The sequence below is a fragment of the Rhinatrema bivittatum genome, chromosome 10 (assembly GCF_901001135.1).
Source record: "Rhinatrema bivittatum chromosome 10, aRhiBiv1.1, whole genome shotgun sequence".
Taxonomy (NCBI): Eukaryota; Metazoa; Chordata; class Amphibia; order Gymnophiona; family Rhinatrematidae; genus Rhinatrema; species Rhinatrema bivittatum.
The window spans coordinates 25,953,183-26,097,361 of NC_042624.1; the positions used below are offsets into that span (position 1 = coordinate 25,953,183).

General features: G+C 43.7%; 2 protein-coding genes and 1 long non-coding RNA gene across 4 annotated transcripts in view; 2 read left to right on the forward strand and 1 right to left on the reverse strand.

The window, feature by feature from the left end:
• Positions 1-316: 316 nt before the first annotated feature.
• LOC115100246 (dimethylaniline monooxygenase [N-oxide-forming] 3-like) lies at positions 317-69,741 on the forward strand. 2 transcript variants are annotated; one of them, XM_029618614.1, is made up of 9 exons: positions 317-510; positions 24,707-24,876; positions 45,526-45,714; positions 48,401-48,563; positions 55,753-55,895; positions 57,664-57,863; positions 58,109-58,464; positions 60,329-60,401; positions 69,106-69,741. In XM_029618614.1, the coding sequence occupies exons 2-9, from the start codon at positions 24,724-24,726 to the stop codon at positions 69,440-69,442; spliced, it is 1,614 nt and encodes a 537-aa protein (XP_029474474.1). In that variant the 5' UTR covers positions 317-510; positions 24,707-24,723; the 3' UTR covers positions 69,443-69,741. The 2 variants fall into 2 exon arrangements, with proteins under 2 accessions (XP_029474474.1, XP_029474475.1); XM_029618615.1 differs by having other exon boundaries at positions 24,739-24,876.
• A 33,456-nt stretch (positions 69,742-103,197) lies between these two features.
• On the forward strand, positions 103,198-112,036 carry LOC115100004. Its single transcript, XR_003858943.1, has 3 exons — positions 103,198-103,278; positions 109,213-109,366; positions 111,306-112,036. It is a non-coding gene; the product is annotated as an uncharacterized LOC115100004 (long non-coding RNA).
• Positions 111,315-144,179, reverse strand: part of LOC115100003 (dimethylaniline monooxygenase [N-oxide-forming] 2-like) — a 36,061-nt gene continuing 3,196 nt past the window's right edge. The window contains exons 3-7 of the mRNA XM_029618128.1: positions 140,330-140,492; positions 126,540-126,679; positions 116,979-117,178; positions 114,634-114,853; positions 111,315-111,364 (exon numbers count right to left, since the gene is read on the reverse strand). Coding sequence (XP_029473988.1) covers positions 111,341-111,364; positions 114,634-114,853; positions 116,979-117,178; positions 126,540-126,679; positions 140,330-140,492 — 747 coding nt within the window. The 3' untranslated portion in view covers positions 111,315-111,340. The remainder of the gene's footprint in view (positions 111,365-114,633; positions 114,854-116,978; positions 117,179-126,539; positions 126,680-140,329; positions 140,493-144,179) is intronic.

Below are 144,179 nucleotides of genomic sequence, written 5' to 3' on the forward strand. Positions count from 1 at the left end.
GTTTTCTATAATGGAAGAACACTTAATGCTGTTTATGACATCATAAATGCATAAGGCTAAGGAGTTATGCTTGCCACGGTTTCTGTAACTCGGCATTTCATGCTCTTTATGTGCTTATAATGTTAGGGGAATACATTTTGCAAATGAGCTATTATTGCTGTTTCTCTGCTGTGTTACATAAATTGTATTAAGAAAAAAGAAAGAGAGGATTAAGTTCCTCCTTAAATTCTTTTCCTGTGCTGCTTAGAGCTGGTGCATTAATTTCCCTCCCTCTTGTGTGCTTTACCTTTAGGATAATCATTTAGTGGCTGGACAAGAGAATGCCTAGGGGTTACGCAAACTTGTACGGCAGAGTGCCAGCCTCTGGTATCGATGTCCATGCAATCCAGAGCTGGGAGTGGAAGAGGAGTCCTCTCCCTTTCTCTCCGAAGCCCTCTCTGAAAGGCAGTGCCACTCACTCGGGGGAATCCAGAGGAAGGAAGCCGGGTAAGAAAAGAGAAGACAACCCAGGTAAGAGTTAATTCATCCCGGCTTTTCAAGGGATCAGGAAAGAAGTAAGCAAGATACAGAGAGGAAGCAGGGCAGAAGGAAGCGCTGAAGGGGAGGGGAGGGAAGGAGGTGGAAGGGGTGAGGAGCTCTTGTCCTGCTTCTGAAAATGCTCGCAGAGTTAGAGCTTTCTGGGGTGATCTGCACTGGGGGAAATGTTTCTTTTGGGCTGAGTTTAATCACCAGCTCCCTCCTGGTTCGGAGGTGCCCTGGAGTGCAGGGGGCTCTCACCCCGAGGAGGGGGTCCAGAATGATCTCAGGCACCTCTCTCTCTCTCCTGACCTCACCTGGAGAGGCTGCAGCACAGAATAATCCAGGGCGCTGCAAAGAGTCCCTGCCCGGCTGATAGGAGGGGTGCTCTCTCCTGACCTCACCTGGAGAGGCTGATAGGAGGGGTGCTCTCTCCTGACCTCACCTGGAGAGGCTGATAGGAGGGGTGCTCTCTCCTGACCTCACCTGGAGAGGCTGATAGGAGGGTGCTCTCTCCTGACCTCACCTGGAGAGGCTGATAGGAGGGTGCTCTCTCCTGACCTCACCTGGAGAGGCTGATAGGAGGGTGCTCTTGCAATGCTTCTTCCATGGTGAGATGGGTCTAAAGTGGAGCTGAGAGGGAAGGTGCTTTGAACCTCAGCTTTTCACTGACCGGTGCTCAGGACTAAACAAAAAAAAAATTCTTACTGGATTAACTTGTAAAAAAGTAAGTTTAAAATAAAGTTTCTTGTTGACTCAAATTTACAGAGGGTGCTGTGCAGTCAGACCATCTTTTCTTCTCCTAAGCCAAGTAGCAGGAGGACTGTCCAGCTCTGGGCATATGGTGAAAGTTGGTCTGAGTCAGTGCCCAGGTCTGGTGTCACAGGACACTCGTCATCTCTCTGACGGGCCGATACAGTTCAGTGAGCTCCGACGGAGTGCACTGTTAACCGGCATTTGGACGCGCGTTTTCGACGCGCTAGCTTTACCCATTATTCAGTAAGGGGTAATAGCGCGTCCAACCCCCCCGAACCTAATAGGGCCATCAACATGCAAATGCATGTTGATGGCCCTATTAGGTATTCCCACGAGATACAGAAAGTAAAATGTGCAGCCAAGCTGCACATTTTACTTTCAGAAATTATCTCCTACCCAAAGGTCGGCGTTAATTTCTGCCGGCGCTGGGGAAGTGCAGAGAAAAGCAGTAAAAACTGCTTTTCTGTGCACTTAATATCATGGCGATATTAAGTCAGAGGTCCCGAAAGTTACAAAACGTTACTGAACCAGGAGCCTAGCATGCTGTTAGAAAGTACTTATCCCTTCCAGTCAGTACTGAACCTAATGCCAACATGGGGTTAGACGCTCGTATGCTGCAGAGTGGAAACTACATTAAACCAATGTTCTCTTTACTCTGTAAAAGCAAAAGCAGATATAACAATTCTGCTGATAGGGCTAAATTCCAATACAAATTGTACGGTCCTGACACCTGCCAAAATTCCCCCTGTGCAATGCAATCACTGCATATGTAGGAAGCTCTTTGAGTCAAAAAACAAAGCGGAAGCCGATCCAATTTGCTGGTAAGCGACAGACAAAGGAGATGGGTGCAAAGAGGGGTCTTTATTGAAGCTTGCCCGACTCTGGCCCAGTTTCACTCTCTTAAGAGCTGCCTCAGGGGCTACTGAGGGCAAAATTATAACATTAAAATCGAGATACACACATATATACCGTATTGACATGAATGTACGTGAATACCTAAAGCAGTAAGTGACATACGTAAAGCGCAGAGAAGCTGAACGGCGTGCACATACCTTTACAACATACTGCGATGAATTTAAATGGTTTGAATAAATTGCACAAAAATAAATGCACAATTAAACTCTGGAATTTGTTGCCAGGGGATGTGGTTAGTGCAGTTAGTATAGCTGTGTTTAAAAAAGGATTGGATAAGTTCTTGGAGGAGAAGTCCATTACCTGCTATTAAGGTCACTTAGAGAATAGCCACTGCCATTAGCAATGGTAACATGGAATAGACTTAGTTTTTGGGTAATTGCCAGGTTCTTATGGCCTGGATTGGCCACTGTTGGAAACAGGATGCTGGGCTTGATGGACCCTTGGTCTGACCCAGTATGGCATTTTCTTGTGTGTGTGTGTGGGGAGTAGCTGGCTTGTTACGGCGGTTACTACCCCAAACCAAATGTGCCTGATACTTCACTTTCCATGCATATCCAGCATGGTTCTCTGCTGCATCGGCATGGGAGAAAGACTGATACATCACGCATTTCCAGCATAGCTCTCTGCTTCAACGGCAGGGGAAAAAAAAAAATTAACAAACAAACAAACAACAAACAACGGCAGGGGGAAAAAAAAAACAAAAACAAAAAACTGATGCTTCACGCATATCCTGCATAGCTTCAACGACAGGGGTGAAGAAAAAAAGGATTCGCAATCACAAAGCGAGGAGTAGCTGGCTTGTTACGGCGGTTACTACCCCAAACCAAATGTGCCTGATACTTCACTTTCAATGCATATCCAGCATGGCTCTCTGCTTCTACAGCAGGGGAGAAGTAAAAAAAAACCAACAAGAGCTGTACAACATAGTCTAGGTAAAACAAATAAGCATGGGTGTAGCTTGCTTATCGCGGCGGTTACTGCCCCTACTACCCCTAACTAATCAAGCTAGATATTTCACTTGCATGCAGCTCCATCACTGCTCTCTACATTAATGGTGGGGGTGGAAGGGAAATAGAACAAGGAGCTAAGAGTAACAGATAAGAATGAGAGAAAAAATGTGTGAGGCTTGCTGGGCAGACTGGATGGGCCATTCGGTCTTCTTCTGCCGTCATTTCTATGTTTCTATGTTTCTATGTGTGTGTGTACTTCATGGCGCACAGGACTTAGACGTACTATGGGATGTGATTTGTGAATTTATACTTCTTAGCACAAAGGACGAAGTGAATCCAAGCCAAGAAACCTCTCTCAAGGAGTCCCTCAAGGATCTTCTCTCTCCTCCACATTGTTCAATGTTTACCTTACACCGCTATGCCGGCTACTCTCTAAATTGGGTCTTCAACACTTCATCTACGCAGATGATGTTCAAATACTCATACCTATAACCAGCACAATCACAAATGCACTGAGTACCTGGAAGGTAGCTTTATTAGAAATTAAAACAATCCTCACAGACAACCAATTGGCTATAAATACCAATAAAACTGAACTTATCATAATTTCACCTCCAAAAAATACAATACTGATCAACTCTGATATTGCTCAAAACAACTCCACTATTTCACAACAAGTACGCAGCCTTGGTATCATCATTGACAGCAATCTCACATTTAAAAAATTCATCGCGGATACGGTAAAAAATGGTTTCTTTAAGCTATTTACGCTTAAACGGATTAAATCTCTATTATACCAATATGATTTCCGCATAGTTTTACAAGCAACCATTTTATCAAAGATTGATTACTGCAATGCTCTGTTACTGGGTCTACCCAAAGCCACCATTCAACCTTTGCAAATGCTGCAAAATGCAGCTGCCCGCATTATCACCGACACAAGCCGCCATGATCACATCACTCCAGCTCTTCAGTCTTTGCACTGGCTACCTGTGGCTTACAGGATAATTTATAAATCTATGTCGCTGATACACAAAGCCATTCAAAACAGAGAAATGCTCTGGTTTACAGATGAACTACAATTCAAAACGTCTTCCCGCCCAACGAGATTCCAGAATTTAGCCAAACTAAATATCCCAGCACCCAATCTGACTAAACTCTCTAGCACAAAAGATCGATCTTTCATCATTGCTGGATCAACAATCTGGAACACCATGCCCTCTGAATTACGCCAGGAACTCTGTCACAAAAAATTTAAACAAAACCTTAAAACCTGGCTATTTAAAAAAGCCTACTATCAATGATCTGAATCCTCAACTACTCTTCCTAACTGCCACAATCTCTCATATATTACTGATATTCTATTAATATAAAGTTATATACTGTATTGTTTTTCGTTTAGTTTCCTTGTTATATTGTAAAGCGCAATGCTGAATTACTGTTTGAATGTAAACCGAGGTGATGTTATTTACGTACCCCGGTATAGAAAAATCTATAAATAAATAAATAAATAAATATATCTATATGACATCACGTGCTGGCACACAGGCGCACAAGCCTGAGAAAAGAGTTGTGTCTCTTATTTAATGGTCAGTATGGAACTTAAGCTTAATCTGCCTATAAAATTCATTGGAGATGAAGGTGCAAAACTATATTGCAACCATGATATATGCAGTGACTCCAAATTGTCATCTAGCTGCCACTTATTATCCAGGGTACCACATCGGGCTGGTTTTAGCACAATATGTTTGTTTTTTAATGAACACTGATATGTCCCTGGTCACATTCGTTAATATTCTTTTCATTTAAATACGTTTTTCACTACTTGTTGCTTTCATTTTTAGTGTTTTTTTCTGGGTACTCTTGGAATTGGTATGTACTACGTTTTTAGATCTTTTTTTTTTTTAAACGGCATATTTGCAATTTTTTTTGTAGATACAATTTACTGCTAAATAATAACACACTAATATTTTTGATTGACATGTTACATTGCTTACACTCGATATCATTTTAATTTAATACTTTTTTTAGCACTTGTTGTTTTTTATATTTATAAAGATTGGGGCAGGTTTTTAATTTCATTTTTTAGCGGTTTAATTGTACCATACCATCTTTTAAAAACAGCACATTTGCCACTCTCCTGTGCATGCGATTCAGTATTTAAATTAGGGCCGGCAGTAAAAAAAGGCGCTAGGGACGCTAGCGCATCCCTAGCGCCTCTTTTCGGACAGGAGCGGCAGCTGTCAGCGAGTTTGACAGCCGATGCTCAATTTTGCCGGCGTCAGTTCTCGAGCCGCTGACAGCCACGGGTTCAGAAACCAAAACTGAGCGTCTGGTTTTCAGCCCGTGAGCCACGGGCCAATTAAAATTTTTTTTTTTTTAATTATTTTTAATTATTTTTTACTTCGGGACCTCCGACTTAATATCGCCATGATATTAAGTCTGAGGGTGCACAGAAAAGCAGTTTTTACTGCTTTTCTGTGCACTTTCCCGGTGCTGAGAGAAATTAGCGCCTACCTATCAAAAATAACCGATACGTATTACAAAAAGGTACTAGTTCTGTTTCCCTTTCGCTCATGGCGACCAGTTTCCCCTCCCATTAGGTAATGATGTCCTTTGTGCTAAGAAGTATAAATTCACAAATCACATTCATAGTACGTCTATGTCCTTTGCACCATGAAGTACACACACACACATTATATATATATATATATATATATATATTACATCTTTATTAATCAATTCAAACAAATTAGGCACATTTTTATTCATTGAAAAATTGTTTATTCATCGTATTTTTTTGTTACGTGTTTATTTTTGTGCAATTTATTCAAATCATTTAAATTCATCGCAGTATGTTGTAAAAGTATGTGCATACCGTTCAGCTTCTCTGCACTTTGGGGCGGATTTTAAAAGGCGCGCGAATAGCCTACTTTTGTTTGCGCTCCAGGCGCAAACAAAAGTACGCTGGATTTTAGTAGATACGTGCGGAGCCGCGCGTATCTGCTAAAAACCTGGATCGGCGCGCGCAAGGCTATCGATTTTGTATAGCCGGCGCGCACCGAGCCGCGCAGCCTACCCCCGTTCCCTCCAAGGCCAGAGTCGGGTAGCTCTTTAAGTAACAGCACTCAACAAATACTTAGATAATAGTTTAGTGAGAGATCTGGATCATTGTTTTGTTCAGACTCCTGCTTGTGGAACCAGGCAGGGTAGGGATTGCTGTAAACAGTTCTCCTGGCACTTGGGAAAGATAGCGTCAAGCAGTGCCCCTACAGTCACGCCAAATGGCCGGTAAAACGTAGCTTTGAAAATAGCTATTGACAGAGTTGCATCCTATTTTCAGTCAGAGAATATTCTCTCTGAAGCTCCTTCTTGTGCTGTTAATAATAATAAGCAAGCCTGTCAACCGACCTAGGTCACCAATGGGATTTGAGTCATTTCTGATTTTTCTAAATCTTCTGTCAACGCATTCTGGAACTTGTTGTCTTAGAGCAGGGATTCCCTCGGTCATCTGCTACTCAAACTGTTTTTTACCCAGTCAATCACCTCGGTGCCCATCCCTATGCTGATCAGTTTTTTTTTTTATGAGCTTCCCATGTGGGACACTCTCAGAAGATGGAAACAGCAGGCTGGGCTCGATGGTTTGACCCAGCACGGCACTTCTTATGTTTTGATAAGCTTTCCTAAAATCCAAATGAACCATATACAGTGCATTTCCCTGATCTAATTATTTAATCACTCATTCAAAGAAATTGATAAAGTTGTTCAAAATAATCTCCTTCTAGTATCACCACGCTGCCTTGGATCCTCAACTTGTTGGATTCAAAGTATTCCACTGTCCTTTCTTTCACAGTGACTCTATTAATGTATTACCACTGAGGTAAGATTAACTGGCTAGTAGTTACCAATTTCCACTTTGATGAGCAACTAGATCTGCCCTTCTTCAGTCTTCTGGAACCCTTCCTGCCTCCAAAAGGTGATTGAACAGAATTGACAGTAAAGTTGCCTGAACTTCTCTGAACTCTCTCATTACCCCACCTGGGCCCATTGCCTTGTCTTCTTTCACAACGCATGATGATAAGAGCAAGATGGGAAGGAATAAAGAAATAAGTCAAGTATGATGACTCCATGATGAGAGCAAGAAAGCAAAGACTGATGTGTGATGATGTGCCTGATGGCAACTTAGTGAGAACTAGCTGAGAAAGAATAAAGAAAATGGCTGTGCATGATGGCCTTGATGAGAGCCAGATGGCAAGAAGGAAAAAGGACGGCCATCCTGAAATGAATGCAAAGAAGTCAAGAAAGAGGTTCTGTATTACAGCTTCCTCGGGTACATCAGATAAAGTAGAGAAGCCATGCTGATTGCTCCCAGATTAGGGCTGGACAAGATGGTTGCCTAATGAGATCTGATTGACACAGGGCAAGGAGACAGACATGATGGCTTTTTCAAGAGAGCTCGATAAAGAGGAGTAATAAGAGATGCTGTGTCTGAGGGTTCATTGAAGATAAGTCAGTAGGAAGCAATCAGGACAAGATCAGAATGGCTTCAGGATGATTGCCAAATTGTTTGGAAGAAAGAGAGAGGCCTTCCAGACTGTCGATTCAAATTTCCACACAGCATAAAATGTTTCTAGATTCTCAAACGTCACTTTATTCTAGAATGATCCCCAGTATCTAAAAAAAACTGTAATGAGCAGTTTTCTGATGAGTAGCAGATGCACTAACAGAGATTCCTTTATGGCTGATATTATAGAATTGTTCCTCTTAGGGCAGGAATTCCCAATCCTAGTCAAAACTGGGAGATTTTTCCTCAAATATTCTGAATCTGAATCCCTTCTCCTTAGATGCTCCCTTGCTGAGTCACTGTGCTGGCTAGAGTGTGACAGTGGAGAAACGGGATGCTAGAAAGAATTTGGTTCGTGCATTCAGGAAACAAGGACTTGTGCAAGAGGGAGGAATGTGTAATGAGCTGGAGAACTGCCAACTAGAAAGGCTCCTTCAGTTCCATTGCATCTAATGCAGTCTATGTGGCAAAGCATGTTCTACCTCTACAGGAACGTGAGCACTGGTAACAAACAAAATGACTGAATTAGCACAAGTATAATGTGGTGGTGGCCACAGCCGCGGAACGCCACAACCGGCCACACTTAGCCCTCGGCCGGGCCCGGGCCCTCCTCGCTTCTCCCCGAGCCGGTTCCCCGCCACACCTTCCTCGGTGTGGCGGGGAACCGGCCTCGCTGCCACCTCACCGCCGGCCACAGCCACCACTAGGTGCGTGCTCACAGCCCTCCCCTTGCCTTAAAGGGGCCGCGGCGGAAGAAACCTCTCACAATCCCGGGTGTGTGGCACCGCCCCAGGACCTACATAAGGCAGCTCCTGCTGCCTCATCTTTGCCTCAGCAACAGGCCCCGCTCTGCTTTGAGCTGTTGATTGCTTCCGCTTCATGTTCCTGCTTCGGTTCCTGCTCCGTGTGATCCTGATCCTGTTCCTACTCCGTGTGATCCTTCTCCGGTTCCTGCTCCATGTGATCCTGCTGTTCCTGCCCCGTGTGCCTCCATTCCTGTTCCAACTCCTCGTCCCCTCGGCTTGCTCTTCTGGTTCTTGACTCAGCTCGACCCTGGATTCTGCTTTCGTCTGCTGCCTGCCCTGACCACTTGCCTGCTCACCGTTTCTTCTGCTAGCTGCCTGTCCTGACCTCTGGCACATCCCTGGATCCTCCTATCTTGCCGCCAGCCCTGACCTCTGGATCACCTGACTTTGCCTTTGCCTTCCGTCTTCAGGACCATCTTCCGCGGAGACTCGCTCCTAAGTCCTGCTGGCCCCAGCACCCAAGGGCTCAACCTGCAGGGAACGTGGGCTGGTATAGGTAAAGGTCTGCTTGGGTTTCCACAGCCTACATCTGTCTTCCAACAACGAGGGCCTATAGGAAGCCTTCTATAGGTAGCGCCAACCTTGTCTTGGCCAAGGGTCCACCTCTCCGCGTAACAGTTTCCTGAGGCCATGGACCCGGCAGGTCTCTCAGGCCTGCAGGCTATTCCAGGCCTAGCATTGAAGATTCAGCAGCAGCAGCAGTTTTTGGAGACATTGGTGGCCTCCTTGCAGTGCCTGAATGCCCACCTAGATGTTTCCACCGCCAAGAACACGCCCCCAGCTTCGCCAGCACCCACGGCACCCTCTCTCCGGTTATCAGCTCCTCCTCGGTATGCAGGCGACCCGAAACAATGCTGAGGATTTCTTAATCAATGCTTCATGCATTTCACACTACAGCCTGCACAGTTCTCCTCAGACACTGTGAAGACCGCCTTTATCCTCTCCCCTCTCGACGGCAAAGCACTGACTTGAGCATCCCTCCTATGGGAACGAGGGGACCCACTCCTCCAGGACCTGCAATGCTTTGTCCAGGTCTTCAAGCAGACCTTCAACGAGGCTGGTCGACTGCCCGCCACTGGCTCTGATATTCTCCACATCTACCAAGGAGCATGGCCACTGTCGGACTAAGCCATAGAGTTCCGCACCATGGCTACTGAGCTAAATTGATGGGAAGACAGCCTGAGGAGCATCTTCTTGGAAGGGCTGTCTCCCAGCATCAAAGACGAACTGGCAGCCCAGTACCGACAAGGTATGGCCCAGCACGACTCCGGGTGCCCTCTATGAGGCTGGCACCCCGCTACATTGGCCCCTTCTCCATCCTGTGACATATTACTCCAGTCACTTATCAGCTCCGCCTCCCTGCATCATTGAGAATCCACAATGTCTTTCATGTTTCTTTACTCAAGCCTGTCGGAGATTGCCCGAGCCAGAGAGGATCTCTTCTGAGGGAGAGAAAAAGTAGCAGGTGAAGGAGGTATTGGATGTCCGTACCTGTTACAAGAAGTGGGAGTGCCTAATAGCCTGGGAGGGATACGGCCCGGCCCAGAGGAGAACTCTTGGGCCGTACCCCTCCTCAAGAGATTCCATACCACACACCCAAGGAAGCCCAAGCCCCGGGTAGAGGGGTTTAGAGGAGGGGTACTGTCGCAGAATACCATGCCCGGCCACACTTTTCCCTCGGCCGGGCCCAGGACCTCCATGCTTCTTCCTGAGCCGCGACCCTCATCTTTCCTCGGTGCGGCGGGGAGACGGCCCTAGCCGCCACTAGGCACATGCACGCAGCTCTCCCCTTGCCTTCAAGGGGCTGCAGTGGAAGAAACATCCCGCGGTCCCAGATTTGTGGCACCACCCCATGATCTACATACGGCAGCTCCTGCCTCACCTTTGCCTCAACAACAGGTCCTGCTCTGCTTTGAGTTGCTGGTTGCTTCCGCTTCGTGTTCCCCTTCTGTTCCTACTCTCCTGATCCTGCTCCTGTTCCTGCCCCGTGTGCCTCCGTTACTGTTCCAGCTCCTCATCCCCTCTGTCTGCTCTTCTGGTTCTTGACTCAGCTCTTCCCTGGATTCTGCTTTCGGCTGCTGCCTACCCCGACCGCTTGCTCACCGTGTCTTCTGCTAGCCGTCATACATACAATAGCTGACTCTGAAAAATGTCATGACCTCCATTCTGGCTCAAGCCATCTGCTTTCATCTTTTATTTACTTACATCACATGATTAGAATCATGCCATAGTACAAGAGTCACCTTTAAACTTTTACTTCAGGACATGTTCGTCATGTCCTCCTCCAGCTAAACAAAGTAACCACCATTAGGATGCAACCTGCAAGTTTAGATTACTGCACTAGCCCACCTAAAATTTTTCCAGTGGGCCAGTGCAGTAGTCCAACCCTGCCTGCAGGCTGCAGACAGCAGTAGCATGCTGTTCATCAGCAGCAGCACAGGCCACGAGGACACCAATAGAACCCAATCTCAATGTCTCCCATGGCTTCCACCTCCTCCTCCCCATAGCAGCACATGTTTTCTCTCTAGACACTGTTCTAGAGAAGGAGAGAGACCATGGGGCATTGACAGCATATTCTTTCAAGAGTCCCTGGGCTCACATCTGTTATTGATCTTCTAGAGGAGAGGAAGAGGGGATTTACTGGAGAGAATGGGATGGGGAAGGAAAAGAAGGCTGAATGGGGTAGAAGATGGAAGAAGTGAGACAGGGAAATTAAGGCTGCACCAGGTGAGAAGGAATCTGGTAGGTGGAGGGGTGAGAGGTGGGATGGAGGCTGGATAGAGTACAGGCTGGAAATCATGAGAGGAAGAACTTGAGGTTGTGATTGGGGTAGAAAGAGAAGAGGATGAGAGCTTAAGGAGGTGCTAAACATGAGGTTAAGGGAGCTAAAGGCTGCAAGAGTGAGATGGACAATGGGAAGGGAAGTTGAAGGTTGCAGAGAAGGAGCTGAAGAGGGTGAGGGGAGAGTTGGTAGCTGGAAGGGGTAGGGGCTGGAGGGAGGGAGAGGAGAGGATTGGAGGCTGGATGAGATAAAAAGAAATTGAGGCTGAAGTTGGTGGAGAAGACTAAAAAGAGCTTATGGCTGTTGAGGGAGGGCTTGAGCATGAAGTCGGGCATGAGGCGAAAGTTATAAAAAGGGTGGAGACAGAAAGAGGTAGACTGAGAAGGGCATGAGAACAAGAACTGGAAGAGATAGTGAGAGGAAGAAGGAGAGGGGCAAAGAAGAAAATGATGGTGTTAACTGATGTGAAAGAGATAGCTGGAAGAGTAGAGAGACGTAGGGAAAAGAAGAGAAGGGAAGGAGAACCAAGAGAAGAAACCGAAAAAAGATGTACAAGATTTTAAAGAAAGGAAAGAATGAGAAAATACAATTTAAAAAAGACTAGAAAACGTCCTCTCCTCAATGTTAGAACTGGATTATATGACACTTGGAAAGTTTTGATTTATGTTATGTATATTTCTAAATTGTTTTTAAAATAGGGAAATCAAAAATGAAAGTCTATGAGTGAAAGAGCGTTTTACCCACAGAAGTGAGCTTTTAAGAACTGCCCACCCTCTTTGCAAAGGTGCTCCCATGGGCGGGGGGAGGCATCCACGGGTATAGTCTGAGATTTTATATACGATGCCTACTCTATAGCTTGTAAAAGGTCCCTGCAAAAAAATGCAGTCGCCAATCTTTGCAGAAATCTTTTCCCGCAGCAATAAACAAAGCAAAACTACTATTACTACTGCTGCTATTATTTTATGACTTCTTCAGCACTGTACAGACACGCATAAGAGACGATGCCTTCTCTGTGGGGCTGACAAAAAAACTACACACATAGGGGTAGATTTAAAAAAAGTACGCCCGCGCGTACTTTTGTTCGCGCACCAGGCGCAAACAAGAGTACGCTGGATTTTAATAGATATACGTGTAGCTGCGCGTATCCTTTAAAATCCGGGGTTGGCGTGCGCAAGGCTGTGCAAAATCGGCAGCCTGCGCGTGCCGAGCCGCACAGCCTGCCTCCGTTCTCTCCGAGGCCGCTCCGAAATCGGGGCGGCCTTGGAGGGAACTTTCCTTCCACCCCCCGCACCTTCCCCTCCCTTCTCCTACCTAACCCAGCTCCCCAGCCCTATCTAAACCCCCTACCTTTGTTTGACAAGTTATGCCTGCCCGAGGCAGGCGTAACTCACGCACGCCAGCCGCACGATTCCCAGGCCCGGGAGCAGTTTCGGAGGCCTCGGCCACGCCAATGCCCCCGAAACACCCCCAGGCCGGAACCACACCCGCAGCCCCGCCCCCGAATGACGCGCCGCCGCGCCATGCCTCCCAGGAAAGCCCCGGGACTTACGCGCGTCCCAGGGTTTGCGCTCGCCGCCGAGCCTATTCAACATAGGCTCGGCATGCGCAGGGGGAACTTGGGGCAGGTTTTTGGGGGGTACGCGCATATCTTACGCACGTACTCCTTTGAAAATCTGCCCCATAGTTTGGCTTTCATTATTGGTGCAAACTCTGTGGCTAAAAGCTACCTGCAGTGTGCAGGTGGTCTAATTAGTGCCCCATATGGCTCTGCTCATTTTACTTCTACATCCTTATCTATACATCAGAAGCTACATTTTGCATGTGTTTTGTGAGGTGGGCTCATGCTGTAACTTTTTCTCTCTCTTCCCCCATAAGAGGGATGACTAGGGGAGGTAGACCAATGGAGGCAGAGAAATGGGAATGGAGAGATTGAAATAGAAAGTGAGAGATGGTGGATGGATTGGTGGGAAGGGCCTGAGGAGAGGTGGTAAGGCAGAAGATAGGAGCTGGGAAGGAAGGACCAGAACAGAATGAGTGGGGAGAAGGAAGGGGCTGGCAAGTTGACCATTTAAGAGTGCAGAGTCTTAAGCCTAAAGCATATGGGAATAAACTTAAAGATCTAAACATGTCTACCCTAGAGGAAAGGCGAGATAGAGGAGATATGATAAAGACATTCAACTATCTCAAAGGTTTCCGTGCACAGGAGATGAACCTTTTCGATGCAAAGGAAGCTCTAAAAAGAAGGGCCATAAGATGAGAGTAAAAGGGGGTAGATTCAGGAGTAATCTTAGGAAATATTTCTTTACCGCAAGGGTGGCGGATACATGGAACAGCCTCCCAGTAGAAGTGATGGAGTCAAAATGAGCATCTGAATTCAAGAAAGCATGGGATAAATATACTATAGGGGATCTCTGAGGAAGTGTTGGGAATTATACTGCTAAATTAATTGGACGGATGGGCAGACTGGATGGGCCCTACGGTCTTTTTCTGCCATCTTGTTTCTATGTTTCATTGATTGCATAATTGGTTAGGCTGACATAAAACAAAAGGTTCTTTGTTTCTAACCTTCTATGTTTTAATATTTGTTTACTGGGAAAGTCAAAAGACAAAGAGGTCATTGCCAGACAATTTACTTTCTATGTGGTAATGTAAGGGAAGGGGGAAAAATCCACTCTGCCTCTGAGGTCAGGTCTGGAGCACAGGGAAAAAAAGAATTCCTTCCTCACCCCAAATACGGTGATCATCTTAAATCCCTGGATCAGCAATTTTCTCTGAAGTCTAACCATTTCATTATACTCCTCAGTTCCTTTTTCCTCCAAAATGGTTTCCAATTTCCTTTTGATGTTATTTTCTGCAGCAGCTCTTCCCATCTTTGTTGCCAAAATATTCCATTATTTTATCACTGTTTGAGTAAATAGTGTCTTCCTCTGACGATGATGAGATACATATTCTCCTTAGCTTAAAAGTATGCTCCCTTTGTTTAGTTTGTTGTTCCTAGCTAATAAAAGGCTCACCTTTTATTATGTCTTCAATGTTTAAATAACAAACAATGTCTCCCTAACTCCTATGTGTACTTTATGCTGCCGTCATCATAAGACATAATATTGATTAAGAGATGTTTGGGATTAGTCTTTATTAAGGGTTGTAAATGGCATTATAGCCATAAGGGTGTGTAATACAATTATTGATTGTTGCACTGCGATGGAAGGGAGCGTTAGGGGTCACTCCCCATTGCGGGATGAGAGGTTGGCCTCTGAGTAGTCCTCCGACCAATCCAAGCCCTTTCGGACCTGCCGCTGGGTAATGGCAGAGGCAGCAGGCCGGACATGAGGCAAAGGTGGAAGACGACTTGAACGTGGATGCTGAAGACAGCAGAGCTGACGAAAACACAGGGAGTAACGATGACGAGGACAGGTTAAAATCAGACAAGATAAAAGTCTGGAAGTCCGGGAAAGCAGAGGGCCTCCCACCGCTGGCAGACACTCACTGAAGAGCAGCAACAAGCACAGGACAGACAACGACCCCACAAGGAATCCGGGAACAGCAGACGGACATCTGGACAGGAGGATGAAGGAATCCAGCCAAACTCCAAGCAGCGACATTCTGGACAGAGCCTCGGGACCCAGCATGATCAACGCACCTGACAGGTCAGTCAATGGAGGATGAAACCTCCAATCCGGCGTGGAAGACGCAACAGAGGGATAACCTGAGGTTGGGCTGAAGACGGCCACTAGGGGTCAATCCGGAACCTGGAACAAGACGAGTACATCAGGACATGACGGATGAGGAGGATTTCAACCTCGTTGGATGGAGGAATCCCGCCAGCACCCTACACACCCCAGCGGGGGTGGTCACGGACCACTGGGCCACTGCACACCCTACCAACCCAGCCGGGCTGGTCACGGACCACGCAGGAACAGGATGATGGAGCCTCAGGAATCTCTGGATGAAGAATTTCAGGAACATGGATGAAGACATCAAGACGTGAAGACATCAGGACATGAAGATATCAGGACGACCAGGATGAAGACAAGAGACGAGACAAGAGACCAAGAACTATGACGAGGGATCCCACGAAGAAGAACGCCAAGCAAGAGTGGAGAGCAGGAAGTCCAGGAGGGACCAACTCCTAGCAAAGGCAAACCTAGAGTGGAAGCTGGGCCCTTAAGTAGGGCTGAAGAAGAGGAGACACCTAGGGAGGAGTCTAGGTGGAGCCAGAGGGACCACTCCCTACTGGCCCTTTAAATCCAGGCAGATGACGAGGCCTCGTCCCTTAGGGGAAACAGGAAGTAATGTGCAACACCCTGGACAGCTGCCATGCTGCCGCTGAGGAGCAGGGCGGGCCGAGGAACAAGCCCAGCATTGTCGGCGGCTCACAAACCACGAAAGGCAGGCTGAGGAGCGGTCCCATGCCGCAGAAGAGCCTGAGGACTGCAGCCTCCAGGCTGCAGTGGAGATGACGTCAGCGGCTCCATGCCGCGGGAAGGGCTGGTGGCGATGGCGGCCTCTGGGGCAATGGAGAGGAGCTCGAGCGGCACTCAGCCACAGTGCAGCCTCCAGGCCACGTGAAAAGATGTCGGCGGCCTCCTGCCGCATGGAGAGGTCCGGGGTGGCTCCAGCCATGGGAGGAGCAGGCGGACGTTGGCAGCTTCCGGGCCGCGAAGGTAAGTGCCTGCTTGTAGTTAGGCCCGCGAGCAGGAGCGCAACATTGATATGGTAGTGACCAAGAGTTTTTTCAATCATTTTCTCCATTAAGAGTTGTAAATGCCATAAGGGTGTATAATATATTTACCAATGTTAGAAGAGAACACATTTGGTTATGCTTGCTGTTTTGTATAACAGTGCTTATCATCAATGAGTATTATAATATTATTTTAACATTAAAGAATGAATGTATATAAGTTTGTGAGTGATTCCATGCCATTTGAATATGTTTTATGGTAAATGTTATGTAAATTTTGATAATAAAGCTTGTATGCTCTCATTCATATGTATGTGTTAGCACTCTGCAGGCGCCAACACCAGCAGCATTATGTAACACTCAGCCAGTCATGGGACGGTCCTGTGACCGGCTGCACTCACCTGGACCGCTGCCAGCCTGCCCCAAGACCTGACATGACACCAGCCCTCATTGCAGCATAGATGCCACCAACTCACTTCTGGCCCATCACGGTGCACTTCTCAGGCACACGCATGTCTACTTGCAGCACTTTACAAGGACCCACGGCAGGACCCACTCTCATGGCGCCTCCTGATGACATCATATCACTGGATATTTAAATTGGAATCCTCCTCTCACCCAGTGCCTCAGCAACAGGTCCTCCTGCATATCCTGCAGTGCATGTTGCCGTGTTTCCTTCCCAGCTGTGTTCCTGTGTCTTGCCTTCCCTGGCCTTGCCTCATATTGTGCAGCCTGCCCTGCTGTGTCCAGTCCGCCTTGCCTCGTCTCATCCTGCCTGCCCTTTCTTATCCTGCTCTATCTGCCATACCAGCTCCAGTCCTCCTCATCTTGCCTTGGCTTGACTACCTGGATTTGACCTTTGCTTCGGACCTGGACTATGCTTTGCTTATTACCTGCCCCAACCCTTGGCCTGCACCCAGTGATTAACTGACCACTGCCTATCCTGACTTCAGTTTGGTCTCAGACCCTCTCATCTTCATTACCTTGTGGGACTATCACCTAAGTCCTGTTGGCCCCAGGAACTGAAGGGTTCAATCTGTATGAAAAGGGGTTGGTATAGTTGAAGCCCCAGCTCTGTCCCAGCCCAGGGCACATTTACCAGCTGTCAGCCTACTGGGTTCTCCTATTAGGCTGCACCAACCATGCCACAGCACAAGGGTCCACTTCCCTTCCAAGATTGCTGAAGCCATTGACTCAGTGGATCCGTCCACTCTTCAGGCTGTTCTAAGGTTGGCCCAGCATATTCAGCAGCAGCAAGGGATCTTGGACCAAGTGACCAATCTGCTTGAAGGATTGGCAGTAAGGATAGATTCCAAGCAGGCCCAGCTTCCAGCACCTGCCCTGGCCCCTGTGGTTCTACCTCCCCCTGAGCCGGCTCATCGCCCGGGATCCATGCCTCACCTGCCACCGCCTCCCTGGTACCTTGGGGATCCTAAAGACTGCAGGGGCTTTGTAAATTAGTGCCAGATGCTCTTTGAGCTCCAGTTGGCTTTGTTCCCTTCCGACTGTGCCAAGGTCACATATATGATCTCCTTGATGGATGGCACCACTGTTGCCTGGGCATCCCCATTATAGGAACCTGACGGCCTGATCCTACAGAATCTGGATGACTTTCTTCAACAGGTTCACTTGGTCTTTGACAAGCCTGGTCCGTGCCTCCTTCACTGCTGCAGAGCTACTACAGATTAGCTAGATTGCATATACAGTTGGGAAATATGAGATACAATTTCATACCCTAACTTTGGAGCTCTGATGGGGTGAAGATAACCAGGCTGCCATCTTCTGGAAGGAGTTGTCTGATCAGATTAAGGACTAGCTGGCTGGCCAAGATATCCCTCCCACTTTAGAAGGCCCGATCACCCTGATCATTCAGGTGGACCTAAGGTTTCAAGAGCAGGCTCAGGAGTGTCAGGCCTCCCGGAAACTCATCTGTCTGGCTACTCGTCCCTTGGTGCCCACACCTGACCCAGAGCCAATACCACTGCAAAGCAATCCATACAATTGGTTTGCTCAAGGCTCTCTGAGAAGGAAAAGCAGAAAAGGACAAATTGGGCTCTGCCTGTACTTCATCAGCCAGGGGCACTTTGCCAGTCACTGCCCTGAGAAGTTGGGAAAACTCCTGCACTAGGGTTGATTGGAGAAGCAATCCTAAGTTGGATGCCTCCCTCTCCTCAGATGCTCTTACCTGTTTGCCTTGCTATGGGGAAATTCTCAATCCATACTGAGGCATTCTTGGACTCTGGAGCAGGCGGTAACTTTATTGAGGAGTCACTGATCTGTTAGGAGAGCCTGCCCACAACCACTTTGGAGAACGCTTTTATCATCTCTTCAGTCTACGGTGAGCCTCTCCTGGGTTAGCTCACTGAGGTAATCTTGCCTCTTATCATGCAGATGGGACTTTTCCACAAAGAAACCCTCACTTTCTATGTACTACCCCATAATCTTGGGGCTATCCTGGCTCCAGTGACACCAACCATCCATAAATTGGGACACGCTTCAGCTTGCCCGGTGAGGCTCAGCGTGTACCGAGTCATGTCTTTATCTCATCTTGCCATCTGTTACCATGGCTCTAGCTACTGCCATGCCCGGCCTACTGACACAGTATGCCACATACACTGATGTCTTCAACAAGCAACAGGCAGAAACCTTGCCTCCACACATGATTGTCCCATAGATCTCCTGCCAGGGAAGATGCCACCTTGAGGTTGGGTCTACCCCCTATCGGCACTTGAGACTACTGCTATGTCACAGTGCATCCAAGAAAATTTGGAAAGGTCTTTATCCAGCCTTCCTCATCTCCTGCACATTTCTTTTTTGTTGGAAAAAGAATAGATCCCTTAGGCCTTGTATAGATTACAGGAATCATAATGCAATTACCAAAAAGAATAGCTATCCCTTGCCCCTTTTCATGAAGCTATTTGATTGCCTTCAAGGAACATGGATATTTACTAAACTTGACCTCCAGGGGAAGTATAATCTAATATGTATACAAGAAGGCAACAAGTGGAAGATGGCATTTAAAACAAGGGATGGTCACTATGAGTTCCTTGTCATGCTGTTTGGACTTTATAACACCTCTGCAGTCTTCCAACACATGGTCAATGTGATCTTTCGGAATTTTCTATATTCCCATGTGGTAGCAAACTTAGATGATATTCTCATCTTCTAAGAATCATTGGCTTAAATTGTGCATGTCAAATAAGTGTTACCGAAGCTGCAGGAACACCATCTGTATGCAAATCTAGAAAAATGCATGTTTGAGCAGAAAGAGCTCCCATTCTTGGGTTACATCATCTCCCGGTACAGGTTTTGTATGAACCCTGCAAAGGTAAAGACCATCCTGGATTAGCCCCAACCCATGGGACTCAAGGCATTCCTGGGCTTTGTGACTTACTACAGTCAGTTCATACCCATCTATTCCTCACTCGCAGCCATGCTTAACGCCCTTACCAAGAAGGACGCAGACACTAAGCATTGGCCGGAGGAGGTCATCCAGGCCTTCCAGTGTCTTAATAGGAATTCTTGCAAGAGCCTTGCCTAAGACAGCCAGACCTGACTTTTATTTTAGAGGTATATGCTTCTGTCCTTGGGGTGGGGATTGTCCTTACTCAATACAATGACCAAGGAACCCTCTTGCTGTGCTCATACTTCTCCAGGAAATTCATGCTTGCTGAAAAATACTATATGATCAGAGCTCAGGAGCTCTGACAGTAAAGCTTGCATTGGAAGAGTAGTGTCATCTCCTAGAAGAAGCTAAACATCCAACCATCATTTACACCAACCACAAGAATCTGGAATGTTTGCAACAGACTCAACATCTGTTGTAACCTCGACTGGAGATGTGGACCCTTGGCCTGAGTTGGGATTGATGCCACCTGGGAGGAAGACCAACCACAGGTTCCCAATGTCAGGAGGTGAGGCTGACAGATGACAGGGGCCGGTGGCTGAGGCTTCACCACTACCAGCCCCATTCCCCGCAGTTTGAGCCCTTGGGTTCCGGGGGCCGGCTGGACTTAGGTGGGCCCCTGTGATGAAGCTCCAATGAAGGAGGATCTGAATCCTGGGCTGGCAGCGAGCAAGAGACAAGAGGTCCGGTCCGAGGGTCCAAGGCAGGCGGTAAGCAAGAAGCATGAGGTCCAATCCGAAGTCCAGGGCAGGCGGCGAATGAGAAGCGTGAGGTCCAGTCCGACATCAAGCCAGGAGAATCCATCTGAAGGAGAAGGGCAGGAGTAGGCACAGGAGCAGGAACCAGGCTGGAACGTAGGAACGAGGACTTAGAACACGGGAAATGGAACAAGGACGACAGGAACAGGCTCTGGAACAACAGGAACGCAGGAACTAATGCAGCACCACAACGCAGCATGGCAGACTTGTTGCCAAGTCGCCAGGGGAGTGTCTGCTGCAGGTTTTTATAGGGCGGTGCCCTGGTATCGAAAGGAAGGGCCGGCAGCGATTTCCTGCTGCGGGCCCTGCTGCGGGCCCTTTAAATATTTAGAAGAGGCGCACACATGCGCCTAGAGGAGGAGGCAGCTGGGGCGGCGCCAGCAGTGTCCTGCAGGCCGGAGGCCCCACGCTGGTGTCGGCAGTAATGGAGGCCCTCTGGCCTCGGGGAATGGCGCGGGATGAGGGACCAGCCCAGGGGGTAAGTGTAACAACACCTCAATCATCGACTAGCTAGGTGGTCACTGTTCTTCAATCACTTTGACTTCAAACTATGCTGTTGACCCATGGACCCAGTGGACCAAGGCCCTTTGAGCCTCTTTACTACATCATAGACCCAACAAGAACTGTAGTTGCAACAGTAGTCCCCGTACTGCCCAGGAAGACTACAGTTCCCAAACATCTCTGGGAGAAAGTACTCAAATGAGGCCATGACCATCTCAGGTCATCTGGAAATGGAAATTTCCCAAGTATGGACAGCAGGGGATTTTTTAAAATTATTATTAGTTTTAATTATTAGGTGATATTTGATGTACCAACTGTTTTGAAATATTTTATTGACTTTTGGAAATGGATAAACATATGAGTTTTTAATTATTGGATGTTCTATCCATCAAATGTTTTGTAATATTTAAAATGTTTATTAGTATGGTTTTACTATTTAAGATTTATGTTTCTTGATTTTATTGTTTGATGTTTTTTGAGGAATGGTGGTATTTCTGTTTTTCCATAGTTGCACTGCATACAGTCTGGCTTGTGATTTACAGTTCAGTTTTTGTCTGCACATTTCTATTTACACTTTACAGACTCTTTGTTAGGAATTTGGTGAGGGTCTGTTCTGTGTTCGGCATGTGTGAAGAAGGTGAGGTGCTCTGCTAGCTTGTAGTTTTTGTGTGGGGATCTATGACATTCTGGTTTGTTCTGTTTTCTTAATAGGAGGTGTTTTGGTGTTTAGGGCCTGGTGAAATATTTGTAATGTTGCCTTTTCATAGGTAGGACTGAATGCTGGCAGTTAGAGCTATCTTGGCATGGGAGGTTTAGGATATTGTAATTGCAATTCTGCTTACTCGTGGCTTTCTGAGGGCCAAGTCTACACCTAACATGCACTGCCATAGCCCTAATCTCATATCGGTTCCAAGTGCCTTTTTTCTTTTACTAGTTTTGCAGGGTTTTCTAGTTAGCACCACAGCAATGCATGTTGTTGTAAGTGGTGAGGTACATATTTAAAAGCCATTTAGATGGATAATGGGAAAGTTATCTGTCTAAATGGCTTAGTCGCATATTTAAATGGTTTATTCGGCTAGATTCCGATTAGAATTTAGCCAGGTAAGTTGGGGGTGTTCCTGGGGTGAGAGGTAGGTGGTCCGGGGAGGAGTAGAGATAGCCGGTTAAGTTAACGTGCCATAGGGCAGGTCTATAGTTAGCAGGATACCACTTATCCGGCTAACTGTAATTTATCTGGGCTACGCCACTGAATATCCTGTTTAAATTAGTCAGATATGTATATCTGTCTAACTTAATTAGCCACTCAGTGGCTGAATATTTACCCCAATAGTTTTAGCTCAGAATAGCCTTTTTCATGTAATTGTGTGCGGGGAGGGCGCGACTAGGAAGGGAGGCCTGGTGCATGGCCCCAGCCCAGGACTGGCACTGCAATCACTGGATTAAAGAAAGTTGAGGGGGGAAAATTACCCGGGAGTTGTGAATGAAGGTTCCTGGCACCAGGATCTCTGTCTTGGTTCCGACTGAGCTGGAAGTCCAAAGGAGCCGGAGGGAACTGCTGGGTGAAAATAAAACTCAAAGCCCCCTCCATCTATCAGTCTCCCAGCTCTTGGGGTCTTATGTCGTGCTCAGGATGAGGGCGCACTTTTCACTTGACCATAGGTGCCACATGGCCTGGCTATAGCTCTGATGCTAAAATGAGGTCACACTGGCTACAAGGTTTAGAAACCCCGCTATAGAGGAATATGCATTATTGGAAAATAAGGCTATTTGACTACCACAGATGCTTTTAAGGTCATGTTTATTGAGCTCTCAATCACCTTTGCCTTCATTGCATCATTCGCCACCATAAATCTGCAATTCTCTTTGCATGCATATATTACGCATTAGCAGATTTATGTTTTGTAACTTGCTCTGGGCTGTAAAATTAGGGCAAGAAATCAAATTCAACTAACTAAATAATATCATCACTCTCATAAATAACAGAATTACTGCACTGTAAATATTTAAAAACTCATAAAATATCAGGTACCCTATGGGTTAAGGGAGCTGACAGTGGGATTGCTAATGAGATCTAATCTGGATATTTTGCACAAGAACAAACAAGTTGTACTTTGAATAAAACTTCTGTGAATGCCACTGAGAGATGCCAGAGGAGATACTGGAGTCATGGAAAACAGCTGGGCTCCCCTGAATTCCTCCCAAGCAGCTGAGGGACAAGAAAAAAAGTTACAAAACTCTGCAAAGAGAAAAAATAGAGTGGAGTAAGCCGGATCTTTCTTGGACAGACAGAAAACACAGCCCCATGCTTTTTATCTTTAAACATCTCCGTGCTCGGTATTTCTGGCCCCGCAGCACTGAAAGGAGCTTTGTACACAGATGTTTTGTTATCCGTGCAGTGGAAAACGGATTGTGGGGCTTATGGAAAAAGGCACACAATTCCCCTGTAGACAAACAGACTCCAAAGTAGGATCAAAATACAGAGAACATATGTAGACAATATTTTAGTGTGGATGGAGGGGGGGGGGAGGCGGAAGAAGAGAGCTGAATGGTTGGATTTTATTGTAGAAGCAGTGAAAACTTCAAGCATGCCTAGGCCAGATGTAGAGAGCCCTGGCGAAGGACTCAATGGCTAGAGAATAGGTAGGAGGGAGGGACTGAGCAGAAAGGATGGTCAGGAAACCCTAATCTGCTGACAGCAACAATGCTATCATGTTATGTAATATAGCAAGAGGGCTACCAACTAATTTTCTATAGATCATCCAGAACCTTCCATTAAGCCCCTCATGTTGCTTTGGATCTTGTTGGGGTGCAACAGTGCTGATTGCTATCAGAGATAGGGGCCAGCACCACTGCTACATTTGAAGCATTAATGCAGAGTAGACATCTGCAGAGAAGGAGTAGGAGGCCCACCCACTCTACTCGGTGGTCCCTGCTTATGCTGTTTTGGCTAAGAATATCTCTCCCAGCTGTCGGTCATACAAGTTCGACTGCCCACAGATTTCTTCTCATCCAAGTTGGTTTTATCACCTCCTCTTTTTAGTTCGGGGGAGACAAAGAACTATGATAGGTGATTCTACATAGTTTTCTTGGCCCCTAAATTTTGGAGACCCCTGGGACTTCATTTTGTCTCCTACACTCTTTAATATGTACTGCAACCAAAAATATTGTCAACTGATCAGCAAACAAATCTGTAGTTGATCTTCTCAATAATCCAAATGTCAAACTGGACCTCTGGGTTAGAAAGTCCCAAGAAATGCAAAAATTAAAATTCTTTCTCCTTCTCATGGGTAGGAATGGTGACAACAGAAATTCCTCCCAACAGATCTGGAACAAAATCATCTAAAACATTCCTCTCACTTCTCTGCTTAGAAGGCCCTGCAGTCCCTCCTGGGAGTGAAGGCAAGGAATCCCAGATCTCTTGTGCTGACCTCCTTCGGGCAGGGGAAAAGCATCCTCCAAAAGGCTGCTCGGGATCCACACCGAATGAACTTTGCGCAAAGAGATAGACTTCTCTACCAATCTTCTGCAACTCCTAGAGACAATCCCTGCCAGAGGGAGGGGGTATTGGGCCAGGAATCTGCCTCTTCCCCTGCAAGCAGGCTGTGGGGGCCTACAAACAGGGAACGAACACCCCTGCTTCTCCAAACCTCAACCATAAAAGAAATACCACAGCTCTCTCTGCTCCAGGCTGGCTGAGCAATCCAGTGGAGGTGCCTGCAAGAGAGGGTCCACCTGCCCCTACTCCCTAGCTAAAACCTAGATTAGGGACAAAAAAAGAGAGTGGGGATCTACAGGGTCCCAGCAGACTCAGGCCCTGTAGGCGGGGTGAACCAACTGACCCGCAGCTGATCCTCCTCCATTCCACAATATCCAACAGGCCCTCTTTCCCCTCAACAATTTATTATTTTTAAATAGTTTTAACCATTCTTATTTCATAGCATGCGAGTGAAAAGACAAGATTTTTTTTCCAGTTTTGCCACGTTATCGCCTTTGCAGTTCGATGGGCAGCTATTGGTGCATTCAGCCTTCTGCACGGATGCTGACAAATCTAAATCTGTGCTTCCTCACCAGTGTAACCTGTGTCCATCATGTCCCACCCGCAGGAGAGCATGGCGAGGAGCGTGGCAGTGATTGGGGCCGGGATCAGTGGGCTAGCCTCCCTGAAGTGCTGCGTGGAAGTGGGGCTGCGGGTGACCTGCTTCGAGATGAGCCATGACGTCGGCGGACTCTGGAACTTCACAGTAAGTGGAGTCTGGGGGGAATGAGAACTCCCCTCCCGAACTTTCAACTTTAATCTGATTTCCTTGCTCTCTCTCTCTCTCTGTGCAGATGTGTATAAAATGCATGGTAAAAGCTTGCTCTCCGAATTTAAGCGGTTGGGTATCTTTGTTCACTTAGGGACCATTCCTGGCTTCTGGGTTTTAGAAGCCCCCCAAGGCTTCAGTCACAGCTTTGCAGCAGTAAAGTTCACCCCCAGAATTGTTTTTTTTTTTTGTTTATTATATTGAAAGATTTAAAATGAAAAAAGAGTCAGAATTAAGAGACAATGAGGGAGGGGACTTCACACTTAGGAGGAATTTCCATGAGAGCATTTTTGAAACAGCCCCGGGGGAGGTTGCACTTGGTACCTGAGGACCTGCAAGTTCAGTTTCAAAGGGAGATTTCCCACAGAGATTTGCCAGGAAAATATGCACACCGTGCATACAAAGGGAACGTGTGAAACCTTCCCTCCCGCAGCCTGACCCTGCCTTGCATACCTATACCCACACTAAGGGAGGGGGGCAATGTTCCCATGCACAAAATCGTTTTCAAATTGCCCTTCATATCTTAGGGATAGGAGTAGCTCTGCATTTGTGATCCTTGTTCACCCTCCCTTCACAAACCAAAGCCTGCTTTAACAAGGAGGGACACCAACGCACATGCCTGAGCAATTTACAGGTTAAAACACTGTCTTCATGGCAAGCTACTTAATAATCTTACTGCATGAGCCAAATGAATGCACGCAACTAGCAGGAGGTGTCAGGTTCACCATGGGAAGAAAAAACGAATGCTATTTACCAGGTGTAGAGAAACAATCCTGCTGTCTGCAAGGGTCCCTATTCCCTAATACACTTCTCAGCAGGGTCTCCGAGGCCTCTGCAGGCTCATACCCCATATCTAAAACCCAGGAGACTGCAGGAATTGTCACAGAAGCAAAAGTGGACTAGGAGGTGTGAAATAGCAAACCATGTAATGCCCAAGAGCAGAAACTTCTACCTCCTGTGAGTCCGAATTTTGATACGGCCAATGTAAGCAACTGCCTCCTGCACCGCATTATCACCATCTGGGCCTGATGCTGTGCTACTGCCCTGTTAAGCAGAACTCCTCAAAGAACAATAAGCTCTACCCCAGCATGAATTTCTGCTGTAAGCTGTTACGAGCTCGCGCGGTCGTCTCGGGCGGGTGGTGAGCCCTTGGGCCACGGCAGGACCCCAGGAGGAGCCCAAGGCCACACCGTGGGAGGTGAGCCAGGCAGGCAGGAACAGAAGCAGGGAATCCGGCCCTCAGCCGGACCTGCATGCCCATGGTAGCCAACACGGGGAAGTTGACTAATGAACGGTCCTCCGACTGTTCCCGGCCCTTTCGGACCTGCCGCAGGGAACGGCAATGGGCAGCAGGCCGGACAGAGGCGAGGGCAGACAGAGTCCTTATACAGAAGACGTCAGACGGGGGCTGAAGCAGACACTATAGACAAGGCTGGACGGGAACATGGCACTGTCCATCAGGGCGCCCTACTCAGCCCACCCGTGGGACTGAGTCGCGGACCACCCTGTCCCAGACGCGCCCTACACAGCCCAGGAAGGCTGGTCACGGACCACGCTGAGAAGGAGGGTGCGGGGAAACTCCAGGCGAAGAGGAACTCCGATGCTGGGAAACTCACATCCAAAGTCCTTACGGCTGGCAGGCAGGGAAGCTCCAGAGCCCGGGGGACGAATCCCTCCTGTTGGCCACTCCAGGGCCCAACAGGACAGAAGGCTCAGGAGCCAGACAGGACGTAGGACAGAATAAGCGGAACTGGATCAGGATCAGGCAGCTTCAGGATACACATCAAGGCAGACATCAGGAAACATGGAGGACCTGGACCGGCAAGGTTACAGACAACTGTAATGCACAATCCGAAGGCCTTTTGCAAGTGAACAGACAGTCCTTAAATACTGGAGGTAGAAGGCAACTCCCTGGGAGGAGCTTGCCAGGACCGCCCACCGCTGGTCCTATAAGTCAAGTGGAGAGCTGCGGACCAGCCCCTAGGGAAGGGCGTCGCCCAACAGGAAGTCCAAACGCTGAGGCTGCAAGCCTCAGGAGCAGCTAGGCCTCTCAGGCCCTGGAGCAAGTCCTGGATGATGCACAGGCGAGGCCCTGGCTTCAGAGCGGCCTCCAGAGGAAGGTAAGAGACCTCCTGCAGCGCAGCAGCAGGGGGGATCGCAACAGTACCCCCCCCCTCAAAGAATCCCCCCCCCTCTCAGAGGGACCAAAAACAAAAGCCAAGCAAGAAAAGCGCACAACACACACCACAGGCAAGCAAGCAACAACCACACACCACAAGTAAGCAAGCAACAACCACACACCACAAGCAAGCAAGCAACAACCACAAGCAACCAAGCAAGCAAGCAACAACCACACACCACAAGCAACCAAGCAAGCAAGCAACAACCACACACCACAAGCAACCAACACGACGAGAGACCAACCAAACCCAAGGAAACACGGGACCACGCGAGCAGCGACCGAACGAACGGAGACCGCGCGAGCAGCGACCGAACGAACGGAGACCGCACGACCGACACACACAAAAACAAAAGAGGGAGCAAGGGAACGGAGAGCGAGGGAGCGGAGAGCAAGGGAGCAGAGAGTGAGGGAGCGGCGAGCAAGGGAACAGAGAGCGAGAGAGCAGCGAGCAAGGGAACAGAGAGCGAAGGAGCAGAGAGCAAGGGAACGGAGAACAAAGGAGCGGAGAGCAAGGGAACGGAGAACAAAGGAGTGGAGAGCAAGGGAACAGAGAGCGAAGGAGCCCAAGAGCGAAAGAGCAGAGAGTGAAAGAGCGGAAAGCGAGAGAGTGAAGGCAGAAAGAGCGAAGGGCGAGAGACAGGAAGCAGGGGAAACAACGCGGGAACGAGGAGGACGGGAACCCACAAGCAGGAAACAACAAGCGGGAAAACAGCACAAACGAGCAACACAGGGCAAACAGACAACAAGCGGGAAAACAGCACAAACGAGCAACACAGGGCCAAACAGCACGAACAAGCACCCACGCAGCACACAGCACAAACAAGCATCCACGCAGCACACAGCACAAACAAGCACCCACACAGCACAAACAAGCACCCACAGCAGAAGCAAGCAGAAACAGGCAAAAGCAAGAACAAGAGGGGGGGGAGGGCGGGCAGAAACCACAGCAACATCAGGAGGAGCGCAGGCGCCTCCTGCAGGTCGTGGAACTCCATCCTGGGAACAAGGGAACGATGGTTTGGGCGCAGGCGCCTCCTGCAGGTCTTGAGACAAAGGCAGACAAAGGAAAAAATCCTGGAACTAGTCAAGTCCATCACGAGCACAGCTCACCGAGCTCATGGCCTTCGGATTCTGTTACGAGCGCGCGCGGGCGCGGTCGTCTCGGGCGGGTGGTGAGCCCTTGGGCCACGGCAGGACCCCAGGAGGAGCCCAAGGCCACACCGTGGGAGGTGAGCTGAGCAGGCATGGTGAGCCAGGCAGGCAGGAACAGAAGCAGGAAGTCCGGCCCTCAGCCGGACCTGCATGCCCATGGTAGCCAACACGGGGAAGTTGACTAATGAACGGTCCTCCGACTGTTCCCGGCCCTTTCGGACCTGCCGCAGGGAACGGCAATGGGCAGCAGGCCGGACAGAGGCGAGGGCAGACAGAGTCCTTATACAGAAGACGTCAGACGGGGCAGAAGCAAGACGGAGACATCAGGACAAGGGCTGAAGCAGACACTGTAGACAAGGCTGGACGGGAACATTGCACTGTCCATCAGGGCGCCCTACTCAGCCCACCCGTGGGACTGAGTCGCGGACCACCCTGTCCCAGACGCGCCCTACACAGCCCAGGAAGGCTGGTCGCGGACCACGCTGAGAAGGAGGGTGCAGGGAAACTCCAGGCGAGCAGGAACTCCGATGCTGGGATACTCACATCCGAAGTCCTTACGGCTGGCAGGCAGGGAAGCTCCAGAGCCCGGGGGACGAATCCCTCCTGTTGGCCACTCCAGGGCCCAACAGGCCAGAAGGCTCAGGAGCCAGACAGGACGTAGGACAGAACAAGCGGAACTGGATCAGGATCAGGCAGCTTCAGGATCAGACATCAGGAAACACATCAAGGCAGACATCAGGAAACATGGAGGACCTGGATCGGCAAGGTTACAGACAACTGTAATGCACAGTCTGCAGGCCCCGGTGCAAATGAACAGACAGTCCTTAAATACTGGAGGTAGAAGGCAACTCCCTGGGAGGAGCTTGCCAGGACCGCCCACCGCTGGTCCTATAAGTCAGGTGGAGAGCTGCGGGCCAGCCCCTAGGGAAACGGGCGTGGCTGGTAACAGGAAGTCCAAACGCTGAGGCATGCAAGCCACAGGCACAGCTAGGCCTCTCAGGCCCTGGAGCAAGTCCCGGACGGAACACAGGCGAGGCCCAGGCTTCAGAGCGGCCTCTGGAGGAAGGTAAGAGACCTCCTGTAGCGCAGCAGCAGGGGGGATCGCAACATAAGCCTTGTGACGGGGGCATATAAAATGGCAGAGTACCTGGTAGCTGAGAACCACTCTCTATGTGGGTTCAACAAAAATAATGGGCAAACCGATAGTGTAGTGGCCCAGCCTCAGAGGCAGAGATTGTATTTTGCCCTGTGAAATAGGGAAAATGTTCTCCACAGCTGTTCTCCTCCAACTGCACCCCACTTTCATCCTTATCCTTACTTCAATGAGTTAAGCATTTACGAACCTCGGTTAAAGGAAGGACTTGCTTCAAATATATCTTCAAATAACACAACTTTTATAATACATTCTCGGTTTTCCCCCAAAAGTCAGAATTTACAAAAAATTAAGTCACTGATTTAATCAGGGTTCACAGTCTTTACAGCAGGACTGTAGCAGCGTTAGCAACAACAAAATATTATTTCTCCAAATTTGTACATCATGAGGTAAAATCCAAAATCTACTTCCCCTCTAGGTTATCCATGGATTGTGGAGCCCCAACTCACGTCTTCAATCCCCGGGACCAACTCCTGGTACCCTATTAGATTCCATTTAGCCTTTTCTCCTTGAGGGAGAAAGGATCTGCTGATCCTTCTCCAGGAGGAGAGGTGTTCCCGACACCCCAGCCTCTTGGTGGCTATCCCTGGATCTCCTCCTGCCAAAACCTTGAGCATGGATTTATAAGGATCTTTATGTACTCTTAGAGGAACATCTTTGCATAATTTCTTAAAAAGGGACATAGGGTAAACCACCCGATACACATTCTAAACAGGACCTTCCCATTGGTTAATATACATACAATAAGACACAAAAATGTATACTCCTCTGGACAAGAGCCTGACCGGCATCTTTCCACTTGGTAACTAGATTTGACTGTCTGAGTGACAATCATCCTGGTTCTTCAATGTCTTCTTCCAACATACCAAACATTTGTAATCTTATTTATTTATTTAAATATGCATTTGCCGCTAGATCTAAAGTTCTATGTGGTTTACAATAAGAACATACAGAATAACATCAACAAAATACATTCACTGAAATTCAGTGGGCAAGACATAATTCCTAGTATATTAAGAAAATTGTCACATTTTGCGATAAGTCTGTCTAAACAAGCGAGTCTGAATGTTGTATAACATCCTTCTTTCCTCAGTGCAGCTGGCAGCTAATTCCACAATTTCTGGCCTGCATCTGTGAAAAAAACCTCTCCCTCACTTCAACAAGTCTGATAATCCGGTGACTAGAACCGTCAAGCAGACATTGTCCCTCAGATCGCAAAGGGCAATACATTTTCAGCAATAGACTGGAGTTTTCTTACTTAGAGCTCTATATATTATGACAAGACCCCATACCTCATGTTTTGCTCAGCCTGCAGCTAGGATAGAGACTTCAGTATTGGAATAATGCGATCAAATTTAAAGGTTCCAGTAAGAATCTGGGCTGCAGCGTTTTGGGGTCACTTTTGGTTATTTTAGTATAAATGACAGGAATCGAGCGGCACCCTACAAACTAACCAATTTATTAAAGCATGAGCTTTCGAGGACAGAGTCCACCTCGTCAGATGCATGAAGTGATGCTCGTGACTTTGTCCTCGAAAGCTCATGCTTTAATAAATTGGTTAGTCTGTAGGGTGCCACTCAATTCCTGCCATTTATGCCGAACCAGGCTTACATGGCTATCATCCATCAACTTGTTTGGTTCACTTTGTAAGGATTTTGCTATTGCACAGGTTGCTCCAGTGTTTCCACATTGTATTCACTAGAAGAGACACAACCGTTTCAGGTTCTGGCTGAATGCCATCACCTGTCATTTAATTTCAGGATGGGTTTATTTATTTAATTTAGAATTACTTGTATCCCACAGCCTCCAAAGTTCTTGCCAACTTACATAAACGCATACCTGCATATCTTTAACTTATTTTGTAAGAAAGGTTTGACCTTTCTTGGAATCATTGCTTTAGTTTTTTGATTTATTATCTTGCATAGTGTACATTCTTTCTGAAGCAAGAATACTGGTTAAACAACCTTTTACATAATTTAGTTGGTAGTTACAACAAAGGCATGAATGAAAATGCTCCCTTTTTATTCTGTATTCAGGTCTGGTCTTGCCTGTGCTGCCTGTACTTAGGACAGTGATGGCTAACTCCAGTCCCCGAGTGCCACAAACAGGCCAGGTTTCCAGGATATCCACCATAAATATGCATGAGAAAGATTTGCATGCGCTGCCTCCATTGTATGCAAATCTATCTCGTGCATCTTCATGGTGGATATCCTGGAAACCTGGCTTGTTTGTGGCACTTGAGGACTGGAGTTTGCCATCACTGGCTTAGAATGACAAAAGTCTTGGGTGTATGTGTACAAAATTGGGCAAAAGCCATTAGAGAGGAGATGGAGGTACAGGGGTGAGCAGAACTGAAGGAGGGTGGGGGGATCTTCCTCATCTCATCTGCCCCACTGTAATCTGGATCCCCTTTCCTTTGATCTTGGCATCACCATTCTTTCCTCTCTTTCTTCCTCAGATCCTGGAATACACCCTCAACCCCCAAACCAAGATCCTCCCTCCTTTAATGCCCTCCTACTTCTTCTTCCCATTTTTCAATCCCAGAACCACCCACCCTTTCCCTCCTCTTCTCCCATCCCAAATTTGTGGTTCCCCCCTGTTATGGTTCTGCCTAATTTGCAGCCTCCCCTCCACAAAGGGTCTTCAGCAAGCCCCACTCCAAACTGCGCAAGTTACCTCCTTTCTGATCACCTGATGCCTCAGCCCTACTTAGTCCAGCCTGTCTAGTCCCTCAAAGACTCTTCATGGAGTCACCTCGCCTCTTTGATCTAACCAGCCTTGTCTGGCTATAACTTGCCTTGTGGCCCACCCAGTCCTCCTGTATTGCCTTGTAGCCCACCCAGGCCTTCTGCCAGGCCTAGTGATCTACTCAGGCCTCCTTTTTTGCCTTGTGGCCTATCTGAACCTCCTGCCTTGTTCTATAGCCTACCTTGGCTTCCGGCTTTGCTCTGTGGCCTATCTTGGCCTCATGTTGTGCTCTATAGCTTACCTTGACTCCTTGTCTTCCTCTATAGCCTTTCAGGCTTCCTTGCCTTGTTCTGCATTCTTCTAGACTCTTCTGCCTTACTCAGTAACCTTCTAATCCTACATATCCTGCCTTGCGACCTCTGGGACTACTAGGATTAACTTGCCCAATCTCGTGCCCTATTGGGCTTTCTTGTTTCTAGTTGCCTATCTAGTCCTAGTCCTGTCCTTGTTCAGTTCTTTGTCCAGTCCTTGCCCTGCCCAGTCCAGTTCAGTCCCTCCCAGGCCTTGCCTTAGCCCTTGGTTCAAGCCCAGCCAGTACCTCTGTCTAGCACTCAGCCAGTACTTGTATCCAGCTCCCAACCATGATGTTCAAAAGGAAAGTCCTACCATCGCCAGAACCCAAAGGCTCAACCTGCAGGGAGCAGGCTGGTTAAGTACAAGACCAGGCCCAGTCCTGCCCTGCGGTCATGTAGCATTTCTGCGAGGATACTCCCTGGCTCCAGCCTGCCAGACTGTGACATCCCCCTCTTATCTTCCTCTCAGTTCCTTAATCTCTCCCATCCCCAGACCCCAGGGATATACCTTGGACTTTTTATGCCCTTGTGTAACCTCCAGTGGGGAGAGGAAGCGAGAATGTCAATTCTAGCAGTCACCCCCATTAGGTGTGCCAAAAAACCTACCTCCATCACTGTTTGCATTACATTATATTCATGAGGGTATATTAGTGTTTCAAGATTTTTAATGCTCCTGCTATTCATAGGAGCCAATTTTGTTGGTGCAGTGGGTGTTTAAGCATCTCCAATTGAGCAAACTCCTTCACTGTTTCCAGGGACAGGTAATTTGAATTGAGTGTAGTATCCCCAATCATTTTTGAGAATTAGTGCTTGGCTCCTACATAGCGAGTCACACAATTTTGAACTGAAAGGAATCAGGGTCTTCTGCAGCATCACCCGGGGCAGGCAGCACACTGCCCCTTGGATTCCTTGCAAGTTGTGGCTCCTCTTATCAAAAAAAAATAAATAGGAAGGGCAAGAAATAAAAGTTTTAGTTATTCAAAATTGTATTGTTCAATATAGGTTCAAAGATTTGAATGTATCATCAGATATCCAAATGTCTACAGCGATTACATGGTCCCCCTACACGGACCGTGTTTCATGTGAAAATGCGTCAAGAGGGACTGAATGTCTAAATACAAACAAAGAAATATATGTTACATATTATGGAAGGACAACCTAAACTGGAGGTCCTCAGGAATATAGAGTAATTCATTTACCAAGAGTTTTAAGACAACTCGAAATTTTTTTGATTCTAAAAATAGAAAAATACATAATCATAGATAAAAGTTAGGATAAAAATTATAAATTTTAAGAGAGCTGTGCCTGCAAAGTACATAAAGTATCACTTAACAAAAGCTAGTGATTGTATGGGCATGAGATGATACATCAAAACAGAGACATTTAAATACATTCCCCTCAAAGAACAAATGCGCTAAAAGCAAATCACATGACATTCACTGTCTGTCAAAACAATCGGACCATTCCGCTTAATGATGTCATCAGCGTCGAATATCGTCAAAGGAAAAAAGGTACCGCAAAACTAACAAAGAGGAAAACATAGCATACGGCTCTAAGAGAGAGGTACAAAGAAACATTTTAACACGTTCTCAACAACAGGCAGGAGCGCTAAAAAATAATAAAACACAAAATGTCAGCTGCCTGTCATAGATGATATCAACAGTAGGGACAGACCGGACCCATCATTTAAACAAAAATAGAGTTGGAGTGAAACCATAATGTGCATTGCTAAGTGAGGCAAAACAAGGAAGGAAAGGGAAAGGGGAGGGGGAGGGAGGGAACGGAGAGGAAGGATCGAAGAAAGAAAAAACTTTAAGTTGTGGCAAAAAAATTACAAGACTCAAAAAAACACAGACCAATCAATGGTGACATTGAGGCCACGAGGAGAAACATTTTATTTATTTATTTATTTGTTTGTTTGTTTGTTTAGACATTTTATATACCATCTTTCCATGTAAAGATCACAACGGTTTACAAAAATAGCATTCATAGAAACATAGAAATGACGACAGAAGAAGACCAAACGACCCATCCAGTCTGCCCAGTAAGCTTCCACACTTAGGGGTAGATTTTCAGAGCCCTGCTCGCCTAAATCCGCCCAAAACCGGGCGGATTTAGGCGAGCAGGGCCCTGCGCGCCGGTAAGCCTATTTTACATAGGCCTACCGGCGCGCGCAGACCCCGGGACTCGCGTACGTCCCGGGGTTTTCGGAGGGGGGCGTGTCGGGGGCGTGTCGGGGGGGCGGGCCCGGTCGACGCGGCGTTTCGGGGGCGTGTCGGCCGCGTTTTGGGGGCGGGTACAGGGCGTGGCTACGGCCCGGGGGCGTGGCCGCGCCCTCCGTACCCGCCCCCAGGTCGCGGCCCGGCGCGCAGCAGGCCCGCTGGCGCGCGGGGATTTACGTCTCCCTCCGGGAGGCGTAAATCCCCCGACAACGGTAAGGGGGGGGTATAGACAGGGCCGGGTGGGTGGGTTAGGTAGGGGAAGGGAGGGTAAGGTGAGGGGAGGGCAAAGGAAAGTTCCCTCCGAGGCCGCTCCGATTTCAGAGCGGCCTTGGAGGGAACGGGGGGAGGCAGCGCGGCTCGGCGCGCGCAGGCTATACAAAATCGATAGCCTTGCGCGCGCCGATCCAGGATTTTAGTGGATACGCGCGGCTCCGCGCGTATCTACTAAAATCCAGCGTACTTTTGCTTGAGTCTGATGCGCAAGCAAAAGTAGGCTGTTCGCGCGCCTCTTAAAATCTACCCCTTATTTTTTCTCATATTTATCTGATACTCTTGGCCTTTATTAGTAACTTTGTGGTTCTATTTACCTTCCACCCCCGCCATTGTTGTAGAGAGCAGTACTGGAGCTGCATCTAAGTGATCTAGCTTAATTGGTTAGGGGTAGTAACTGCCGCAATAAGCAAGCTACTCCCACACTTATTTGTTTACCCAGTCTGTGCATTTCAGTTCTTGTTGGTTGTTATCTGAATATAAATCCACTTTTCCTCATCCCCCCTGCCATTGAAGTAGTGAGCTGCACTGGATATGTATTCCAAGTGAAGTATCAGGCTTAATTGATTTGGGGTAGTAACCGCCATAACAAGCAAGCTACACCCATGCTTATTTGTTTACCCAGACTATGTAATTCAGTCCTTGTTGGTTGTTGTCTGAATATAAATCCTCTTTTCTTCATTCCCCCTGCTGTTGAAGCAGAGAGCTATGCTGGATATACATTGAAAGTGAAGTATCAGGCTTATTTGATTTGGGGTAGTAACCCCCGCAACAAGCAAGCTATTCCCCCGCTTTTTTGTGAATGCAAATCCTTTTTTCCACATTTCTTCTTGCCGTTGAAGCATAGAGCAATGTTGGAGTCGCATTAACCATGTGTATGTTTATTGAATAAGGGTATTAATCTTCAGGTAGTGGCTGTTATTCCCGCAAGCCACCCCATGCCTCTTCTCTTCATTCACATCCTCTAGACTTTATGGATCCACAGTGTTTATCACACGCCCCTTTCACAGTTTTAGTCTTCACCACTTCCTCCGGAAGGGCGTTCCAGGCATCCATCACACTCTCCGTGAAGAAATACTTCCTGACATTGGTTCTGAGTCTTCCTCCTTGGAGCTTCAAATTGTGACCCCTGGTTCTGCTGATTTTTTTTCCAACAGAAAAGGTTTGTTGTCTTTGGATCATTAAAACCTTTCAAGTATCTGAAAGTCTGTATCATATCACCTCTTCTCCTCCTTTCCTCCAGGGTGTACATATTTAGATTCTTCAATCTCTCCTCTTAAGTCATTCGATGAAGACCATCCACCTTTTTCGTCGCCCTTCTCTGGATCGCCTCCATTCTATCTCTGTCCCTTCGGAGATACTATCTCCAGAACTGAGCACATTACTCCAGGTGAGGCCTCACCGTGGCCCTGTACAAGTGGATAATCACTTCCCTTATTTTACTTGATATTCCTCTCTCTATGCAGCCCAGCATTCTTCTAGCTTTAGCTATCGCCTTGTCACATTGTTTCCCCGACTTCAGATCGATTGACACTAACACCCCAAAGTCTCTCTCCTGCTCTGTGCACATCAGCCCTTCACCCCCCATTGAATACAGTTCTTTTGGATTTCTGCACCCCATATGCACGACTCTGCACTTCTTGGCATTGAATCTCAGCTGCCATATATTTGACTACTCTTCCAGCTTCTTTAAATCCCGTCTCATTCTTTCCACTCCTTCCGCCGTGTCCACTCTGTTGCAGATCTTAGTGTCATCTGCAAAAAGATAAACCTTACCTTCTATCTCTTCCGCTATGTCGCTCACATAGCTATTGAACAGGACCAGTCCCAACACCGATCCTTGCGGGACTCTACTTAACACTGCTCTCTCTTCAGAGTAAGTTCCATTTACCATCACACATTGTCTTCTGTCCGTCAACCAGTTTGCAATCCAGACCATCACCTCAGCACTCACTCCTAAGCTTCTCATTTTACTCACCAGCCTCCTGTGTGGGACCATATCAAAAGCTTTGCTGAAATCCAAGTAGATGACATCGAGCGCTCTTCCTCTATCCAATTCCTTAGTCACCCAGTCAAAAAAGTCAATCAGATTTGTCTGAGGATCTTCCCCTGGTGAATCCATGCTGCCTCTGGTCCAGCAATTCTCCCGACTGTAGATAGTTCACTATTCTTTCTTTCAGCAGTGACTCCATTACTTTTCCCACCACCGAGGTGAGGCTAACTGGTCTGTAGTTACCAGCCTCCTCTCTGCTCCCACTCTTGTGAAGCGGGACCACCACCGCTCTTCTCCAATCTCTCAGCACCTCTCCCGTTTCCAGTGATCTATTAAACAGGTCACACAGTGGACCTGCCAGCACATCTCTGAGCTCCCTCAGTATCCTGGGATGAACCTCATCAGGTCCCATGGCTTTTTCCACTTTCAGTTTCCCCAGCTCTTCCCATACATTCTCTACTGTAAATGGAGTTACATCTATTCTACTCCCCTCCGGTTTCTTGTTAACTAGTGACGGTCCTTCTCCAGTGTCCTCTTTAGTGAACGCCGAACTGAAGTATTTGTTTAATAATTCTGCTATTTCTTCGTCTCTCTCCACACATTGATCTTTTCCACCTTTCAATTTCACTATACCATTTTGGACTTTCCTCCTTTCTCTGATATATCTGGAAAATGTTTTGTCACCTCGTGTTATCTCTTTGGCAATCCTTTCTTCCACTTGACTTTTTGCCTTCTTGATTACTTTCTTTGTCTCCCTCAGTTCCACCAGATATTCTTCTTTGTGCTCCTCCCTTTGGGATCCTTTATGTTTCTCAAACACTGTTCTTTTAGCCTTTATTTTATCAGCCACCTCCTTTAAGAACCAGATAGGTTTCATTTTTCTTTTGCTTTTCTCTACTTTTCTAACATATAGATTAGTTGCCTTGGTAATTGCTCCTTTTAGTTTGGTCCACTGTTGTTCCACATCTCTCTCGTTCTCCCAGCCTTCTAGTTCTTCCTCCAGGTACTTCCCCATTTCATCAAAGTCCATGTTTTTGAACTGCAAAACTTGGGTCTTCGTATTTCTTCTCCGTATCCTTTGTGTGATATGAAACCATACTGTATGATGATCACTGGTGCTGAGGTGGGCACCCACCTGGACATCAGAGACATTAGTAAGGTTCACATCTAGTTGGATACCTAAATCCTGTACTTGATTTGAGGGAGTAGTTTGAAAATTACCCAAGTCTAGAGCAAGTAGTTTAGCTATTGAAGAGTTTCTACTTATTCAAATGATTTCAGTCTTTTTAGGGTTTAATGTTAGTTTAAGTTTCGATAATTCCTGCTGTATTGCTCAATATAGGCTGAAATTGTCGATACTGTATTTTCTACTAATTTTGAGAATAGAATGTAAAACTGTATGTCATCAGCATACAGGAAGAATGTAATTCCTAAATCCACCAGTAATTTGCATAGTGGGATCATATAAATGTTGAATAGTGTTGCCGAGAGTGCTGAGCCTTGAGGGACACCTGTATTGATATAGACAGTATTAGATATGTGATTGTCCAATTTGACTTGGAATGTTCTATTAGATAAAAAGGAAGAGACCAATTTGATCACTGCCTTCAGTTCCAATGTTGTTCAGCTGCTGGCACAACAGAGTATGGTCCACAGTGTCAAAAGTGGCTGTTAAGTCGATTAGCATGAGAAGATATGATTCTTCCACATCAAACCCTCATAAAACAGAGTCCATTAAAGAGAGGATTAATGTCTCAGTTGAATGATGTTTCCTAAATCTGAATTGATTTGGGAAGAGAATATCTTGGTCTTCCAAATGATTTCCAAGTTGGGATAGTACTGCTTTTTTAAGTATTTTAGATAGAATGGACGAGTTGGATATTAGTCGATAGTTGTCTCAATCATCAATTCTTGCAGCTTTATTTTTAGGAATCAGCTTTATCACAGCTTGTTTTAAGCCATGTGGTATATAATTCCTTCTGAGAAAGAATGATTAATTAAGGTTATGATTGTCGGAGTGATTACACAGTGTACTTGTTTCAAGGAACTGGCTGGAATTGTGTCATGCGGGTGAGTAGCAGGCTTAATTTTAGCAATGAATTGACTGATTTCAAAATTAGTTACACTGTCAAACCTGGTCCACTTGATCAGGCCATGTGAATCATCAGACGCTTTTGTGACAGAACAGATAAAGAACTGCTTTTTTAAGCTATTGATTTTATCTAAAAAGGATGTGGCATATTCATTGCAAGCGGCCTTTGAGACGTTATAGTTTCTCGAGATGGAAGATGATGGGTCTTTAATTAAATGTTTAACAACATCAAACAACAAATTAGAATTAAATATTACCCCGTGAATCTATTTAGCATAGTAATCTTTTTTTGCTTTATTGGTTAGTGCACGGTATTTTGTTAGGAGAGTTTTGTATTTTCCTAGGGATTCTGACGATGGGCATTTCTGCCTTTGTTTCTCTACTTTTCTAAGGTTCTGTTTAGTGTGTCTTAAATCACCATTGTACCAGGACTTCTTGAGTTTAGAGGTAGTCCTTTCTTCTAAAGAGTGGCTCCATTTTTTATTCATGTTGTGTCAGAAATTCTTCCAAAAATACATAAATCTCTCTCTGACCCTCCAGACAGACCAATTGTTTCAGGAATTGGTTCTCTCCTTGAACCATTTTCCCATTTTGCAGACATTTTTCTAAAACCACTTGTCCCTCAAGCACGTTCTTATGTTCTTGATTACAGTCACTTTATCAAACTTATTCATCAGCTAACTCTCCCATGTATATGTCTTTTATTGGTCACATTGGATCTGGAATCTCTATATTCTAATATTCCTCAACTTGAAGCTATTGAAAAGGTTAACACAGTACTTTCTGCTTTTACTGACGTACCACCACCTTTAATTCCCTTCCTAGTAATTTTCACTCAGATTGCTCTCACTAATAACTTCTTTAGTTTTGATGACCAAATTTATCAACAAATCAAAGGTACTGCAATGAGGGCCACTATGGCCCCCAAAATCACTTGCCTTTATGTGACTGACTTCAAAAATAAATTTCTATATTTATCCTCATTCCGGCATTTCATTAAAATCTGGTTAAGATACATTGATGACACTTTTCTTGTCTGGGATGGCACTGAAATCCAGCTATATATGTTTTTAGATTGGTTAAGCTCATACAACTCTCACTTTGGCTTTTCTACATCTGTGGACTCTACCAAAATTGTTTTTTTAGATGTTGCAGTACACCTTGTAGATCAGAAGTTCATCACATCTACATATAGGAAACCTACTGATATAAACATAGTATTAGCGAATACCAGCTGTCACCCCTGCCATTTATATCATAAAATTCCTGTTGGCCAATTTTTCCCCTACGTCATCTATGCACCACATGTACTTTCAAGCATGCTCTCTATGTGAATCGAGACCTCCACTTCACAAAACCTCTCCCCTCTGTCATAGATGTAATGACATGCGTTCTCCCCATTTCATCAACAAGCTGACACATTTACTCCCTAATCCGGTGATACTGGTCATGTTTACAATCTCACTTAGTTTTTCAAAAGCAGCTTTGTTTTGCATTCAAATGCTCGCAAACCTACAAGATAAACTGGTCTCTTCTGAACTTAAGAAGAAAGCTTTATCGCCTGGTCTCACTCCATCTGAACACTCACCATGTGGCTGGTACAAAGCATGTTCTTTATCTCTATCCATTTCTTCATTCACTCACCCCAAACTCAGGAAACCTTTCCAGCTTAAATTTACCTCTGACTGTTCAGCTTCTGGTGAGGTATACATTATCCAATGTCCTTGTTCTCTTTTGTATGTGGGGAAGGTGACTCAAAGTACATCTATGAACGTTGTTCCTCTTTAAGTATGAATCAGAAGAACATGCCCCTTGTTCAACATTGGCAAGAAGCTTAAAACACCATAGATAATGTTAGGTATTTTATTGTTGAGGTGTGCCACTGGTCTCCCCACGTTGGCAATTTCTCCCGGTTTCTAACACAACATAAACAAAAATGGATCCACTCTTTAGATGTTGTTTCTCCCTGTGGCCTCAATGTCACCATTGATTGGTCTGTGTTTTTTTGAGTCTTGTAATTTTTCTGCCACAACTTAAAAGCTTTTTCTTTCTTCGATCCTTCTTCTCCGTTCCCGTTCCCTCCCTCCCCCTCCCCTTTCCCTTTCCTTCCTTGTTTTGCCTCATTTAGCAATGCACATTATGGTTTCACACCGACTCTATTTTTGTTTAAATGATGGGTCCGGTCTGTCCCTACTGTTGATATCATCTATGACAGGCAGCTGACATTTTGTGTTTTATTATTTTTTAGCGCTCCTGCTGTTATATTTATATTTATTTTTTTAATTTTTTATATACCGGAATTCCTGTATGCAATACAAATCAATCCGGTTTACAAGTAACAAAAAGGTTGCCCTGGTCTGGGAGGTTAGACCGGGGTTTTTTACATAGAACATTGAACAATAACAATCAACCAATGAACATTATTACAAGGAACAGTGAAATATCAATAATATTTAACAAATAATAAATAACCTGGTGAGATCACGTTAAAATGTTTCTTTGTACCTCTCTCTTAGAGCCGTATGCTACGTTTTCCTCTTTCTTAGTTTTGCATTACCTTTTTTCCTTTGACGATATTCGACACTAATGACGTCATTATGCAGGGTGGTCTGATTTTTTTTTTAACAGTGAATGTCATGATTTGCTTTTGGTATCATTTGTTCTTCATGGGGATGTATTTAAATGTCTCTGTTTTCATGTATCATCTCATGCCCGTACAAGTGCTAACTTTTGGTGATAGTTTCTATACTTTGCAGGACAGCTCTCTTAAAATTTCTAATTTTGATCCTAACTTTTATCCATGATTATGTATTTTTCTATTTTTAGAATTTTAAAAATTTTTATCTGTCTTAAAACTCTTGGTAAACATATTACTCTATATTCCTATGTGGATTTCCATTTTAGGTTGTCCTTCCATAATTCCATTTATTTCTCTGATTGTATTTAGACATTCGGTCTGTGGGTAACATCAAGCTAGGTTGAGAGAACATTGTAGAAATCTCATCTTTTGTGAGTTTCCTCACTCCGAAAGACATCAAATCTTCACAAGAGTGTACTGTTCTCTCACTCTGCATGTAAAAGTTGCCCCTAACCCCTACACTACTACCTAACCTCACCTCAAGTTAAAAGGTGGGCCTCCTATAGAGATATAAATACCTACCTAGTGTGAAGGTATTAGAGTTAGTGTTTCTCTCTCTCTCTCTCTTCCCTCCACAGACCCTTTGCCAGCCTAAAAATGGAATTTGCAAAAAAAATTGCATTATGGGCATGATATTACACAGCTTAATGCTATTGAAAAAGGCATAGTTAACTTTCAGTGATATTATGCCTTTGCAAAGCTAACCCACTTTTGCAGAAATCCCTCCCCTTTTAAAAATTTGCATCTCGCCATGCATTTTGGTGCTTATTACATTCGTTAAGGCCATAACGCATTTTGAAGAATGATGCAGTTAGTTTCCTAAACCGTTAAAATCAGAACCCTTGTTGGTCCAAGTCCAATTCCCCATTATCTCTTGCCGTTGAAGCACAGAGTACTGTTGGAGTTATGTCACAAGTATAAGGCTTATTGGTAAAAGGTAGTAACAGCCTCATCAGCAAGTTACCCTCATGCTTATTTGTTTACCCAAACCATAAAATTCATGTCCTTGTTGGTTCCTGTCTGAATCTAATTCCTCTTTTCCTTTTTTTCTCCTGCTGTTAAAGCAGAGAGCAATAATGAGTTGCATCAACAATATGAAGGCTTATTGGTTAAGAGTAGTAACCACCACACCAGCAAGTTACCCCCATGCACTCTTTTCCTCATTTCCATCCCCTAATCTTTAGGGATCCACAGGGGCAGATATTAAAAGCCCTACGCGCACCGGGCCTATTTTCAAAAGGCCCAGCGGCGCGCATAAAGCCCCGGGGCTTTTCTGAATGGGCGGGCAGAGGGCGGGATGTGGGCGGGATGGGGGCGTGGTGGGGCAGTCCGGGAGGCATGGCTGAGGATTCTGGCACAGCAGCCGGGGGATCACGCACTGGCACAGCACTCGGCCGGTGCACGCGAGTTACAGCTGCCTCTGGCAGGAGTAACTTCCAAAAGAAAGGTACAGGGTTTTTTTTCAGGCTGGGGGGTGGGACAGGTAAGGGAAGGGAGGGGAAGGTGTGGGGAGGAGGAAAGTTCCCTCCAAGGCCAATACGATTTCGGAGCGGCCTAGGAGGGACCAGGGAAAGCCAGCTGGTCTCCCCGAGGGCTCGACGCGCGCAAGGTGCACTAGTGTACACCCCCTTGCGCGCACCGACCCCTGATTTTATAACCTGCGCGCAGCTGTGCGCACATGTTATAATATCGGGCGTAAATTGGTGCGCGCCAGGTAGCGCGCACAAATGTACACCGCGTGCGTACCTTTTAAAATCTGCCCCACAGTGTTTATCCCATGCCCCTTTGAATTCTTTCACCATTTTTGTCTTCACCACTTTCTCCAGTAGGACATTCCAGGCACTGATCTAATAAACATTATTACAAACTATGAAGACTCCAGCTTTCTTCAGGACTAATAGGCCGCCAGATAACTGCACTATAGGGGTACATTTTAAAAAACAGCACGCGTGCGAACAAAAGTACGCCGGATTTTAAAAGATACGCGTGTAGCCGCGCATATCTTTTAAAATCCTGGGTCGGCGCGCGCATGGCTGCGCAAAATCAGCAGTCTGCACGCGCCAAGCCGCGCAGCCTGCCTCCGTTCCCTCCGAGGCCGCTCCGAAATCGGAGCGGCCTCGGAGGAAACTTTTTTTTTGTCCCCCCCACCTTTCCCTCCCTTCCCCTATCTAACCCAACACCCCGGCCCTACCTAAATCCCCCCCACCTTGTTCGATGGAGTTACACCTGCCTAACTTGTGCGCGCCAGCTGGCCAGGCCCCTGGACTGCCCCGGACCGCAGACACGCCCCCTGGGCACGCCCCCGGACCGCAGACACGCCCCCTGGGCACGCCCCCGGACCGCAGACACGCCCCCCCAAGACCACCCATTTTAGCAAGCCCCGGGACTTACACGCATCCCGGGGCTTTGCGCACGCCGGCATGCAGGGCTTTTAAAATCTACCCCATAGTGTTGCACACCTGAATTGGTATGATATTGGATCCGATATAAAGCTCTCTCTCTAATTCACAAAACTCTCCATAATGAAAAAGTAGAATGGCTTACTGCGGTCTTACACTTCCATACTCCACTAAGGACAACAAGATCAACAGACACCAGGATCCTACGAATTCCATCTCCGAAAACTGCACATCTGAACACTGTCAGAGAAAGAGCCCTTTCCATCGCCAGGCCTCAACTTTGGAACTCTTTACCTCGATACCTAAGGCTAGAAACAAGCATTAAGATTTTTAAGAAAGGTGTAAAAACATGGCTGTTTCAGCAAGCCTTTCCTGACTGAATCTTGAATTTTTTAATCTTTTAATTAATTTTTCAATTTTTTAAATTTCATGGCGTATAGTAATTTGTAGGTTAATAATTTATATAATAATTCTATTTTACTTTGTTTAATTGTTTTATCATGAACTTTGTGTATGTATTTATTTATTTATTTGTCGGTTTTTATATACCATTGTTTGGAGCAAGCCTTCACAAAGGTTTACAGTGATAACAGTTTACATCAAACAGGGTAAAAACTGGTTACATTTTAACAGGAAAATCTTGAACAGATGTTTAGGTCAGGAACTTTGTACATGATAATAGCATATTTACATGGGCGTGCTTTGAAATGCTGGAAATACGGGCAGTATGTGGGAGGGTGGTAAAGGGAGGTAAGGGTAGGAAGAAGACGGTAAACTAAGGGTAGACGCATATGGCAAAAAATAGCGGAAAATATGAGGTTGTTGGAAACAGCTTTAGGAATGAAGATTCTAGGACAATGCATGTATCGGGTGAGAGTTTGGGATGCTTCGATAATTTGTAAAAAGTCTTGGCTCCAGGTGTGTTGAGTGGGGATTTTCTTACTCTTGAATTTAGGATTTTCTTACTCTTGAAATACAAATGGCTTTAACTCTACATTTGTTACCAATTGTAAACCGATGTGATGTGTGTACATGAACGTCGTTATATAAAAAACAATCAATAAATAAATAAATATACTGCAAGCTAAGCAAGTGTGTGCTAAAATTCACAAAGCAGTCACACAGTTGAAAATTTCATTTTACCCAGTGAAATCACCAGAAAGAAAATTACAACCTCTGATGTTACACATCAGAGTAAGCAGTGGACATCTTGAGCTATGCAATATTTTTCTCACTCCATTTATAGTTCCCACCCCAAACATTTTGGCCTAATTAAGTGTGTTCCTCTATGAAGCAAGTAGGACTATAAGCCTTAGAACAAAGCTATGATGCCAGGACTGGACCTCCTGATGAGGAGGTAGGGTGACAGCTCTAGAACTGGTCCAGAATATGTTTGCCAGCTCCCCTTCCCTGTTTGACCTTCTGATTTTCCTGTTTAACTTAGGAGCATGCAGAAGAAGGAAGAGCCAGCATCTACCGATCTGTGTTCACTAATGCTTGCAAGGAGATGATGTGTTACCCCGATTTACCCATTCCTGACGAGTACCCCAACTTCATGCACCACAGCGTCTTCCTGCAGTATCTCAAGCTCTACAGCAAACATTTTGACCTTCTGAAATACATAAAGTTTAAGGTATGAAGCTACTGATAAGGAGGGGAAGAAAATGAAGCAAAATAAACTAAAGAGTGTGGAGATTGGTCTGGCCCTCAGGTCTCTGATTTATTTATTCATTTATTTATTTAAAAAATTTTCTATACCGTCATTAAGTTAAATACCATCCCAACGGTTTACAGAAGGGCACGATAAAGAGAAATATGGGTGGTATAGATTACAAATTACATAGTACGGTAACAATGTAAAATAATAAACTAGGTGTGTAAATTAAACCTGATTGTTAGGAACAAATTAGGCAGTTTGATTTTAACATTAATATGCTTATGTAGGTTACTAAAAACTTCTAGCTTCGTGCATTCAACCAAGCCAAACAAAAGACTGCCAGCCCATGGCAAAGCTGCAGGCCCCTGGACTAGGTTTCGGAATTCTCCTTCCTTAAAGATATCAGCTCTAGCTTCATCTTCCTCCAACCTATCCTCCAGTGAGACTGCTGAGAAGCTGTGGGTACAAAAAGGTACAGATTCCACAGTTTTCAGCTTTTTCACAGTGGTCTAACTCTTTTTCATAATTTTTCCATTACTTAATTTTTTTTCCTATCATTCTATTATTGGTTTACGTTTTTTTATTTTGTTGCAGTTTTGACATTTTCATAGCATGGTCCATCTTAAAGTCCATATTTATGCTACAAGTCCCCGTTCTCTCAGTTTAATGTCGCTAATCACAATTAAGCAGTTTGGTTTGGGGGGAAAATCAAGTAATTTGCTTTAACAAAATGACTGCAGAAAGACATCACTTCCCCTGTTCCAGCATCCATTTACTTTTAAGACAAATCACCTAGTATCCAGATGGCCAATGAGAAGTTGGCTTCACAACAGCTGCTTTCTGATTGGTTGATATTAAATTTTATTGAACCCCTTTGGAGTGGAAAAAATTAGTAAAACGTCATATTCTTTTTTCTTGATTATTTCCTCTACTGAGTATTGCATTCTTTCGAATCATGAGTGCAAGACTGCTTGAGGTTGCCAGATGGTTTAATTTTTTACCAGCTAGCTTAGCAGTATTCACCCCAAGCCCTCTAGGGCCACCAACAGGCTGGCTTTTCAGGATATCCCTAATGAATATGCATGAGAAAAAAATTGGATGCACCTGCCTCCATTATATGCAAATCTATCTCATGCATATTCATTGGGGATATCCTGAAAACCCTCTCTGTTGGTTGGCCTTGAAGGCTGGGAGTGAAGTTGATCCAGTCCTCTTCTTATTCTATTTGAATGCCTGCACTTCCAGTTCTGGTTTCCCTAGGAGAAGCAAGCCTACAAGTCCTATGTATACAGATGGATAACACCTGGACTGGATAAGCCTTGTCATTAAAATCCGAGCCAACTGACAAACCTAAAACCACTAGGATAGTTGTCACTGATGCCAAGAGACCCAGTTCAAGCAGGGAGATTTTAGGCCAATCCTAAATTTCTGCTAACTCCATTCTAATGCCTTCAGTGCTGATTTCCAAAGGCAGAAGCCAGGATATTATCACAGGGGGTCATTTTCAATAGCTTTCGCACGCGATAGGGTGATCGGGGCAGAGCCGACCCCGGAAGAGGAGGAGTCGGGGCGGCACTGGGGCCGACGCTGCGGAGACATCGCTGGCGGCGAAAGGTAAGGACCCTTTTTGCCGCCAGTTTTGCGCCGAATAACTACACCTTTTATGAATAACGACACCTTTTATGGTGTAGTTATTCGGTGTGAAAGCCGGCAGCCAGCGCACCGCAGTGGTGCGATGGCTGCCGGCTTTTGCAGGCCCGCCCCCCGGTACTGCGCAATTCACTGTTCTCTGCGAGAATAGTGAATCCAGGCCACAATGAGGTCCATATTTAAAAGGTTTGCCCAACTAAATTTTGGATTTAGCTAGACAAACTGCAGGTTTTAAACATCCTGCTGGCACTTCTGATTTATCCAGCTTAGTACTTAAGTCAGAAGATGTCTGAGGGAGTTCCAGAGAAGAGCAAAGTTACCCTTAGATTTAGGAAAAATGCTATAGATATAGCAATAGTTAGGCTAATTACAATGCTCCTGTAATGAGAGCGAGTGAGAGAGAGAGGGAGAGAGACTCTATATGGAGTCAGCCTGACACGCTCTCTATATATTCACACTCTAGAGGGGCACTTTGAATTGGGGTGGATTGTGGAAGGTGGGGTGGATTTTGGAAGGTGGGGGTGGTATTCATAGTAATATTGACATCACTAAACATTTGTAGTCATTATAATGGATGAAAAGTATAACACAAGATAACTTCTTAACACCCTCGCATGGAAATCCCATGCAAATGAGGGCTTAAAGCATTGTCCCCAATGCAGAGAGTGCATCTGGTGAGACTATGGTTCTTACAGGTCCGCAGGATGATTTCAACTGGAGCAGAGAATGAAGCAAAGAAGCTTCACAGAAGGAGTATATGCACCAGTTCAGAGATATCGCAAGGTTTCTGACATAAAGAAAGAAAGCAAAAGGTTACTTTCAACAGTTGGAAGGATGGCAACATGTATTAAAGAAGTGAAAAATATAGGCAAAAAAGGAGGAGTGACGTGTGACCAGTGCAGTAAAATGCTTGATGCGTAATCTGTCGCTTCTCTATTGAAAAGAAAGATGCATAATTGAACAAATGCCCAGGGCTTTACCTAATGCCATCTCTCATGTGATTTCCTTTAAGACTAAGGTGGTTAGTGTAAAGAAATGCCCGGATTTCTGCACCACTGGCCGATGGGATGTTGTCATAGAGACGAATGGGAAGCAGGAGCTGGCCGTATTTGATTTTGTTATAATATGCACTGGCCATCACGTATACCCTCATCTGCCACTGAAATCTTTTCCTGGTAAGTCCTGACCTGTATTCATGAATTAAAACTTCTCTGTAGACATGCAGGATAATAACAAATTTGTAAATGAGATCCTAGGTTAACATGAATCAGCAGGTGTCCCACTATAGGTGACTGAAGAGCAGAGTTTAAGGGTTAATATTAGCAGGTGTACTTAGTATTTTAGTATTACACAGCTACACAGAAAGAGAAGGAGAGAAATATGGAAGAGAGCTGGGAGATAGATAAGAGAGAAGTCATCAAGGACTCTTAGAGCTACATTGGAAGGTTTCTGGATTTTTGCTAGAAATGGAGACAGTGCTTGTACATGCAAGTGAGATAATACAAGGGAAAGAAAAGAATAGATCAGACTAAAGTCATCCAAATACTTTTTATTTCCATTTTGAAAAGAGAATCTAAAGGTTTGGGGGAATTAGCTCAAACAACAGAGTGGTTGCTTACTATGCAAGAGGCAGCTGGATCAACCCCTGCATTTTCCATGGAGTTCTTCTGATGTTTAATTTTTTTCTGACCTAGCAACACTGCAGGCCATGGAGTAGCCAGGTTGGAACCAGCAGGCTACAACTCCCCAGAAACCAACTGAGTCAATGCCTGCAGACTGACAATGGCCTGGTACCACCGAGAAAGGCCATAGGGACGTAGGAAACAGCCTCACTACTTTTGATAGCTGTTTAGATTATTTCACAGCTTGGTGCTAAGACAGGGGAAGGGAGGTGGGATGTTGGATGGGAACTTACATGCTTACCTGCGCAGCATGATAGGCAACCAGTATAAGGAGTATAACCCCATTCCCGGAGTTAGACAGCACTGATGTGGCCATAAAAGAATATCTCTTTGGGGCTTGAACCTCAGGCTAGCTTGAAACACAGTCTCTCAACCTGTGCTGGCTCAATAGAAAACATCTGAGTTTCCCTCATCCAGACAGCTAACTTTTCTTCCCAATCAGTCTTCAGACAAAGATCTTTTAAGTTTGAAATTATTTAATGTACAGATAATTCTCCATTACTTACAATTGTTGCTTCCAAATGTGTAGCCCCAGGCAAAGACCTTTGTAGCTGGAGTAGATAGGAGAGGGGAGAACGGAGTTCCTTGGGATTAAATCTGAAGCTGATTTAATCTTTAGAATTAAAGCGATAAGAAGGAATATAAAAACGCTAATCATATCACAGAGGTTGCAGGCACTTCTAGCTTTGAGGTAGCATGGCTGAGACTCAGTGTTGCCAGGTTTTCATGAAAGAACAAGCACTTTTTTCCAAAAAAACAAGCCCAAAAAAAGCCCAAAACACGTGAGATTGAAACTTTTTTTATTTTTTATAGCATTTAACGTCCTCACATACTCATTCCCCTCTTCCCACCCCCCTCTGAGCACATCTCTGGGCCCCCCCCCCCCCCCCGCCCCACACACACACACTGATTCCCCCCTCCGAGCACATCTCTGGCCCGCACATACTCATTCCCCTCTCCCCACCCCCCTCCAAGCACATCTCTGCCCCCACATACTCATTCCCCTCTCCCCACCCCCCTCTGCCCCCACATACTCATTCCCTTCTCCCCACCCCCCTCCAAGCACATCTCTGGCCCCCCACACACTGACTCCCCCCTCTGAGCACATCTCTGGTCCCCACACTCTCATTCCCCCCTCCCTAACCCCTCCAAGCACATCTCTGGCCCCCACACACTCATTCCCCTCTCCCCAGCCCCCTCCAAGCACATCTCTGGCCCCCACACACTCATTCCCCCCTCCCAACATACTAATTCCTCCCCTCCTGATACCTGGCTGTAGCTGCACACTCTGAAGATTCCTTTGCTGTTGCGCTCCAATGCTGTGCTGCTGGCCTTCCTGTTCCACCCATGTGGGATGCTGTGCAGTGCTGGCTGAGTCTGCCCACAAAATGTGCTTGTGTTGTGTGCATCAACAAGGCTTGCATCTCTACTCTGATTGGCTTACTGCTGCATTATAGGGATAGGGTGTGCCTGCTATGGACAGGCTTCATCGCAGCAGCAGCCAATCACTGTAACATGATTCAGAGCACAAGTCCCACCCAACAAGCCCAAAAAAATGTGACTGGCAGAAAAAATAGTCCAATTAAAAGCAACCCACGAATCAGAAAAAAAACCCCACGAATGACTACAAAAAGAAGCCCAATCTCGCGGTAAATAAGCGAGGTTGGCAACACTGCTGAGACTGGCTAACAGTCTTGGAGAGTGATTACAGGAAATGTCCCCAGAAGCAGGGGCTAGGGGGGCGAGATCCAATGGTAGCGAGCCTATGATCCATGTGACACAGGGGGGAACATGAAAAGCAGTATCTTGAGCCAATAAGGCACTTAAGAAGACTCAAGTTAGATTGAGAGGGCATACATACCCTTCCCAAGTGAGAGAAAGCAAAGGATGAAGGGAACTTCTCTTAAGGGCAAGGCTCACAGGTTTTTATCGTGGGTGTTTCTGCACTAAGCACAGTATATACAGACAGAGCATGAACCCACTGCTGGGGACAGAACACAACACAAGGCTTGGATTCTTGGCTGGGTGGGGGGAACGTTTCCCTTTCAAGGCCCGGAGTGCTAGGGGTGGCTTTCATTTTTTCTGCCCTTGGGAGAGGGTACTTGCCCTTCCTGGTGGGTGCATGTGTGCCAAAGAGTAACACAGGAGGCTTTTGTAAAAGTGTCCCAGAAGTAAAGTCTTTACTGATGATACTTCAGATGGGCAACTGGCACAACAAAGTAGTCCTTAGAACCACAGTGAATTTTCATCACAGTCTTTTCCCTCAATCTGTGCTGGGGTTTCACCCGCCAGGACCAGGGGCATCTCCACCCCCCAGGGAGTAGGAAACATGAAGAGCCCAGGTGAAGAAGGATTCCTTTTAGTGGACAGGACTACCCTTCCAACGCCAACCAAAAACGGGCAAAGGGAGTTCAAAATCCCTCTCTCTCTCTCCAGGGGTGAAGACTCCGTTTGGGTGTCCTCGAACACGTCAGGTAGGAAGGGGCAGCCAAACATCTTCCTCCTGGGTCTCAAAAACCAAAATCTTTCCCCTTTCAATTGAAGTTACCACCGGAGCTGCTCCTTGCAGCAAGTCACCTCCCTAACTCTTTCCTCATCAAGCACGTGGAGGGGCAGGTACTTCCCTGCCAGGGGCGTCCCAAATCCAGTGTTCCCGGTACCCTGGCCTCAGGTAATACTCAAGAGTCTCACAAGGCTCCTACCACGAAAAAATGCAATAACCCGGAAAATCAACCCAGAGGGAAATCCCAATCAGCCCATGAGTGAACTGGAAGAAATACCCTCCCTGACCCTGATCAGGATCCCCAAGTAGGAAGTGCCCAATTCCTCTGATGGAGCCTGAAGGTCCAGCACAAGCAGTGCTCTTACTGCCTCCTAACTCGCAATAAACCTAAAGGAACTGCCCACGAGAGCTGCCTAAAAAACCTTCCCAGGGGTCAGCCATTCCTGCACCCTCACAAGGAAGAGCTGTGCACTGTTCTAACTAAGCTAAGAGTTCCCCCAGGGATTCATGGAAATGTACCCAGAGCTGCTATTACAGCTTAGAAGCAGCCAAATGTCTACAGCTGGCATCTGGGATAGAGCCTTAGCAATGTGGACTGGAATAATTAGTCAGAATGCAGGAAGCAATTGCTCTTTATCTGCCATTATCTGTTATACGTTACTATGGAGATTTACCAATACATTTCTTTCATGCCAATAGGCTTCAGGCACTTTGATCATGTCTATAATCAGCGTCAGATGTCCATGCTCTGTGCTAGTCTGTGTTTTCTTATTATTATTTTAACATGAAACAATAGAATATTTATATTCAGCATATTTCATTGCGTGAAGAAATATGACTGAGATCACAAGTTTTTTAAATGAAAGCCAAAAATAAAAACAAATAATTTGCCAACATCTATAAACCTTCAACTAGGAGACCCAAGATGAAGAAAAAGGGATATCAATGCATATTAAAGAGAAATTAAACAAAAATAGCTAGCCTATGTTAAAGTTAGCATTTATAGATGATGGGAGTTAGTCCCCATCTATATGGAAAAAATGCAGAAAGATTCAACAGAAACAAGAGAGCTGGAATTGGGGCTAACTAGCAGGTAGTGTAATTTTATAACCATTATGGGGTAATTGTGTAATATCGAACATAAGTTAGCTGGCAAATATGTTCCTGTGTTTCACCAATTTTTATAGCGGATTTATGCTCATAATTCTGCTTTGAAAATTATTCTGGAAAAACTGCCTGCACAAAATTCTACCAAGAGAATTTGCACGCATAATCAAAACGTATGCACGTAAGCCCCAACTCCACCCAGACGTCCTCCCCTGGAAAGCCCCTCCCCCATGTGCATAAAAGTGCATGCATACAGTATCTGTGCACATAAACGTATGAGCGTATCAGTCACGCAGGTAGGTAACGCGCCGTTTCCCCACAGCTGTCCCTGTAGAAATTATCCTCTGTATTTACAGGGTCATTAAACATCAGTTACAAACGGACTTCAGCGGGAGGGAGAAAGTGGAGCTCTGCCCCTTCCTGCTCCTTCTTGAGCTCTGCCCTCATGCTTCCTCTCTCCACCAGTGCCCAGCTGGGAGGGCACCCAGGGTACCACCAGCGACTGCTTATCTCGTCCACCCCAAAAACTGGACCTGATAGAAACATGATGACAGAAAAAGGCCAGATGGCCTGTCCAGTCTGCCCATCCACACCAACTAAAGCACAATATGCAAAACAAAAAGAAATGCATCGACCTATTTTATTTACTTCTTCCATTTTGTATTGCTCCACCTTTCATGAGCTCAGGGCAGTGTACAGCACACAATAAAAAACGGCAACACCAAATACATAAAACCAGATTACACAATACGCACTCACAAGCTGCATCCCCACCCACAAAGCTAGCTGTCTCACACACACACACACACACACACACACACACACACACTCTTCTCGTTCTTCAACCCAGTAACCCTGGCCTCTGCAGCATCCCTCGGCGACGGCCCGCAGCATCCCTCCTCTCTTCAGCCACCGCCAGCCTGGGTCGGCAGCCGCAGCAGGGTCAGGCAGGGTCTCAGAATGCCTCAGCGGCATTGAGAGAAAATGCCTCACCCTGCCTCATAATAGAACCGCCCCTGCTTCCACCTCTTGTATAACACTCTGTAAAGATACCTGCCAAGTCATGCCAGATACTGATGGCAAAAGACAGATCTGACTGTATTCCTCACTTTGCTCCCCTTTCCCCACATCACCCCACTGAAGAGGAGGTGATGTGATTATGCTTGAAGAGAAACCTGAAAGGAATGTGTTATAAATCTAGCTAACAAATTACGAGAGACTAGAAGCAGTTTTGGTATGATGTACAAATCTGAGAGAGGCAAATGTTGTTCTGCTGTTGCTGATACTGCTACAGCCGTGCTGTGAAAACTGATGAACCCTGAGGAAATTGGTAACTTTTAATATTTTTATAAACGCTGACTGCTGGGGGAAAGCATCAATTTTATAATAAAAATTGTATCGCTTGAAGATACATCTGGAGTAAGTCCTTCCTTTAACTAAGGTGTTGGGTGAGTAAGGACAAGGACAAAACTGAGTGGCAGTCAGAGGGGAACAACTGTGGGGAAGGTTTTCCCTATTTCACAGGGCAAAGTACAACTCTTGCCTCCAAGGCTGCTCCACTACACCATCGGTTTGCCCATTATTTTTGTTGAACCCACATAGAGAGTGATGCTCAGCTCCCAAACAGGCATTAGAACCTCTATCACAGGGGCTTCCCAAACCTGTCCTGGGGACCCCTCAGCCAGTCGGGTTTTCAGGATATCCACAATGAATATGCATGAGATACATTTGCATACACTGAGTCTCCATGGTATGCAAATGTATCTCATGCATATTCATTGTGGATATCCTGAAAACCCGACTGGCTGTGGGGTCCCCAGGACAGGTTTGGGAAGCCCTGCTCTATCATTTTATGTGCCCTGTCAAGGGGGCTCTGCTTGGATCATCTGCATCCCCGATCCAATGGGAGTGATAAACGTGCATTGTGGGATAGTGGCCAGACTGTAACCACATGCTGCATCACTGGAATCTTTTCTGTCCTCAGACCATGATTGAACTAATCCCCACTGGGAAGACTAACGAGAACGTTCCTATTCAACATGAGCAGGCACACAGACTGTAAATAGGTTTTGGTTTTTTTCTAAATCTTCTGTAAATCTCTACCTCAGAAAAATAAACTGCAAGCTGAATTACCTTTTGTCCGACAGGGCAGAGAGTTAAGGGTATCGCCCCGCCAGAGGTTCAGTTCTACATCTCCATGACTTGCTATGGAAACAAATCCAAGTGCCTGTGTTTACACTGCATGCTTAATATGGGCCAACAAAACAAGAAGGGAGGCGATCGATGAAAGCCGTAGTGGTATCAACAAACAAGACAGATGCCAAATGCCAAATTTGAACATGCATAAACACAAGAGTGGCGACTACATGTCTGAACGTCAATGTTCTGATAGACATTGATTGGTGTTGTCATACCTGCACTTTAAATGATATATGAATGTTCAAATCTTTGAACTAGTCAGCCCCTGAGGCAGCCACTTGGGTAGTGGCGAATCTCGGCCTGAGTCGGGCAATTCTACGTCTCTACCACAATAAATATGTACAAGAGACATTTGGCATCTATCTTGTTGGTTGACACCACTACTGCTTAATATTGGCTGCACCTCGTAAGAGAGCCTCTCAGAGCTTGTCACATTTCTCCCCCATCCCCCAGGCTTCCAGAAGACGGAGCCTTTGGACATGGGATGAATTATCCCGTGATCACTGTAGTCGGAGGATACATCGATGGAATGGAGCCCCTGAGGAGAGGCAGTGCAGGAGAGAAAGGTTTGGAGATTTGCTGAGGGGAGTGACAGCAACAAAAACACCAGCAGTGCCCAGGAGTGGCTTTAGCCAAAATCCATCACTGTTAGGTGGAAAGTTCTAACCTTCAGGATCACAAGAAAAACCCTAAAATACAAATTAGTAGCCCTTTAGTAGTGGAAGAGTTTCACACGTCAAAGTATAGGGGCTTCCCAAAGTCACAGAACATTCGCTGGAGGTAAAATTTGAACTCGTACCAGCAGGTTTCACAGCTTTCTGCATGGTGTAAACGCTTCCAGCCACTCACAGTGTGTTTCTGCTTTCTTCACAGGGATAGAGAAATTTAAGGGGAGGTACATCCACAACCGGCAGTACAAGGATGCAGCAGGATACCGAGGGAAGCGTGTGCTGGTGGTGGGCATGGGGAACAGCGGAGCCGACATCGCGGCAGAGCTCAGTCACACAGCTGAACAGGTGCTCCTCCGTTGTCTTTCTCTGGTTCAATTATAAATGTAAAACACAAATCAACAGGAACATAGCCTGTGTATCTCTGTATGAGCTTCTAGCCATCTCTCGGTGAGACACTGGAAAAGCATACATAAGTCGTTTCGAAGTTGTTTTTCAAAGTCTTTGAGCTTTTCTCTGTCTAACCTTCACCTTGGCACAGGGATCGTTCTTCAGAAACTGGGGAGCACTGACTCACCCGGTGCAACACCTGGAAAACCAGGCACGGGTTTGCGCTGGGTGGGGGGGGGGGGGGGGGGGGGAGGTCTGTGGGTCCCAAGGGATCATGGAATAATACAGTCCATACAAAAAGCGCCGTTCCAAACCAGGAAAAGAATTTATTAAAGAATCCAATTTTAAGATCCAGCAGAAATTGAAGGAAAATCAGCAAAATCGTTTTCAAATTCAGAAATGAAATGCCAGCTTTTTAGACAGTACAAGAGAGTTTCAAGAGAGATTACTCACTTTTTCTTATATTGATTATGATTTTTCACATTAGGAATCAGCTTCTGAAGTCCTCATTGAAACCTCTTTTTTTGCTTCAAATCTCAGTGGAGAACAGGAAAAAAACAAACCTCTTCACTTCCTACACAACTCTGGCTGCAGGTTTCCCTTAAATGGTGTCCGCATTGGATGAAGGGGTCCTTATCCTTCCAGCTGACCCTTTACCCCTTACTAAAGCGAGCTTACGAGGTTCACCCCAGCGGATCTGTACACCTTACACGCTCAAGCCACCTCTGCAGAACTCGTTTCAACAATCTCCAAGACCAGACTCGAAAAAACTCCTCCCTGTGCACCTCCCGGTCCCCTGCTACATACCACCCCTAAAACCCATCCCCTTTGGGGCATGAATTCTCCTACATCAATCACTTCTTAGCTCACACCTCCCTGGACCTTCCATTGCTGGAAGTTGCACCCTTACAATTGCAGTATTCCAAGCTGCATTGAATCCAACTGGGCCAGACTGGATGTGATGTCACACACACACACTTGATTCCAGCCTATGAGATTCCAGAAGTGGCTGATCCTAGAGGGGCAAAAAAAAGAATTACAGGGCAGCAATCACTTCAAGCAGCAGTATTGATAGATTTTTTTTTTTATAACTCAATTGGGAGCTGAATAACAATATTCTGATTTCTTATTCTGATCTGTACTTTATTTCTGTGGCCATTTTATCAGTTTAGTTCAGGCTTGACTTGGCCAAGATCCTGAATCTTTGGGTGGCTCTCAACCAGTTTTTTCTCATACCTTCCTGAAATGGTATTCAAAAGGGTTTCTCCAGCTGAGTTCCAGTTTTCTCCAGATAACTGGGGTTTAAATATTTTCCCCCACTGACCGGCTACGTTTTAGCCATGTAAGTAATTACCCAGCTAAAACATAGCTGGATAACAAAGAGATGCTCAGGGGACAGGGCTTAAACTTAGCCGGATAGCACTGACTATCACTGCCATGATCCTCAGTGCAGGTCGAAAGTTTTTTATTTTAATGAGCAGTCATTAAAAAGTAATATCTCTCACAAGACCTCATCTGGGTTTCCATTTCTAACCTGCCTTGGATGGAAATAGCATGCTCGTTACTTACTTACTCCAAAACAGTAATGAAAAGTGCACGGCATTCAGACTGAGTCAAGACCATCAAATAATATGGAGATCTGGCTGAGAGAGGGGAGACATAACACACAAATGATTAATTGAGATATCTTGCCAACATGAGCATTAAAGTTTGTGCTGTGTTTTAGGTCTTTTTGAGCACCAGAAGTGGTAACTGGGTCATGAGTCGAGTATGGGACAATGGATATCCATGGGACATGGTGTACGTAACTCGCTATGAGACTTTTCTTAAATACGTCCTGCCACGCTCACTCTCAGACTGGATGTACCAGAAGATGATGAACAAACGGTTTAATCATGATAACTACAGCTTGGCACCATTAGACAGGTAAACTCTCTTTAGCCAACCTATTACCACTTATCTATTGCTTATTATTTGTATTCTTAATTTTTTCTGGTGCTAGTGAAAGATGTCAGATTGGCATCTCTACAATTTGCAGTTCTTCACTGATTTAATTTACCAGGTACAGTAGCAGTGCAGGAAGCATCGGCAACACAATGGAGGCAATAGAAGTCTCTCCTGATTCTGGTTTTGGGTCACAAAGGAAATCTCTCTCTCCTCTTTTCATGTAGATCTCTGAGGAAAGAGCCAGTGTTTAATGACTACATTTCAACCTGCATAATTTGTGGTACCGTGGTGATGAAACCAAACATCCGGGAATTCACTGAAACCTCGGCCATATTTGATGACGGCACTGTGCAGGAGAACATTGACACTGTCATATTTGCCACAGGCTACACTTATGCCTACCCCTTCCTGGATGACTCCATAGTCAAAGACAGTAATGGGGAGGTCTCTCTCTTCAAAGGGGTCTTCCCTCCTAAGCTGGAAAAGTCAACACTGGCTGTGGTTGGCCTCGTTCAGTCACTGGGTGGCATCCCTCCAACTTCAGATGTGCAGGCCCGCTGGGTTGCTCAAGTCTTTACAGGTAGGGCAACAGGGATTTCAAGAAAAAAATGTTGATTGCTGGTTTCATTTTGATTTAACATTTTTCAGGGTCCCAGAACAGAATTAATAGAAATAGGCAAATCAAATATATCTGGCATTAAAAGCAGCAGGTCCAGGTCATGGTAGGCTGCTACTGTGATCCAAACTGAAGATCTTACTGTTGTAAGGTACTGGGTGTTTGGCGGGAAGCGGGTCCTGGAGGTCACATTATGGTCTGAATGAGGCAGGACTGGGAAGAAGGCAGGTGGAGGAGGATGCTGACACTGTCCCTTTAAATGAATATTTCATGAGTTGGAGGGGTTTTGGAAAGGGAGAAGGAGGGACTGCAAGTTTGACCCGGAAGGGCCCTTTATTTCTAGCTCAATGGGAGGAGGGCACTGATAGGGCCACTAGGCCTGCAACCTTTTTCTAATTTTTATTAAACTGCTGCTTGGCACAACCTGCTATATACTTTTATTCCCGGATAACTTTAGAGTTGCTTTCAGACATGTCCAGAAATAGTCAAATAAATTCAGCTAATTCTAAATATTGGATACGTTTTTGGCTAACTCTCTCTGCTTCAGAATGCCCTCAACATGCCCCTTTTAGCCATATAGAGGTCAATATTCAAATGCTATAGGACTTATCTGGCTATCAAGCAGCCACTGAATATCCGGTTTTATTCAGCAGTCGCTAGATAGCCGGATAAGTCACTTTTCCAGATATCTAGTTAGCCAGAAAAGTTGTGTATGGACAATGGAAGATCAGGGCAGTGATACTTAGCCAGATAAGTTAATTGGCTGAATAGCGATATTCAGCCTTAGACAGATAACTTATTCAGTTAAGTTAGACCTAGCTGAATATTCCTAGACAAAACTTACTGTTTAGCTGGATAACAAGTGAGTTATCCAGCTGAATGGCTTTGAATATTGGCCTCCCAGTGTCCAGGGCCTAGCTCAGTGATGGCGAACTTTGCAGGATAGCATGATGAATCAGAGAGAATCAAATAAAAATGCACATTTGCAGGATAGCATGATGAACCAGAGAGAATCAAATAAAAATGCACATTTGCAGGATAGCATGATGAACCAGAGAGAATCAAATAAAAATGCACATTTGCAGGATAGCATGATGAACCAGAGAGAATCAAATAAAAATGCACATTTGCAGGATAGCATGATGAACCAGAGAGAATCAAATAAAAATGCACATTTGCAGGATAGCATGATGAACCAGAGAGAATCAAATAAAAATGCACATTTGCAGGATAGCATGATGAATCAGAGAGAATCAAATAAAAATGCACATTTGCAGGATAGCATGAAAAATCACAGAGAATCGAATAAAAATGCACATTTGCAGGATAGCATGATGAATCAGAGAGAATCAAATAAAAATGCACATTTGCAGGATAGCATGATGAATCAGAGAGAATCAAATAAAAATGCACATTTGCAGGATAGCATGATGAACCAGAGAGAATCAAATAAAAATGCACATTTGCAGGATAGCATGATGAATCAGAGAGAATCAAATAAAAATGCACATTTGCAGGATAGCATGATGAATCAGAGAGAATCAAATACACATTTTTAAACTTCAAAAAGAATTATCAGCCAGCCATTTAACCACTTGAGTTAGTTAAAATACATGGCCAAAAAAATAGAAACCAGAAATGAAGTTGGTCATTAAGAGAATGTAGATCACGGAAAACAGGTAGGACTAATGATCGTAAGAATTTCATTAGCTGTTTTTTTTACTTTGCAGTGAATTTTAGTGCATTGGGAAATGTTAGAAAAAGCTGACATTTAAATTTTCTATTTACTGTAATTTAACCAAATAAAAATGTGCATTTTCTTTTTCAGGGAAATGTAAGTTGCCTTCCAATAGTAGCATGCTGGAGGACATAGAAGAGAAGGAAGGGAAGAAAAAGTCATGGTATGAAATCTTAATGTGCCATTTGATTAGATCACAACCTTCAGATCTGTTCTACACACAAGAAAGTCATTTCACTGTCTTGGAATCATTGACAAGGAGCAGGTCACAATCTTATGTGCTTTTAAATTGCAAAATCATACCTTATACTATAATTTCATAATAATGAACAATGGAACACTCCTTTCATTTCAATAATTTATAATCTAGTGTAGAATAATGATGAATGCAAACTGCAATGTGCTTGATAGGAAAGTGTAAAGGCCAGATTTTTGTTTTGGTTTGATCATTTGTTTCAAGTTTCAAATCCATTCGTTTCATATTTTTAAAAAACATTGTTTATTCATGTCACACTTCAGGAATGTGAGCCCTTGGATCACTGTTAGATTGACGTTGCTTGGTTTAGGTAGGCTTTGGTTAGGCCCCAGCGGGTGGCGCTGATGTGATGCAGGCTACAATCAGGGTAGGCAGAAACCAGTCAGAGATGAAGGGTCATGCTGAGGTCAGAACAGGCAGAAAAGAGGTCAGGGTAGGCAGAGTTTAGGCTAAGTTGAGGAGACAGGCTGAAGTCAGGGGAGGCAGAGAGTAAAGCAAAGTCAAAGAGCCAGGTTGGATCAGTAACCAAAAGTCAGTCCAGAGGCAAAGGAAAAACAGGGCATGGCAGGTAGGAGGCAAGGACTGGAATAGAGGCAGGAACACAGTAAACAGGCAGGCAGACAAGCAAGAACAGGAGGTGGGATCAGGAGCAATGCAACCACCTTGGTAGAGGAATTCACAATAGGACCTGTTGCTGAGGCATTGATCTGTTGCACTGAGCTTCCTTATAAGCCTGGGAGGTGCTTCATCAGCGGGAGCCACAGGAAATCCTGGCTGCTGGGCCTATAAAGGTAGAAGTACCTATTTTGTCATGTCAGATCCACAGATGCAGCATGTTGCTGGCAGCCATGTTGGAATGGAGGAAGGTAAGGAGAGTCTCCATCAGGGTACACAGTGGAATAAGCTTTACAATTCATTTCATTTGTTTTCCATTAAAGTCAATGGCCGAAACAATGTAGCCTATTTTAAGCTTCAAAATTGGGATTTTCTAATCAATTCTAATCTAACGTGGGGAGACAAAATCAGAAGGGAGAAGAGAACTCCAAGAACCAAGACTGCAGCAAAAGTGGCAGCAAAAGTGGCATACATAGCCCAGAGTACCATAAAGGTGCAAAAGAGTACCAGCAGTGGCAGGAGTTCTCTAAGGCACCATCAGAAGAGCAAGGCAGCAGCAAAAGTGTCAAGAAACCCCAAGGTTTCAAAACAGGGCACCAATAACAGTGGCATGGACCTCTAAAGGCAACACAAAAGGGGCAAAGTGGCACCAAGAGCAGCATGAACATCCTAAGACACCACGAGAGGAAGCAAAGCAGCAAAGGTGCAGAAAAAAAAACCCTATGAACTGACAAAGGGACAAATTAGCACACATAGGATCCCAAAACACCATGAGAGATGCAAACTGGCCGTCCTTAGTAGCAAGAACACACCAAAGTATAAAGTCTGTTATGTGGCAGCAAGCATGAGTATCAGAAAGAAATTGAGGGTATAGCATAAGTGGTCCAGGGTATAGCATAAGTGGTGCAGCAGCAAGAAACAGTGGCAGCAAGAGTCCCAAGGTGCAGCATCAGGAGGAGAGCAGAGTGGAAGCAAAACCCCCAAGGCATAGAGTGAGGGATATGGCAGTAAGGCTGTAGTGTTTGCAAGAGCCCCATGGTGGTATATCAGGGGTATGGCAGCAAGACCCCTGCTCTAATTCTCTCCCACAGTTAGACTTTACCCTGTTTTAATGTAACTTTACGACCTTCGCACATGTTATTGTTCTGTTATTTGACTCACTCCCCCTGTTATCTGTAAACCAGCATGATGTGATTTTTAATCACGAATGCCGGTATAGAAAAAACTTTAAATAAATAAAAATAAATAAATAAGATATAGAGTCAAGGATATGGCAATAAGGCTGAAGAGTTTGCAAGAGCCCCATGGTGGTATATCAGGGGTATGGCAGCAAGACCCCCAAGATATAGAGTCAGGGATATGGCAGTAAGGCTGAGTGTTTGCAAGAGCCCCATGGTGGTATATCAGGGGTATGGCAGCAAGACCCCCAAGGCATAGAGTCAGGGATATGGCAGTAAGGCTGAAGAGTTTGCAAGAGCCCCATGGTGGTATATCAGGGGTATGGCAGCAAGACCCCCAAGGCATAGAGTCAAGGATATGGCAGTAAGGCTGAGTGTTTGCAAGAGCCCCATGGTGGTATATCAGGGGTATGGCAGCAAGACCCCCAAGATATAGAGTCAGGGATATGGCAGTAAGGCTGAGTGTTTGCAAGAGCCCCATGGTGGTATATCAGGGGTATGGCAGCAAGACCCCCAAGGCATAGAGTCAGGGATATGGCAGTAAGGCTGAGTGTTTGCAAGAGCCCCATGGTGGTATATCAGGGGTATGGCAGCAAGACCCCCAAGGCATAGCATAGTGAGTATGGCACCAAGGCTGAGTGGTAGCAAGACTCCCAAGGTCAGTAACATGGAAGCTTTACCTTGATTGGCCCTCTATCCTGTCTACTTGCCCTCTTTTCGCACCTCGGCTCTGTCCTGGCTACTATCTCACTCAGCAATTTCTTAGTTGCTAACAAAAATTTCATTTAATTCAAAGACACCCTCCAGCCATTTTGGGGGTTCACAAATGAAAAAAAAATCATCTCATTAGTTGCATTTTACCCATTCATTTCAAATGAATGCACAACCCTAGTGCTTGGCTAATAAGGCTGTTTTGTCACATCATTCTTATGATGTAGCAACTGTCATGAGGTGCTGGGCTGGGCTCGGGCTAAGCACCCGAGGAGCGGTATGGGATGGCAGGGCAAAACATGGGCTGGTCTTCTGCCTAGCCAGCCCACTCCCACAATTGTTGAGCCCTTGGGTTCTCAGGGCCAGTAGGGCTTGGCTGTGGAGGCAGTACATCATTGTGAGTCTGGTTTAGGCAAGGCTTGTACAGATTGGACAGGTACAAAAACTGGAAGCTTGAACACGGAGTGCAGGCTGTGCTTTGGCAAGGCTTGGTAGAGACAGGATGAGGCAAGGCTTGGTACAGGAACTAAACAAGACAAGGCTTGGTACAAGCTGAGGCAGGCAAGGATTGGTATAAACTGGAGCCGGTAAGGCTTGATACAGGCTGGACTGGAAGGCAAGGCTGGAACAGGGTTGGTCTGGATACTGGAGTTAGACAGAAACAAGGCAAGATAATGAGCACAGCCAGGGAACGATACAAGCAAGGCAGGATACTGGACAAGAATAGGGTTGGTAGGGCACAACAAGACCAGACAAGGACAAGACCAACAAGGTAGACTATGGCAGGACATAGACAAGGCAGACAAGGATAACACGGAAGAGAGAACATGGAAGTATGAAGGCCACTAAGCAATAGGCCAGAAGGCTCCTAGGAAAAGGGAGAGGCCTGGTTTAGCCCAGGGTAGGATAAGGTAATCAACTGGCTTGAAGGTCACAATGCAAGGCAAGGCCTAGATAGGTCATAAGGCTAGAAGCAAGAAGGCAAGAGGCCACAAGGCAAGCCACTAGGAGCAAGAAGGCCTACAGGCCACAAGGCAAGGAGCAAGGAGCAAGGCCTGGAGGCTACAGGGAAACAGTGGCCAGGTCAGAGAGCCTAGAGTGACTACATAAGAAGGCAAGGGTGAATGGACAAGGCTGGATACATTGGGCTGGAGCTTGGGTATTGTGCAATGAGGAGAAGCTTGACAAGGCTGGAGACTAAGCTCAGTGAGTCCCCTGGTAAACAGGGGGATGCACCACAGGCTGAGTCCAAAGGCCAGTGAAGAGATACCTTGGATAGCTCTGAGTGAAGCTCACTGGAAGCCTCTGCTGGTGAGGAGGCGTCATAGCCGGCAGATGTAGGGTTTGTCATGGGTTTGCCTGTAAAACAGGCAAACCCATGACAACAACTAAGTAAAAGCTCTGGTATGACATCAGAAATCTTTAAAATCAAAAGAAATCAAGAAAACTGACTTCCATTTCCAAATGCTCAAGGTCATGCTTTTACCTGGATGTTACAATTTACTTCTTGGCCTTGCTTTAAAGTGCAAATGAGAAGTGGTGCAATGGCCAACTGAGGCATTACCTGTTATGTTTCAATGTGACATTTCAAAATGTTTCCAAGAAATTCCTACGGATTATGGGATGCTCTGTGTCAGCACAACCAGTGGAGCCCTTTGAGACTAAACCAGCTGAGTCTGCCTGGGACAAATATGTCTTTTCTTGTCTGCCTGGACAAATAGCCTGCTTTCAGTTTTACATATTAGAATTCCTCGTTAAACTGCTATTGAATTTTCCCAGCCTTTGATTCCATTCACGGGAGGGCCCCGCAAGCAACTCACTCACCTCCTGGCACGGCCTTGTGCCACCTTTCCTATCTCCTGCGCCAGCTCCCAATGCCAGATGGTTGCCACCTTGCCTCCCTGCGTGTTGGAAATCTGTCACTGCAGCCCCGTGCTGCTGCTCTGCAGCAGGAGAGAGGCCCCTCGTCAACTTTGCGGCTGTATGTCACCGCCATCATTATCCTGTTCTTAGCGGCCTGGACTGCCGCCAATTCCAGCACATGCTAACATCTCCCTAGACACGCGTGCATGTTCCTCTTGAGAATTTAAAGGGAGCGCGGTAGGAAAAATCCCGCGGCCCTTTCTGATGATGTCCTTCCTGCAGCCCTATAAAAGGGCTCTTCAGTCAGTTCCTCGGGGCCTTCGCAATGGTTTGCTAGCACCTTCAAGGTCTTTGTTGTTTCTCATTCCTTGTTAGATGATCCTAGCCTCTCATCGGTTCCTGGTTGCTATCTTCAGTGTCTTCATTCCTGAGCCCAAGTCTTCATTCCTACATTCCACATCTTGTTCCTTGTTCCACATTTTCATCCTGTCCAGAGTCTTGCTGGTCCAAGTCTCCAGAAGTCCCTTGGTTTTAAAGTCTTGTTCCTGAATTCCGGGGTCCTGTCCCTGGTCCTGAGTTCCTGAATCTGAAATTTGAGTTCATTCTTGTTCCACCTTCTGCCTTGTTCCTGAGTCCATTGCCTGCACTGCAATTGTCATTGTCCACGACCAGCCCACGGGTTGTGCAGTGTGCACAGTGGTGCAGGACACTCCCAGAGTCTCCATCTTGTTCCAAGTCCTGATGCCAAGTCAAGTTCCAAGTCCAGAGTCTGCACCACCATTGGAGTGATCTGTGGCCAGCCCATGGGTTGTGTAGGATGTGCTGCAGTGTAGGTCTCTACCAGAGCTTCGTCTTGTTCAAGTCTTCAGTGTCGTCTTCTCATCCAAACCTTCAGTGCCTTCATCTTGTCTTCACTTCCAGAGTAGTCCTCTTGTTTGTCTATCCTGATGCAGAAGCCGTTCCCAAGTGGCAAGTCCAAAAGGACTTTTGGAGTGGCTGGAGGGCTACCCTAGATACCAGCATTGCGTTGCTGAGTCTCCCTTCCTGTTGATGCTGGACATCCAAGAGATCCTGGTTCCAAGTCCAAATATTCCTGTTCTAAGCCTAGTGAGTTCCTAGTTCCAAGACAAGAGTATTCCCAGTCCAGTCAGCCCGTGCCCGGATACATTTGCCCACCAACAGCATGGACTGCAGCCAGCCCCGGGGTTGTTCAGATTGTGCATGGCACAGGGGCTCACGCTCTTGAGCGTCCATCCACCTCACAATACCTATCTTTTATCTTCTGTCTTCCCTTTAATATAAAGTCCCTTTCCTCTTTAACAATTAACTGAAGGCTCACAAGTAATTCTTAGCAACTTCCCTCAGCTGTGAACCTAGAGAGAACTTCCTGGTGAAACTTAAACTCTGGTTGAATGGAGTTAGCCAGTTAGTGCTTATGGAGAACAATGCCTTTGCTTAGGCCTCCTACCCTCCAATCACTGTGCATTCTACCTCCGCAATGCACCCAACCCCAACCAACCTGGGAACCAGAACCAGGCTTCACTCTAATACTGACATCTCTCATCTGGTAGGATGTGGCACTGTTGTTAAGCCAATTTCTACATAGCAATAGCATATAAAGCAAAAAAGTCCACAGATATCGGTCCCTAAAGTGTCATCTAAATTACCTAACTGCTATTTCTAGATAGTAACCAAGGGAAGGTGAAAAAAAAAACAAAAACATTGTGAATCTGTAGCCAGAAGGAAAAATTCCTTTGCTATCACAAATGTGGTCATCAGCACCTTTTATCGCAGTCCATGGACACACAGTCCTTCTTCCTCTTGAAGAAACACATCCAGTTCCATGGTGCAGCCATGACTAATCCTATCAGCAAAGGGCTTCATAATGTTATCATTCTTCAAGTGAAAAACCTCTGCCCTTGAAAGTGGTGAAATATTTTTCTTTTCTTTTAAGAAGATGCGCCTCATTTTATCTGTTGTTCCTAGAGAAAAAAAAGTTCATGGTCTCCATTAAGTTCCACTGATTTTGTGGTCGAGGTCATTGGATCACTAGTAGGGAGCCTGTGGTACCCTGATCAAGCAGTGTGCACATTCCTAACACAAGAGAACCTCCTCACAAACAGAGAAACATCAAATAATAATTAAGATCATCTACATTCAATAAACTCTAATTGGTTTACAGCAGTTGAAGACAAGAGCGTAAACAACATATGATGAGTATTGCTGACAACCTCAATTATTTCGCTATGAAATAAACACAAGTTATTAGGGGTCTTCTTGGGAAAAAACTTTGTTTTGTTTTGTGCTTCATTTCTGCATTTCAACAGCTTCAAAATCATTTTAGTGTATACTAAAAAGTAGACATGTAACCAAATAAAATGTTATTTTTAGCACTGTTTAGATCAGAAACAACAAAAATATAAACACCACATGTTGTAATTTCTGCTAAATTGTTTGTGCCCGCTGTGATTTCCCTGTCATTTAGAAACAACAGCGCACCCCTACAAATTATCCCTTCAGCAACATCTTCCAAAGGACTTACATCCAAGGTCCCTTGAGCTCATGAGCTTTTTGGCATTGGGGCTGATTGAGTGACAAATTTAGCTTTCAGTCACCTCTAGATGCTCTCGGTGCTGGCTCTGGCACATCAGTAGCACCTGGGGACAGCTCTGGAAGCTGTCCCCGGGTGCTACCCACACCCGGGGTGTAGGTTGCTGCCCACAAAATTTTGCCATCCTAGATCTAGGCCTAATAGGCCTGTGTTGGAAGCCAGGCCAGAGTCTCTCCCCTGTACTGAAATATACTGCTACTCTGTCATTATCAATCCTTCATTTCTTCAATGGTTTGAGGCTCTGGTCCTTCAAATTACAGTTCACAACATCCTACAATTTATCCCGTAATTCTCTGTATACCAGAAGTACCGATTTTGTGCATGCACAGTTCCTTGTAATTCTGTTAATAGATATTCATCAGAACTGTGGTGGAATCAAGTATCTTAGATCGCCAACAAGAAGAAGGCTATCTGAAGCTACAGTATAGTGCAAGTGAAAAAAAGAAGAGACAACAGTTCCATTTCCTGTTATGTTCAGACTTGAAGTACTACTTTTTTTTAAACTCTTTATTTACAGATTTTCATTTATACAAGACAAAAGAATACTTGTATAATGGAAACAATGAGGTCTCAAAGAAAAATATTATTATATGAAATCAAATTATCTAAAGGATAATCATTAGATGAGAACCACAAAAACCTTGATACAACAAAAAAAGAGAAAGATAGTAGTGGGGCAAAATACAAAAGGAAAACACCAGGAAAAAGAAAAGACTGTAGACTTAATACAAAAACCTACCCAAATTTATAGAACGAATAACTAGGTGGCATAACATCCAGCATTTTCTTAGCATCTAAGAAGAACCTTAATTGATCAGGACCAAAAAAATCATACAATCATTATGATATTTAACAATGCATCTGCAAGGATACCATAAAAGAGAAGAAGCGCCAATAGCTATAGTTTCTTGTCTCAAAGTGAGAAAACCATATCTACTCTCTTGTGTAGAATGAGAAATGTCAGGGAAAATTCTAACTGCTTGACCATAAATGAAGGAATTAATTATGAAAATATGACTTCGTAATTTTCCCTTTATCATAGTCAGAAATAACAGAAACAAGTAAAGTACAGCGTTCAATCACTTCATGTCCAGAATCTTCAGGAAAAACAGTCAAGTTGAATGGGTCTTCTCCGTCTGAAGACTGACCAGGCCCAGGAGCAGTAGGACAAGATGGAGTGGGGAAAAAGGAAAAGATAAGATTTCCAGGAAATATTTCTTCAAAGTTGTAATAGGAAGTTCCCCCATTATTTTAAGAAAATTATCCAATCTTAAGTTGAAACGCCTATTCCAATTTTCAATGGCTTCAATTCTCCATGATAAAAGTAGACGGTCTTTAGAGACGGAAGGGTCAAACGCAGGAATATCCTTGATATCTGAATCCAAGGATTGGATTTTAATATTCATACCAGGTATCTGTTCCTCATGTTGTTTAATTAAATGCAAAGAGAGTGATCAATGTTAGCAGAGCCTTCCTTTATAGATGCACCCAATGCTGCTGTTAGTTCCCAAACTGCTTCCGTTGTCACAACGGCCAGTTTCACTGGGGAAAGCTGAAGATTGGCCTAAAATTGTACCAGTTAAACTGCATGAATAATAATTTGAACATTTCCTTGTATATTTTTTTTGGACAGGTTTGGGCAGAGCGATACTTTACAAACTGATTACGTGGTGTACATCAACGAGCTCACCTCCTTTATAGGGGCCAAGCCTAATCTGCTGCGTCTCTTCCTGACGGACCCGAAGCTCGCCTGGGAAGTGTTCTTTGGACCCTTCAGCCCTTACCAGCTTCGCCTGACTGGACCAGGGAAGTGGAACGGGGCCAGAAAGGCCATCTTAAACCAGTGGAATAGAACAATACAGGCCACAAAAACACGTGCTGTGGCTAGGTCTACTTGTGGAGTTTTCCCTTGGCTGCGATTACTGGCTCTGTCTGTGGTTTTCTTGGCTGTTATCCTTATGCTGAAGTAGCATCTTTCCACCTGCTCACAATGTCAGACTGGCATTGCTTTGTAGAAAGAAGAGCAGTCTTCTGCTCTGGCTATAATTATATATGTAACCTAAAGAAATAGCAGCAAAACTGTCCTAATAAAGGAAAATAATTTTTCCATACTATCATACAAAATTTAAAAAGCATGATTAATGAATGACACATTGTAAATCTATCACAGTCTCTCATAACCCAGATCAAAAGAGAAGGCATGATCATAAATCTTCAATACAAAGTGAATGGAATTTCAAGCAATCAATAAAGCACATGCAGGTATATGGTAAAATAATTATATAAATGCACTCACAGGATATTCAGATTTTCTAAAGGCAGCAGTTATGTAAGGACTAGTCAAAAATAACGGGCTGACATAGCCTCCCATGTGTGCCTAGAGACTCAAAGCATGCTCCTCTTCCCCACTCCTACCTCTCTTACTGTGGCTGCCATTGCAGCCCGTATGGACCTCTTGATCCCCCATGGCCATTTTGTCCACCCTGCAGCCCACATGGGCTGCTGCTTTTTCCAGCTGTCGCGTGTACTGGCAGGAGGCATGGTGCTTCCGCATCACATGGCAGGGCCTGCGTCACACAGTGGAGCTGGCACTGTGCAAGATCTGGAAGCCCGCCCCTCAGCTCCCCCAGCAGGGCTGAATGGTGCACAGTAGGGCTAGCGCCATGCAAGACTCACAGGCTCGCCCCTCAGCGCCCCCAGGGCAGCTTTTAATGGTAGGGGGGCAGATGGCATGCAGAGCTGTGTTCCATGCACCGTCCACCCGCACATGCACAGCTGGGGACACAGTGAAACAAACAGCACGTGAACAGACCAAATAACTGATATACAGTTGTGTGCAAAAGTTTAGACACCTTGGTCAAACTGCACGTTTCAATAAATCTGTAAGTGAACAGAAACTGAGCCAACCTCTACATGGCATAAAGTTAATCACATCCACATAAAAAAAAACAAAAAACATATATATATATATATATATATATATATATATATATATATATATATATATATATATATATATATAACTGTAATAGTAAAATATTACAATAGATTAAAAAAGAGTGAAAACACCATTGTCATGAAATGTAAAACATGAAAAAATAATCATAACCTGAACCACTGGAAAAAAAAACACTCTGAAAAAAATGTTTATTCACAGTTAATCAAATTGTTTAAAAAAAACCATATACTATTGTGAGTAACTAAATAATAATATATTAAATCTTACATCCTCAAAAGGTTGTCATGCTTCTGACAAGTTGCAGAGCTGTATTTCTCTAGTTCATCAAGCCAGAAGTGTGGTAATGTGGCCAGAATTAGCATCACAACATGTTTAAAAAAGATCCCTACCTGAGCTCATGAATCACCGAGCACAGTGGCTTCATCGGGGGAAATCTTGAATTAAATCACCCAATCCTTATCTGGCAAACACTTAAAACAGGGGCTTGAATCTTCTTATGAATGTTAGAAGTCTGTGGGACATTAGCCAAATATTTGTACATGTTCAAAATAACAGAGCCACTTTCAACTCCCTGTCCAGCCCATGTGATTCAAGCGGGAATTGTTCAGCTCATCCATAGCATCGCTGCACGGACTTCAACACAAACACAGTAGGAATCATTTTTCTAAACAATTTGAGAAATTGTAAGGAAACGTTTTTTTCAGTGTTCTTTCAGCGGTTCAGGTTATGATTACTTTTTCAACTCCTTCGTCTTTTACATATTATGACAATGGTCTTTGTCCATTATCTTTTCACCCTTATTTAATCTGTTGTCATTTTTTTGTGATTCAAGCTACTTATATATTTTTTTTCACATGGATGCAACCCCATACTTTTCTTACAAAGTTAAACTCAATGTTTTTCTGTCTATTCCAATGCATATGTAACGCCTGTCCTGGTCAGGCGGGAGGATGCATGGGGAAGGTCACAGACCATGCAAGACCCCATGAACTCCTGGGGTTTCCACTCGGGAGGTGGGAGAAAGACTTTGCTTATCCAGGCCCTTAGGGTTTTCTTCATTCTCATGGGCTCCTTTGCACACCAGTTCACTCGCACCACAACTCATTCTTCACTCCAGAGCAGGTCTGTGACCTCCCAACCTTGCTCCTACCTGTCCCAAAATGATTCTGATTAGCTCTGATTTATTGCTAACTGCTTATAATTCCTGCAATACAGCAAATAAATCATTTTTTAAAGGAGAAATCTGCACTAATTACTTACCTAACCATGAAGGGAGTGATTGAAATGAGTTATACCCCGTTGTCAGAAGACTCCCAGCAGATTCAGTGCTGGAATTGATTGATGTAATGCTAGCCTGCATGTACATAGTTTTTCGATTCCTTGAAGCCTTTTGTAAAAAAAACTATGGGGGTCATTTTTCAAAATGCGGTAAGGCGTTTTCGCATGCGTTAAGGGCTTATTGCATGCGAAAACGTGTTTAACGCATGCGATCGCACCATACGATATGGTGCGATGCAAATTCCAAAAATGGGAGGAGTAGGCTCCCTGTGAAGAGTATTGCACAGCCATAACACAGATTTTTAGCTACACCTTTTTCAAATGTGTTAGCGGCTGTGACCATGCGGAAAGGGTTTATCTCCATTTGTGATGTGTCCTGTATGGCTTATTTCAGAGGATTTGAAAAGAAAAAGAGAAAGAGAGAGAGAGAGAGAGGCCATAATAGCATGTCCCATACATAGGTATTTGTATCCCTAGGATAGGGCCACCTAGTAACTCGAGGTGGGGATTAGGTAAGAGTGTAGGGGGTTAGGGGCCACTTTCACATTGTACATGAGACGTACGAACAGAACAGTGCTCTCTTGTGAGGATTGGCTGGCCTTCGGAGTGAGGAAACGCACTCCAAGATGAGATTTGGGCAAGGGTCTCTCAACCTAGCCTGATGTTACCCAGGTAGAGAGTCCATCAAGCAATAAATACTACATTAGCATAAAACACACCCCTTTTGCTATCGCATGTGGTACTTACCACATTTTGATAAATCCAGGCCTATGTTGGCTATTGAATAACTCAGACACTCTTCTCTGCTGCCTACATCGTATCTGTAGAGGGGGAGATTAATCTTAAGAAATATGTCAAATTTATTTTAATTTTTTCTATACCGGCATTCGTGAGGGTATCACATCATGCCGGTTTACAATAAACAGTGGGGTGATAAACGGAAAACAGTGAACGGTGCTAAAACAATAATAAAGTTAGTTACAATAAAACGGAGGCGTAAAACTAGGAGCGAGAAAAAATAATAGGAACTTTAACATCGAGTATTAACCTGAAGTATGACGGGGTACAGAATAAAGCATTTTGTGATTTGCAATGACATGTTCATTTGAGGTAATTGCGGTTTTAAACATAAGGGTGGAAAATAGAAAGGTAGAGTTTTTTACATAGGGGTAGAGATCAGAAGTAATGGTTTTCTGGATATTGGTAGTGCTCGAAGGTAGGTTGTTAGGTGAGTAATGAATTTAATCTGAGTCTGGGAAGGCTTGTTTGAAAAGCCACGTTTTGAGTCTTTTCCTGAATGTTGGGAGGCAAGGTTCCTGTCTTAGCTCCGTTGGGATAGAGTTCCAAAGAGGAGGTCCTGCTGTGGAGAATGCTCTGTCTCTGAACGTTATGTGGTGGGTGTCAAATGCCCTGCCTTCTTTAGTGATAAACAAGATCCTACGGAGATAACCGGACTTTCAGAGTACACAGTAGCTAGGAAACAGTTCATATACTTCATTGCAACCTGCAGTAGATCAGGCCAAATGGTATTCCTGGATTTCTAGTAATAGAAAGGATTTCAGTTTCAGGCAATAATTCTCTCTGCCTATGCTGATCAGAAGTGCGGGGCCATCACCAGGAGCAGGCAAGACAGATACCCGTCTGGGGCACGAAACCATGTCAGAGCCAGGGCTTCCATTAGGCAAATTAGGTAGTTGCCCAGAGCATCAAAACTTTGGGGGGACAAAATCCTGCCAGTAAGGGGCCCAGAGGGGCGCTATACTAGTGCGCTATGCAGTAGCTACTACTCCCGGTAGGAGGGAACGCTATGTTGGAGTTGCTCTAATAGGTAAATTGGAGAGGGATGTGGATTGAACAAAGGTTTGCCTAGGACACCATATACTCCTGCACCGGCCCTGAGCCACATGATTCCAAAGTGGTAAAATCGCCGTGCTCTTAGTAGGAAGATCCCTGCTCTGCGTCTGTGTTCCTGGAGTAGAGGAAGAAAAGAGACTGCCTCAGTCCTTGCAAGGGTCCTTGGGTGCTATTTCTGCAATACTGAAAGTCATCAGAGCCTGCCTACCCTTCAACCCTGAAAGTCATCAGAGCCTGCCTTCCCTTCAACCCTGAAAGTCCTCACAGCCTGCCTACAGTTCAACCCTGAAAGTCATCAGAGCCTGCCTACCCTTCAACCCTGAAAGTCATCAGAACCTGCCTACCCTTCAACCCTGAAAGTCATCAGAACCTGCCTTCCCTTCAACCCTGAAAGTATTCAGAACCTGCCTTCCCTTCAACCCTGAAAGTCATCAGAACCTGCCTACCCTTCAACCCTGAAAGTCATCAGAACCTGCCTTCCCTTCAACCCTGACAGTCATCAGAGCCTGCCTTCCCTTCAACCCTGAAAGTCATCAGAACCTGCCTACCCTTCAACCCTGAAAGTCATCAGAACCTGCCTACCCTTCAACCCTGAAAGTCATCAGAACTTGCCTTCCCTTCTATCCTGAAAGACTTCAGAGTCTGCCTTCCATTCAACCTTAAAAGTATTCAGAGCCTGCCTTCAACCCTAAAGGTAATCAGAGCTTGCCTTCCCTTCAACCCGGAAAGTTATCAGAGCCTGCCTTCAACCCTAAAGGTCATCAGAGCCTGCCTTCCCTTCAACCTTTAAATTATTCAGAACCTGCCTTCCCTTCAACCCTATATCTGATTGCCTCTTAGAAAAGCACTGGTATGACATGCTATAAGTTGTTGTGACTTGTAAGATAGGTCCGAGACGATTTCCTTAATACAATGACCAGACTGTAGATAACATCCCACAGAATTTGGCATCATCTCTGACTGTCTGGATCATTACTTGGATGACCTATTTCTGAATTCTTTTGGGACAGATGAGTGGTCTAAACTCAATAGCAAATATCTGATTCAAATAAAATATCAAAATTTTTATCAGAGGAATGAAGTCACTGAGTGTTGGGGTGATTAAATGGATTTCTCTAAGTGCTAGAAAACGGTGATAAGAAACTTTAGGAGGGCCCACTCTGGGGAAGGGATATTTACCTCTATTCGCCAGTGTGTACTGCCTCTCACCATTTTAGAGGTAACCTACTTTTCTTGAATTCTGAGGAATGCATAGCGTGCTTTGCTTCAGTGACTGAAAAGAATATAAAACTGTTTGCCAATGTACGCAAGAGCCTTAACATCCCTCTCTTCTTCAGGAAATCTGTGAACAATTAAAATGAGACCAAGCACAAAAACAGATGTTCACAAAGCCTAACTCAAAGCTGTTTTCTTTTTTAATGTTTGCTCCATTGTCAGTAGAAATAAATCCCAGTGGAAGCCCTGTGTTGTTAACCAATGCAGTGCAACAAGGGCACTGCAGAGCTTGCACTCTAATGGAAAACAGCATTCTGGCAAAGTGATATTTACTCGTTGCATTATCCTCAAAAGTTAGTCAGGGTACTGTGACAGACATGAAGCGTTCAGGCTGACAGCCTGTCCAGATGTGTGGGGTTCAGGTTGGCAGCTTGTCCAGATGTGTGGGGTTCAGGCTAGCAGCTGGACCAGATATCTGTTGCTAGATGTACCAGAGACACATGAAGGCAGATGTGGACCATGAGGCCATCTTGTCTGCCCAGTTTTCTTCCTGTTGCGTTGCCATAGGCATCAAGTGATATCTGTCTTCCCTTTCACAACAAAGGATCCTCTCTGCGTAACCTTCTTAAATTCTATTACTGCTTTTGCCCCTTGGGAGACCTTTCCATTTATTCGTGAGGAATATAAAACAAAAAAGCCAAAGTCCTCAGGAGTATTTATTAGAAAGGCAATATTCCAGTAAGTGCCCGACTCAAAGCCTGAGTTTCGCCCGACTACGGGCAGGTGCAGCTCCTTGCCGTGCAAGAGAGGAGGCTGATGGTGTCTGCCATAAAGGAGGGGTCTGGATGCTGCTGGCATCAGGGTGAGTGCAGCGTCTTGAGGGGACATCCCACAAGCTGCCAAATGTGCTTACCTACCTACCCTCCTGAGTCAATCTCGCCTCTCGTCTCCCTAGCCTTCCCTCAGATTGACCTCAGACTCTGACCCTTGCCTAGACATTAACCATTATTGTTTGCTGCCTGCTTCTGACCTTAGCCAGCCCTCGACCTACTCATACGCCACTACCAAAGTGACGCTTGCCTAAGATCTGATGGCTCCTGGAACCCAAGGGGAAAAGGGTTGATATAGATGAAGCTCCTGTCCAGTCCCTTCCCTGTGAAGCTCCGCCAACTGTCAGTTAGGGCCTATAGGGCCTATCCCCTAAGCTGAGTCAACCTCACTCCAGCATCAAGGGTCCACAAACCTTACACCATGATTGTGTGCCTTTGTTCCAGTAACCAGGTTTTATTCCACGCAGGTGTTACTCTTACATAATAAAACCAGACAGCTATATTTAACAGCATAATGGTACAATTTTAAAACCCAGGAATCCAGGTGCCTAACTCTATGGTCATAATCAAATCTAGAACAAAATATTGCTCTGTCGCTGTGAAGAAAAATGTTTGTCATTTATATATCAATTTTAAATAAAAATATATACAATGTTAGAATTTTAATTTCAATACCTACTGTGATGAGTTGAGCCAGAGCGGAGTCTCTGTGCTGTAAAACTTTGAGGTGTTTTCCTCAATGGTATGGTTACTTTGCGGGAAGGAAACTACATTTCCCAGATGCCCTGGTAGTCAGCCTCAGGAAGGGTTGAGGCAGGGAAACACAAGGGCGGTTTCTTCCTAGGGAGGGGCACTCTATCTGGACATAAAGAGAGAAGCCCTCCAAAGAGAAGGAGAGAGGAGAGCTGGAGGGAAGGCAAGTAAGATGCAAAGCCTGAGGCGGGGGGGGGGGGATGGTGCCCAGGCAGACCTTTTCCACTAAAAGCTAAGTCAGCTCTAACAGGGTTTTTAGAACTGCACAGCAAGGGGAGCTTGTGGCAGGGAAAAGAGTTGTTTTACTTAAGGCAGCTGGAGGAAAAGAGGTAATTAGGACCGGGCAGTTGGCCTAAGGAGACGTTCCTGCAGTGGGGGAGGTTTCAGTACTAAGTTATACTTGGGGGAAGGAGAATGTACTGGGGGAAAAACCTACTTTGCCCACAGGTTGTGCAGGGGAACGAATGCTAGAAACTGAGTGAGAAGCTTGGTTGGTAATACTTGTTAAGTTGAGTGGTTTTCCTTTCTGTGGAGTTTGGTTTAATTAATAAACTTCAGAACATAAGAAGCTTCTGCCTGGATGTAATATGTTATGTTAAAGGGCTGCCAGGGAGGTGACCCTTACTCTAGTGGGGAATGAGGGAAGTTTGGTCTCAGGGGCCTAGTTTTAAGAGGGCCTTCCCTTACAAGTGGTGCTGATCCATAGCCTCCTTGCCTTGTGGTTATCCTCTACTCCTGTCTGGCGGGAGAAACTTCAGGAAGGGATCAGCTATAAAGGACTTTGTGGAAGCCGTCCTTGATAATTAGCCCTGAGCCCGAAGTCACCGCTGAGGACCTGCCACTAGGGGCAACACCATCGCCACACTACACTCAAAGTAGGTCTAGTAATTTTTCAAAAAATCTTATTTGACCATCTAAAGAATTTATTTTATCTAGAAAAATATTTTTTAGGAAGAGCGGAAGGTTTCATATAGAGTGTAGGTGTCCCCGCACCAATTCATGTTGGTTATAATCATTAACCTCCTGCCACCTCCATATACTTGATTTTTTTTAAGAATTTTGAAAAATGTTTTCTCAATAAAGTCCCAAAATTTCTGTGACGTCCGTTTTGTAGTTAACGCAGCTCTTTGAGCGGAGAGACATGAAATCTCACATTAGAAATTTCCAACTACTTGAATGAGTTACCTCGCTGGGGACACCCCCAGACATCTGTTTTGAGGAACGGAGCGGTAAAGAAGCAGTGAAAACAGCAATGCGATGAGCAACGCGGCGAGGTAAATAATTCAAGTAGTTGAGAATTTCTAATGTGAGATTCCCCTGAAGAAAGACTCAGGTCTGAAACACGAACGTGTCGGGATTTATTTTCATTATTTAAGGAAGCCAACACCAAAGAGGCCTGAAGGTACCCACTGTAATATAAGCATAAATTACAAATTTCATCCAAAAGTTTCATGTCTCTTCGCTCAAAGAGCAGTGTTAACTACAAAACGGATGTCACAGAAATTTTGGGACTTTATTGAGAAAACATTTTTCAAAATTCTTAAAAAAATCAAGTCTCAGCCCTACTTAACCCAACCTGTGCAGTGCTTCGGTTCCTCGTCATTAAGACACCTCGGCTCTCTGACTTGTCCTTGTTTCCTTGCTATCCTGCCTTGCCTTGTGGCCTATCTTGGCCTCTTACCTTGCTCTGCGACCTCTCACCTTGCTCTATAGCCTGCCTTGGCTACTTGCCTTGCCTTGGGGCATTCTAGGCTCTCCTGCATTGCCCAGTGTCTTTAAGGGTTTACCAGTCTTCCCATATGGCCTTCAGGCCTTCTAAATTCGCCTAGCCTGCCTTACATCTTCTTGGCCTTTCCTGCATCCTGTCCAGCCCAGTCCTTCTCCAATCCTTATCAAGTCCTTGTTCAGTCCTGACCTTGTCTAGTCCAGCATTTGTTTTTCTATACTGATATTAGTAGACACATCATATCGGTTTACATCAACAAAAGATGGAAATTACATTTAATAGGGGCGGGACAGGGGATAGCATGAAGAAGCAAGTGGCAACAGAGGTGCTGTAATTAAAAGAAGGCTATAAGGGTGAGCCTGAGGAAAAGAGAACTGAGAGAAAAAGGTGAACTAGTGAGTAACAAATTAATGTAACATCAAGGAAAAACATATTATACAAATTAAACATATTATCTATAAATACTGGGAAACAGCCCCTTGTCGGTTTCCCAGGCCTTGCACTCGTCCTGCCCCCAGCCAATACATGTATCCAGCTCCCAGTCAGTATCTGCACCCAGCTCCCAGTCTATGCCTGTTCTCAGCTTCCAGTGGGTGCCTGACCTCAGCTTCCTGTCTAAACCCAGTTCCCACTCCGTGCCAGCGTCTTGATGTTTTCAAGAAGGCAAGTCCTACCAACAGCCAAAACCCAAGGGCTCAACCTGCAGAGGAGAGGGTTGGTTAGGCAGAAGACTCTCTCCAGGCCTGCTGGGCTGCCCTATGTCACTCCTGTGGGGATCTGTGATACCAGCCTACTGAACAATGACAGCTTCCTTTTCTCCCAGATCTTCCACCAGCTTTGGGACCAATAGGATCTAAGTCAAGTCTCCTGGTTGATTCTCCACTTGAATAAACACCTCTCTAGATTCGGGCCTCTCCCCCTTTGAGGGGAAAAGCCTCTGCAGAGCTCTCTCCTTGAGGAAAAGTTTTCCCCCACCACCACCACCCCAGCCTCCAAAATTCTTCATGGGTTACTTCCAACCTCTAACACTATCTTATATTGTTCCCATAGTATTCCCTCTAGAGGCCTTTTTTTTCCCCCAGAGCTCTTAAAGACACACAATAGAAGCTGAATATATATCCTATGTCAAACCTCCTCATTATTTAATATATACCACCTGCCATCTGGTGGTTGGCCAATGGAATTGTTTTATCAACACATATCCATAAGGATGAACTTTTCTCATACATCTTCAGGAACCATTCGTAGAAACATAGAAACATGACAGCAGAAAAAGACCATATAGTCCATCCAGTCTGCCCATTTGTCTAATTAATTTAGCATTATAATTCTCATCATTTCATTAGAGATCCCCTGTAATTATCCCATGCTTTCTTGAATTCAGATACTGTTTTTGTCTCCACCACTTCCACTGGGAGGGTGTTCCACCCATCCACCACCCTCTCTGTAAAGAAATATTTCCTAAGATTACTCTTGAGTCTACCCACTTTCAACCTCATTGTATGACTGACTCCTTGTTCTAGAGCAGAGGTGGGCAGTTCCGGTCCTCAAGGGCCACAAACCAGTCTGGTTTTCAGGATATCCCTAATGAATATGCATGAGAGAGATTTGCATGCACTCTGCCTCAGTTGTATGCAAATCTATGTCATGCATATTCATTAGGATATCCTAAAACCTCGACAGGTTTGTGGCCATCGAGCACTGGAATTGCCCACCCCTGTTCTAGAGTCTCCTTTTTATGGAAATCTTTCAGACATTCAAATATCCCCTATCTTGCCTTTCCTCTAGGATATACATGTTTAGATCTTTAAGTCTATCCCCATGTGCTTTAGAATAAAGACCACTGGCCCTTTTAGTAGCCTCCCTCTGGACTGACTCCATCCCATTTATATCCTTTTGAAGGTGCAATCTCCAGAATTGTGCACAGCATTCCTAGCGAGGTCTCACCAGGGCCCTATACAGGAGCAATATCACCTCCCTTTTTCTGCTGACCATTCCTCTCCCTATGCAACTAAACATCTTTTTGGCTTTTACTGTTATTTTATCTATCTATTTGGCCACCTTAAGATCATCAGATACAATTACCCTCAGATCCTGCTCTTCCTTTGTGCTTAGAAGAATTTTTCTTCCAATATGGTACCTTTCTCTTGGGTTTTTCCATCCTAAATACATTACTTTGCATTTTTTAGCATTTAATATTATCTGCCAGATCTTAGACCATTCCTTGAGCTACACTAGATGTTTTCCACTCCTTCCTGGCCATCCACCCTGTTGCAGATTTTGGTGTCACTGGCAAAAAGTCAAACCTTTCCTGACTACCCTTCCATTATGTCGCTCACAAAAATGTTGAAAAGAACTGGTCCAAGGACTGATCACTGAGGCACACCACTAGTAAGCACCCCCTCCTCAGAGAAAACTCTATTTACCACTACCCTTTGTTACTTCCCACTCAGCCAAGTGAGTCACTCTAGGATCCAAACCAAGGGCGTACTATTTATTTATTTAGTTATTTATTTATTTATTTATTTATTACAAATTTCTATACCGGTTTACAAAGTTTCACAATATAACATAAAATAAAATCAAAACAGACAGTATAAAAACACACCTTAAATTATTCGATTTGTTACAATATTTATTTGTTACAATATTTATTTATTTTTAATTTTTATATACCGAGGTTCTTATAGAGACTACAAATCACTCCGGTTTACATATAACAATAAACTGCCCAACAGAGATAAGGGGCTTTACATAGAACAGTGGCACATATGTAACAATATAACTGGATGACAATATAACATAATGATAATAAATATTATAGATTAACATTGTAATTAATAAAATTATGTAATATAATCTGTATAATTTAACTATTTAACTTGGATATAGTGACATAGTAACCATGCCAGATGTAAATAATAAGATAAAATGAGTTTTTGAATTTTTGAACTTAGATATTGTAGTCCAGTTGCAGAGGAAAATATAAATAAAAAATAAGACGAATTTTTAGAACTCAAAGATTGTAGTCCAGTTGCAGAGACCTGAAGGTAGGACTTGGTACGTTGACCTAAATTAGGGGGATACTTCTTATTTGGGAAGGCTTAATACCATAAAACATAATACCAAATACCTTAAAACATAATACCAAATGTTTTAAGGTATTTGGTATTAATTAATTAATTGCAAATACCAAATACCTTAAAACATAATACCAAATACCAAATACCTTAATACCATAAAACATAATACCAAATACCTTAAAACATAATACCAAAACATTCAACACCCTTTTTTTCTCAACCTCTCTTGGCACTTATCTCCGTATAGTGCTTGTTTCACAAGTTACTGGTGCCTTCATTGAATGTTTGTTGAAAAAGCCATGCCTTGACTTTTTTTCTGAATGTTATTATGTTTGTTTCTAATCGTATCTCCACCAGTAATTTATTCCAGAGTTTTGGGGCAGCAAGTGACAAAGCTCTTTCTCTCACTGACATCAATTTCGCCGAAATCATCGATGGAATAGATAGTAGGCCTTTATTGGCAGATCTTAAGTTTCTTTGGGGTATATGAACCCATATTGCGGCGTTCAGTCATTCCACCTTCTCCTCATGTATTGCTTTATGAAGAATACAGAGGGTTTTAAATTGTATACGTTGTTCAATTGGTAACCAATGAAGTTCTTTTAATATTGGTGTAATGTGTTCTTTTCTATTGGTAGCTGTAAGCAGTCGCGCAGCAGAATTTTGCATCATTTGTAATAGACGGAGAATGAGGCAGTCCTGTGAGGAACTGTGTCAAATGCCTTGCTGAAATCCAAGAATACTGCATCTAGCTCTCTTCCTTGATCCAACTCTCTGGTCACCCAATCAAAGAAATTTATCAGATTCATCTGACAAGATCTACCTTTGGTAAAACCTCAGATCTTGCAATCCATTTTTTTTAGCAGCGATTCCGTTAGTTTGCATACCAGAGAGGTCAGACGAATTGGCCTGTAGTTCCCAGCCTTCCCCTTACTTCCACTTGCATGAATAGGAACCACATCCTCCCTTTTCCAGTCCTTTGGAACTACTCAGACTCTAAAGAAGCATTGAAAAGGTCACCAGCAGAGCTGCCAGGACATCTCTACATTCCCTTAGTACGTTCCCTTGTATCTCATCCGACCCCATCGCCTTATCTACTTCAAGTTTAGTCAGCTCTCCACAAACAGACTATTTTGAAAATCATTACACATTTACCTCACTTCCAATCCTATTTGTGTTCATTTTATGTGGTCCTGCTCCAGGCCCTTCCACAGTGAACACCGAACAGAAATATTTGTTAAGCAATTTTGCATTTTCCTCATCATCCTCTACATATGCCTCCCCTTCTCCTTTGAGTCTCACAATGCCACTTTTGCACTTTCTTCTATCACTAACATATCACACACATTCAGATGTACAATCCCGGGAAAAGGTCTTGGGTCTCCCCCATCCAGACTCCTTCCAAGGCTACAGAGAAAGTGAATTAAGGCTCAGTTTGGAGGCCTGTTACATATCACTATAAGCTTTAAACTCCTTCCTGCTCATCAGGCTCCCCCACCGGAAAAAAAACAACATTTTTCTACAGCTGTTCCTAAATAGGGAGAATAAACAGTAAAATGCTGGAAGGTGGCAAAGAAAGAGTCTTTTTTTACTTGGAGCCTGCCAGGATTGCTGGTTGCTCTAAACAGTGACTCAAAGAAGGGTGAGGCCTTAATCTGCATTAAATAGAGCTCATTCTGAGAAGCTATGGCACCAGGCCTGCAGAGGGGATTAACCTGGACTGAAAACAAATATTGTGTTCTCTGGGATAGTCACCAAACCATTCTCCCTTCTCCCCCAGCTCCTTTCTTCGGCTTTTGTTCTTCATCCATAGCAAACAATTAAGCAGGTGTATTTCATTTTAAGTTCTCCTTAAACCTCCCCTTTCTTCATCCAGATGTCTGATGAGGAAGGGGGCAAGGCCTTGTACTGTCCTCTCTTCACTCCGTCTTCAGAACGGATCACATTACTCCCTATGGATCCCACGTTGCTTAATTGCAAAATGCTGCTGAAGCATAAAATCTGCAGCTCTGTTTCAGTCCCTGTATGACAGCGCTCAGCGTGCACAGAGACGTTCCAGCATAGATTAATTAGCAGGTTACTGAAGATTTACAGGCCAAGTCTCCTCAAGTGCTCCATCCCGATGACTCTCCTGAACCAGCTTTTTCAACTGCTGGTCTTGCATTGTGGAGTTCGCTTTCAGTTGATTTATGCAGTGAACCTTGCTTATTTACTTTTGAAATGAAGTTAAACATTTTCCTGTGCAAGCCAGCCTTTGATTCTGTGGTGAAGCCCCTTTTATAACGTTTGGTTTCAGCTGTAATTTAAGCTGGTGCTGTGGATCCTGTTTCCATGAGATATGGGTGTTCTTCACTGCAGCACTATTTTGTGAGTCTGTTTGTTTGTCTGAACTTCTTTGCCATGAAATATATACAGTATGTCTGGATGGCACGAGTAAATTAGTGTAACCCCTCCTTAATGTACTCATCCGCTACAGATGAGAACATAACTCTTTGGGGCAGGAACCCAGGCTAGCTCTCCAACCTCCCCTGCTTCCTAGCTGGTAGGTCCTTTCTGTTACAATTTTTTTCCCAAATCTGTGTAGGAATATCTCAGGTCAGCCAAGGGAATTCCTACCATCCAGGCCGTGGAAAAACAGGTTCCCCAAATGGATTGAAGCACCCTTCCAACTGGCAAGAACACTCGATTTCTGTCTCTGCTCCGAAAAATAAATCTCTCTCCCCAAGGTTGATTGCAGCACAGGATGGGTGGCTTCACTGATGTTTCCCTTTGCCTTCTACTCACAGTAAGTTAATTGAACCCTTTCTTTGATCTACTGCAGTCCTTAGATCTCTTCTTTGAATCCCTGGTGGGAGGGATCCATTGGCGCAGGAATTTCTGTGCTCTAAATCAGGCAGGAAGGGCAGTCAAAATGTCCTCCTGGATGTTGAACTTAAATCTTTACATAACAGTGAATAACACCGGGGTGACTCCTTACAGCAGGTCACTGTCACCTCCTTCCTCACCGAGGCAATCAGGGCAGGTCTTCCCTAACCTGCCCAGCCCCAGACCCAGGTGGTGTACAGGCTCCTGAAAGGCCCCTACCACCAAAAGCTTAAATTCCAAAAAATGCACTCAGAGGGATAACTCCCACTAGACAGGTTGTGTACTGGCTGGGTAGAAACCCTCCCGACCCTGCAGGCTAACTGTTGACACAGCAGCCCTTTTTATTTGGGCAGAAGCAGTGGCTAATGGTCAGCTTGATCAGAAACTTTTGTGAGCTGAAGAAGCCGAAGTCCACAAGCAAGATGCTTACCCTTTGAAATGAAATATAATATCATTGAGTTTGCTTTTACTAGGAATTATTTTTGGCAGCATCAATCTTGTTACTCTACTTGTTTTGACCACTTTTGGGAAGAAAGTCGTTTGTTTTTCTTTAGCCTGTAATGCAGGTCAATTTGCTTCGATCCTTAAGGTAATCTCTAAGCATCTGATTGCCTTGGTGCCCATCGGAATGGATTTCTGGGTCCTCATAATGACAATGCAGCAAACAAACATCTTGGTTACGCTACATGCACGCAGAGCCCCACGATCAACGTTGGCGGGAGTGAGAACAACTTGGTGCAGTGTTAAACCGATTCCTTCAGATGTGGCTTAAAGCTTGGATTTCTTTTGTTCAGTACTTTTTTATTTTCTATTGCAACACCAACAGATAAGGAGTGATGGTGTACTGGCTTACTTACCTTGTAATGTAACAAGATTGTCTACATGTTCATTGATTTTATGCTGGTTATGAATGATTCTCATGTTTATAGCCGATTTGTCCAAATGCAGAAGGTGTTTCGTTAGGCACATTAGGATCCACAAAGTGACAAGGCGATTGAGTCAATTACACAGGATTGCGAGGCAATTCCTACTTTTATTAGTAAATGTGTATCGGAAGGAGTTGACACTAATTGTGTTTCGCCACGCCGACTGTGTCAGGAGGGACAGAAGCCCAAACCAATGAGTAACAGTGTATTGAGAAACAGTAGATCCAAAAAACAGTCAGCGTCTTCAGATTCACAGCAGAAAATCCCAATCCCCCTAGAGAGTTTGTAACAACATAAATCTGAAGGACCTCATCAGGTAACAGTCAGGAAATCTGCGAGCAGAGGCATAAGAAGGCACCAGGGGAGTGTGTCAAAGGACTTTTAAAGTAAATGTTAGTTATAATGAGATTTCCCTCGAGGCATCCTGCCATCAGATGTCCACTTCAATAATAAAGGAAAGGGATAGAGAGCAGTAGGAATTTCCTCGCAATCCTGTGTAACTGACTGAATCGTCTTGTCACTTTGTGGATCCTAATGTGCCTAGCGCTACACCTTCTGCATTTGGATGTTTTCCATTGAGTGCACTGCTCGTCCTCTCCATCCTTATGTTTGCTTATCGTTGATATGCGCCATATTTCTTTATTTGGTGGAGGAAAATTGCTCTTTGTGTGGGACATGTTAGCTGTTAGACTGAAGGTGAGGGGTTGGGATAGGGGGCAGTGGTCTCAAAGGTTTTCTCACCAGAGGGATACAGGATCTTTAGAGAGCTTAGAGGGCTTGGGATGGTTTGGTTTGGGTGGGTGTTATGAGCAGGGGGAGTTCTGGGGAGACTATGGAAAGGGGAAGGAGTTTAACAATTTTGTTTTTTTAGGCCCAGGTTGGGGTTGTGGCCTATCTTATATAAAAATCTTTGGCATAATACACATACCAACACTATGCAAATAGGTGAAAATTTTAGTGTTCCAGTTAACATTTTGAATGAAATCCTGCTTCAAAAGTCCTTATAGGAAATGATTGTGAGGCAGGCGAGATATACGGTATACTCAGCTAATCTGAAAGGTCTGATGATTTGGGTCAGGACCTATCATGTCTAATTTAATTAACTGCATTTTGCTAAATATTTGGGGTATTTCAACTCCCAATAAAAGGAAGAGAATCCTGCAATTTGCCGGAGGCATAAATTCCAGATACTCTTGCTCCAAGAGACCTTCTTATGGAACTGGAGCATGATAAATTGAAATATGGATGGGTGGGCCATGTGTTTTCGTTATTATACAATATTAGGAGCAAGTGTGTTTGCACACTAATTGATACAAATCTATGATTCTATATGTGACACTGAAGGCTGCTACATCATCTTGATAGGTACTCTGTATTCAATCATGATTTCACTAGCTAAAATCTATGGGCCAAACACTAATCAGTGGGAATTCTGTCGGGATATTGCTGACAAACTGGTTGGGCTCCCAGTAGATAAAATCTGTATTGGGGGATTGGAATATATGCCCAGATCCTGTGGTTGATAAAACATTGTACCCTAGAGGTGGACAGGGGATGGATATTATGCATGGTGGACTGGTTGATACACTTCAGTTGGTGGATGTCTGAAGAGCACAAAACCCCAATAAGAGAGACTATACATTTTATTCTCCCAGGCATAAAATGTACAGCAGGATTGATTACTTTCTGTGTACTGCTAATCTAATCGCCTCCATTTTGGAAAGCAACTTTTGATCATCTTCCCATGAAAATGTTATTGGATTTGGGAGTATTCCTTCCACACACGTTATCTTTCCACACATGTTATCCTGGCATTTCTTAGGGATAAAGAGTTTCCTAGGTTGTTTAACGATGCTACTACTGAATATAATATGCATAATCCAGAAGGTATCGTTAATCAAAGTCTAAAGAGCTTAGGCAACTACTTATGAAATTGGAGAGAGAGATTTTCATCTTGGAATGCCAGCATAAGAATCACTGCTCTCCTCGTACACTGAGAAGTTTAGAGAAGGCCAGGCAGCAATTAAAATAGGGAGAAGGCATAGCCTAGGGGTTAGAGCAGAGGACTATGAACCAGGAGACCAGATTGTAAGCTCCCTGGGGATAGAGAAATACCTACAGTACCTGAATGTAAACCAGTGTGATATCTTGATTGAGATCAAATGTTGGTATATAAAAACAATAAATAAAATAGTTTGAGACTGAAAAAATAGAGAAAACATAGTTACACCAAATTAAGATTTTATGAGCATGGAAACAAGTCTGGTGCCTTATTAGCTAGATCAGGGGGTCATTTTCCAAGGTGTTATCGTAGGAGATAAATGCGCAATGTTATATTGTTGGGGCGGAGCATATGTAAAACGGGAAACAGTTATCGTGTGCCGCGAAACAGCCGCAGTGTTAGCGCGGCTAATAGCTACAACACTGTCATTCGCGTTACGGGCCAGTAAAGGGTTATCGCAGAGAGAGAGAGAGAGAGAGAGAGAGAGAGAGAGAGAGAGAGAGAGAGAGAGAGAGAGAGAGAGAGAGAGAGAGAGAGAGAGAGACTTGCTATAGTGCCTATGCCCTAGACAGTTATTTGTATCCCTATGGGAGGGCCACCTAGTAACTCGAGGTGGGGATTAGGTATGAGCGTAGGGGCTTGGGGGCCACTTTCACATACAACATGAGATGTACAGAAAGAACAGTGGTCTCTAGTGAAGATTTGCTGGCCGTCGGAGTGAGGAAACTCACTCCAAGAAGAGATTTGGGCAATGTTCTCTCAACCTAGCTTGATGGACACTCTACCTGGGCAACAACAAGCTAGGTGGAGAGCACCTAAGAGTGGAAATAGGCTATTTGGACACTTTCGTGTACTGCGAAGCTTCATTGGTTGTTTTATCGCGGTGCACGATGTTTTCGCGATTTGCGAATCCATTTCCGCAAATGGCGAAAACATCGTGTGATGCGATGTTTCTCCGCTGCACGAAAAATGCCTTATTTGCATGGGACACGCCCCCTCATGCGTTACCACTGCGATATTGGAAAATGAGGCTCTCAGTTAGGGCACACATATTGAAAATTTGCAATGCCAGAGGTAAGGTTATAACCTCAAAGAAATAGAGAAGGACATGATGCCCAATTTATGAACCTTTATTCTCAACAAGAGGAGGTTGATATTGAGGGCATCCAGGGATTTATAGACTCGCTCAACCAAAGCTAGAGGATTCAAACTCAGAGATGCTTATGGCTCCTATTTCTTTACTGGAAATTCAGGCAGCTGTAAAAGATTTGCCTAATAGAAAGTGTCCTGGCCAGGATGGGTCTCATGGGGGCCTGTATGAAAAATGTTTGATGGAGTTGGCACCCTTTTTATTAAAGTAGTTCAATGCTGCAGGTGTTGGGAGGTTTGACTTGGGCGACCTAGGAGATGTGCATATTTCACTGATATTTGTATAAGCAAGGTATAGCAGAAGATGATAGTAGTTCTTATAGACCCATATCCCTTCTGAACTCAGACCTTAAGATCCTGGCAAAAATGCTGCAGAGAAGAGTGGAGATGGCTCTTTCTAAGATGGTTCATGGCAATAAGACAGGTTTGTAAAAGGGTAAGTCTCTAAATTCTGAACATATTTACTGTTAGTAAAGTTATTATGTAAAACAAGTTTCCTTAAATCTACTCGATTAATCTGTTATACTGTATAATGTCACCAAAAGGCTTGCCTTTAGACATCCTGATGTATGTAAACCAGTGTGATATTTTGAATCGAATATCGGTTTAGGAAAAATAAATAAATAAATAAATCCATATAATTTTAGAATTTATAAACAAAAAAGAAAATGTGGCAGAAAGATACAGAAATAGTCCCAAATTTATTGGGTGTCACTGACCTAATTAAAAAGAACTTGCAGGCCTACATCAATATGCTGCCTTTACAGATTACATGCTCTGAACTCTAGAAGGAGGTTCTCGTTCATACATTACAACCACTAAGAAGAACACTAGCAGTAAATTGGAAAGCATATTTCACTGCACTAGTAGTAAATTTCAAAGCACGTTATATCCAGCATATTTTGGCTTACATGTGAAGCTCATTCCTGTCATTGTATGCACAAAACTAGACACTACTACTCCTTCTCCCTCAAACAATAACCACGCAAGCCTATGCAAATCAGGATTTCGGAAAAAAAATTTTTTAATAAGAGACACAAAAATTGCATTTGTATATTTTCATTTCATTTATTATTATAAACTGTGCCAATCAGATTAATACAGCTGCCTAAGGCGGATTACAGCAAATTTTAAGCACAATACCAAAAACATTTAAAAGCACTAGAAATAACTAAATTAATAACCAGATATCATACCTCTCTCCCCATCACCCAAAACCACAGCAACAAAGAAAGAAGAGTCCAGAAGAAAAAGAAAAAGAGAACTGACATTTCATCACTACCCCTTGTTCCACGTTTCATTTGATTACTTATATACTCAAAACATTATAACACATCATTTGCAAAGAGCCAAATTTTTATCTACTTTCTTTTTTTTCAAAACATATCTTTATTGGACAGCATAGGTTGTGTAGTGAGTAGACAAATCGGTGGTTATTTTATCATAAAATACACAACACACTTATTTATAAGTATAAACGTTTTTACTTATAAGTCGGAGAGTAAGCAATAAAAGTATGCAAGATTAGATTTTTGCATTAAGAAAATATACAAACATACTTCCCCTCACAGTTTCCAGTGTGAGTCTTATATATCTTGGGAAAAACAAAAACACAGCACTGGGAAATTGGGAACAGCTCAACAGGCACTTAATATCCAACAAGCTTTTCTTCTGATTTGTTCTTTCTCTGATGAAAAACAATTTGTCTAAAGTTGGTCTTATGTCAATTCTTCTGACCATTGCCCTAGTTCTTTTCTGAGCTACTCCCATATGTTCTTGCCATCAGTTGAGGCCTCACTATAAGCAGCAGTTAGGGGAATGGTTGGGTTGCTGATATCCTGCTGATCCCTGATATCTGCACCATTAGCCTCATGAGTAACCTCTCCTTAATATATCTGATCTCAAGACTTGTTCTTTGTTACAAACAAGCTAAGAAAAATGGCATATTTAGTCTCAGAAATTATAGGCCTATATTAGAACATAAAAACATAAGAACATAAGATATGCCATGCTGGGTCAGAGCAAGGGTCCATCAAGTCTAGCATCCTGTTTCCCACAGTGGTCAATCCAGTTCACAAGTACCTGGCAAGTAACTTAACATTATATAGATCCAAAGCTATTTTTTATTGATTAATAGCAGTTTATGGACTTCTCCAGCAACTTAACCAAACCTTTTTAAACCCAGTTACACTAACTCCTGTAACCACAGCCTTAGGCAATGAATTCCAGAGCTTAATTATGTGTTGAGTGAAAAAGAATTAGTATAATTTGTTTTAAAGAGCTACTTGCTAACTTAATGGAGTGCCCCCTAGTCCTTTTATTGTCTGAGAGTAAATAACTAAATTACATTTACCTGTTCAAGTCCTTTCATGATTTTGTAGACCTCTATCATATCCCCCCTCAGCCGTCTCTTCTCCAAGCTGAAAAGTCCTAACCTCTTTAGTCTTTCCTCATAGGGGAGCAGTTCCATCCCCTTTATCATTTTGGTTGCCCTTCTCTGTACCTTCTCCAGTGCAACTATGTCTTTTTTGAGATGTGGCGACCAGAATTTCACACAGTATTCAAGGTGCGGTCTCACCATGTAGCGATACAGAGGCATTATGACATCTATTGCTTTATTCGCCATTCCCTTTCTAATAATTCCCAACATTCTGTTTGCTTTTTTGACTGCCGCAGCACACTGAACCGACGATTTCAATGTGTTATCCACTATGACACCTAGATCTTTTTCCTGGGTTGTAGCACCTAATATGGAACCTAACATTGTGTAACTTCTGCAAGGGTTATTTTTCCCTATATGCATCACCTTGCACTTGTCCACATTAAATTTCATCTGCCATTTGGACACCCAATCTTCCAGCCTCACAAGGCCCTATTGCACTTTATCACAATCCACTTGACATTTAACTACTCTGCAAATTTGATCACCTCACTCATCATATCCCTTTCCAGATCATTAATAAATATATTAAAAAGCACCAGTCCAATTACAAATCCCTGAGGCATTCCACTGTTTACCTTTTTCCACTGAGAAAACAGACCATTTACTCCTACTCTGGTTTTCAAGGCCAAGAGTTAAATGTAGTTTTCATAGTTCCCTAGTCCCAGTTACTTGTATCCCCTGTTTCCTTGTATCGCTCCCGGGCGAATTTGCAGTTTCAATGTAAACTGGTGTGATTTGTATTTTATAAGGAATGTCGGTATAAAAAAGTTAAAAATAAATAATAAATAAATAAATAAATACTCTCTGTTTCCTGTCTTTTAACCAGTTTGTAATCCACAAAACGACATTGCCTCCTATCCCATGACTTTTTAGTTTTCTTAGAAGCCTCTCATGAGGGACTTTGTCAAACGCCTTCTGAAAATCCAAATACACTACATCTACCGGTTCACCTTTGTCCACATGTTTATTCACCCCTTCAAAAAATGTAGGAGATTTGTAGGGGATATTAAGCAGAGATTATTTATAGGAGATATTAAGCAATTACACTAGCAATATTAGTCATTTTCTTTGTTCTATTCCTTTCTATCGCGTTGCAAAGTTCTTCACATTAAACTAAATGACTCTAAATAATTTTAAACAGGTTGGTACAAGAACTAGCCAAAAACCATGACCAAAAGTCAAAACTGAGAATAAACAGCAACTAGAACTTGATAACTAACATAACTGACTGCTGACACTTTCCAGCAATGTTTTTATTGAATCCCCCCTCACATGCATACATGCACACACCGTACAGCAAATACAACGTAAACCTTATACATGACAGAAAACAATACAACGTAACCTAATAATCTCATTTCAATATATTTCAAACAGCCTCCTAATAACCAAAATATTGATAGTGTATAATCTTTTTCCTGCTCCAAAGCATTCCCCTTTTTGCAATAGTTCCATGGTAGCTAAATTTCTCATCCCCTTTCCACTTCAGTAAGATTAATTTTTTGGCAAGCAACAAGGACAAACAGATAAATTTCCTCCCTTCTGAGGGAAGAGCAAAAGGTGGTGAAAAAATATGCAAAAAAATCAATAAAAGTGTATGTTCTACATTGTATTTTAAAAGTATTTCCATAAAAATAAAAATACGACACCAGTAAAAGCGAAGTTTAGGACAATGCAAAAACATGTGACAAAAATCATCCAATGATACACTACATTTTTTGTACCATCGGACCCCCCACCACCACCACCACACACACAGATTCATTTTTATCCCTTTCTCCCTAGTAATGTAAATACAGTGAATAACTTTAAACTGTATCTCTCTCATAGCCACTGAAGAAAAAGTACAGTAAACAGCAGCAAATGCCACATGAATATGAGAGGCATCCAAGGTACAAGCAAGTCCATATTCTAAATGATAGCCAATTTATCTAGGTGCAGAGTTTTCAGAAGGTCAAGAAGCGACACATGCTCTACTGGGATATTGGCGTGATCATTTAGTGCTCACTGCTATTAAGAAATTAGTACTACATATGTTACATGCTGCTAGAATAACAATTGCCTATTATTGGAAGACTGTACCCTTAATGTCCCATTTGTTATGGTTTGTAGGTTGTGGGCACCTGGGCCGATGGGTGGAGGATCTTCATCGGATGACGTACGAGGAGAGATTGAAGAATCTAAATATGTACACCCTGGAGGAAAGGAGGAGCAGAGGTGATATGATACAGACTTTCAGATACTTGAAAGGTTTTAATGATCCAAAGGCAACGACAAACCTTTACCATAAGAAAAAAATCAGCAGAACCAGGGGTCACGATTTGAAGCTCCAGGGAGGAAGATTCAGAACCAATGTCAGGAAGTATTTCTTCACGGAGAGGGTGGTGGATGCCTGGAATGCCCTTCCGGAGGAAGTGGTGAAGACCAGAACTGTGAAGGACTTCAAAGGGGTGTGGGATAAACACTGTGGATCCATAAAGTCAAGAGGCCGCCAATGAAGAGTAGGTGACTAGCCAGAATGATGGCTACTGCCTGGAGACAATACCCTTATTCAATAAACATACACATGGTTACTGTGACTCCAACATCACTCTAAGCTTCAACAGCAAGAGGAAATGTGGAAAAAAGGATTTGCACTCACAAAAACGGGAGTAGCTGGCTTGTTACGGCGGTTACTACCCCAAACCAAATAACCAAATTACTACCTCCACCTTCCTCTATTCCTGATGCCTTTCAACTAGCTTGATCACTCCATTCTTATACTTCACTTTCAATGCATATCCAGCATAGTTCTCTGCTTCAACGGCAGGGGAGAAGAAAAACTGGTACTTCACACATCCAGCAGAGCTCTCTGCTTCAACGGCAGGGGAGAAGAAAAAAGGGTTCGCACTCACAAAGCGGGGAGTAGCTGGCTTGTTACGGCGGTTACTACCCCAAACCAAATGTACCTGATACTTCACTCTCGACGCATATCCAGCATGGCTCTCTGCTTCAACGGCAAGGGAGAAAGACTGATACATCACGAATTTCCAGCATAGCTCTCTACTTCAACGGCAGGGGAAAAGAAAAACTGATACTTCACGCATATCCAGCATAACTTCAACGGCAGGGGAGAAGAAAAAAGGATTCACACTCACAAAGCGGGGAGTAGCTGGCTTGTTACGGCGGTTACTACCCCAAACCAAATGTGCCTGATACTTCACTTTCGATGCATATCCAGCATAGCTCTCTGCTTCAACGGCAGGGGAGAAGAAAAAAACTGATACTTCACGCAATCCAGCATAGCTCCCTGCTTCAACGGCAGGGGAGAAGATAAACAACCAATAAGGGCTGTATAACATAATCTGGGTAAAAACAAATAAGCACGGGTGTAGCTTGCTTATTGCGGCGGTTACTACCCCTACTACCTCTAACTAATCAAGCTAGATATTTCACTTGGATGCAGCTCCATCACCGCTCTCTACAGTAATGGTGGGGGTGGAAGGGAAATAGAACCAAGAGCTAAGAGAAACAGATAAGTATGAGAGAAAAAATGAGTGAAGCTTGCTGGGCAGACTGGATGGGCCATTTGGTCTTCTTCTGCCGTCATTTCTATGTTTCTATGTTTCTATATGTTTCACGTATAGAAGGTCTGGTAATGGCCTGCAGCACAGGGTACACCAGTGAGGTCCTCACTTGAAGCAGGGATGGTAGTGGCCTGCAGCGCAGGGGACACCAATGAGGATTGTCAAATTTCTTGGCTTTATTGCCAGCTTGCAGCAGTAGTTGCTTCGTGTGTTCCCAAAATTGATGCAGTTCTTGGGCTGAGGTCTGAGCTGCTGGAGATGATACAGACAGCCGAATAGGTAGAGGTTGACATCCGTAGACAATCTGGAACGGCGAAGAGCCAGTGGAGGCCGACTGGTGAGAGTTCAAGGCAAACTTGGCCCATGGGAGTAGATCGGACCAGTCACTCTATCTGGTATTAACATATGCCCAGAGGAACTGCTTTAATGTACGGTTCGTCCTCTCTGTCTGCCCATTAGCCTGAGGATGGTAGGCGGATGTGAGATCCAATGATATATCCAATTTCTTACACAGTGATCTCCAGAATTTGGCCGTGAATTGCACGCCCCAATCCGACAGGATATGTTTTGGGAGTCCATGGAGACGGAAAATTTGTCGGATGAATAACTTTGCCAATTCTGGAGCAGAGGGTAGACCAGGAAATGCCACGAAATGAGCCATCTTCAAGAAGCGGTGCACGGTAACCCAGATGGTGTTGTTGCCACTAGATAGAGGTAAATCAACTATAAAGTCTGTGGTTATGTGTGTCCACGGTTCACTGGGAGTGGCTGAAGGAGCCCGCAAGGGCGGCCTGTCGATGGTTTTTTTATGGGCACAGGTAGGGCATGACTCTACATAGGCTTTTGCATCTTCCTTCATGGTCAGCCACCAGTAGTATCTTTGCAGCATAGGAGGCGAGGAGACATTACCTGCTGACTTTGTACAAAGGTTTCTTTATATTCCTGCGGCTTTCCACCTGAATTAAAGATTTCATCGGCACTACCGGACTATAACGGGACTTCCGGGGGTAGACGTGAGCCTGCCCCGACGGTATCCAGAACAGCCAACCAGCAGCTGTAACGTTTACAGGAGGGGCTGAAAGGAACTTTAAAAACCTTGCCTTTTGTGTTTTTCACTCGAGGCGAGGAGACATTACCTGCTGACTTTGTACAAAGGTTTCTTTATATTCCTGCGGCTTTCCACCTGAATTAAAGATTTCATCGGCACTACCGGACTATAACGGGACTTCCGGGGGTAGACGTGAGCCTGCCCCGACGGTATCCAGAACAGCCAACCAGCAGCTGTAACGTTTACAGGAGGGGCTTGACATTTCATGTAAATTAGTTCCTTAACGGCGCGTAGCAGCCGACGGCGCACTGCCGAAGCCACGCGCCTAAGGGGCGCGCGGCTCTGACTGGCTCCGACCGGATTCGCCGGATAAGCAGGTAACTCCTTTTTAAAATTGCTTTTTGAGAAAATTATTGCAATTGCTTCTTGGAAAATCGGTGGAAATAGCTGCAAATAAGAAGTTCCATTAAAAATAATCCTCTACCCTCCGATAAAGAGAAGTGCTTTAGACTATAAGTAAGCATAGCCCCTGTGCGCCTGGAACAGAGTTTGTCTTGAGATATTTATGCCGCACACCAAACGTAAGGCCAAAATCAGGCCAATATCAAGTACACCAATAGCGAACTCTGCTCAAAGGGCAGTGACGGATTGGCTTAATTCCCCACAAAATACCCCTGTTGAGGGGGCCGCTATGGGGACGGATATGGAGCATATTACATCCCCATTGGCCGAGGACATCTCTTTAAGTCCAGGGGCTCCGCGGACGCCTATACCACCTGGCAGAGAAGGGATAATATCCCTTAATCTGCCAATAATCCCCCAAGTAGAAACTGGGAGTATGGAAGAAAGTGAAGTTATAACCGAAGATGAGGTGAAAACCCTAAATGTAAAAGTATCAACCTCCACAAATACAGATAAAAAATCAGAACAAGATCATACAACTGGAAAAAGCTCAAAGGAAAAAAAGGAAGTTGCAGCCGAGAAGAAAATACTACATGAAATGACTGTGAGACCTACAAATATAACTCTAGAAACTTTATGGACTTTTTTGTCTAAATTGGACTCTTCTATTAACAACTTAACACAGGCAGTGAATGAAACCAATTCTGTTGTGAAGAGTAATGTAGAGGTATTGGTAATACAACAGAAAGATATGAAAGATATGGAAAAAAGGGTATCACAAATAGAAAAAATCCAAGTACATCAAATAAAAGGGGAGACTGAAATGTTGAGGAAGATAGAGAATATAGAAAACTATTCACGAATATTGAACTTGAGGATCATAAATTTCCCAATCACTAGTAAAATAAGTCCTATTGAACTTTTTAGATCCTATGTCTTACAAATCCTACAGATACCGGAGACACTTATGCCAACAATAGTCAAAGCCTTTTATATTAATATAAATACTGGTACCGTAGTAAAAGAAAAAATACAAGAGGAAAAACAAACTAAAAAATCTGAAGAGAAAGTTAAGAATGCTGAGTTATCATTAGATTTATCAGAATTCCTAGAAAAATCTCAGGATGAATTAGTAATTGAAAAGAGAGGTAATAAGTTAATTACAGTGGCCTTTATTTCAGACAAAGAAAACATATTAAGATACTTTTTCCGGAATAGATTGAAAACTTTCTACGGTTATAAAATCTGGATTTATCCGGATATAGTTAAGTCAACGCAACTTAGGAGGAAAAGATTCCTCGCTCTGAGACAATCTGTAATTGAGAGGGGAGGGCAGTTTTTGCTTCGGTACCCTTGCAAATGTATAGTTAAAATGAAAGGACAGATTTATCACTATACTGATCCAGATCATCTCAGTTCACTTGTGGGATTAGATAAGTCGGGAGAGAAATAGAAAGATAAGGGAATTAGCTTACTTTTTCATATTAGTTAAAAAGGCTTTTCATTTGAAGTATGCTCCATAATACGCACTTTCTCTTTATTTTCTTGCAATAGATTACAGATAATGGAAGAAATACAATGTACTTTGTAATGATCTGTATTGACATTTTCTTTTCCTTTTCTGTATTTTTACAAATACAATAGTTATATCTATGTATTGTATTTAAAAATCAATAAATAAAGAATTTAAATCTTTGCAGCATGGAAAGTGTTCTGGCTTGTCCTGGATGACCTGAGAGTAGCGAGTCATGTGCCCATTTAAGAATCTTCCTTCTAAGAGCTCGAGGAACCATGGTTTTCCCAGCAGGTACAGTGTGTGTGGCGGAGAGGAGTACCCTCGAAGAGTTGATGATATGGCGGGGAAAGTCTGGCACATCTTCTGTGGTGAAAGAGCGAGAGAGTACGTCTGCACGGACATTCTTATCCCCTGGCCGGTACCGCAAAAGGCAATTGAATCGGGTAAAAAATAAAGACCAACAGGCTTGTCTGTGATTCAGGCATTGAGCATGATGCAAGTATTCAAGGTTTTTGTGGTTGGAGTAAACCATGATTTGGTGTTGTGCTCCCTAAAACCAGGGATGCCAGTCCTCGAAAGCCAATTTGATTGCTAAAAGCTCTTTATCTCCGATCCCGTAATTGCGCTCTATGGGAGTGAATTGCCGGGAAAAAAAGGAGCATGGATGTAGCGTGTGATTATCGGAGTGTGTGCTGAGGACTGCGCCGACCCCTATGTCAGATGCGTCTACTTCGACTTTGAAGGGTCGTCGTGGATTGGGATAGCGTAGGCACAGTTCCTGTTGAAACGCCTCCTTGAGTTTTTTAAAGTCGGTCATGGCTTCAGCAGACCACTGTGAAGGGTTGGCTCCCTTTCGAGTCATAGCAGTGAGAGGAGCTGTCAAAGTAGAGTAGTGATTGATGAATGACCTGTAGTAATTGGTAAACCCCAAGAACCTTCTGAGCGCCTTGAAGCCTGTTAGGCTGGGGCCAATCCCGGATGCTGCTAGTTTTTTTTTGATCCATTTGAAATCCTTGGCTAGAGATCACATAGCCCAGGAAGGGTACTGACTCCTGGTGGAAGGAGCACTTCTCTAATTTTGCATACAGCCGGTTATCCCTTAGGCATTGTAAGACATTGGCGACGTCTAGGTGATGACTCTGAAGATCTTGAGAAAAGACCAATACGTCGTCCAAGTATACCACTACACAGGTGTACAACATGTCTCTGAAGACTTTGTTCATCGTGTTTTGAAAGACTTCCGGGGTGTTGCAGAGGCCAAATGGCATAACTAAATACTCAAAATGGCCGTCGCGGGTGTTAAAAGCCGTTTTCCATTCATCTCCCCAGCGTATCCGAACTAAATTGTATGCTCCTCTGAGGTCCAATTTAGTAAAAATCTTGGCCCCCTGGAGCCTGTCAAAAAGCTCTGATATTAATGGTAATGGATGACAATCCTTCTGTGTGATTTCATGTAGGCCGCGGTAGTCTATGCATGGCCAGAGGGAACCGTCCTTTTTTCCCATAAAGAAGAATCCAGCCCCAGCAGGAGACTTAGAAGGTCATATGAATCCTTTCGCCAAGTTTTCCTTTATATACTCAGACATGGCGTTGGTCTCAGTCAGAGAAAGTAGGTACATCCTTCCTCTGGAAGGCTCCGTGTTGAGAAGAAGATTTATAGCGCAATCAAAAGAGCGATGAGGCGGTAGAATATCAGCGGTTTTCTTGGAGAACACATCTTCAAAAGAGGCGTATTGTGAGGGAAGGCCCGGAAGAGAAGTTGTAGTGGTAAGGCAGGGCATGGGTGATACCACCTCCAAACATTTCCCATGGCAGGAATCGCCCCAGTGAGACAACTGTAAAGTCTTCCAATCAAATTGAGGTGTGTGCATTTGCATCCAAGGCAGTCCAAGCACCACAGGATGTATTGCTTTGTCTAGAACTAGGAATGGATGGAAGACAAAAACAGTGGTGTCTGTGTCTGGACCATGGGAATTCGTAGATGGTCCACGAGTTGTTTAAGTATAAAGTTACCGCCGGCCCCAGAATCGATCAGCGCTACTGTATGAAACTCCAGGGAGTCTGAGTTGAGGGATTTGGGCAGTGTTAGTGGAGGAGATGGTGCAGTTAGACCCAAGAGGAGTCCTCCAGCAGATCCTAGGTCTGAGAGTTTCCCGGACAATTTGGGCAGGAGGGAACCACATGGCCTGGTTGGCCGCAGTACAGGCAGAGGCCTGACCTTTGTCGACGACGCTTCTCTTTAGTGAATAGATGACTGTGGCCCATTTACATCGGTTCATCCTCATCAGTACTGTGAGTCGGAGCAGTCTGAGTGGTAGATGCTGGATGACTGCGAGGAACACTTGATGATGCTTTCCTGGCCCCTATTGCCTCATGTGATCGCTCACGTAGTCTACGATAAATGCGACTGACGAGGTTGATAAGGGAATCCAAAGAATCAGGGAGTTCTCGTGCAGCTAATTCATCCATGATGCGTGAACTTAATCCTTCAAGGAATATGGCACGCAGGCAGTCTAGGTCCAAGTGTAATTCATAGAAAAGAGACTTGAACTCAATGACATACTCGGTCAGCAACTGGGAGCCTTGTTGTAAATGCAAGAGTGTGGATCCAGCGATGGTCTTGAGACCAGGGTCATCGAACACTGAGTGAAAGAGGGCAAGAAAGCCCGGTAGGCCATTGAGTATTGGGTCCATCCATTCCCAGAGGGGTGATGCCCAGGCCAAAGCTTTTCCATCCAGGAGAGACAGGATATATGTAGTTTTAGCAGCTACATCGGGGAAACATGCAGGTCGTAAGGCAAATTGCATGTTGCAGAGATTCAGAAAAACCCTACAGGACACGGGGTCGCCTGCAAAGCGAGGAGGTGCCGACAAGGGCACAGAAGGCCGGAACGGAGGCGCCTGTAAAACCAGAGTGGATTTGGCAGGAATTGAGGCAGATTCCAGCCAATTACTTAACTGGTTAATGGCATTAGCCGAAGTTTCTAACATCTTTTGCTGTTCTGTAACACATTGGGCCAGACCAGGGATGGCCTGAAGGGCCGAGACCTGTGCCGGGTCCATGACTTGGCAATCTGTTATGGTTTGTAAGTTGTGGGCCCCTGGGCCGATGGGAGAGGTGAAACCGCCCACAGGGAGGAGTCCTGTGAGGCTCACTGTCAGGAGGCAAGGTCTTGGCTGACGTCAGGCACAGCTGTGGAATAGAGTCTTTATTAGAGAGAGAATAACTACCCAGGGAGCAGGTAGTGCAGGAGAGACACAGAGTCTAAGTGATGGGGTACACCCAGTAGTAGAAATCCGGTAGTGGTCCACGAAGCAGAGTACACCGCAGAGGTCTCTGGAAGAGGCTTGACAATGGCCTGCGGTGCAGGTATGCTGAGAGAGTCCTCACTTGGAGATATTTTTTTATTTATTTAACAGCTTTTTTTATACCGACATTAGAGGGCACATCATATCGGTTTACATCTGAACAAAAAGGTGGAAAATACAAAAAACAGGGAGGGGGGAAAGGGAAGCAACAAGAGTAACAAGTTGCAACAAAGGTGCTGCAGCTAGAAGGAGGCTCTATATGTAAGCCTGAAAAATTGAAACTAAAGGGTTAAAGATATTTACATATTAACATATAACAGATAGAGCGGTAGTGGCCTGCAGCGCAGGGTACACCGACAGGTCTGGTAATGGCCTGCAGCACAGGGTACACCAGTGAGGTCCTCACTTGAAGCAGGGATGATAGTGGCCTGCAGCGCAGGGGACACCAATGAGGATTCCCACAGAGGTTGGCAAGATGGGTTCGCAGTGTGAGGCGTTGACAGATGAGATCCAGGAAGTAGAACTCAGTAGTGGCCCACAGCGCGGGGTACACCAGAGAGCAGTAGAGACTTGGAGAAGCAAGGTACTCACAGAAGGAAGTGTTCCAGCAAAGGTACCAGGGAGCTAGGTGGAGCGTAGGACCCAGGGTGAAGACCCTCCGAGGAGCGAGCGGATAGCCAATAGCACAGAAGGGCCCCCGAGGAATGGGTACCCAGAGAAGAGAACGCCCAAGGCGTCTAGAACGGAAGTCCGTGAAGTGAGGTGCGGAATCAGCAATGAGGGAACTCGTTGCCAAGTCAGTGGTCAGGTGCAGTCGGCTTAGGTATCCGGAGTTGTAGAAGTCATCAGAGAGGAACACCCTCGAGGTTCCCGCCAGGCAAAGCTTAAGACTGCCCTGTGCGCGCGTGCCTATGTGATTCTGGCTGCAAGATGGCGGTCGGCAGCGCTCACGCCGACCCGGGAACACCAGGAGGAATGGTGGTAGCTGGTGGAGGCCGCCACTCTCCCCAGTGGAGTCAGAGTAGTGAAGAAAGAGGTGAGCATGAGAGGTTGCAGCTGTCTGCGACCAACGGGCGTAACACCATTGGTGGAAGGTGCTGGCTGACATTGCAGCTATGGAACAGAGGTCATGCACTCTTAAGAACCAATCTGTGAAATATGATCTTATATGGAAAATTTACTGGAAATGGAAGGCTGTCCCTGATCTTTAATGTGGGTTTGGGGGATATTGCCTTTGTAATGCTCTGTGTTCACTGCTACAACTGGATGTTTTTCTATTGGTCACTGCTATGGCTGCTGTGTACATTGTTCTTGTTGGACATGTTTACTTTTTTGTGTGTTTAAATAAAGAGATAATAAAAAAAAAAATAAAGAAGCAACACATTCCTCACAGCCAACCAACTATGCCGCAGAATGGTATCCCTCAAGGACTCCTCTTCAGCTGTAAAAGCTAAAGGAGCAAAATCATTAGCACATAAAGAAACAAAATAGTGCCTAGCTTGTAAACATGCATAAAAGGCAGAGTTTGGCAATTCCCATTCTTCTTTAAAATCTTGAAAAGAATATAAATGTTTCATATCAGTGTCTACAAGTCGTCCCAGATATGTGAGGTTTTGTGTTGCCCAACGTGAAAAAATAGATGTTCCCAATCCTGCTGGAAAATCCATATTACCCAACTTTCGGGCCGATTCAGTAAAGTCCGCGGGAGAGCGGATGAACGCCCGCACTCCCGGTGCATGCACAGGCCACTCGCCTGTACGCACGATTCTGTATTTAAATTAGGTGGTGCGGTAGAAACGGGCAAAAGGAGGCACTAGGGACACTAGCGCGTCCCTAGCGCCTCCTTTTGACCTGAAGCGGCGGCTGTCAGCGGGTTTGAAAGCCAACGCTCAATTTTGCCGGCGTTGGTTCTCGAGCCCGCTGACAGCCACTGGAAACCGGACGCCAGCAAAATTGAGCGTCCGGTTTTCGGCCCGACAGCCAACGGCCCATTTTAAATTTTTTTTTTTTACTTTTTTTACTCTTCGGGACCTCCGACTTAATATCGCCATGATATTAAGTTGGAGGGTGCACAGAAAAGCAGTTTTTACTGCTTTTCTGTGCACGTTCCCGGTGCCAGCAGAAACTAGCGCCTACCTTTGGGTAGGTGCTAATTTCTTAAAGTAAAATGTGCGGCTTGGCTGCACATTTTACTTTCTGTATCGCGTGGGAATAACTAATAGGGCCATCAACATGCATTTGTATGTCGGTAAGGGAAAACGTGTGTCCAAGGGCAGGTTAACAGTGCGCTCCGTCGGAGCGCACTGTACTGTATCGGCCTGAATGTAAGAAAAGGAGAAATAATGTCACTTCTGTTTAACTGTGATCACCACCATTTCCATTCCCTTTATAGATCCCTCAACCTAAAACAAGATCTTAACCCCAGAGCCCAGTTAGATTTGGGGATATGTAGTAAGTTTACAGATTTATAGGGAAAGGCTCATTTTTCAAGCAATCCCCCAACATCATATTTATGGCCCTGTGACGGGGGTCACTATGCTAGACCGGGTAGGAAGAATAAAGCCAGGAACAAAAACTCCCTGGAACCAAAGTTCTAGAAGGAGGGGGAAGAAAACCCAGGTGACACAGAGTCAAGGATATACCTTGGTGGCTTCCCCTGTAACCATAGAGACAAACACAGGTGTGGGAGGTTAAGGGTGGGACTTCCCCAGAGCCAATTAGCTGGCAGAGGAGGAGGAGTTTACAAGGTATAAAAGACTCCCTAACCCAGCAGAGTCAGTCTCCTGCTGGGGACTGAAGGAGAAGGACTGTGCTACCTGCTTGGCAAGACTGGAACGTTGGTGCTCCTGCTTAGATGGATGACTGGTGTGACTTCCAGGAAGGTGAGCTGGGAGATACAGGCTGTTTGACTCTCCGGATGTGCCTACTTAAGGATATTGTTTAAGAGACTGCCAGTGGGTGGTTGTATCTAAAGGACAGGGAACATATCCTGAGAGATACTGTGGGAGGTGGCAGTTAGGCCCATGGGGCCAGACTTCTGAACTGCATGACATTACAGAGAACTTCTAATTGAATCTGCAAGTGGCCAGGAAGGCTCTTTCAGGGACGGGACCGGTGAAAGCGTGACAGGCCCCCTGAGATCCATTCTTGAATGATCCTAAGCAATCCAGCTACACTATAAAATCTCAAATTAGGTAAGGCCAGCCCCCCACATACTGTTGTGTTGAATGTCAAGGCAGTATAACATATCTTGATGCAGTTTTATTTCTCCATATAAAAGATGATACCAAGGAGCAAAGAGATCTAACTTTATCTTTAACCGAAAAAGGTAACATTTGCATCTGATTGTTGAGAAACATAGAAATGACTGCAGAAGACTGAATGGCCCATCCAGTCTGCCCAGCAAGCTATGCACTTTATCATTTTTTTATTTTTTTTTATCTTTTACTCTCTCCCACCTGTCACTATTGGCTTCCAGTATGGCATTTTCTTATGTTCTTATGTTCCAGCCCTAATTCCCCTCCACCCCACCACCAATGTAGAGAGCAGTGCCGAATCTGCATCCAAGTGAACATCCAGCTCAATTAGGGGTAGCAACCGCTGCAATAAGCAGGCCACACCCCTGCCCCATACTCTTACCCACCCCTGGTTTTTTGTTTTTTTTTTGAAATGGCAGCCCTCCATCCTTCCGCTCCGTGAAGGTGAAACACCAACCACTGGCATCCCGCTCCGTGAATGCCTCTGTGGCTACTGCCGCTCCATGCAGTGTTTTGCTGTCTCCTCTTTATTCACGTCCTCTAGACTTGATGGATCCACAGTGTTTATCCCACACCCCTTTGAAGTCCTTCACAGTTTTAGACTTCACCACTTCCCCCGGAAGGGCATTCCAGGCATCCACCACCCTTTCCGTGAAGAAATACTTCCTGACATTGGTTCTTAGTCTTCCTCCCTGGAGCCTCAGCTCGTGACCTCTGGTTCTGCTGACTTTTTTCTAATGGAAAAGGTTTGTCGTAGTCTTTGGATCATTAAAGTTTTTCAAGTATCTGAAAGTCGGAATCATCACCCCTGCTCCTCCTTTCCTCCAGGGAGTACATATTTAGATTCTTCAATCTCTCCTCGTATGTCATCCGATGAAGACCCTCCACCTTCCTGGTCGCCCTTCTCTGTACCGCTTCCATCTTATCTTTGTCTCTTTGTAGATACAGTCTCCAGAACTGAACACAGTACTCCAGGTGAGGCCTCACCAAGGACCTGTACAAGGGGATAATCACTTCCCTTTTCTTACTCTATATTCCTCTCTCTATGCAGCCCAGCATTCTTCAGGCTTTTGCTATCGCCTTGTCGCATAGTTTCACAGACTTCATATCATTAGACACTATCACCCCAAGATCTCTCTCCTGCTCCATGCACATCAGCCCCCCCCCCCCCCATCGAATACAGTTCATTCGGATTTCCACTCCCCATATGCATGACTTTGCACTTCTTGGCATTGAATCTCAGCTGCCATATCTTCGACCACTCTTCCAGTTTCCTTAAATCCTGTCTCATTCTCTCCACTCCTTCCGGCATGTCCACTCTGTTGCAGATCTTAGTGTCATCCGCAAAAAGACAAACCTTACCTTCTATCCCGTCCACAATGTCACTCACAAAGATATTGAACAGGACCGATCCCAACACAGATCCTCGTGGTACACCACTTAAAACCACTCTCTCTTCAGAGAGAGTTCCATTTACCATCACACATTGTCTTCTGTCCGTCAACCAGTTTGCAATCCAGGTCACCACCTCGGCACTCACTCCTAAGCGTCTCGTTTTATTCACCAGTCTCCTGTGCGGAACTGTATCAAAAGCTTTGCTGAAATCCAAGTAGATGACATCGAGCGCTCTTCCTTGATCCAATTCCTTGGTTACCCAGTCAAAAAAGTCAATCAGATTTGTCTGACAGGATCTTCCCCTGGTGAATCCATGCTGCCTCTGGTCCATCAATTCTTCCGACTGTAGATAGTTCACTATTCTCTCTTTCAACAGTGACTCCATTACTTTTCCCACCACCGAAGTGAGGCTAACCGGTCTCTAGTTACCAGCCTCCTCTCTGTTCCCACTCTTGTGAAGCGGGACCACCACTGCTCTTCTCCAATCACTCAGCACCACTCCCGTTTCTAGGGATCTATTGAACAGGTCACACAGCGGACCTGCCAGCACATCTCTGAGCTCCCTAAGTATCCTTGGATGAATCCCATCAGGCCCCATGGCTTTGTCCACTTTCAGATTCTTTAGCTCTTCCCATACATTTTCTACTGTAAAAGGATTTTCATCTATACCACTTCCCTCCAGTTTCTTGTTGTGTAGAGATGGTCCTTCTCCAGGGTCTTCTTTAGTGAACACAGAGCTGAAGTATTCGTTTAATATTTCTGCTATTTCTTCATCTCTCTCCACACATTGATCATTTCCACCTTTCAATTTCACTATACCACTTTGGATTTTTCTCTTTTCACTGATGTATCTGAAAAATGTTTTGTCACCATTTTTTATCTCCTTGGCAATCCTCTCTTCCGCTTGACTTTTTGCTGACTTGATTAATTTCTTTGTCTCCCTCAGTTGAATCAAATATTCTTCTTTGTGCTCCTCCCTTTGGGATCTTTTATATTTCTTGAATGCTGTTCTTTTAGCTTTAATTTTGTCAGCCACCTCCTTTGAGAACCAGATAGGTTTCAATTTTCTTTTGCTTTTCTTTACATTTCTAACATATAGATTAGTTGCCTTGGTGATTGGCCCACTGCTGATCCACATCTCTCTCGTTCTCCCATCCTTTTAGTTCTTCCTCTAGGTACTTCCCCATTTCCTCAAAGTCCGTGTTTTTGAACTGTAAAACTCGGGTCTTTGTGCTGCTTTTCCATATTCTTTTAGTGATATTAAACCATACCGTTTGATCACTGGTGCTGAGGTGGGCGCCCACCTGGACATCAGAGACATTATCTCCATTAGTGAGCACTAAGTCGCGTATAGTTCCTTCTCTCGTGGGTTCCATTACCATTTGTTTGAACAAAGTTACTTGCATGGCATCCATTATCGCTCTACTATTTTTAGATTCTGCAGATGGGATTTTCCAGTCTACATCTGGCATATTGAAGTCACCAACGATCACCACTTCTCCCTTCTTACCTATCTTATGGATGTCTTCAACCAGATCTCTGTCCAGCTCTTCCTTTTGGTTTGGAGGCCTGTAAACCACTCCAATATAAATGGACGCTCTGTCATCTTTTTTTAGGTCGACCCATAGTGCTTCTTCCTTGCCCCAAATTCCTTGCAACTCAGATGCTTGGATATTGTTTCTGACATAAAGAGCCACACCTCCTCCTTTCTATCCACTCTGTCCTTCCTTAACAAGTTATAGCCTGGTATTGCTGTATCCCAATCATGAGATTCTGTGAACCATGTCTCTGTGATAGCAACAATGTCCAATTGTGCCTCCGTCATTAGGGCCTGCAGATCTGGGATTTTATTTCCCATACTATGAGCATTTGTGGTCATAGCTTTCCAGGTTCTCTCTTTAAGGTTATTGCTTTTCCTGGACTCCTTATGAGACTTTAGTTGAGATTTGTTATTCACGTCACTCTTTCCTTTTGCAATTGTGCCACTGATGACAGAGTTATCCATCTCAATTAGCTTTTTCTTTTGGTTATGGATCTTGAAATTCTGCATGCATTGGGTTTTTTCTCTTTTCTGGTAACACTTCAATGTTTTTCTCAAGAACTTCTTCAGTTTTTAATATAGAGAAGACTTTTTGTTCATTTTGCATTTGGTACAGTGTGTGTCTCTTCATCACAGGTCTAATTCTACCAGAGCCCACTGTAATCCTGGTTTTTAATGAATTCCTTAATGACCTGTTTGAGTGGGGGGGTATACTTGTTGGCTGCCCATCTGTCCAGATTGGGTGACTGTGGGTCACATGTTGGCTGCCCATCTGTACAGATTGGGTGACTGTGGGTCACGTGTTATCCTACCTGAGCCTATTGTATCTCTATTTCTTGACTCCTGGTTTTTCTGTGGTATTGGGGAATTATTTTCTGAGTAATGCAATGTGGGTGTAATTCTTGTAATTGAAGCTAATTGAGCTTTAACCTTAGTCAGCTCCTTTTTCAAGGAAGAGAGTTGTGCACAAATTGGGCAAGCTCTAAGTTTCCAGATGCTTTCCGAGAAGTTCTGGTACCAACTGAAATACCCTGAAAAGAATGTTAAGATCTTAATAGTCAAAGGTTCCAAAAAAAGAACAAACGTAAAGGCGATAATGGGCAATTTTGTCGCGTGCCATGACCCAAAACAAATTGTTGAGATAATAAACCATTAACTAGAATTTGGGCTCTAGGTTTATTGTAAAGTAAATGAATCCATCAAAGAAATTCCTCCCCAAAATTATATTTCATTAAAATGCAATGCAAAACATCCCAGTTAACCTGGTCATATGCTTCTTCGGCATCCAATCCCAACAGAAGTTTATCGGATGCTCCTCTAGATACAGATTCAATAGCCAACAAAGCTCTCAGAATATTTGAATTAAAAACTCTGCCCTTTATAAAACCAGTTTGGTCATGGTCAACTACAGAGGAAATTATCAGGTTAAGTCTAGATGCTAAAATTGCAGATATTATTTTTAAATCCTTATTTAATAGGGAAATCGGGTGGAAAGTCTCTGGATATGTTAAATCCTTACCCAGTTTAGGGAATAAAACTACTGTGGCAAAATTCTGATACCTATCAAAGGCACCTTCCACTCTAGCCTGTTGAAACATATCTAGCAAAAGTGGTGCAATAGAGCGACTCAAGATATGATAAAATTCAGGGCTAAACCCATCAGGGCCTGGTGCCTTAGCAAATTTTAACTTAGAAATGTCTGAATCTCAACTAACTGTATTTGAGCATCCATAATAAGTCTGTGTTCTTCAGTTAATTGGGGGACAGTAAAGCTTACCATCATGTTGAATGCGGGTAATAAGAGTGTTGGGTCTACTATTTTTTCAAATTTTTATCTACTTTCTAAAAGGCAGATAATTTGTTTCCAAACAAATCTACCGTGGTGTTAATTTCCAAAGTTTTACACTACTGACTGAAACATTCTCGTGCGACTAATTTCCTTGTGCATTTCCTTCCTAGATAGACTCTGTAAAAGACCACTATTTGAAGATCTTAAATTCCTCTTTGGAACATAATTTTTCAACAGCTGCTGTAAATATCCAGCTCCTTCACCTCTCAAGGTCTTAAATCAAGCCTAATAATTTAAATTGAATCCAGCATGTCACTGGAAGCCAATGCACTTGGCATAAGAGTGGAGTCGCACTTGTCCTTCTTGGGCAACCAAAAATCAACCTTGCTGCCATATTCTAAACTATATAAAAAGTTTAGCCTAATCTTATTGGTCTCCATTTTTTTTCTAATAAGTCAAAATCAGTTTATGAACAGCTAAGTTTTACATTAAAAAAATATTTAAGAAAAATATTGTTGGACTAAAGATGGACTTAAGTTTTTATTTCTTATAATCCTTGTTCTTGGATACGAGCTGATGCAGGATGATGGTACTTTTGGCAAGTACAATTATTTTTCTTGCTGTAATACAAATAAAGAAACCTGATTTTTATGTTTTGAAAGTAAACCCTGAAAAATCCCCAAATATAGTAAAAAATAAAAATGGAAAACATTGAACATTTTTCATCTCTCAACTCTAGTTCAACTCACAAACAAAATATAGGCAACCCCCTCCTCTAGGCAATTATTCTTCTTCACAGTGTCAAATTGACAGACCAGGAGATGTTTTTTTTCAGAGCCTCTAAGGAAGATGACTATTAAAGTGGAGCCAACCAGAAATTTTGACCAAGAGACTGGAAGACTGTGAACGAAGGACAAAAAGAATGAAGGCAGAAAAGCCAACAATCATGACCAAATGTCGGGAGGTATACAACTTGTGTGGAGGATCAGGTACAATACGAGTTCTGATGGGTTTTAACGTTCGATCTAATTGGGTCAGGATGGTGTTTCTGGCTCCTTCCCACTTCCCTGGTCCAATTAGGCGATACTGATAAGGGGTACATGGGCCAAAGAACACTTCCCTGGCCAGTTTTGGATCCTTTAGGAACAGCATCAGCACACTGGGTTTCACATTCATTGCCACTGCCAGCTCATCCATGTATGAAATATAATCTGTTTGCAAGGCCTGGCTTCTGCTGGTGCCAAAGCTTAAGAAAAAGAAAATACAGATAAAATCAACATTTATGAGTGAGAATGCATTTCATTAGCATTTTTCTATCACGATTTTAAAAAAATGAACCAAGGTTATCAATTGTCCATCTCATAATATTTTTACTGCTTTACTATAAATAAAAAATCAATAAACTCATTGACAGAAACATTGCTAGGGTTTTAGCAAACAGACCAAACACTTTCAGTCCAAAAGAGACGGGAAAGAGGGCGTCTCATCCCAGTCAGTAGCTGAACAGATGCAGCATAGTGTTGGGTCCAACTCAGATTATCAAGAGAGAACTTTCTGCATAGAGAGATTCTCACAATGGAAAAGCATAAATCTAACAATTTCATCCACTGATGGGGCCTTTTTCAATAGCAATTCTTAAGGCTGAAAAGCCTGAACGATGTGCCAGCCAGAAAAACTAAAGCAGGGGTACTCAACTGGTCTTTGGGGCCCCTCCCAGTTATTCAGGTTTTAAGGATATCCCTAACAAATATGATTCCATAAGAGTTAATGCATGCAAATAAATCTCATGCATATTCATTAGAAATATCCTGAAAACCTGACTGGCTGAGGGGCCCCCCCAACGACAGGTTTGAGCACCCCTGCTCAAAAGTATGACTATTTCTTCTAAATTAATTATTAAGGATTGACAAAACCAGTGATCACTGCTTTATATGCATATCCTTCTAGGAAATTCATTACTATAATAGAAGATAAACTATTTTCTCAGAAAAAATGATTTAGATGTTCTTCAAAAAATACTCAATGGATGTATTTTCTTGCAATATTCAAAATCAGTTTTGTCCCATGTGCTGTTCCTCTCCTTAGATTTGCAAAAATTGAAGAGGTATCTGTGGTTAGAGAATTGAATTGTAGTTCAGAAGTACTAACACATGAGTTCAAGGCAGCAACTCGCTGTGGGATATTGAATAAGTTGTCATATCTCATGTTGCCTCCAGGACACAGCAATGTGGCAATCCCTTCTAAACTTGACTGCTTGTAGAATACAGATTCCTATCTAAGCCGGTTCTTGTTGTCTTCCTCTTTGATTCTCTCCCATTCTAGGCAGATGAGTATACAAGTTCTCATATTTAATCCAATTTCTTTGCATGGTTTACCACCCAGCTTTGTAATAATCTAAGCAGCTACTTCTAATAAGGCTGATGCCTTAACCTCTGGTCACCTCTATCTTCATTGTCTTATTGGATAATACTTGGCCACCACCAACTTGTCAGCATCAGTCTGGGGAGTTATTGCCTGCTGGTTCCCACTTAGTTACCCCATGGCTTGCAGTGTTTCCCATGCTTCCTTTATCTATGCCTTGTTTTCTCATTATTATCTCTGCCCTTGCAACTGCTCTTAGGGAGTAAAGGGTCAGTTGTTTGCAACACTGCAATAGATTAACCATGCTCTACTAGATTTCCTCTATCTCTATCCCAAGCATGTTTTAATTTTTCCATTATCTCTCCCCAGTAAGCTATTCCAGGCTTTTAGCACCCTCTCAATAAACAAGTGAGTGATGATTTTCAGAAAATTAAACAGTTTATTCTTTTCATTACTGGTTTTCTCCTGTGAAGCACCCATAAATTCTTTAGGGGATTTTACTAATAACAGCTTTAATGATGCTTTTCATGTATTTAATACTTTAATACTGTACCATTTGATTCTTAGCTTGTTCGTTGCGGCAATGTGGGCCTGCATGATGTTCACGGGAGGCAACGTGCACAGCCCTGCAAAAGAAAAGGGCATTTGACTACTGTAACGTGAAGCCGCCATCTTAACCTGACGAACGGGAAAGCTGCTTACTGTCCTGCAAGGTAGACTAAATGAGAATGGGGGCAGAGAGACTGCGTGACACGCTTCTCCTTCCTGGGGGTTTCTTAAACCCGTGCTGCTGCACACAGTGGAAAAGCAGTTAAACTATTCCTTTGCGCCCAGCAGAAGAAACATTCCCTGTAGATTAAGACATCATGGAAGACCTCAACAAAGGAAATGTGTGGACATTTCATGAAATATCCACATAGTTAATACGACATTCATTATGTGAATTTCTGTGTTTTAAATATGTCCTTAAACATGGATTATGCCTGTCGGAAAGTAGGCAAGAAACAGAGTCAGCTGGCAACCACAGACATTAACCAAAGCAAGGCAGCTTCAAAAATGCTCGATAATATCCCTAACGTGCTCTGATTTCCCTGACAGGAACTGAACTGTTTCCCTGCAGGAAAGAAAAAGAGAGATGATCCTAAGACTGAGGACGTGTGAGATGAGGTCAATAGACACTCTACTATCTCTGGCACAAATCTGAATGAAATTAAATGAACAGTTACAAAATTATTAGAGGACACAGACAGACATACAGACATGATGACCTAAGACCAGTGCTCCTACAGGAAGCTAGGCTAAAGAAATAGAAAGCATCTGCAAATGTTTTTTGGTGCATCTTATTATATAACAGTGCTACCACAGACAAATTCAATCTGGCACCCCCAGATAGGGCACATACAATTTGAGAAGGTCTGGCACTTGCTTGCTGTGGCTAAGGACCAGTCTCTCGGAGAGGATTCAACAATGAAAAATGGTCAATCAGATGGTGTAGTGGACCATTCCAGAGGCAGCAAAGGGAGTAAGACAATCTCCTGAGCTAGAGTAGGGAACCCCACTGTAGACTGTGTCCCCACTATCACTGATGATGTCTGGAAATCTCTGTATCCCAATTAAAGTACATACTGAGTCGTATATCAATAACAGTTTATTTACTGGGCAGACTGGATGGGCCATTTGGTCTTCTTCTGCCGTCATTTCTATGTTTCTATGATAGTAAAATACTGACAAACAGTAGCTGACGTGATTAAAGACTACAGGTATTCACAGTTTAGATAACCATTTAGTATTACTCAATAAAGATCCTCAACTAGTTTGTCGAATTCTTCATAGGAATTATTCCAGTGCCTCCAGCAATACCATAACACTCTCACACTTTTCCCTTCACCATGATGACATGCTGAATATATCATTCAGAATATTTGCTTTTCTTCAACCTCCCACCATAGGATAAGTTAACTCCCTTCTTCCTAGCTTCCAAGTCTCAAGTACTCACACATGGACCACATGTTATCTCCATCCATAGTGCCTGACACCTCTATCCCCTTGAAGTATCCCTGGACTTCCTTGGCATCCCTGATACACTTTGCCTTTAGGTAACTGAGACTGAGTATCTCGGTAGTTCCTGGGCAAACAAAAAATTTCCCAGTTGTCTCAGGCCTTTTCCCTTGGTGGGGAGAAGCCCCTGCAGGGTCCTCTCCTTGTGGAGGGGTCCCTGGGCTCCACCAGCTAATCTGGCTGCTTCTGTCTACCCCTAAACCATGGTAGATGCCTCCTATCTGCCAAAATTGGAACCATCATTTATAGTTCTAAAACCACTCCCCAAAGAGGATCTTCTTTCCCACCCTCTTAAAGGAAAACAATCTACAGGGCCCACTAGCCAACGACATCTGGAAACTTCCCTCCATAGACTCCATGGACATTATAACCTGTACTGGGTCCTTTTACCACTTCTGCTGCCATCTGGTGGTTATTCACCAAAATTGCATGCCTCCAAGGATTTCACCAAAACATCTAAACTGGAACAAGCATTTACACTTCCAGGAACAAGTCTAAATTCTCGCTCCTTAAACTTTTCCCAGATCACCACTCTGGTGACAAGGCCCAGATGAGACATCGCATATTCACCTTGCTTTGCTAATTTCATGGTCCTCTCACTCAAAGCTGCACTCCACAACACTAATATAATTAAGAGATATTGCACACAGCACCTTTTAACTTCTTATAAAGCATCTACAAATTCCAAATATAGGTAATGTTATCATTTACAAGAATATTTTTAAAATTTTGCTTTGAAAGTTCTCCCTATGCACATCAGGAACAGTCTAGCTTTTCCCAATCAAACCATGTAACAATTTATTATTATAATTACTGTTCTTTCTTTTTGTCAAAATACTTTTTATTCCGCAGCAAAAACAGAAAGCAATACAAATGTGGTCCTAAAAGACAGTGTTGCAATATCCATGTACAAAGAAAACACAAAGCCACATGTCAATATAGACATATTAATCATATAAGCAGGAGGAAACAAAATATACTATAAGCAGTATTGTAAAACGTTATATATGTTCAAAGTTGAACAATAACAGAACAAGCTGCCTAAAACCTTTTCAACCATCCATCCCAATCAGACTCCTCCACTTACACCTTTCATCCCTCATTCAATCATGCTCCGCAGGCTTGGAAAAAGTCCTTTGAACAATATTCACTCTTCTATTAGACAAGCTTTGGGCAGCAGTTGTTCAACTTCAGTGCTATGGCTAAGAGGGTAGGATGAGTTCAATTGAGAAGTTCATTTATATAACCTTCAGAAGGAACAGGCACAAAAATGTCAGAGATTTCTATAGGTTGCAAGCTGAAGAACAATTACAAACCAGGCTCATGCCTGTTGGCTGTTTCTGCATAGCTGCTGAAGATGGAAAGGTGGATAAACTTCCCAGACCTCAATTGAAGGACAGCAACATCATATAAGAGACTTCACAATATAATGTAAATTATTAATATTTACTACTCGGTTATCTTACTCTAATTCTCTCCCCAGTTATATGATCCTTGTTATATTGTAACTTCAAGTTCTCTCTGCACTTGTTTATGTTCCATTATTTCGTTCACACCACCTTGTTATATGTAAACCGGCATGATGTGGTTTCTAACCATGAATGCCGGTATAGAAAAACCCTAAATAAATAAAATAAATAAATAAAGACAGTCCAAGGACTCATTCCTGTTAACAAATCTGAGCCCCATCCCCTTGCTTACCTTTAAACACGCGAATGGCCCAGCGAGCCTGCAGTTCTGCCATTGGCATAAAGGGCCCAGTGGGCTGGATAAGGCCAATGACACCTAATGTTGGCTTCTCCAGGTTAGGAGGGAAGACATTTTTATGCAAGGATACCTGGTTGTTGTTGATTTTAATGATAGATTCGTCAAGGAAGGGGAAAGAAGTAGTGTATCCTGTGGCAAAAATGACAAGATCAATATCATTCTCTATGGTTCCATCATCAAATATGGCTGATGTTTCTGTGAACTTGGTCAAACTTGGTTTCACCACTACATGACCACACAAGATGTGATATGGCAGTTCATCATTAATCACCGGCTCTTTTGACAGAGATCTGCAGAGAAACACAAAAAATTACATCCATGTGGTTCTGAATATCTGATCAGCTAGCTACCCTGGTAGATTTTGGCTTTTGTTCTGTCTTTCAAACTTGCATTGCCAAACAAGTTGTGTTATAATAAGCCTCCGCCTACAAATGTGACTTTAAAGAGCGGGTAGTACAGTTTCTGGAATCCAATGGATTACAAGATCTGAGGCAGCATGGTTTTACCAAAAGTAGTTCTTGTCAGACGAATCTGATCAATTTCTTTGACTGAGTGTCCAGAGTGTTGGATCAAGGGAAAGCCTTAGATGTAGTGTATCTTAGATTTCAGTAAGGCCTTTGATACAGTTCCACATAGGTGACAAATGAACTGAGCACCCTGATATGGTCCCTAAAGTGACTTATGGGGTTAGAAACTGGTTGAGTGTGAGGTGACAAAGGGTAATGGTAAATGGAGTTCACGCCAAGGAGATGGGCCTCACTAGTGATGTGCCTCAGAAAGCAGAGCCCATGCCGTCGCCGCTGCCCCCGAGTGCTTGCCCCAACTCTGCTGCCGCCTTCCACCCAGGCCATCAGCATTTTCAAGCCCGGGCAGAGGAAGAGGTGGAAGAGGGGGAGGGAAGAGGGGCCAGTGGGAGACCGGGAAGCACAGTGTCCTGCTGGCAGAGGATAGCGAGACCCCTGCCTGTGCTTTGTCATACATAACTGCTGCCTTAGAGGAAAGGCGGTGTAATCCCCTGTCCCCCTGGCGTCACCATCCCCAGCCTCAGAGAGCATAGGGGTTACTATCCCGAGGTAGGGAATTAAATCTCCAGAGATGTGAGCCAGGGGGAGGAAAACCTGCAGGGACACACAAACAATCCACTCTCCAGACTTGAGTTGTGCTCCAAAAAATAGTTTACTGAAGAATCTTCCAAATCAAACATAATGATTAAACAGAATTCCAGTTCCAGAAAACCTTTAACTCTTCTCCTTATAGCTCCTCTCCTTCAATTACAGCTTTATTCATTTTCCTTGCAAATGTGCTGCTGTAAAGTACATAAAGTTGAGATTTTTCCTAAACTCTAAGAAGGAAGCTATGAGTTAGTAGAAATGCAAGACATGTGTTGTGATATGATCCAAGATATCAGTTCACCTTTTGTCTTTTTCTAAGTATCTGCCTGCCTCAATGCTTTTGTTTCCCTTGGGTTGGGCCCTCCTTAGTTGTGGGCTATTTTGAAGTAAATTTCATGTATAATTGAATATGTGTTTTCATTTGTGGATTATTTCTTGACTATGTACTTTTTCTTTTCAAATACTGTTTATTTGATTTAAAATGTAAATAAAAGGGAAAAAGCTTCCGTGGCCATTTTCCAAACCCCAGTCGTTCTGCCTCAGAGAAGAATGAGTGTACCGCCTTCTGCCAGTCCCCCAAGCCATCTAGTCTCTACTCACAACTACTTGCAGACAGTATTTCTTGGACCATTATCCGTGTTGCGATAGTCACTGCTGGTACCAGTGATCATAATGTGCCCATAATAGTTTGAATGATGTAGGACATTAAAAAGACCAATTACAGCATAGCCAAACTTTCATAAATTATTTCCTGCAATCTGCCTGCGATTTCTCTTTCTTATCAGTGGAGTGGCTGATTTGCAATGGGTGTCACGTAAGGTTAAGAACATAAGAACATGCCATACTGGGTCAGACCAAGGGTCCATCAAGCCCAGCATCCTGTTTCCAACAGTGGCCAATCCAGGCCATAAGAACCTGGCAAGTACCCAAAAACTAAGTCCATCCCATGTTACCGTTGCTAGTAATAGCAGTGGCTATTTTCTAAGTCAACTTAATTAATAGCAGGTAATGGACTTCTCCTCCAAGAACTTATCCAATCCTTTTTTAAACACAGCTATACTAACTGCACTAACCACATCCTCTGGCAACAAATTCCAGAGTTTAATTGTGCGTTGAGTAAAAAAGAACTTTCTCCAATTAGTTTTAAAATGTGCCCCATTCTAACTTCATGGAGTGCCCCCTAGTCTTTCTACTATCCGAAAGAGTAAATAACCGATTCACATCTACTCGTTCTACACCTCTCATGATTTTCAACACCTCTATCATATCCCCCCTCAGCCATCTCTTCTCCACACTTTTGTACCTGTTCTGAGGCTGCAGGCCATAATTCTTATGATCAAACCACTGGTTCTTCTTCTTCTCATTCATCCTAGTGGCAGCAGCTGCAGGAAGCCAACCTTGGACCCAACTGCAGAAGCGGGTTAAGCACAATATGTCCATTGGGATGCCGTGATCACCAACATGTCTTACCACCCAAGTGCCACTTCTTGTGCTAACATATACCTACAAGAGAGTGCAAGACACATGAGCTAAAGTTCTTTGAGATGGGCATAATAATATCACCACATAAATATGAGACCTTCAGGTTGCCTATACATGGCTTCTTTGTGATTTTAATTTTATTTTTTTAAATCATTTTTATTCTGCAAAAATGCACGATAAACAAACATTCAGAAACACGGTTCAACATATTGCCATTGCATTATGAAAAATGTAACAGCACGAAAAATAAGGTTTACCAATGACGAGAGGTTGCATCTCGCATGTCTGCAGGTTTTAGTTATTAAACACAAGCTAGCATTAACCCCACTTGTTCAGTTATTCATCCAGTCTTTCAAACCCTCCCCCACTCACAACACAGCACTCATCCCGCCTTTACTTCAACTGCTATTCACACACAGACCCATTCTCTCAGGCCACAGGAAAGTACCAAACGTAGAAATTAACTACAGGCAGATAAGGCAAACGTGTCTAGTACAAGTATTAGCTTGTACCTGTTTTGTCTGCAGGCCACGTTTTCTCATCCTATTTGTACAGAAGGTGATCTAGCTTACAAAGGTATGAACGTGCTCTTTCCAGGGGCCACATCATTGCACAGTTAGCTAACATTATCAATGTATTGGTAGCATGACATCAGCTCAGGAATGGACACAGCTTGTAACTCTGTGGCCTGGAATCAGATTCCATCCAATGCCAGAGAGGCTGCCTGTGACATCATCAGAATGGACCTATCAGATAAATGCTCTTTCCTGAACGACTGCTTCCTGTGGCTTCACAGAATTGCAAGGATTGTGGGCGAAAGAATTTAAAATCAAAGCAACTTTAAATCTAATGAACTATTAATAGATAATATCTTCCCCCCTCGCTCAGGACATTGGGGCTGCTGCTTTTCTCATCTCTAAGTTGACTTCCCACTCATTGCAACTAAAGACTTAACCTCCATTTCTTCCCTCGCATGCATTCCTTCTGCCCTCTTCTTCTGGGTCACCAGTGGCACCAGACAGGAACATGGTGGTAATACTGGATTTCTCCTCTCTGCACTCATATTTCCTCCATCACTAAGATTTGAAGTTCCAGCTATTTAATAGGTGTAAGGTTCTATCATGGTCACATTTTTCATAAAATAACAGCCTCTTGTCTGCAGCCACCCAAACTACTCATTCAAAATGAAACAGACTGGTTATGATTCCAGGGCCTCCACCCCTTCATGAAAAGACTTTCATTGGCTTCCACTCACTAGCCACATTGAATGTAAAACCCTGTCATGGTTTCGCCTGCTGTGCAGTCTTCCTGTGCCAAGGTTCAATCTGCTGCACACTTTCCCTCCATCAGGTGTCCTCAGCGAGCCTTGCTCACTACCTACCAATTACCTCCTCACTGATCCTACTATGCCCAAGCCTCAGCAATTCTTAACCCAGCCTGCTCAATGCCTCAGGGCTTCTTCATTGAGTCACCTCGGCTCTCTGACCCAGACACACTTTCCTTGCTATTCTACCGTGTCTAACCTTGTGGCCTCCGGGCTTCCTGCCTTCCCTAGCCTTGTGGCCTCCGGGCTTCCTGCCTTCCCTAGCCTAGTGGCTTCCAGGTCTCCTGCCTTGCCTAGCCTTATAGCCTCTGTGCCTCTTGCCTTGCCTAGCCTTGTGGCCTTCGGGCCTCCAGCTTTGCCTTGTGGCCTCTCTTGACCTCTCACCTTGCTCTGTGGCCTCTCTTGGACTCTTTCCTTGCTCTGGGGCTTATTGTGGACTCTTGCTTTGCTCTGGGGCCTCTCTTGGACTCTTGCCTTGCTCTGGGGCCTTCTAGGCCAGAAAGCCTTGTTCTGCGGCCTCTCAGGCCTCCCTGTCATGTTATGTGCCCTCCTGGGCTTTACAGCTTCTGGGCCTACTAGAGTTATCTTGCCCAATCTCATGCCCTGTTGGGCCTTCTTGTTCCCTGTTCCCTGTTCCCTGTCTAGTCCAGTCTTGTCCTTGACTAGCTCAGACCTGTCCTTGTCCTTTGTCTATTCCCAAGGCTTTGCCCTTTTCCTTTGCCTCAGATCCAGCTCTAGCTTGTGACTGTATCCAGCCCTAATCAATACCTATACCCAGCCCTCAGCCAGTACCTGTATCCAGCTCTCACCTGTACCTGCCCCCATCTTCCAGCCTATGCCTGACCTCAGCTCCCAGCCTGTATTCAGCTCCCAGTCCATGCCCTGATGTTCCACAGAAGGTAAGTCCTAGCGGCCTCCAGAACCCAAGGGCTCAACCTGCAGGGGAGGGGGTCAGTTAGGAAGAAGACCAGCCCTGTGGTCCTGCACTGCTTTTGGGGGGGGGTGTTCCCTGACTCCAGCTCAGTGGCCCAGGACACCTGATTTCCCATTTCAGATCCTGGTTATCTACAATCTCCTGCTTAATGCTGTGTGTCATCCTGTCTCTTCCCCTACTAATGGTCCCAGGGGGTTTGTGTACTTTTTCAAATTCATCACAGAGATTTCTGTCTTTGGGTGTTCTTCTGCTTGAGAGCGTTCTCCCCTGGTATCTCTGCTTTCCTCTCTCTTCTTTCTGGTTTGCTCACCATCATTATATTTGGTCAGAAATACTATTTATAAATAGCTCCTTCAGAAGCCACATAAGTTTCAACATTTACAGGTGCCCTGGCTCCTGGTGATGGTAATGCTTTGCCTGGTGTGACAGGAAAGATGCACAGTAGTTACTGAAAAAATAAGAGGGGAGTCATTGGGGAATTAAGTAAACAAAAAAAGAATAGACGCCTTGATCTTTTCCAAATATTTATTAAAGTAGAGACGTATAGGCGTATTCATAAAAATGCCCGACTCAGGCCGAGTTTCGCAGCTCAACAGCCGCTGCCTCAGGGGCTACAAGTAAGCAAACAAAAAAATCAATCATCCTAAAATTAATTATTAATTATCTACAAAATTTTGTTAAAATGGTGACATATATATTCAAACAAAAATAAAAAACTAACTGTAGATGTTACATTATTTATACAGAAAAAATATATATATTATATAACTGTACAGTAACAAATTAATGAAGAGCTATTTACCTTGGAAATCAAGAATCGCAGAGGAGTATAAAATCATCAAGGGAAGTTCACTGTGATCCAACACTGAAAGGTAACTATAAAAGCTGTGCAAGCAATTAATGTAACCTTTGGGAAACATTGGATACTTAGTTAAATGTGCCAGTCTTTGTAATGAACCAGCACTAAAAGACAATTGTAAGAAATGTGTAGGCAAAAATTGTATCCTTTTAGGATTGGATACTGCTCTTGTGAGTTATAGGAGGGTGTAGGAATGAATGATAGACCTTTGCTTAATATTTATTTATTTATTTATTTATATAAAAACTTTTCTATACCGTTGCTAAGTTAAATACCATTGCAACGGTTTACATGTAGGCACAAATTTAATGTAGGTAAAAGTGTACTATAGTACATTCTAACAGGTTTACATGTAGGCACATATTTAATGTAAGTAAAAGTGTACATAGTACATTCTAACAGGTTTACATGTAGGCACATATTTAATGTAAGTAAAAGTGTACTATAGTTCATTCTAACAGGTTTACATGTAGGCACATATTTAATGTAGGTAAAAGTGTACTATAGTACATTCTAACAGGTTTACATGTAGGCACATATTTAATGTAGGTAAAAGTGTACTATAATACATTCTAACAGGTTTACATGTAGGCACATATTTAATGTAAGTAAAAGTGTACTATAGTACATTCTAACAGGTTTACATGTAGGCACGTATTTAATGTAGGTAAAAGTGTACTATAGTACATTCTAACAGGTTTACATGTAGGCACATATTTAATGTAGGTAAAAGTGTACTACAGTACATTCTAACAGGTTTACATGTAGGCACATATTTAATGTAGGTAAAAGTGTACTATAGTACATTCTAACAGGTTTACATGTAGGCACATATTTAATGTAAGTAAAAGTGTACTATAGTACATTCTAACAGGTTTACATGTAGGCACATATTTAATGTAGGTAAAAGTGTTCTATAGTACATTCTAACAGGTTTACATGTAGGCACATATTTAATGTAGGTAAAAGTGTACTATAGTTCATTCTAACAGGTTTACATGTAGGCACATATTTAATGTAAGTAAAAGTGTACTATAGTACATTCTAACAGGTTTACATGTAGGCACATATTTAATGTAAGTAAAAGTGTACTACAGTACATTCTAACAGGTTTACATGTAGGCACGTGTTTAATGTAAGTAAAAGTGTACTATAGTACATTCTAACAGGTTTACATGTAGGCACATATTTAATGTAGGTAAAAGTGTACTATAGTACATTCTAACAGGTTTACATGTAGGCACATATTTAATGTAGGTAAAAGTGTACTATAGTACATTCTAACAGGTTTACATGTAGGCACATATTTAATGTAGGTAAAAGTGTACTATAGTACATTCTAACAGGTTTACATGTAGGCACATATTTAATGTAGGTAAAAGTGTACTATAGTTCATTCTAACAGGTGCCGTCAAAGGTTCGGTTACAATATATCATTAGACATAGTCATTTAGCAAAGTAGTTCATGACCAATTGTACCAAGGTACTTACAGCGGTAGTTTTATCACACATAGTATTATAGTTATGGTTTATTGTGGTGTGGAGTTCATAGACTAATCTACTGTATCGTCCTAAGGACTGTGTGTCGGTGCCTTTCTGTCTTTTCCTGAAATATTTCTCTCTATTCTCCTGTCTCTTTGTAAAATGCTTGTTTAAAAAGCCATGTTTTTAGGTTTTTCTTGAATGCCTTGAGATTACTTTGTAGCCTGATCTCTGGAGGCACTGTGTTCCAGATTATGGGTCCTGCTAGTGATAGGGCTCTCTCTCTCACTAGTGTCAGTCTTGCTGTTTTAACTGATGGGATGGTTAGGAGGGCTTTATTTGCTGAGCGGAGGTTCCTGTGTGGAGCGTGTACCCGTAATGCTGTGTTCAACCAGTCTGATTTCTCATCATAAATTAGTTTGTGAATGATACATAGGGTTTTGTATTTAATTCTGTGTTCAATTGGTAGCCAATGTAACTCTGCTAGGGTTTCAGTTATATGGTCCCTCCTTCTTTTCTAGTTAGTATTCTAGCTGCTGTGTTCTGAAGTATTTGCAGTGGTCTTAATGTTGTATTAGGTAGTCCTAACATAAGGGCATTGCAGTAATCTGTGCTGGAGAAGATTAGTGCCTGCAGTATTGTTCGGAAGTCATTTTGAGTTAGCAGTGGTTTAAGTTTTCTGAGTACTATGAGTTTTGCATAACCTTCCATTACTTTTAGTGATATGTGTTTCAGATTGATTTCAGGGTCTATTATTATTCCCAGGTTACGTACGTTTTCTGCTAGTTCAATTTTCTGGTTGTCTTTGAGTATTATTGATGTTTGACTGATTTCAGAATTTTTTCATTCTAAGTGAAGAAATTCTGTTTTATCAATATTAATTACAAGTTCCATTTGTGTCAGTAGTTGTTTTATAATGCTTAGGTACATGTTGGCTAGGTTTAATGTTTTCTCTAGAGTGTCCTCTATGGGTAGAATATATTGACTTCATCATCACTTAATACCCTGGAGCAGGGGTCAGGAACCTTTTTGGCTGAGAGAGCCATAAACGCCACATATTTTAAAATGTAATTCCATGAGAGCCATACAATATGTTTAAAACTAAATACAAGTAAATGTGTGCATTTTATGTAAGATCACACTTTTAAAGTACAATAAGTCTCTGAAAATATTACACCAGGCCTTAAGACACCAATACATCTCCTATTAGGAAAACGGACCAAGTCAGGCTGCTATAGAGTCCTACACAGAAACTACACGCCAGCAGAAAACCTCACCTGAATCACGTGCTGTCCCTCACCTAACATAGAATAAAGAGACCAAAACGCATAACAAGAAGCATGCAGACAAAAACTGAATTGGAAACTGCAACAAGCCAGAGTCTCTGTATGCAGTGTAACAAAGGAAAAAAGAAACATCACACATCCTTATAAAACAAATCAAGAAATATAAAATCATCAGCAGTAAAACTGTACTAACAAAAAGAACATATTTCGAAACAGCTGATGAGTGGAATATCCAATAATTAAAAACTCATATAAAACATTTCCAGATACCAACAAAATATTTCAAAATAGACACAAAGATCCAGTAATGAAAAATAATAAGGATACAAAAATTTTTTTGCTCTGCATACCTGGGAACGTTTGATATCCAGGTGTCCTGAGATTGTTCTGAATTAGCAGGAGGTGGGGTGGTTTGCTTGGAACTTTCTCCTCTCTCAGTCACATACCAGCGCTCTCTCTCACACTGGCTCTCAATGACACACCTATACACACATGCTCTCAGTACTCACATATACAAATGTTTTTTCTCTCTCACTTATATAGGCTCTTAATTACACATTTACACACATGCTGTCTATCTTTTCACGCTTACACACACACAGGCTTTCAATCACATAAATACATGCTGTCTTTTTCTCTCACACACAGACTCTCATTTACATGCTTACAAACATGTCCTCTCTTTCTCTCATTTACACACAGGCTCTCAATCACATACTCACATGCTCCCTCACCTAAATCAGCTCTCAATCACACACATACACACATGGTCTCTCTCTCTCATTTAAACACAGGCTCTCAATCACATACTCACATGCTCCCTCACCTAAATCAGCTCTCAATCACACAGACACACATGGTCTCTCTCTCTCATTTAAACACAGGCTCTCAATCACATACTCACATGCTCCATCACCTAAACCAGCTGTCAATCAGACACAGACACACATGATCTCTCTCTTACTTATACACACAGGCTCTTAATCATACATACACATGATCTCTCTCACACACAAAGGATCTCAATCATACACACATACTCTTTCAAACAAACAGGTTTTCAATTACAAACTTACACATACAGGTTCCCAATGGTAAACTTACATTCATGCTCTCTCTCTCACAGGCAGGATCTCAATCACAGACATACTCTCTTTCACATATACAGGCTCTCAATCATTCACATACATGCAATCTCTCACTCACACACACAGGATCTCAAACACACATGCTTGCTCGCTCATTCATTCACTCTCTCTCTCCCCCTTCCCCCCCCCCGGGAACTCGCGGCAGCAGCAGCCACCTCCCAACGCTAACCTCCTTCATTTTCAGCCCTCGCGGAGGCGAAGGCGGAGTCCCATCGGCCGCGGTTGAAGATTTTCATTTTCCTCCGAGCCGCGCTGCAGTCTTCTTCCCGTCGGACACTAGCGTGCCTGCGCGGGTCTTCCCGCGCAGGCACCCGATGCTCTCCACTTCCTCTTCCGGGCCGCGGGAAGAAGAGAGCACCGGCGTGCTCTCTTCTTCCCGCAGCCCGGAAGAGGAAGTGGAGAGCATCGGGTGCCTGTGCAGGAAGACCCGCGCAGGCACCCGATGACTCCAGCGCTGGCACCCGGCTGACACCCGATGACTCCCGCGCAGGCACCCGGATGACTCCAGTCGGCGTGCTCTCTTCTCCTCCCCCCCGCGGCCCGGAAGAGGAAGTGGTGAGCATCGGGTGCCTGCGCGGAAGAAGAGACCATGCTAGTGTGGTCTCTTCTTCCCGCGCAGGCACCCGATGCTCTCCACTTCCTCTTCCGGGCCGCGGGGGGGGGGGGGGGGGAGAAGAGAGCATGCCGGTGCCGCTGACTCCAGCTGTCCTGCCGCGTTCCGCCCGGGCTGACAGCATTTTAAGCCCGGGCGGCGGAGGACCGGGGAGCAGCTGGGTCAGTGGGGAACCGCGAAGTATGGCGACACTTGTCTGCGAGCCAGATGCAGCCCTCAAAAGAGCCATATCTGGCTCGCGAGCCATGGGTTCCCGACCCCTGCCCTGGAGGATAAATTAATTCTATTTTTATCTAATGTTAATACTGGAACCTCCGATCCTGATTTGTCTGTAACCGGTTGTTGTAACTGCCTCTTCTCCCTCTCCCTGTACATATTCACTGTATTTAAATATCATATTTTTATTTTGATTCTTCTTTGAGGAATTATTCATTTCTTTTTGTTAAGGCATCTTTTAGTGAACGTCTGTGATTTTGATCGTGGTCAGTAGATTACTTAATGAGTATTTTTAGACCCTCATACGGTGTTTTATGTTCGGCATAAACTTTCTTTTGGGAGCCGGCAGCATCTAGGTTTTACCAAATACACGATCTTTTCATTTTTAATTTGCATTTTTTCACATTTTTATTTGCATTGTTTCTCACAATTTTCATGTGTATATTTTATATAACAGTTTAATGTATATGCATTTTGAATTATGTTTTAAATAATGTGCATTTTTCAGCACTTTGACGTTTTGCTAAACTTTTTGGCAAGTGAAATACAGATACATTTAATCACAAGGATCTAAATTACCAGGCTTTTCAATGGTTATTTTTTGTGGTTTTGTGGTCAGCCTAAAGAAAGGCTTGTATATTTATCTAAGTATCCAATCCTAAAAGGATACAATTTTTTGCCTACACATTTCTTACAATTGTCTTTTAGTGCTGGTTCATTACAAAGACTGGCACATTTAACTAAGTATCCAATGTTTCCCAAAGGTTACATTAATTGCTTGCACAGCTTTTATAGTTACCTTTCAGTGTTGGATCACAGTGACCTTCCCTTGATGATTTTAAACTCATCTGAGATTCTTGATTGTCCAAGGTAAATAGCTCTTCATTAATTTGTTACTGTACAGTTATATAATATATATATTTTTTCTGTATAAATAATGTAACATCTACAGTTAGTTTTTTATTTTTGTTTGAATATATATGTCACCATTTTAACAAAATTTTGAAGGTAATTAATTTAAAAAAAAAATGCTTTTAGAATTTTTAGGAGGATTGATTTTTTGTTTGCTTACTTGTAGCCCCTGAGGCAGCGGCTGATGAGCTGCGAAACTCGGCCTGAGTCGGGCATTTTTATGAATACGCCTATACGTCTCTACTTTAATAAATATTTGGAAAAGATCAAGTCGTCTATTCTTTTTTTGTTTACCTGACGTCCATTATAGATCGCCTACCTCTTTGTTTTCTGGGACTTTCCCTATTGGGGAATTAAGTACAGACGTCTACAGACCTGAACATTTTTCTCTGTGGTGCATCAGTTGTGTCATGTAAGTCACGTTACTGTATCTATATGTGCTTCTTATGTGCTCAGTGTTCTTAAATTATGGTATAAGTAATCTGCCTTGTACCTACCTTTAAGAAAAACAGAATATCATATAATTTAGAAATAAATAAAATGGGAGCATTAAAAACTGTAAAGTGGCCACATCATTAAAATTAGAAGTAAACTTTAATGGGCTTTACCTGTGCAGCTGAGTGACTGAGCTCCACAGCAATATCAGCTCCAGAGTTCCCCATTCCAATCACAAGCACTCTCTTCCCGGGGCACCCGAGACCTTTGTATTCCCGGCTATGGTAGCACTGGCCTTTGAACCGTTCAATGCCTGTGAAGGAAGGGGAAAGATTGTGTCTGACATGCAGGTTACAGAGTAATGTCTAGCCCAGCTACACATCTACAGTATATAGTGCTACAAGGTGTTCGTAGCACTGTACAGAAACGCATAAAAAAAACAGCTCCTGCTCCGTGGAGGAGCTTACCATCTAGTAAATCTACTTTTCTGAGAAGATCTAATGGTTTCCTGTGACAGCTCATCAGGATATTCAGCAGACTGAATATGTGTCAGATTCACATGATCTGATATTAGAGCAGAATTTCACTGTCCAAAGTTTAGTTTAAAAATGCAACTATAGCTGTTTTTGAATTAAGCATGTAACAGGTTTTGAAGTAGAGAGGTTTCTGGACCAGATGAAGCCTACCACATGTGTGCTGGACCCAGTTCCCTGGATCTGGCATAGACAAGTTAGTTATCAGAAGACAGCAATCTTTTTTTTTTTTTTTTTTACCATTTAATCTTTATTAAATTTCTGTAAATCAATACAATAATTTAAAAAAAATAATGGTATAAACATTAACATCCATCACAAAACTAAAATACACATTAACAAGTTCACATTCAAAGGGGTGATATAACAGATAAAGAGAGAAAAATTACATTCAAGCAAAGAGAGATAAAGAAAAATGGGTAAATAATTATAACATCCAGCTTCTCCCACATTAACCAATGTTTCCAACTGTTAACAGAGATAAATACTTCCAAATGAAGCGGATCATAAAATACAAAGTGATTCTAAAAGGAAATTAAGCATTTACAGGGAAATCTGAGGAAAAAGCTGGATCCCAATGCTTCAAAGAAAGAAAGCGCTTCCTTCTTGCCTGTGTCTCGCAAGAGACATCAGGAGAATCTTGCATTTTATTATCACAAAAAAGAAATCCTTCTTCTGACAATATTTTAGGAATACAACATCTCTATCTCTCTCTCTAAACTGAAAGAAACAATTAAAGTAACCCTAGTAGGCACTATATCACTAGAAGCATCTAAAAAGGTAGCTAAATAACGACTTCCTTGCCCAGGGGATGTTAATACTCCTTCTTCCACATTTAAAACTATTTGCCTGGGGAAGTGATATATTTTTTAAATACAGGGAAACTGATCCTCTGACAAACCTATCTTCTCCTTCAGTTATTTTTTAAACAATTCAATAGGTGACAGTCTCGTAATTGGAAAATCTTCTTTGAACGCGTAGAATTTTTGAAAGCTTCCAAGCAATTAGGGACAATCCAACTATCTTTTATAGAGGATAGCCCAGCATTTTGTACCAATGATACAGTAGCTTTGAGAGTAAAGATAGTGTTTCCTCAAAGAGCTCAATTATCCTGTTCCTCAAAATTAGCTCTAGTTTCAGTAAAAAAAATTAGAGAGTTGGGACATAATCTGGGTCAGAGTCTGGTCCAATTTGGCCACCATCTTCCAAATATCTTTCAAAGTTACAATGTTAGATTCCTCTATACCTCTTAAATTCCCCCAGGAATAGATATTACTGATGATAAAGGGATTTGATGAGGTATATTGGAAGAATAAGAAACCACATTTCAAAAAAGATATAGTAAAATTAGAAAAGGTAGAGAAGGGTGACCAAAATGATAAAGAGATGGAACGATTTATTTATGAGGAAAGGCTAAAGAAGTTGGGACTCTTCAGCTTGGAGAAGAAAAGGCTGAGGGGAGATATGATAGAGGTCTATAAAATAATGAGTGGAGTGGAATGGATAAATGTTAACCGGTTGTTTACTGTTTCAAAAATATGTGTTGTGCCTGGAGGTGGACCCTTGTCCTGAGACAGTGAGGAGGGGCTTCCTGGTTGGATCCAGGAAGCAACTGCCACCAGGAGGTGGAGCACAGGAGGAGACAGAAGCTAGCTGGAGCTTCACCATTGGAAGCCCGAGGTCCCCCCGGGTGGAGCCCTTGGGGACCCGGGCCACTTGGACTTAGGTTGGCCTCATAGGGTCTCCCAGATAGGAAGTATAGAGGTGTGCCCACCAGGATCAAGGATGTGCAGTCGATGTCAGAACTGGAGACTTGGGGAAGCAAGGCAGGCCAGAACAGTGTATGTGATGACAAGGCTAGGCATAGGGCCAGGCTCAAGGAGACATGGTCAATGATAGCAGAGGTCACGTTCCAGCGGTCAGTCTGAAAGTAGTCAGCCAAAGCAGGGATCAGGTTCCAGAGATCAGACATGGTTAAGGAGGCAGGTGAGGGTCAGAATCCGGGCAGCGATCAGCGTAGTCAAGAACAGGCAAAGGTCAGCACCAGAGAGTCAGTCCAAGAGGTACTACCTGAGGGAACGCAGGAACAGACAGATGCTAAAACAGAAGGACGCTGGAACAGAAGGACGCTGGAACAAGACTGGAACAAGCGATGGGACACTGAGGCAAACTAGTACACACACGGTGTTGACCCAATTGCCAATGTAAGGAAGTGAAGGCAGGAACTTCCTGATATACTGTGCTCAATCAGGGCATGCCGCGGAGCTAGGACCCGCCCCTGGCCCTATAAGGGACCAGGCCATCTGTGTGTGTATGCCTATGTGCGGGGCCGACACCACAGAGGACACCGAGCCCCACCGTGAGGCCTGGTGCGCTGACACTGAGGCCTCGAGGAGCTAGCTGCGGCCGCGGGAGAGGCTGACCCGGGACCTGCAGAAGAGTTGGGAAGGTAAGCAGGCCCATGCGCGGGCCAAGCGCGGATGGGGTGCACAACAGTATGAAGATTAGGGGACACAAAATGAAGTTACTAGGTGATACATTTAACACCAGTAAGAGAAAATATGTTTTTACCCAATGCATATTAAGCCCTGGAATTAATTGCCAGAGGATGTAGTGAAAGCTATTAGTGTAACTGCATTTAAAAAAGGTTTGGACAAGTTCCTGGAGGAAAAGTCCATAAACCATTATTAAGGTGGAATTGCAGAAATCCACTGCTTATTCCTGGGATATTCAGATTGAATCTCTCTACCCCTTGGGATCCTGCCAGGTACCTGCTGTGACCTGGATTGGCCACTATTGGAAACAGCATCCTGGGTTTGCTGGACCTTTGGTCTGACCCAGTATGGCAAGTCTTATGTTCTTATGTTCTAACAACACATTCAGCTGCATTCAAAGAAGGATGCAAATCTGGGACAACAACTTGCTCTAGATTAGATATTGCATGATCAAGTCCTTCTAAAGTAGAATTAAGTTGCATCACATCTGGAGCCAAGGGCAACCCTGTTGGCTAAGGGAGGAGGTTCTACAATGCCTGGACTTTGAGTAACCTGTACAGGAGAGGCTTCAACAGTACTGTCCAATAATGCCAACCCATCCACGCACTGGATAGGTTTCTTCACTGGTCCTTGGATGGTCCCAGGTGAAAGAGAAAAGGTTAAGAAGTTGGGCTCAGGCTCGTGCACGCTGAGCTGATTTTAAAAGCCGCCAAGATATGCGTAGCGAATACACCTCGAAAGCTTTGAAAAAGGGGCATGGCGTGGACGGGGCATGGTGCGCATAAGTACTGAAGCGTCCCAGCTTGTGCCGAGGCCCCTGACGCATAAATTTGCTTCTGCTATGGATGCCGTGTAAGTTAAAATTTAAAGAAAACTAGACAGATATGAGGATTTTAAGGTTTGGGGCTAACTGGGGGGAGTGAAAGCTATCAAACCAAGGGGGGTTGGAAGAGCTCTCTCTTAACTGGGCAAACTGGGGACGAATTGGAAAAACTGGGAATGGCGTTGGCACGCACCTCTTTGAAAATTCCCCTATTTATGTGGTAGAAGTGGGATTTGCACAAACATGAGCGCGCGCACTTATGTTTAAACATTTTTATTAAGAATACTACAAAATCTCGGCACTCGGTGTGCATTTTGTTCTTATGCACACCAAGCAAATATTTTTTCAAATATTCCAGAAATGTACAGTGAATCACAAGCATAGAGATGGACATATACCCACCTCCTACCCTCCCTCATTCCCCATTATACTGAACCTGCCTAATGACAAGTTCACTTCAGAACTAAACAAGAACCACAACAAACCTCAAACACTGAGAATGAAACTTTGCACACAATGGGGCAGATTTTCAAAGGCTACATGCATAACCTGAGAAAATATGCCCCTGCGCGTGCCGAGCCTGTTTTGCATAGGCTCGGTGGTGCGCGCAAGCCCCAGGACGTGCGTAAGTTCCAGGGGCTTTCAAAAGTGGGCGGTTCGGGGGCATGTCCCAAGCCCTCCTCCGTTCCGGCCGTGTCAGGGGTTCATGCACCGGCACCCTGCCGGCAGGCGTAAGAAATAAAATAAGGTAGGGGGGATTTAGGATTTCAGAGCGGCCTTGGAGGGAACGGGGACAGCCATCGGGGCTCCCCTCGGGCTCTGCGCATGTAAGGTGCACATGTGTGCACCCCCTTGCGCGTGCCAAGCCCGGATTTTATAACATGCACGCGGCAGCACGCGCATGTCATAAAATCAGGCGAAGATTTGTTCGCGCCGGGTTGCATGAAGAAATCTACGCCCGTGCATACATTTTAAAATCTGTCCCAATGTGACAAATTTTTAATATAATTTCCCCAAACAGCCAAAAATGTTTTTCCATGCTTAAAAAAAAGACTTTGACATCATGTTATCCATCTGCATCATATTATGAAACAAGTTCCTCCAATGCATCAAAATAGTCTTCTTTCCCAGAGCAAAAGCTTTTTTTTATTAATAAACGTTCACCCAAGCCAGGAAAAAAATAAAGGTAGAAATCTTTCAAAAAGAAAAATCTCAGGTGATACTGGAATAGTTACATCCAGCAATGTCTCTAAGTAATCCCCTATTTTTTTTCCGAAACCACTTCACTGGAAGGCAAAACCAAGGCATGAGAGAGGTTACAGACATGTAAATTGCGTTTTTCACAAATCTCTGTGGTTGCAATTTGCACTTTGAAAGCTATATGTTGTGACACACATGCACGCCTTAAAAATGTATATTGCATTTCCCTAACATACAGATTAGTGGATAAATCTGATAAATGTTTAAAGCAAATTTGTAACATGTGTGGCTGAACTACAACGATCCCATCCTGATTCCGTCTTCTAGTTCAGATTGCTAGAGTATCCTCTGTATATAACTTTGCTAATGCTTTATGTAATTTAGAGAGGGACAATCACTTGAAATCTTTGAACTGAAATAAGTCATCAAATAACTCCCATATTGAAGTCTGAAGATGCACCCTGGGCAAGGTCGAAATGTAATGTCTAAGGTGAAAATAAGAAAAATAACTTCTATCACTCAACCCATATTGCTCCTTTAACTTTTGAAATGAGAGCAGCTGACCATCATCATTCACAACATGCCGTATTTCTGTTATACCCTTGGAAATCCATAATAAAAAATCTACTGATTATGAACCAGGAGAAAAATCTAAATTGTCTTGGATGGGCAGCAAGGATGAGCAATCCAAAGAAATCACCAAATTTTCGGACAACCTAGAACATGCTCAATGTATTGGGGCTATCAGTAGACTTTTGGGTCATTCCTTTGGAAGCATTGTGGACTGAGCAATAATATAGATCTTGTATATTAACATAAGCTGAAGCATCAGTTAGCCAGTCTCTAACTATTCTCAGAATACTGGCATGATTATAAGCCACTAAACCTGGAAGTCCCATCCCACCATGAACTCAGTCTCTTTTCAATCAGGCATATGGAATCTTTGGCTTCTTCCCACACCACAGAAAATGATGAAGCAGCATACCTAGCGGACTTCCATCTTTTTGTTTGAACTGTATTGGAAGATTCTGAAACACATAGAGCCATTTGGGAAAAAGTACCATTTGGAAGATATTAATCCTCCCTCCCAAAGACAGCGGTAAATCTTGCCAAGATAAAAATTTTTCTTTAGTGACTGCCAGTAATTTAGATATATTAAGCTCATATAAAGCAGACAGATCGGTGGACACTTGTAAACCAAGATAGCGAATGGTACCATCAGCTCACTTCAGATGAAACTGGTCCTTCCATTCCAATTTAATAGATTCCGGAAAGGCCAGAGCCTCCAATTTATCAATATTTAATTTAAACCCAGAAAATATTCCAAATTTACCAAAGATAGCCATCAATTCCATCGGCAAGCGAATCAGATCCATTAGAAAAACCAAAATATCATCAGCTAAGGTCGCATATTTAAACATCATGGTACCCAACTACTTCCCAGTCACTGTCTTTGAAACCTGAATATGTTCCAACAACGGCTCCAAAGTCGATAAAAATAAAGGTGGGGATAGCGGACATCCCTGCCTTGCCCCATGGCCTATAGGGAAAGAAACAGAATGCATATCATTTGCCATAATTAACGTCAGTGCGTGATTATATAATAATTTCACTGAATTAAGAAAATAACCCCTAAAACCCATATGATCTAATACATAAAACAAATAATCCCATTCCATCCTATCAAATGCCTTTTCAGTGTCAAAACAGAAAAGGCTCCTCTCTATTCTGGCAAAGGTCCATAGCTGCAAGAAGTAATCTTACATTGGTCAAAACTTAGCACCTTCTAACAAAACCTACCTGTACCAGCTTAATGATCTTGGGAAGTAATATTGCCAAATGATCAGCCAGTATCTTGGCTAATAGCTTTTCACCAACAAAGAAATGGGACAGTAGGAGACAGGGGACGTTGGATCTTTCCCCGCTTTACATATAACAGTTATATGTGCTAAATTTGTATGTGGAGGATATGCAGATTTAACAATCAAGGCTTGATATACCAAATGCAAGGGGTCTATTAAAATATCAGAAAGAATCTTGAAAAATTCTGCACTATACACATCGGGTCCTGGGGCTTTTACAGATCTTGCCTGATGGATGCTCACAGAGATCTTTTCTGTACTAATAGGTCTATCCAACCATCCCAGTTGCTCTTCAGTAAACTCTGGCAGTCTCAGCTTTTCACAAAAACTTCTACTTTTCTCTGGATCCCAACCACCAGAGGAATAATGCTCTACATAGAACTTCTGAAAGCTTTCAAGTATTTCATGATTAGGATTGGTTAGATTGCCTGATGGCATTTTCAACGCAGTTATGTGTTTGGGACCAACATTTGTCTTAATCATATTGGCCATAAGCTTACCCACTTTATCACTATATTGGTATAGTTTAAACTTATAATATAATACCTTTTTTTTTAGTTCTCTGATGAATCAAGGAATTTAACACCACTTATAAAGCCATGTAATTTTCTCTAACCATCTAAGAGTTTAGAGAGTAGTAAAGATTGTTTGGCTCTCTGAAGCTGCCATTCCATCTGCAACAAAAGTTTATCAATGTCTCTTCTCTTCTTGACCACATAAGAGATGTCTCCTCTCAAAAAAAAAACCTTAGCAATATACCAAAACAGAATGGAGTATAAGAACATAAGAAATTGCCATGCTGGGTCAGACCAAGGGTCCATCAAGCCCAGCATCCTGTTTCCAACAGAGGCTAAACCAGGCCACAAGAATCTGGCAATTACCCAAACACTAAGAAGATCCCATGCTACTGATGCAATTAATAGCAGTGGCCATTCCCTAAGTAAACTTGATTAATAGCAGTTAATGGACTTCTCCAAGAACTCATCCAAACCTTTTTTGAACCCAGCTCCACTAACTGCACTAACCACATTCTCTGGCAACAAATTCCAGAGCTTAATTGTGCGTTGAGTGAAAAATAATTTTCTCCGATTAGTCTAAATGTGCTACTTGCTAACTTCATGGAATGCCCCCTAGTCCTTCTATTATTCGAAAGTGTAAATAACCGAGTCACATCTACTCGTTCAAGACCTCTCATGATCTTAAAGACCTCTATCATATCCCCCCTCATTCATCTCTTCTCCAAGCTAAACAGCCCTAACCTCTTCAGACTTTCCTCATAGGGGAGCTGTTCCATTCCCTTTATCATTTTGGTAGCCCTTCTCTGTACCTTCTCCATTGCAATTATATCTTTTTTGAGATGCAGCGACCAGAATTGTACACAGTATTCAAGGAGCGGTCTCACCATGGAGCGATACAGAGGCATTATGACATTTTCCATTTTATTAACATTCCCTTCCAAATAATTCCTAACATTCTGTTTGCTTTTTTGAGCAGACAATTTCAAAGTATTATCCACTATGACACCTAGATCTTTTTCCTGGGTGGTAGCTCCTAACATGGAACCTAACAGCATGTAACTACAGCATGGGTTATTTTTCCCTATATGCATTACCTTGCACTTGCCACATTAAATTTCATCTGCCATTTGGATGCCCAATCTTCCAGTCTTGCAAGGTCCTCCTGCAATTTATCACAATCTGCTTGTGATTTAACTACTCTGAACAATTTTGTATCATCTGCAAATTTGATAACCTCACTTGTTGTATTCCTTTCCAGATCATTTATATATATATATATATATTAAAAAGCACCGGTCCAAGTACAGATCCCTGAGGCACTCCACTGTTTAGTCTTTTCCATTCAGAAAATTGACCATTTAATCCTACTCTCTATTTATTTATTTATTTATTTAAAACTTTTCTATACCGTCGTATAGTAGAGCACCATCACAACGGTTTACAGTCAGGCACAAATATGTGGTTTCTCAATTATCCATAGGGTGCCATTATTATACGGTTACATAGTTCAATCATATACTTTAAATGGGGAATGGGTGTGGTTACCATTTATGATTAGCTGTCTTTCTAATTTAATACTTAATTGTGAGAAAATAATAAAAATAAGCAATTCTGCTTTTTTTCTCTTGTTGACTTCCTGCTTTGTGTATGTGTTGTTATTCCGCTACCTCACTGTGAAATGCTTTTTTGAAGAGCCATGTTTTTAAGCCTTTTTTTAAAGAGTTTTAAGTCCATCATTAGTCTTAGTTCCAGGGGTAATGTGTTCCATAATAAAGGTCCTGCCAAAGATAGTGCTCTCTCTCTAACTTGGGTCAACTTTGCTGTTTTTTGACTGAGGGTATGGTTAGCAGAGCTTTATTGGCTGATCTGAGATTTCTTTGAGGGACATGTAATCGTAATGCGGTGTTTAGCCAGTCAGAATTGTCGCCATTAATTAGCTTATGAACTGTGCATAGTGTTTTAAATTGAACTCTCTGTTCTATTGGGAGCCAGTGTAGATCTGCAAGTGTTTGGGTGATATGATCTCTTCTGCCTTTACCAGTAAGTATTCTGGCAGCCGAGTTCTGTAGTATCTGCAGTGGTCTGATAGTGGTGTATGGTAATCCTAGGAAAAGTGTGTTGCAGTAGTCCGTGCTGGCAAATATTAATGCTTGTAGTACTGTACGAAAGTGTTCCTGATTTAATAAGGGTTTTAGTCTTCTAAGGACCATTAGTTTGGCGTAGCCTTCTCTTGCTTTTATTGATATGTGTTGCTTAAGGCTCAGTTCAGTGTCTATAATTACTCCTAGGTTTCTAGCTTTATCAGTTAATTCTACTGATTTGTCATTTTTAAGTTGAATGGGATTTTGAATTCTTTCGATGTTTTTTCGTTCAAGATGTATAAATTCTGTTTTTTCAATGTTGATTACTAGTTCCATTTGGTTTAACAGTTGTTTAATTATGTCTAGGTATAACATTGCAAAGTTTCGTGTTTTTTCAATTGATTCTTCAACTGGTAGAATTAATTGAATGTCATCAGCATATATGTAGTGTATGATCCCTAGCCCAGCCAGTAGGTGGCAGAGGGGGAGCATGTAAATGTTAAATAGGGTTGCCGAGAGTGCCGAACCCTGGGGGACTCCTGTCTCTAGTGTGATTTTGTCTGATATTGAGTTTTTTATCTGTACCTGATAAGATCTATTGTTAAGGTAGGATGTGAACCATTTAATTGTTTTGTTTTGTAATCCAATTTCTTCCAGTCTTTTCAATAGTATGTCATGGTTTACTGTGTCAAATGCTGCGGACAGATCTAGCAGTATCATGATGTAGTGTTTTCCGCTGTCAAATCCGCGAAGTACTGTATCTGTTAGAGAGATAAGTAACGTTTTGGTGCTATAGTGTTTTCTGAAGCCATGTTGTGATGGGAAGAGTATGTTATTGTTGTCTAGATGTTCTGCTAGTTGTTTTTGTACTGCTTTTTCTATTAATTTTGCGATCATGGGTAAGTTTGAAACAGGTCTATAGTTACTTAATACGGTTAGGTCACTGTTTTTCTTTTTCAGAATCGGTTTTATTATTGCATTTTTGAGTGAGTCTGGCATAACTCCTTCACTGAGTGATAGGTTAATTATTTTGGTTAGTGTGTATGTGGTTATATCAGCTAGTTCTTTTATATCTGTGGTGGGAATGGTGTCAATTTTATGTGGGGCGGGATTCAGTTTTTTTATCATGCATTCAACTTCGTTCTGGGATACTTCCTCAAATGTGGAGAATTGTGTCACATCTCTTTTTTGCATCTTGATTTCCTGTTTTGTTATGAACGGAATTTTTGCTTTAAGGTTTTTTATTTTGTCTGAGAAATAGTGTGCTAGGTCGTTGCATTTGTTCTCTTGTGGGGCTTGGGGCATATCTGCTTTATCAGTAGTCAGATTTTTAACTATGTTGAATAGTGTTCATGGGTTGTTTGAAAATTTTTCTATTTTTGAATTAAAGAATTCTTTTTTTGCTTCAAGAATCCACAAAAGGATATCACTTCCTATCACAAGACTTTTTAGTTTTCTTAGAAGCTTCTCATGAGGGACTTTGTCAAACACCTTCTGAAAATCCAAATACACTACATCTACTGGTTCACCTTTATCCACATGTTTATTAACCCCTTCAAAAAAATGAAGCAGATTTGTTAGGCAAGACTTCCCTTGAGTAAATCCATGTTGACTGTGTTCCATTAAACCATGTCTTTCTATATGCTCTACGATTTTGATCTTTCGACTAGTTTCTACTTTTTTTCCCGGCACTGAAGTCAGGCTCACTGGTCTATAGTTTCCCGGATCACCCCTGGAGCCCTTTTTAAATATTGGGGTTACACTGGCCACCTTCCAGTCTTCAGGTACAATGGATGATTTTAATGATAGGTTGCAAATTTTAACTAATAGATCAGAAATTTCATTTTTTTAGTTCCTTCCGTACCTAGGATGCATTCCATCTGTTCCAGGTGATTTGCTACTCTTTAGATTGTCAATCTGGCCTACTACACCTTCCAGGTTCATAGTGATTTGGTTCAATTCGTCTGACTCACCCCCCTTGAAACCATCTCCGGAACTGGTATCTCCCCACATCCTCATTAGTAAACACGGAAGCAAAGAATTAATTTAGTCTTTCTGCAATGGCCTTATCTTCCTTAGGAGCCCCTTTAACCCCTCGGTCATCTAATGGTCCAACCGACTCCCTCACAGGTTTCTTGCTTTGGATATATTTTTAAAAGTTTTTATTATGAGTTTTTGCCTCTATGGCCAACTTCATTACAAATTCTCTCTTCTCCTGTCTTATCAATGTTTTACACTTAACTTGACAATGCTTATGCTTTATCCTATTTTCTTCAGATGGATCCTTCTTCCAATTTTTGAAGGTTGTTTTTTGGCTAAAATAGCCTATTTCACCTCACCTTTTAACCAAGCCAGTAATCATTTTGCCTTCCTTCCACCTTTCTTAATGCGCGGAATACATATGGACAGGGCGTCTAGAATTGTATTTTTAAACAATGTCCATGCCTGTTGAACACTTTTAACCTTTGCAGCTGCACCTTTCAGTTTTTTTCTAACTATTTTCCTCATTTATTAAAGTTTCCCTTTTGGATATTTAGTGTTAGAGATGCAGATTTACTTCTTGTCCCCCTTCCAGTTATTAGTTTAAATTTGATCATGTTATGATCACTGTTGCCAAGTGGCCCCACCACCGTTACCTCTCACCAAATCCTGCGTTCCACTAAGAATTAAATCTAAAATAGCTCCCTCTTTTGTTGGTCCTTCTCTCGTTGGGTCTCCTGTATGATTACAGTTATTATGGGTGTTTTCTGTCCATTTTTTCTCAGATAATCCTGAAATTGAAGATCTGTATTCAAATAATATGCTAGTTGCCAACCACGAGCCAACTATTCTCCCACCCTGTAGGAAAACTGAATCCTATGGGGGCATGAGAGATGGTAAGTTTTAAACAGGTGCGTGGATTCACATGTACGTGTATTCATCGGCCTGCGCCCAGGGACATGGCCATTTTATAATATACTTGTGTATATGTGCGCATGTTATAAAATAGTCGGATTGTACACACACGTGCATGCAATTTTAAGTGGACACGCGTCTATGCACACAAATGCTGTTTCTACCACATAAGTGGTGGATTTTAAAAAGATACACACACCATTACCAGTTTTACCAGTTCATTCCCAGTTCACCCAGGTAAGGAATAAGACTTCCAAACCCCCCTAATTTAATTTATTATTTATTTATTTATTATTTTTATATACCGACATTCATCTCAATTGAGATATCACACCGGTTTACATTCAGGTCCTGTAGGTATTTCTCTATCCCCAGAGGGCTTACAATCTAAGTTTTTGTACCTGAGGCAATGTAGGGTAAAGTGACTTGCCCAAGGTCACAAGGAGCGACAGTGGGACTTGAACCTTGGTCTCCTGGTTCATAGTCCAGTGCTCTAACCACTAAGCTATTCCTCCTCCCTTTTAATTTAATAACCTCCCTTCTCCTGTTAGCCCTGACCCTTAAATCCCCGCCAACCTATTTGTCTTTATTTTATTATTTGCACGTCATCCATAACAGAAATAAAGTTACTGGCTCCAGATTTTCAGGACAAGTTGATCCAGTCCTGGTTTTACCCCATGGCATGCTGGGGCTTATTCTGATGTCCCTATTGCATTCCCTAAGAAAATCCAGACTTATAAGTACTTGCATGCAGGGGAGTAAAACCAGGACTGGATCAACCTGTCCTGAAAATCTGGAGCCAGTGGGCAACCCTAGCAGCAGAGAACCCCGACGAGTGCCTGTGTGTGCAAGTATTTACGCACAGATTTCAATGGGAAATCCAGGAACGCCCGTACCTCGCCCAGACCACACCCATGCCCCACCCCTTTTTTGGAACTTTTCATCGATGCGCGTCGCAGCAAGTAAGCGTGTACATGGGCAGCTTCTAAAATCCATTTGTCGCAGGCGCGTATCTCCTGGTTTTGGTGCATGCCAGGCTTTTAAAATTCACCTTAAAGAGAACACGGAAGAAAACTGGAAAATGTATGAGGAGTTACAAAAACAGTACCACCTCCTACTAATGTCTCACACAGGAGAGCAAACATCACCTCTCACTCAGAGCACCTTAGAGAGACAGTGTTGCCACCTATCAAGAATATAAGGGGTAATAGACGCTGGCGGGAAATGCGCGGCCAATCGCCTGTTAAATGGTGCGCTCGGCTGTTGTTTGGGAAAAGCTTGTACTACTATCTCTGCTACGCCTGTTTTGTGGTGGGGCAGAATGGGACAGTGTGTAGGGGGCGATTACACTAAGACTGCCTTTCCAGTACTTGTTCTGTGGTAGGACAAGCTTTCACTGCTGAACCTGTTCTGTGGTAGGGCAGTAGGTGGGGGGAGCTTGTACTGTTCAGATTCATGAAGTACTTTACACTGAGTGCTTTCAAATCCACAAATGATGTCTAAGGCAAAATGCTATCTTTTTGACAAACATATATAATAGTAAATATGAAACTCACCAGGCAAAGATTCCAGTGGTACATAAGGTTCTATATGATGGCCAGAGCAAACCAAAACAGCATAAAAAATGGCTGACTCCTGCTTCCCATCCATCTCTGTGACAACCTCCCACTGGCCAGTGGTAGAGAAATCTGAGCCTTTCCTTACACTGCAGACTGTGGTCTTGAATTAAACATAGGACACAAATCAGATTTGAGAGCCATTTCGTGACCTTCCATATTCAAGTGTATGAAGTTTAGGAGCAAATATCTTACTTATTGGTCAGAAATTGATCAAAATGTAGACATTCCAAACTATTCCAGGGACTCTACCAGTAACAAAATGTACAGAAAAGACTCCCCAGACAAGGTAGCAAACCCCAGATTTTTCTCCTCTTTGGTTTTTAGGATGCTCAGAAAATCCAGGTGCAATGGGAAAGCATGGTGGTGAGGGGAGATGTGTATATGAAGATTTACTAACATTATGGGGGAAAGAGCATACAAAGGGGTTACTGTGAAAGAAAACTACCAACAGATTATCATCATAATACTTACTGTATTAATCCAGTCTTCAATCAGATTCAGAAACATAAGCACATATTTGGCACCTGGATAGCATATGAAATCTATATAATAATGTTATTATTACCCAATTGCAAGTGGATACGCCATATACTGTGCAGTATTTTAAAACTATGCATATTAAAAGAGAATACCATATGAAAACTGGACCTGTGCAACATGAAAGTCAAGTGCATCATATGCAAATCAAAGTAAGAGTGACATGTACGAAGCAATTCATACAGCAAAAGAGCCTAACGTGTGCAAAGACAAAGTTCCCAGATCTGTTGCTTGCATGTGTGGAGATACCCTGGTCTCCACCTGATAGTCCTCTCATAGAGAGACAGCAGTGTGGGAGAAACCATCCTACCAGCACCTCCCCCTGAGGATTATCTGAGGTGGATTGATCCCTGTCGAGAAGAAGGGGTCAGGCTAGTTAGCAGGGTGGTCTTTTGAATTGGCTCTTTGAGAGCGAGGAGCTGGGTTTTTTTGTTTGTCCCTATCCAGACTGTGGCCTACAAACCTAACTTGGGTTTTGTTAGACAAAGAAGAGATTCTGTGCAGGGCACTCCCTGCCTGCAAGGATCTTCTTCTGGTTGGAGAAGAATTTGTTTTTGGATTCTAGATATTTTTACAGATTTTTGGTTGAGGGTGAAACCCTGGATCCTGATGTGTGAGGGACAGGGAGCAGAAGATCTGAGAGCCCCTCTCTGTCACAGAAGGGATTGCAGTGACTGCTTTCACACCAGTGGTAGAGCAGAGATTGAGAAGTATTTTTCTTGTTTTTGATTCTGAGGAGATTTTTACCACCCCTCCTCACGTTTGGAGCAAGACTGCTTTAGCCATCTTCCTGCTGGGAATCAGACCTTTCTTCAAGAGGGGTCACAGTTGGAGAATCCAAGGAAAAGAAGCAGCAGAGTGCTGAGAGAGCCACAACTGGATCTCTACCCCGGGAAACACAGAACACAGCCATGGGGACATCTTTGGACTTAGCTGGATGTCAGGGATGCATTTGGGGGGCTTACAGGGTCCTTACCTAGGATTTCTGTGCCAGGCTGGGACAATTGCCCAATTCAAGAGAAGGAAGGGGGTAAGCTACGTCTGAAGCAGTAGTACCCAGGACAACTACCCCGAGGACAGTGGGGAAGTGCACCTTGTAAATACACCACTGGAACACAGATGTACAGGGGAAGTCATTTTCTATGTGAGTGAACTTGTATTAGTTCTGACCAATTCAAGTAAAATTTATTTTCAACACCTACCCAGTGTCCTGCTTGTTCCTGCAGCAGTAGTGACGTTAAAATGGATAATAACACAAGAGCCATAAATGTTCCATTTCACTGCCCGGGCCTAAAAGGTTATCCTTTCTCCCATGACTAAAGATTGCAGGCCTTCAAATAAAGGGAGATGGGGAGGTGATGGAAGGAGTTTTGTGTACCCTCAGAAAACTGTACGGTCCTACAGAAAAGGGTTATACAGGTAAGAGGTCAGCACACACGCTGCATGAACACCCAGCTCTGATGGGGTTTTTCTGGTGAAATATGGAAGAGGCTCCAGAATCCAGAGATCAGTGAGATGATGTGGGACTCCATGATCATGTGCGAGGGCACTGACTGAATACAGCCGGAGAGCACTACTGGGGGAAATGAAAGAGGCAGTCCACAGCGGCAGGTGCGGCCATCGCTTGTGTGCAATGAGTGAGTGCGATGTAACAACACCAATTAGGAGAAAGCAGTGATGCCTCGGGATGACGGAGGCCACTGAGGGGATACAAATAATGTAAGTGTAACCCTTGCTGGAATTTATGGTAGTCCAAGGGCACACAAAATAATCTCTCTTGGGCTTATCTCCTGTTGCCACGGCCTCAATTTTATCAAGTTCCAAGGAGTGGATTCTTTCTGTGGTGAAAGGCTCAGGCAGTGAACAGGAATCCTCTCTGAGGTGTGATACTGTCCCCTTTGGTGATGTGAGAACTGTAGAAACAGGCGGGTTGCGATGTATGTGTTCACAAGAAGCTCTACTTTAATTTGCAGAAATTAAATAAATGTCCAATCGATGGGTTACTTGTCTTCCTTCACATCTGTGTTCATTCTGGGTCACACATGGGGAACTCTCCTTTCTTCACTCTGTACTCCCTAGGAGCAGCTCAGCTCACCCTGTGGGGCAAGGGTCCCAGCCTGGCAGGGAAACCCTACTGAGAGGAGTCCCCTAAATCCTGAAAAAAGTCTCGTACCTGCAGTCCAACAGAGTCCCAGATGCTCCCAGCTTGTGTCCTGCATTCCCCGGGGTGGAGATCCAGTTGAGGTCTCCAATTTGATCTTGAAACTCTTCTCCTCTGGACTCTTTTTGCAGTTTGACCTCTTAGGGGGGAAAGGTCCTTTTCTGGATCCCAGCAGGGCATTTACAACCCAGCCAAACAGTGAGGGGCGGTGGTACAAAAAACTCCTCACTGAAACACAACGCTCAAAATCTAAAAACTTCACCACTGGGTAAGGAGCTACTAACGTCCTCTCACCGATGGAACGGAATAACCAGGTCTTCTCCCCCCTGCCCTTCAGTTACGGGGGTTGTCTCACCAGCAGGAACAGGATTACACCCGGGCACAATCAAAATCCTGAAAAACCTCTTTCCTATCAGGAAGGGATAGCACTTACCAGGCAAGGGATGCACTGGAATTGGGCAGTGTCCCAACTAAAAACAGTGCAGGAGCAAAAACCCAGCTACTCGTTCAACAAAATCCAAACTAAACTGACCACATGCACTCGCCCCCCCCCCCCTCCCCCACCCCTTCTAGAGAAGGACAGACCCATTGCAGGCGTCCTCAAGGGAAGCTGCTGCTGGAAAATGCTGTGTCCTCTCCACTATCAGGGCAGGAAGCTATGGCCTAGGGCCCCCCACATAAGCAAAACAGAGTGAGACATAGGTTCCCTTTTTATCAAATTTTGAAAGAATGTTTACTGAAGATCAATTGATAAAGAAACTGAAGTCCCTCCCTTAAAACATCTGCCTGGAGAGGGAAGGCTGTTTTCCCCTTGGCTTTAAGGATCCAAAAGTTAAGGGCAATGGACTTTGAAGAGCAGCATTTTTCTATTTACAGCCACTTTAAAGAAGCTGACAGTGACCTGTAAGAGATGGCCTTGCCTATAAATATATTCAAAAGCAAGACCCTGTTAAATCCAAAGAGCTGTATGTGATGGGGGGTGAGAGAATGATGTGCAGGGACCAAAAGATGTGGGGTGATAGTGTCCTGCGATCTCATGGTGAAGCAATGTGACCAGGCGCTAGCTAAGGCCAGAAGAACGCTGGGCTG

Coding starts and splice junctions, on each gene's coding strand:
- LOC115100246 (XM_029618614.1), top strand. CDS start 24,724: ATGTCCCACCCGCAGGAGAGCATGGCGAGGAGCGTGGCAGTGATTGGG. Junction 55,896..57,663: donor TCAGTCACACAGCTGAACAG/GTGCTCCTCCGT, acceptor GCTGTGTTTTAG/GTCTTTTTGAGCACCAGAAG. Junction 57,864..58,108: donor AGCTTGGCACCATTAGACAG/GTAAACTCTCTT, acceptor CTTTTCATGTAG/ATCTCTGAGGAAAGAGCCAG.